At 46.6% G+C, this 144,179-nt stretch overlaps 1 protein-coding gene across 2 annotated transcripts; it reads right to left on the reverse strand.

The window, feature by feature from the left end:
• Nucleotides 1–32,442: 32,442 nt before the first annotated feature.
• Nucleotides 32,443–82,609, reverse strand: NDUFS8 (NADH:ubiquinone oxidoreductase core subunit S8). Of its 2 annotated transcripts, none has more exons than XM_073563389.1 (7): nucleotides 82,559–82,609; nucleotides 68,805–68,858; nucleotides 63,758–63,820; nucleotides 62,553–62,642; nucleotides 62,295–62,467; nucleotides 59,340–59,468; nucleotides 32,443–33,191 (listed from the first exon to the last, which is right to left on the reverse strand). In XM_073563389.1, exons 2-7 carry the CDS (start codon nucleotides 68,851–68,853, stop codon nucleotides 33,060–33,062), a joined length of 636 nt encoding a protein of 211 aa, XP_073419490.1. In that variant the 5' UTR covers nucleotides 68,854–68,858; nucleotides 82,559–82,609; the 3' UTR covers nucleotides 32,443–33,059. The 2 variants fall into 2 exon arrangements, with proteins under 2 accessions (XP_073419490.1, XP_073419489.1); XM_073563388.1 differs by lacking the exon at nucleotides 82,559–82,609 and adding an exon at nucleotides 76,341–76,488.
• Between the last annotated feature and the right edge of the window lie 61,570 nt (nucleotides 82,610–144,179).

Raw genomic sequence — 144,179 nt, forward strand, 5'->3', positions numbered from 1 at the left:
TTCCTGGTAGGTGAAAGTCTTATGTGTTGGGGTAGAGAGTCCCAGAGTATGGGGGAAGCGCGGGAGAAGTCTTGTATGCGGTTGTGGGAAGAAGAGCAACAGAAGCAGAAGCAGAGTGCCAGGGAATGAACCAAGGTGAGTATGTGGTGTTCTTTTTTTTTGTATGAACATGGGGATTCTATGGGGGTGACATGCAGCACATGGGGTTTCTAGGGGGCTGTCATGCAGAACATGGGGAGGTTCTGGGGGTGACATGCTGCACATGGTGAGGCTATGGGGCTGTCGTGCAGAACATGGGGAGGCTTCGTGCAGAACATGGGGAGGCTATGGGGGTGACATGTAGTACATGGAGAGGCTATGGGGGTGACATGCTCCACATGGGGAGGCTATGGGGCTGTCGTGCAGAACATGGGGATGCTATGGGGGTAACATGCTACACATCACTAATTATATATAACTGCCACTGCACTTTCCTATGTATGCATGTTTTGCCAAATACTTAAAGGGCTTGGATACGGCTTTAAAGAAGGCGATTAATTGTATTACAATAATTAAATTATTACAGAAAACAGGAAATTGTATGATATTGCATACACTTTTGCATAATATAAATCACAAAGGTAAAGTACTTACATTGCACACTATATAAGCAAAAAGCAAAGCTTCACCAGGAATAGCAACATCATCTGTCCAGAAACATCCACGGTGAGAAGCGAAACAGCGAAGACAGAGGAAATTCCTGGGATATCCACACTATAGACCCACATGGGCATCCCCTGCAGTCTACAGGTTAACCGGCTTCTGTCTTAGCTGCAGTCTTCTCCAGCTTATATATTGTTTAGAAACAACAATGCCTGCATAACTAAGTGTTACATGAACTCTAACAAATTCTATTTGTCCAATGTAATATCTCTCTTCTGAGTGGCCAGCTCTTCAGATGTCAAATTAGACTGGACAAATATGTCATCGGATGTGACATACCAAAGACCTTCCTGGTTCCGGATATTCTACCATTCTATAAACACGACATTTCTCACCAAACATTAATAGCGAAACTATGCAGGAATTGGATGAATAATATAAACATACACTTTCCGACTGAAGAATATAAACATACACCAGTCTCATTAAATATTGACAGCTATACAGTCCCCAGGTGTTAGGAAAATTACAGAAAACTACAATACAAGGCTAATATGAGCTGAACTGTTACTATCTAATATCTTACAGAAGTCTTAAAGGGGTCTTTAAAGACAGGCTATCTTAAATGAGTCTTTAAAGACAGGCTACCAATATGGGTTCCCGATGGTCATTAATATCTTAGCACTACAATCCACCCTTGACCATCGGGAAACCATATATCATTTATATACAATGCCATATCCCAAGTGAATAGCTTCAGCAGAACAACACATTGCTATGAAAAAAGGAATACATTTCATCTGCGGTAGAGGAGATTGCAGAGGAGAGTGCCTTGTGGCAACTCTCTCCAGAGGCTGTCCTCTGTTCCCTCCACTGAGCATACTCATAGGACGAGCTCCCATTGGAGTTCGGGAGTCACATGCTCAGGTCCTGTGTCTAATCCTATTGGCTCCTCCTGGAGCCTTGGAGCCTTCCAGAAGGTCCCGTTTGGTATAAAAAGCACGCATGGCTGTTCCGCCATGCGCTACTATTTCATACTTGCTGCTGTATGTATGGTGATGGATGCGTGGACTGGTGACTGACTTATTAAGAAACCCCTTCCCTCTGATAATACGATTGTGTGAGTGTTTGGGTTCAGCCAGTAGCAGCGCTAGCGCCAGCGCGCATATGCTCCATCTTGCTCAGCAGCTTAGTGTCTGCATTCGCCAGCGTTATTGCAGCGCCTTGCCAGCGGCTCAGTTTTTGACGCACTGCAGTTGCAGCTTTCTCTGCGTCCGCGGTTGCGACGCTTCGCACCTTGTTAGACGGTAGGTCTAGACAGAGTAGTCCTGCTGTTTAAGGCTACTCCTGTGACCGCGAATACCGCGACTATATCGCTGAGTGTCTGTGACTCTGAACAGACTCAGCGTTTAATTTGAGCTTTTTTGCCTGCAGCTCTGTGAGTAAAACAGAGCTTGCTTTTGTGCACTGGGTGCCGTCTAACCCTTGTGCACATTACCGCCTTGTGCTCTGCCTCTTTAGCAGCGGTTTTTCCATCCACCGCACGGTGGATCCCGGGTGGCGAAGGCACTTTATTTATTTTTTATTTAGTGTCTTCCGCCACTCCTAACATACTTTGTGTGATGTCATCATGTATGGGTACATTTCCACGTACCGTATTATTTGCTCATTGGCCGGAGCGGAAAGCCCGCTCCACCCAAAGCTCCACCCCTTCTGTCTGCGCTTTGATTCCAGATGTGCAGAAAGTGAACACATCCAGAATTACTGCAAGGTACCCATAGAGTAGGCAGTTTACCTTGCGGAGACTGAGCGTCTCCGCAAGGTAAACCGACATGCTACGGTCTAAAAAGACGCGACGCATGTCCGACTACGTGGGTGTGTCACCTGCGTAATTGGATGCATAGTGGAGACGGGATTTCATAAAATCCCCTTCACTATGCAGGAACATCTGGCTGCTGCGGATTAAATGCTGCGGCAGGACGCAGCGTTCAATCCGCAGCTATTCCTGAATGTTTCTGGACCGTGGAAACATGCCCTAACTGGTCTATCTGAGACTGCAAAGCCTGGCTATGATCTGACAAATTAAAACAACACATACCTTCAAAATCTTGACATCTATGATAGTGAATTAATAATCAATAATCTATAGTTGCTCTATTCTGTAAGTTAGCTTTTCGGTAAATTTGTATATCTAATAATATATCTTCTAAGGCTCTACTGGTAGTACCAATATGGGTTCCCGATTGTCACTAATATCTTAGCACTACAGTGCAGTAAAAAAAACATAACTGTGTAAGGTACATATGTTTGGAGATGTCGCATCTTGTCATCTGAAATAACTTTTAGCCCTTTTCTACTGATAATAAAGAGGATTGTTAAAATTGGATAACTCCTGTACCTAAGCTCAATTAGATCATATAAATTTCATACAAATGCAATCCCACGGTAACTCAGTGGTTAGCACTATTGCTTTGCAGCACTTACGTCAAGGGATCAAATCCCACCTAGGATAATATCTGCAAGGGGTTTGTATGTTTCCTCCCACACTCCAAAGGTATATTAATAGGGAATTTAGATTGAGTTCCAGCAATGGTAATGTCTGTAAAGCGCAGTGGTATATGATTGTGCTATATAAATAAAATAACCTGCTCTTTGAGCCAAGAGCTACTCCAGATTCAGCATAACCATGTAATATTTGCAGGTAGTGAACTTTGGGAATCATTTCTTCAAAAAAAATGTTTATCCAGTTGAGCCATCTTCTTTACATCCTTTAGGGTGGTTTCACATTAGCGCTTTTTAAGCGCACGCACGGCCGGGGGTAGCTCCGCCCCCGAGCCGGCTCTCTGCCCGGCGTGCCCGCCCCTTGCTTGTATCGCCGCCTCCTAGCGCACAGCGGCGCCTGCGATCGGCGCACCCTATCTTTAGCATAGGGTGCGCAGATCGTGCGCAGGCCGTGCGCTAGTTGCGCTTTGACCTGTGCTGCGCACCTTTGACGGTGCGCCGTGCACGCCAAAATCCGAAAAGTTTGATTTTGGCGCGCACGGCGCACCGTCAAAAGTGCGCAGCGCAGGTCAAAGCGCAACTAGTGCACGGCCTGCGCACGATCTGCGCACCCTATGCTAAAGATAGGGTGCGCCGATCGCAGGCGCCGCTGTGCGCTAGGAGGCGGCGATACAAGCAAGGGGCGGGCACGCCGGGCAGAGAGCCGGCTCGGGGGCGGAGCTACCCCCGGCCGTGCGTGCGCTTAAAAAGCGCTAATGTGAAACCACCCTTACATCACTAGTGTATTATATTTCCTAGTGTCAATATGGGCCCCTGTGGTGTAGTAACCACTTAGTCCGCTAGGGGGCGCTGTGTGGATGTCCCAGGAGAAAGGATGAATTTCAGAATACTGAATGGCCGTTATGTATCTCAAAGTGGGTGTCTTTGGGATGGAGACTTATGTGTTGATCAGCTGTGATACTGCTGAGGTGTTGTTTCAATGTGTAAGGGAGAAGTCTCCAGGTAACTAGAGAGCTGGTTACCTACAAACCCACCCAGGGGGTGTGTTTAAAGCACTATTGTAAAGAGTGTGTAAAGGCTTAAAGGACCTGTGATGAGGTCAGAGTCATGTGACCTGGTGGGCGTGGCTATGGACCATATAATGTGGCCAGGGTAGGTCACATGGGAGGTGAATGCTGGGACCCGGTTGGTCAAGTGTGGAAGGTCCCGCTAGGAGAAGCATCTCCTGGCTAACAGCCTGTGGAGTGGCTGTGTGTCATGGCTGCCAGCATCTGAGTGTCCCAGAGAAGAGAGTGGATGTCTGCAGCGTGGGGAAACAGCCATGAGAGAACCCTGACGTGGGTGAGATAATGATGAGGCTGAAGAGCCTGAGTATGGACATTGAGTAACCTGTGTGACCACAGGCTTAACCAGAGTGAAGCTATAATGGATGCTATGCTCTAATGCTGTTTATGTTGCTTCTATGGGTTTATGAAGGAGGAATAAACCGCATGGACTGTGTTATGCTTTATGAAAACCTGTGCCGGATCTGATTTTGTGGCTGCTGAGAGAGTATCCCCTACTTGAATGACAGCGCTACCTCACAGCCCCTCATACATAAATGTTCATTTCAGCTCCATTCTGGCTCCCGCTTTGAAAATGGAGCAGGCATCTAGACACTTCAGAGAGGCCTCACCAACTGTGCCTGTTTGCTCTTTTTACAAAACCTTTTTCTGCCTCTATGACCTCCCAACAAACACCCTCTCACGTCCATTCTTAACTCTGCTGCCCAATTAATCTGCCTCTCACCTCACTACTCCTAGACCTCTGCCAATCCCTTCACTGGCTTCCAATTTACCAGCGAAACCAGTTTAAACTAATAATAATGATTTAAAAGGCCGTCCATTATCTGTCTCCTCCATTCGTCTCCAAATTAATCTCTCAATACCTTCCCACACGTAATCTCCAGTCCTCATATGACCCTGTTCTCTCCTCAGCCTTCCTATGTTCCTCACACAATCGCTTACAAATTTTCCCTAACAAAACCTAAGACAAAAACAAAATAAGCAAACACCCCACAGTAAACAAATAAATAGCAATAGTGCATGAAAATAATATAAGATGCTTGGCTAACAATTTTGATTAAAAAAACATAAAAAAAAACATAAAAGTCATCCGACCACGTCACGGTGACCCACGGTGACCCTATTTGGGACTATATTAGCCTCTAGAATTAAAACCTTACCATGTGTCTAATACGTAAGTGTAAATCAGGGCTGAGAAGGACCGAGGCCCTGACTAATGGACTCCCAGCAATGGAGAGATTACATTTAAAAATGGCCAGACCAAAGAAAAGGGAGGCCACAACCTTAATTGCACAAACTGAAGAAGAAATTAAAAGCAATGAACTGGAATATAAGTTGGTGTATATGCCGCATATAGGCGCATCTTCACACTGGCCACTAAACAGACAAAAACAAAATAAGCAAAAACCCTGCAGTAAACAAATAGCAATAGTCCATGAAAGTAATGTAGGGTGCTGTTTACTGCAGGCTATTTGCTTATTTTGTTTTAGTCTTGGGTTTTGTCTATTTAGTGGCCAGTGTGAACATGCGCTGCATGCTGCATGCGCACCAACTTATATTCCAGTTCATTGCTTTTGGTTTAAGATTTTTCCTGATCAGCCTCCATTTTCTGGATTTCAATGCCTTAGCACATCGGATTGTCTCCCACATCTGGAATATTCAACTGCAACCTGAAAACTCATCTGTTCAGGAAAGCCTACAGCCTGCAATAGCCACCTTACTACCACCGGAGCTGCTGCAACCCTCGAACCTGCCCCCTCCCTTTGCCCTGTTGATTGTAAACCTGTCCTGTCCCAGTCACTGTTTGCCCTCTGTAATTTCTATATGTATGTAATATGTGTGTATACCTTGTCACATGTACAGCACCATGGACTCAATTTTGCTTTAATAATAATAAACGTTACACTTTTCCGGTTTTGAAAATTTACCCCTAAACTACCCGAGGCCATCTCTGCTGACGCTCCCATACACACAAACTTTTTCCCGAGCTTTCATGTATTTTCAGTGGGAGGCAGTGGAGTACTCTGCTGCAAAAGGTTACCGATTCAGCGACTAATGTGCGTGGGGGCCTTTAGGTTCTGCTCAATATCTTCTGCGTGTTGCTCTGTTTGACTATAATCCTTCAATGTAGCGTTAAACTGTAGCTGAAATACAAAATGAAATGCAAATTTCCATTTACTTGAAAGCAAACTTCTCAACTTCCCTTGAGGCCACATAATTATACCAAATCTTTAATATAGATTCATTTTACAGGGTGAATGCACCAGAATAAAAAGTAGAACCATATGCTTTATTGCTTTCAGGTTGCTGTGCGGAGCCTGTAGGATTTTCACTATCGTTTTACTTAAGTACTTCCATTGGGCGTCGAACATTTTATTTTTCATTTTAAGACGTTGAAAGAAAATTAAGGGTAATCATCAGCTTGCAGAAGGCATCCATGACATTGCAACCATACAGGCAATCTTTCAACACCCAGCTTTCAGTAGTAAAAATAATCTTTACACTGCAGGGGAATATGCAAGTTTATTACAAAGGCAGAGCAGGAAGAGAACTAGACTCTGCCCAGAATTCCCCAGGGGATTATAAATGAGCATTGATGCAAAGGAAAAGTACATTCGTTGCCCAGAGCAACCAGTTTTTTTATCATTTTCATGGCAATATATTTACTAAATGCAGCATCAACGTTTTCTATAGTGTTATATATGGAACATGCCTGTTCACAGGACAGGGAAATCTAAATTTCCCTTTCCCAGGATCAATTAAAAGGACATTTTCCTACTGTCACCTAAGCAGTTTTGAGCTATGCAGTCTCTTTACTTATCTGCTGCTAGGGGGCGGGTGATCAGGTCTGGTCCGGAGCTCTGTTTAGGGCCCGTCACACTAAGCGATATCGCTAGCAATATCGCTGTAACGTCACTGTTTTTTGTGACGTAGCAGCAATATTGCTAGCAATATCGCTATGTCTGATACTTACCTCCGACCGGCTCCCCCGCTGATTATCGCTGATCGCGCGAGAACGTCCTGGACCGTTTCTCATCATCAGCTTCCTGCTGGCTTCCCGTGGCGCCGACGAGCGACGCGTGGACGCTGGCGGGAGGATGCCAGGATCGCCTCGTCTGACAGGTAAGTAGCGACTACCGACCCCTGCTATGTCGCTGGTGAGATCTGCCTGTGTGGCAGCTCACTAGCGACCACTTAGCAGTGCATCGCTAAGTGTAACGGTACCTTTTGGCTACAACACATTTACGGTCTGTCAGTGCTTGTTCTGAATCTAGATTGTAATCTCTACATGCAGATATAATGATAACAGTGCATTTTAACAAGCACATAGCTCAGGAAAGTGAGAGTCATAATTAGGAGGACTACTCTGGAAACTGCCGATGATGTCAGATTGTGATTCTGCAAGACTGATAACAGCACCTAACTGCTACATAGAAATCAATGGGCTAGAGAGAGTTAACTGGAATCTTAGGAGTTAGGTCCTTAGCCAGTAATGTAACTACTGCCACATACCAGGTCAGGCTCTGGTGGCCAAACTCTGTGGAATAAGCTGTACAATATGTAAGATAAAAACACACAGCAGGAGAACAATAAAAGATAGAAAAAGCAAGTAATATGCAAATTTGCTTATTTTCATATTGTCTAACTAAAGCAATTCACTAACTTGAGAGACACATTTTAATGACTTACGTACCATACAAAAATCAAGACAACACGTTGGAAGCATGAGCATGGAGGACGTGGTGAAAGCGCTGTACCAGCGCTTTCACCACGTCCTCCATGCTCATGCTTACAACGTGATGCCCGCGTTCTCCACCACAATGTGATAAAACACTCCGGGATCGCCTTTGCTGGGGTCAAAGGTCATGCGCGTTTCGCATGAAACTCCGGTGCACAAGCCGGGGTCCGGGTATAACTGACACTGGGACAGGTTTATTAAAGGTGAAAGCAATGTATAAAGGAAAAAAACATAAAACAAATCCTTGCCTGTCTGGCACTAACTAAACAAGGTACAACCTAACTACCAACTGGTGGGCTTCTCCCATCCAGCCAAACCACAGTTACAGTGGGCACTGCTTTCTCTCACGTGTGTCTCTCACACAGTCAGGCTCTCTGTGTCCCCAGGCTGAGACACTCACACAACCACCTGGCATCCTTTTATATCCGCCTCCCATTATTCATTAGTAACCAGGTGCGATACTGACCAGACTAGGCCACATAAGAAAGGTATCTGGGCCAGATATACCTGCCCTCATCCACTATTCCCATATGATTCTCACATATCCTTGATTAGTTTGTCCTTCTGCTGCATGTTCTTGTCTGCTGTTTTTCCTCCCATCCACTCTTCTTCTAGTTTAAAGCCCTCCTGATGAGTGTGGCAAGTCTTCTGGCGAATGTGTGTTTCCCAGGTTTTGTGAGGTGTATCCCATCTCTTCCGAGAAGTCCATCGTAGAGGTAATTCACGCCATGGTCCAAGAATCCAAATCCTTGCTGCCTGCACCACCGTCGTAGCCAGTTGTTCACCTCTAGTATCCTATTCCATCTTCTGATGCCATGACCACCGACTGGGAGGATTGATGAGAAAACAACCTGTATGTTCTGTTCCTTTATTTTCTTCCCCAGAATTTCAAAGTCTTCGCAGATAGTTGGTAGGTCATTTCTTGCCGTGTCGTTTGTGCCTACATGTATCAGTAGGAAAGGGTAGTCGTCCTTGGATTTGAGGATAGTTGGTATCCTGTTGGCCACATCCTAGATTTTTGCTCCTGGGAGGCAGCATACTTCTCATGCGGTTATGTCCGGCCTGCAGATAGTTGCCTCCGTGCCTCTTAGTAGTGAGTCGCCCATAACTACCACTCTTCTTTTCTTTCCAGACGCACTGCTTGTTGCTCGTGAGCGTTTTTGAGTGTCATTTGTTTCTGCTTTTGTTGACAGTGTAACTTCTTTTGTTGATAGTGTGTCTTCTCTTGTCGATACGGTATCATCCTGAGCTGTGCCATTTTCGTTCTCCAGCATGAGGGCTTCATATTGGTTGCTAAGCTGTGTGGGTGGTGATGACCACTTGATCTGTTTGCTTCTTTTCGTCACATGGCTCCACTTTTCAGCCTCTGTATGTGCTCGGAAGCTTTTCTCACTTTCCGCATCCTGAATGGTTGCTTCTGCTTCATCCAAGAAGTCCTCATGTTCTTTAATTACCTTCAATGTTGCTATTCTTTCTTCCAGTCCCTGCACCTTTTCCTCTAAGAGAGCAACAAGTTTGCACTTCTGACAGGTAAAGTTGAGTTTTTGGGCCGGAAGATCCGTGAACATGTAGCATGTGTTGCAGGTGACCATGTGGATTTTCTTCTCTTCCATATTGCTGTTGCTGATGCAGTCTATGATGGGTGGAAACGGCGCGCGGTTTTGCGATGTCCTCAAACAGCGAGACCCGGCAAGTCCCAGCGATCGATCAGCTTAAGGCGACACTTCTCTTCCCAGAATGCACCGGAAATATGCAGATGAGCTTCCTGCTTCTCCAATCCCTGGTTTTGCGATGTCCTCAAACAGCGAGACCCAGCAAGTCCCAGCGATCGATCAGCTTAAGGCGACTCTTCTCCTCTTCCCAGAATGCACCGGAAATATGCAGATGAGCTTCCTGCTTCTCCAATCCCTGGTTTATCCCTATTCTTTCTTTCCTCTTTCTTTCTCTCTCTGTTCTTTCTTTCCCCTCTCTGTTCTTCCTTTCTCTTTCTCTCTGCTCTTTCTATCTGTTCTCTCTGTTCTTTCTTTCCCCTCTTTCTTTCCTCTATCTGTTCTTTTTTCTTTCTGTCCCTTCTTTCTCTCTCTGTTCTTTCTTTCGCTTTCTTTCTTTTTCTCTATTCTTTCTTTCCCCTATTTCTCTCTTTGTTCTTTCTTTCCCCTCTTTCTTTTTCTTTCTTTCCCCTCTTTGTCTCTCTGTTCTTTCTTTCTCTCATTCTCTGTTCTTTTTTTATGTCCCCTCTTTCTTTCTCCGTGTTCTTTCTTTCCCTCCCTTTCTCTCTCTGTTCTTTCTTTCTCTGTTCTTCCTTTCTTTCTCTCTGTTCTTTGTTTCCCCTCTCTGTTCTTTTTTTCTGTACCCTCTTTCTTTTTCTCTGTTAATCTTTCTTTCCCCCTCTTTCTTTCGCTCTGTTCTTTCTTTACCCTTTCTTCTCTCTCTGTTCTTTCTTTCCCTCTCTAATCTTTCTTTTTTTTCTTTCCCTCTGTTCGTTCTCTCTCTCTGTTCTTTCTTTCCCATCTCTGTTTTTTCTTTACTTCTTTCTTTCTCTGTTCTTTCTATCTGTTCTCTCTGTTCTCTTTCCCCTCTTTCTTTCCTCTCTCTCTTCTTTTTTTCTGTTCCCTCTTTCTTTCTCTCTGTTCTTTCTTTCCCCTCTTTCTTTCCCCTTTTTCTCTGTTCTTTCTTCTTTTTCCCCTTTATTTCTCTCTGTTCTGTTCTTTCTTTCCCCTCTTTTTTCTTTCTTTCCGCTCTTTCTTTCTGTTATTTCTTTCTCATTCTGTTCTTTTTTTATGTCCCCTCTTTCTTTCTTTCTCTGTGTTCTTTCTTTCTCCTTACTTTCTCTGTTCGTTCTTTCTCTTTCTTTCGCTCTGTTCTTTTTCCCCTCTTTCTCTCTCTGTTCCTTCTTTCTCTCTCTGTTCTTTCTTTCTCTCTCGCTCTCCTTTCTTTCTCTGTTTTCTTTCTTTCTTTTCTTCAGTACCAGTCAGTGTGCCCACAGTACCAGCCACTGTGCCCTCAGTACCAGTCAGTCAGTGTGATCAGCAATGCTAAATGGGTGCGGTTGGGCATGGATATGGGAGTGACTAGTTGTAATATGGGTGTGGTTGGGGAAGTGGCCTAAAATTTGCAGGGTTATGAACACATTAAAGGGCAGATTCACATAAATGGCTCGAAGATGCTGTTGATGTATGGGGAAATTATATATTTTATATATACTGCTCAAAAAATAAAGGGAACACATCCTAGTACATTGTGTTGTGTAAGAGTTCCCTTATTTTTTTGAGCAGTATATATATGTGATTGAGTCAAAATCATTTTCAGCCACATTCAGTTGTTCATAGGTTTTCTACAATCAGTGCCCAGGAAATATGAAGTGCACTTTCCGCATCGTTACCATAGGTTGCTTACACATGATTTCTTCTATACACTCTTATTTCTTACGGGAGCTTAATATTCAGTTTATGACTAACTGATGACTCTGTTACTAAGGTCGGAGTCACACTACCATAGAATACGGCAGAGTGCTATGTAATTCAACATCATATAGCACTCAGTGCAGTGTTACTCTATGGAGCAGCTCACATCTGCGATTATTTTCTCATGCCAAAACGGCATGCGAGAACAATCGCAGTCTATGGGTGCTGTGAGTGACAATGCACATCATTCGGATATCATGTGAGTGCGGTGCGATATACGCCAACGCCAGCAGCGGGGGCGATGGAGAAATTATTTTATCTGCCTCCTCCACAGCTGTGCGCCGATCAGCTCTGTGCGAGAGGATCGGAGCACAGTAGCATGACACTCGCTCCCGCTTGCAGCAGAGCAGGAGCTGAGGGTCATTAGCTCTCGCATCGGATGGCATACGCCAGCCTGACTCCAGCCTGTGTCTTGCTGGAGGGGTTCAAATAAATCAAGGCGCCTTCTACCCAAACTTTTCCAGCATATGCTCTTTTCACTGTTTCCTGTCAGCAACTGATATCCGTTGACAAATGGAAAAAAGTTCATACTGACCAACAACTGGCAAGATAATAGGAAGACATGGAGGAGAAAAGAAACAAGAACCACATGCATATAAACACTCCATTCATCCATGTTTACAAGTTCTCCTAGAAGTGATTACATTGTGCATAGCCCTTGCTATGGCAGCAGTAAGCTCTAGTCTAGCAACATAATTGTCTCATTCTGCACCTATATTAATGTTATACTGGGTTCAAGATGCAAAAAAAGTGACTTAGATGCGATCTTTCAAATTTGTATGGACTACTATGTAGGTATTACATTTTAAGTGTGTAGACAGCAGTAATTGTAGACTACATGACTGATGCATTATTGCACATGTATGGGCACCGCTCTATTCACTATTTATGGGAGCATTTTTCACACAAGTGCACTTACAATTCTATAAAACCAAAGAAGTGAATGTAAAGGCAGCTCAGCGATTCTATTGCCTTTCAGCGCTGGGTTCAAATCCCACCAAGGACTTCTGCAGCGAGTTTGTAAGTTCTACCTCTGTCTGTGCTGGTTTCCTCTCACACTCAAAAAATATACTGTCCCAATGGGGACAGTAATGCTGAATTTTGTAGAGCGCTGTGGAATTAATGGCGCTATATAAGTGAGTGAATTAAATGAAGCAGGAATCAGGTATGCTCTCTACCACTTAATTGAGTGGTGACTTACCATTGATGCAACCTGTATAGATGCCCAAGAGGTAAGGTGGGCAACTTCTACCTTCAAAGCAGGTCAAATTATGCATTATGATGAGATATTGGACTGGAAAGAGCCCATATACAGATGTATTCAAAATAATAGCAGTCCAATATGACTAACCACAATAATCTCTGTTTTTGGTATTAATTATATTACCACATGTCAATTTACCAGTTGGAGAAGTAGTGTCTAAGAAAACCAACAGACTCAGCATCCATGATCTGCATGTTTTTGAGTCTGTGTATTAGAATAATTCATTGAAAGTGGGTGTGCTCAAAATAATAGCAGTGTGGAGTTTAATTAGTGAGGTCAATCATTCTGTGAAACAACAGGTGTGAATCAGGTGGCCCTTATTTAAGGGTGAAGCCAGGACCTGTTGTACATGCATTTCTCCTTGTAAGCCTGAGAAATATGGGTCATTTGAGAGATTGTTCAGAAGAACAGCGTACTTTGATTAAAAAGTTGGAGAGGATAAAAGTTACAAAGAAGTGCAGACAATGATAGGATGTTTAGCTAAAACAATTTCCAATGCTTTAAAATGGAAAGCCAAGGTGGTCTGATGCCGGAGTGAGCGGATGCATCGCTGAGGAGCTCCCGCTGGGCACACCGAATCTGCGGCCAAAGCACCCTGCACCAGCACTTCTAACTCATTCCGGATGAGCCCCAGACGCCACTGGAGCCGCGCCCAGCCCGGGTGCCATTTTGTGCCATAGAGATGCCAGCTCAGGAGTGGGCAGAAGACACTGGAGCGGATCCCAGGCTGAGCGGTGAGGAGCCTTTGGGCGGGCTGTGGAGGGGACCCCAGAGGCTGTGCTCTCTCATCGGGGATGCCCCTACCCTGTGCTCCCTGGCTGGATTATTGCAGGTGTCCTCCTCTCATGACCACCACATAGCAGTCCTAGGCCCTGTCCATCACGCTGGGGAGAGCAACTATCACCTCCCTGTTCTCTTCCAGGCTGCAGCCCTGACATACCAGCAGCACCTGGCAGGCAGAATGGATTTTTTTTGGAAGGAGAACATGATGAAACTAGAGCACATGTGACTGCCCTACACCAGACATCTACTTTGCAGGTGAAGGTGATCAGAGACTTACAGACTCAAGTGAAGGACTTAAGGGCATGTCACACTAAGAGATATCGCTAGCAATATCGCTATAACTTGTGACGTTATAGCGATATTACTAGCGATATTGCTGTGTGTGATACTTACCTACGACCCGCTCCCCCGATGGTTATCGCTGATCGCGCGAGAACGTCCAGGACCGTTTCTCGTCGTCAGCTTCCTGCGGCGCTTCCTGCTGTGAGGACGAGCGACGCGTGGAGCCGGGCGGGACGACGCAGGATCGCCTGGTGTGACAGGTAAGTAGCGACCCCCGTCCCCAGCGATGTCGCTGGTGAGATCTGCCTGTGTGGCAGCTCACTAGCGACCACCTAGCGATGCACCAGCGATCCTGACCGCGTCATATCGCTGGTCTGGATCGCTGGTACATCGCTAAGTGTGACAGTACCTTTAGACAATAGGGGCAGGTGGTGCAATATTAGAGTGAGGGGGTCCCTGAGTCGGATGGACAGGAAAATGTCACATCTATCCTCCAGGACATATTCTCTTCCATCCTGGACGACCCAGTATCCACCCCCTTTAAATTGGATAGAGAACATCGGGCCCTACGGCCCAAGGGATCCTCCCCTTTCCCAAGAGATATCATTTGTTGCCCTTGAAATCAAAGAGAGGATTATGAGGAAAGCCAGGACCCTGAAGGAGATCCTATATCATGACACTGTCATCCAACTGTTCCCAGACCTCTCCCGTATAACGCTCCAAAAGAGGAGACTCCTCCGTCCTTTACTATCCACTTTAAAGGATCTCAATATACCCTATAGGTGGGGGTTCCCCTTTGCCTTGACTGCTTGGAGAGAAGGCCTTTCTGCGACTCTACGCTCCCTAGAGGACTTACCATCCTTTTGTGAGAAATTGGATCTCAAGACCCCATAGATCTCCGATTGGGATACGTCGAAGAAGTGGAAGAGAGAGGAGAGGAACATCAGGCCTCTCTTGATCTTTGGGATAGACCTTTTTTTTACCCCTTATTTCTTTATTTTTCTTCTTTTTCACTCCTCATATACAAGAAGGTGGAAAAGCAACTCATGGTTATGAAGGTTGCATAGGACTCTTTGAATGCATTTGCCGGTGCAGGCTCATTTATTTATCATTCTAAAATAGTTTAATTTCCATTTTTCATTTTAACCCCTTTTGAATAGAGGTTCCGCATTTAGATTTGTTGTGCGTGCCTGGGAGGTGCCCTGTTTGGCCCTGTGCTTTTCCGCTGTAGATTCTGAGGTGAGCTATGTTTCCCTATATATTTTTTTTTCTGAGGCTGTTGGATATCACTAATCCAGCGGGCTTGTCTTTTTTCCACAGGATCAGTCACAGACCAGGGTTTTTAATCTTACTCCTGGGAAACATGATATTCTATTTACTTATAATGTTTGTGTCTTCTCTATGTATTTTCTGTTGTCGTCTTTCCCTTTACCTTTTGTTCTTGCCCTCCCCATCTGCTCGCTGGCAAGTCCTGGAACATATTTTACATCTTGCTCTGGAAGGGAAGGTCGGGTTCCACCTCTGGGAGTGAGTATGCCACAAGCACTGGATGGTCATAGGCATATGAGATTCTTTACGTTTCCTAATGTTGCGCAATTTCTTTGAATGTTAAGAGGCTTAACTCCCCTAGAGAGGGCTCGCCTTATGGGAATTGAGGTCCCAAAAAGCAGATATTGCCTTCCTTCAGGAAACACACTTTGACAATACGGGCTCCTTCAGATTTGCCTCTGCCTCCTTCCCCGTGTCATACTCTGCCTTCTCAAACAATAAAGGCCCCGTCTCACTAAGCGACTTACCAGCGATCCTGACACCGATATCAAGGTGTCAGGATCGCTAGTAAGTCGCTATGTGATCGCTGGTGAGCTGTCACACAGACAGCTTCACCAGTGATCAGCACAGCGATGCCGAGCGCCCGGCATCGCTGGCCATCCTGTAAAAAAATAGAATCAAAACAAAAAATATAGTTATTCTCACCTTCCGACGTCCCGTTCAGCCATCCTGCCTCTCTCCACGCTCCGGTCCCAGTGATCCTTTGCACGAATGACCGCGAGATGTCACGGTCTCGCGGGATAAAGTCTCGCGGTCATTCGTGCAAAGGATCACTGGGACCGGAGCGTGGAGAGAGGCGGGATGGCTGAACGGGACATCGGAAGGTGAGAATAACTATATTTTTTATTTTTTTAATTATTTTTTACACCTGATCGCTGGTCTCCCGCTGTCACACACAGCGATGCGTGCTGGCCAGCGGGAGACCAGCGACCAAAGAAATGTCCAGAGATTTCTTGCAGCGATCAGCGATACCGGCAGGGGGGCCGCTCGCTGATCGCTGTCACACACAGCGATCTCGCTGGTGAGATCGCTGTTATGTCACAAAAGTTGTGACTCAGCAGCGATCTCGCTACCGAGATTGCTTAGTGAGACGGGGCCTTAAGAGAGGGAGTTGCTATTTTGATCTCCTCAGGATGTCCTCTGTGGGTGAATAAGACACATACAGACCCTGGGGAAGATACATTATTCTGGAGGCATCTTTGAGAGGCATCCCATTTATTCTATGTAATCTCTACGCACCAAATTTGGGTCAGATAAAAGTTCTGAGAAAATTTTTTTCCATAATCCAAAAACTTTTGCCATCTGCCTAATTGGTGGGGGGAGACTTCAACGTCCCTTTCTCGGAGCAATTTGACAGATTCTCATTAGATGATAAACCCCCTACACAAAATCTGAACAATCAAGCGAGAGATTTTTAGAAAACTAATTAGGACTAACTCCCTATTTGACTTGTGGAGAATAGACCACCCCAGGGACAGGACCTTCTCTTTCTACTCTTCCCCTCATCACACCCACTCTAGAATAGATTACTTTTTGGCAAATACTCTGATCCTCAGGATGATGGCGAATGCAGAGATGGGACACATCACCTGGTCCGATCATGACCCAGTGATTTTGGACCTTAAATCCTCTCGACCGGTCTCTAGAAGATGTCACTGGAAGTTGAATGAGTTTTTGGTAAAGGATCTAACAATTAGGAGGACTTTTGCTGAACCATCTGAACGAGGGCTCGGTTTCTTCCCCTGCAGTGCTATGGGAGGCCCATAAGGCCGTTATGAGAGGGTTCTGTATTAAGGAAGGCTCTAGATTAAAATGAAAAGTTAAAGTGGAGTTTGACAAATTGACCTTTCAACTAGCAGGTGAAGAATGTAAGCTGGTGGCCACACCCTCCGTACGGACCCTAAACAAAGTAGTGGCACTTAGAAATAAACTGAAAGATATATCATCACATCAGATCGAAAAACTTTCTTTAAACAAAAATACTATGAAAATGGTAACAAAGTCCACACGCTTTTGACCAGGTTGCTGAAAGATAGAGCCCTAAATTCCTAACCTCAGTCTCTGATGGCACGATTCATTATGACCCTACCGTAATTGCGGACCTATTCTCTAATTTCTATAGTAAATTACATAATTTACTGGACTCTACCCCTCCAAATAGGACCGACACAAAGGGACCTCTGCGACAATTCCTGTCAGGTTTAAATCTCCCAACTCTCCCTACTGAGGCCTTGTCATCCCTTAATCAGAGTGTTACGGGGGAGGAAGTTATGGGCATTTATTTTGGCTGATCTCCCTCTGGGCAAGTCTCCTGGTCCTGATGGACTGATATACCTGTATTACAAAACCTTTGCAGAAGAGCTCTCCCATAACATGGTTAGTTACTTCAACTCTTTCTTGGAGGGCACCCCCATGCCAGATACAATGGCTCATTCCTACCTGGTCCTTGTTCCAAAAGCAGGAAGGGACCCTTTGTACTGTTCGAACTATCGCCCAATAGCGTTGTTGAACTCAGACTTTAAGGTGTTCATCCGCTTATTGGCTAATAGATTGAACTGTTGGTTTCCTCAGCTTGTCAACAAGGATCAGGTGGGATTCGTACCTAATCGGCAAGGGGGGAACAACACTAGAAGGGAGATAGACTTGATAGACGTCGCTAATAAAAACAAACTACAGTCACTGATACTGAGTCTAGATGCTGAAATAGCATTTGACGATCTCAACAGGTCCTTCATGTTTGAGACATTACAGGCCTTTGGCTTTTCGGGCCCTTTTCTGGCAGCTTTAAGAGTACTGTACATCACCCCTTCTGCCTCAATTAGGCTTCCTTTTCAGGATATAATATATCCAAAAAGGTGGGCCTAAATTAATGGCACTTCATAATACCAAAATATCCAACAAGAACAGCGAAGTTATGCCATATAAGAGCAACCTTTATTATTGTATTAATGCCAAAACACCATAAAAAACATTAAAAAGAGATACAAGTCCACTAAGCCAGACAAAGGTATACATTAATCACCTGCCATGTGGCTGACAAGCATCAAAAAGGAACGTACACTATGGACAGCGAGATCAAATATCAATCTAATAATCGTACACAAAAATGTAAATTACTCCAAATTGTGCTGTGCCTGAGGACCACTCTGCAACTAAAGAGATAAACAGCAAAATGCTGGTTTGAAATATTTAAGTATGGAACATATCCCGTATAATACAGAAAAGCCAGTAGGTAGTGAGTATACTCTGTCTTGCAAGTGCTAAAGGTGGCCCCAGATACTAAATAGTTCAGCGATATGTATGTTAATGACACATAGTCCCTCACAACAAGGGACCAGGTCCTATAATAATATACACATTTGTATGTATTCTACAAGATGTAATCAGACATCAATAAAAATCCATAGTTGTAAACTGTAATAGAGTATATAATCAGCTGACTATAGCAACCTTGTGAGGTGCTGGTCCCCGATGCGCGTTTCGCTCTCGCTTCGTCCCAGGGGGGCACGTTCAACTTCAAATTCAGATGGAAAGTAGACTATATTAAATACCCAAGGGTTAAATTGTCCTCCTCCTATGACAACCTATATAGCTCCAATTTTCCTCCACTCCTGATCGAGTTGAAGAGATTGCTGGATAAATGGTAGTCACTCCTGCTTTCATTACTAGGAAAGATCTCATCGATTAAGATGTCCCTTCTTCCAAAACTGCTCTATTGTTTTGAGACCTTGCCAGTCAGGGTTCCCATGAGCGAGCTCAAATCTCATCAAGCGGCCATGATGAGGTTCCTCTGGAGAGACATGGTCATCACCGGATCTCTAAGCATGTCCTTGGCTTGGCTTCTCATAACTCACCTATGATTTCACTTATACTCCAACCTCTGCTTCCAAGCAGTCTAGAAAATGCAATGGCCCATCCTTTGTCCTCTGCGGACCTGTTTAGATTTGCGGACGTGGTAGACGGAGACACGCTTGGGCTTCTTTCATTTGACAAGGTCAACTCTAGTTTCTCCATTTCTAATAAAGAATTCTACCAGTACTTACATATTAAACACTTTGCCCTTTACCTTTTTGGCTCTTTAGGAAGCTCCCTGCCAACAGATTTTAAAAGGCTTTGCAGGGGAAGGTCATCGACCAAAGGCTTAATTTCTGATATTTATAAAATTCTCGAGATGGTTGTCAACCAAAACATCCCTATATGAGCAGGTGGGAATCTATCCTGGGAAAAGAACTATTGCCCCAAAATTGGCATATCATATGGGAAAAGGCAGTTAAGTCATCTACTTGTACCCTTTACAAAGAGAAACAGTTTTAAGATTTTAATGTTCTGGTACCATACCCCTGATCTCCTACACAGACTAAATCCCGCAATACTAGATGTGTGTTGGCGTTGTGGCCTGGAAGTGGGTACGCTGTACCATATGTTCTTGACGTGCCCGAGGATAGAGCTATTGGAGGGAGGTTGGTACATTGATGTCTAAGGTACTTTATGCTGAGATGGGTTTAGACTCGACTATATACCTGCTAAATCTTACCCCTAAAGGGATGGGGAAAAGGTCAGCTAAACTGCTCTTATATAGTCTTACCATGGCTAGATGTCTGATCACCCTTAATTGGAAGCAGGTTGCTCTGCCACCCTTCCATCTCTTACGTAGAATTAACGATATCTGCAGGATGGAGTATATGATCGCGACCCTTACTGCAACTGTGGAAAAATGTGACTAGGTCTGGGCTCCCTGGGACTACTAGGCACAGAGACCGGATTAGTTAAATATCTGAACCGTGTCTCTCTCCCCCCCCCCCCAGTCCTTGCTCTTTCCCTTTCCTTCCCCTTGATGTATGTCTTGTCTTTTTGTATGTCCATACTAGAGATACATGCTTGATAAATGGTTATAGGTCTTCCCAATAAGCAGGTTGGAGGGATTTTGTTAATCTTCCCATCCCTTTTGAACTGTTTTGTAAAAGATATTTTTGACTTTTCTATAATTGTCAAAAATTGATAAAGCTTTAATAAAATTTACAGTTAAAAAAAGGAAAGCCAAACCAGACAGAAATAGAAGAAAATTAAAGAATACCATTTGAATTGATGGAAGAATAGCCAGAATGGCAAAGGCTCAGTCAAGGATAAGCTCCAGGATGATCACACAGTCTCAAGTTACCTGTGAGGACTGTGACAGTTAGAAGACGCCTGTGTGAAGCTAATCTCTTAGCAAGAAGTCCCCACAAAGTCCCACTGTAAAAAAAGACACGTACAGAAATGGATACAATTTACCAAAGAACACATCAACTGGCCTAAAAAAAAAAAAATGGAGAAACATTTTGTGGACCAATGAAAGTAAAATTGTTCTTTTTGGGTCTAAGGGCCGCAGATAACTCGTAAGACGACCGCCAAACTCAGCATTCAAGCCACAGTACACTCTGAAGACCGTGAAGCATGGTGGTGCAAGCATCATATGGGCATGTTTGTCTTACTATGGTGCCGGACCTAGTTACCACATATCAGGGATCATGGACCAGTTTGCATATATATGGTATGTCTCCACGTTCCGTATATGCAGCACTTTGGACGCAGCTCCGCCCAAATCGCTGCTGGCATTTGTATGTGGGGTGATTCCACATGTGTTCATTGAACCATGTGGAATCACCGCATCCTATACAAAGACTGTGTTATTTATCTTGCGGAGACAGAGCGTCTCCTCAAGATAAATAGGCATGCTGTGATCTATAAAGACGCACTACATGTCCAGTTACACAGGTCTGCCACCTGCGTCTGAACGCATAATAGAGATGGGATTTCATAAAATCCCATCCACTATGCTGTAACATTTGGCCGCTGCGGATTGGATGCTGCAACTGTACGCAGCGTCCAATCCGCAGCAAATGCTGACCGTGGAAACATACCCTTAAAATACTTGAAGAGCCTTATGCTGAAGAGGATATGCCCTTGAAACGGGTGTGTCAATAAGACAACAACCCTTAAACCCAACAGTAAACGAGCAAATTCTTGGTTTCAGTCCAACATAATTGAGGTTATGGAGTGGCCAGCCCAATTCCCAGACCTTAATACGATAGAACACTTTTGGGGTGACATCAAAAATGGCGTTTCTGAGGCAAAGCCAACAAATGATAAAAAATTGTGGGATGTAGTCCAAATTTCTGGGCTGGAACAACAGTTGACAGGTGCCAGAAGTTGGTTGACTCTATGCAACATACTTTAGATGTGAAGCAGTTCTAAAAAAAAAAACTGAGTGTACAACTAAATATTAGGTTAGTGATTCACAGGAATGCTAAATCGTCATAAAAACTAGTACATATTGTGAGTTCGCAAAGACAAATGCAGATACTGCTGTTTATTAGAAAAGCCCAATATTCATTTTTTGGTATTTTCTGTAAAAGTAGTTAAAAATTATATACATTTCTCTTCATGTTTTGAATGACAAAACAGTGTGCAATGTTCCCAATACATGGAAATAAAAAGTAGTATAAACATTTTGTAATTAACTCATGTTTTTGAACACTACTGTAATGTTTCTGCACAGGTGCCTGTTGTGCTAATAAAAATATGGATATCTTATAGCCTACATATTGTAATATATTGTTTATATGCTTTGATATAGTGTGGTCATTAGACCAAGGATGGAAAGTATTGCAAATATGAAATATGGTTGTTTGAATCCAAACACTATATTGCAATATACTTTGGTGTAATATCATTAATGCTGAACTTTGACACTGAGCCACAAAGCGTTTGCTCTGTGTCAATACCGTAAGACAAGGAAATGTTCTGTGGTCTTTGAAGCTCTGTGTTTCAAAGATTCATTATCCTGATTTGCACGCAAGTGACCGATGTTGACAAACAGTGATAGATACTGAATACTTTCACTTGGGGGGTGGTTGATGGGAAGGAACTTTCCAACTAATTCTATGTGGTGTATTCTTTACACATGTGCTAGGAAAGTTACAAAGACAATAGGAATAACAACTGTATAGATAATGAATATTTATGCTGCTTGAACAAGGAAGTCTTGTGCTCAATAATAGTATGATTCTCGATTGACAAGAGAGACCAAAATGTGATGGTCTCATGTAGCAATGATCATGCATGACATCCAAAATCGAGGACCGATTGTGATACACATGATGACATGTATGCGTGTGTGCCTGGGTTACGATAGGTATCCAGTTTTCAGAATAGGTGATTATGGAAGTCATGCTGCCCATATGTTACCATCTTAGAGCGTTATGCTATGCGCATGAAGAGTTAACTTTGTAACAAGCAACATATGTTGAACTTTGAACAGTGATAGACAACTTTGACAAGTTGACCAGAGGCAAACAGATCCTGGGTTATAATCAGTAGCAAAACATTGTGCTATTGTTAAGAGACATGCTAATGGCAAACGAATCTCTGGTTGGTGCAAACAAACTAAGATTGTAGTAGTCTATAACAAACAGACCTTGATGTCTTGTGCTGTTATCAAGACAACAATGTACTGTGCAAATTCAAGATTCTGATGCAGACTAAACATACTGCACAGTTTTAATGTGGGAGTGTTGTGTATAAAAAGGTGGACCCGGTTCAGCAAAGGAGGGGACATTTCCAGAGAGGAACATTTCCAGAAGCTATCGTGGGTGCACGATTTCTGTGATGACAAGACCAGAGTATTTTCCTTCTCGACACTGTGGTCCCTCCAGTAGAGAAGTGATGCTACAATGCTTGGTAATGTATAGTATGGATACTTATTTCTCTATGTACTACAATTCATAATAATTGTATGATTCACATGAAATTAATTAACAAGACAGGGTAATATTATATCTGTCATTCCATTAACTTGGTGTTCTATCATTTAAATTAATCATTGTATAATAAAATTGTGTCATATCCAAGTAGTAGCCTTCTTTAAAGCCGTATCCGAACCTTATTGCTGAACAGTTGGCAATACAGGGCCCGCTCTCCTTCCTCTTTTGGGGTCTCAGCATTTACAATAATACATTTATCTCTGATTGTGGCAATAGGTGGTAAATGTTTATGGGACAACCCCGTTAAAGCATACCCTAAAGGGGACATTGTCCGCACAGAATGACTGTTGAAAAAAGTGCAGACACTCAGTTCATCATTGCTGGGCCAATCATTTATCTGTACCTTCCCATCTGCTTGTCTTCAATCCATCTCCGCTTTTCTCTGGCCTAATCAAGCCAGAGCTGTCAAAGAAGATGATGGTGAAGATTAGCTTAGTTACTCACCGGTGGTGGTTTTTCTCGGAACCCATGACAGCACCACGGAGAGAGGGGGTCCGCCCATCAAGGACAGGAACCTACAGACAAAAGAGCGGCACCTCTCCTCCGCCCCCAGTTGGTTACAGAGCATCTGAGGGTCTCCCGGTTAGTTAACAACAGAAGTATATACATAACATTATAATTTGTATACTTATAGAGAAGCCTCGCGTCTAAGAACACACTCCACACACATTAAATCGTGCTCACCGCACACGTGAAAAAAGGGGGGGAATTAAGCGGGTGCTGTCATGGGTTCCGAGAAACACCGCCACCGGTGAGTAACTAAGCTATTCTCCCTCACCCATGACAGCACCACGGAGAGAATTTCAGAGATTGGTAGCTTAGGGAGGGACCACCGCCTGAAGGACCCTTCTTCCGAAGGTCAGACGCAGAGGCTAGATCTAGGCGATAGTGTTTGAAAAAGGTAGAAGGTGTTGACCAGGTGGCCGCCTTACAGATCTGCTCTATTGATACCTCTGATCTTTCTGCCCATGAGGTCGCCATTGCTCTCGCAGAGTGGGCTTTTAGACCCTCCGGGATGGTATTCCCACTGCATGAGTATGCCAGGGCAATCGCATCCCTTATCCATCTTGCCAGGGTACTTTTGGACGCCCCGAGCCCCTTCCGAGGTCCCTGGAAACACACAAAGAGTGATCCTTCCTTCCTACATCCCTTGGTGGCCTCTAGGTAGCGCACTAAGCACCTCTTCACATCTAATGTGCGAAATTTCTGCTCTCCTCTATTCGTAGGGTTTGGGCAGAAGGAAGGAAGGACTACCTCCTGTGATCTATGGAAGTGTGTTGCTACCTTAGGCAAATATGCAGGGTCAGGTTTCAATATAATTCTATCCTCCATAATTTTAATGAATGGGGGTATTGCCGATAAGGCTTGAATGTCACTCACTCTGCGAGCAGATGTTAGGGCCACTAGCAGTATCGTTTTTAATGATAGGGTCTTTAGTGGAGCTGACTGGATAGGCTCGAATGGGGGTCCTGTTAGGGCTGACAACACTAAGTTCAGATCCCATGATGGTACTTTCTGGGTAGTTATTGGTCTAGACCTGGCTGCGGCCCTCATAAACCGTGATACCCAAGGGTCGCTCGCCACCTCCTGATTATAGAGGGCGCCTAGGGCCGCTACCTGTACCCTCAGTGTGTTAGTCGCTAGTCCCTGTTCTAACCCCCTTTGGAGGAATTCCAGGATTTTATCCATTTGTATTCCATCCTGAACCTTTGCCCCCGAACTGGATAGGAATTTCCTCCAGGTTCTACCATAGGCTCTGGTTGTAATTGGTTTTCTACTTTTTTGCAACGTGGAAATTAGATTTTCCGAAAATCCTTTCTCCCTCAGCAGTGACCTTTCAAATTCCATGCTGTTAAATGGAGGTTCACTGCTTGGGGGTGTAGCACAGGACCCTGCGATAGAAGGTTGGGGAGATCCGGTAGAACCCAGCGGTCGGTTACTGACATTATTCTGAGCCATGAAAACGATGTTCTTTTTGGCCAGAAAGGGGCTATAAGTATTACCCGAGCCCCCTCTTCCCTGACTTTCCTTATCACCGCCGGGAGAATGGTCGGTGGGAAGGCATACAGTAGTCCCCGTGTCCATGGGAGCATAAATGCGTCCAGGGTCCGAGATTTCCCTTTGGGATTTAGAGAACAGAATGCTTCCACTTTTTTGTTTTTGTGGTCTGCAAATAAGTCTATGTCTGGGGTTCCCCACATTTCCACAATCTTCTGAAAAACGGACTGATTTAGAGCCCACTCCCCTTGATGTAGTTGGGTACGGCTCAGAAAGTCTGCTGTCTGGTTCTCTACTCCCCGTATGTGTAGCGCCGATAGGGACAGTAAGTTTTCCTCGGCTAACCTGAATATCTCGGAGGATGCCTCCATTAGCGTTCTGGACCTGGTTCCCCCCTGGTGGTTTATATAGGCCACTGTTACTCGGTTGTCCGAGAATATCCGGACATGATGGCCCTTTAATGCTGGCAAAAAGTGACTCAAGGCATAATTTACTGCTAGCAGTTCTTTTTGATTCGAGGAGGCTTTTAGTTCTTGACCTCTCCATCCTCCTTGAGCCACACTGATGCCCATGTGTGCTCCCCATCCCACGGGACTGGCGTCGGTGGTAATTACATGTGTGATTTTGGCCTCCCAGGGAATCCCTTTGGACAAGTTGTTTTTGTCCTCCCACCAGGCTAGGGAATGAATAGTTTTTGAATCTAGCGTAATATGATGTTCCAAGTGGTCTCCTAAAGCCCACTGGTTGGTCAGGACATCCCACTGCAGATCCCTCATGTGTATTTGTGCCCACTGGACCGCCGGCAAGCATGCAGAGAGGGACCCTAACAGAGACATTGCTCGTCTTAGTGTCATAGAAGGGTTTTGCCTCGCTTTTTGTACCATATGAATGATTCTGTCCCTTTTGTGATTTGGCAAGTAACACACTTGGATGTTTGAATCCAGTGTCAGGCCTAGGAACTCCTGGACTCTCCTTGGTTCCAGCCTTGACTTTTTCAGGTTCAGAAGCCACCCGAGGTTTTTTAGAGTGCTCATCACTCTGTCCCTCTGTTCTGTGCATTTCTGGCCTGAGTTGCTCGCTATTAAAAAGTCCTGTTCTCTTATGTGAGCCATCATCTCTGCCACCAATTTCGTAAAGACCCGTGGAGCCACTGAGATCCCAAATGGCAGGGCCCTGTATTGGAATTCTCTTATTTCTCCTGCTATCGAGACCGCTAGCCTGAGGTATTGCCTGGATTCTTTGTGAATGGGGACATGGTAGTAGGCATCGCTGAGGTCTAAGACCACCATAAAACATTGCGGAAAGAGAATTTTGATGGTCGATTTGATCGACTCCATCTTGAATTTTTCGTTCTTGATATAGCAATTCAGTCTTTTTAAATTTATGATGGTGCGGAAGGTGCCGTCTGGTTTGGTTACTAGGAAGAGAGGCGAGTAGAACTCCCTGCCTCTCTCCTGTGGGGGAACCTCCTGTAGGACTTTTTTGTCCAACATACTCACGACCTCCTTTTCGAAGGCGTCTTGTTCGCTTTTTGACGACCTTATCGGGGTAATTATATATTTTTGCGGCGGGAGAGAATAAAAGCTTATCCTTAATCCTGATCTTATAAGATTTATCAGCCAGGGATTGTTGGATATTTTCTCCCAGGCTGGGAGGAAAAAACTTAGTCTCCCTCCCACCCTGGGCCCACAGTCACTTGGCGGGTTTTTTATCCCGGGACGAGTTACCGAAGATGAACCCCCTGTCCCTTCTTCTGTCTTCCCATTTTTGGTCTCTCGGGGGTCTCCTCTGAAAGAACTTTTTGTTCCGAAAGGACCGTTTAAAGCCCGTGGCGCTCACTGGTCCTAGGTTTGGGAAGCCTTTCTTTTTGTCGCCTGCCTTTTCGAGGATGTCATCCAAAGTTTCCCCGAAGAGGAATTTTCCTTCACAGGGAATGGCGCATAACTTCATTTTTGTCTGGAGATCCCCAGGCCAACATTTTAACCCCAAAGCTCTTCTAGCTGCATTCGACAAGGCTGCCGTTTTGGATGACAATCTTATCGAATCAGCCGAAGAGTCGGCCAGGAAGGCTGCCGCCCCTCTTATCATTGGCATGGATTCCAGGATTTTATCTCTGGGAACCCCTTCCCTTATCTGTCTCTCCAATTGGTCTATCCATACCATAAGAGCTCTGGAGGTACAGGTTGCCGCTACCGCCGGCCTGATGTTTCCCCCTACTGATTCCCAGGTGCCCTTAAGTAGGGTATCCGCTTTTTTATCTAATGGGTCTTTCAGGGTACCCATATCTTCAAAGGGGAGCGCAAACCTTCTTGAAGCTTTGGCTACCGCCACGTCTAGTTTGGGGGCTTTATCCCACGATGTGGATGCCTCCTCATCAAATGGGTACTTTCTTTTGATGGAAGGAACCGTAGTTTTTCCTATCCGGTTTTTCCCATTCTTTATCTATGAGGCCTTGGACGTTCTTATTTAACGGAAATACCCTCCGTTTCTTTTGACCCATTCCTCCGAACATAATGTCCTGGACTGATCTATCAGTCCGGGGGTCTTCCACCCCCATAGTGGATCTTACCGCTTTTACTAAGGCATCCACTTCGTCCAGGGGGAAACAATGACGACCTTCCGTCTCCTCTTCGGAGGATGACGAGTCGGTGTTTACAGTATGGGAGGTGACTTCCCCTGACGATAAGCTCTCTGATTGGGACTCTATTACCACGTCCCCCTTCCTTCCTTTCCTTTCCCGTTTTTTGGATGAAAGGGCACTCTGAATTTCTGCGCGGATTACCGCTCTTAGGTCTGCGGCATGATCCAGGGTTTCACCGCCGAGGACCTCCTGTATACAGGAGTCACATAATTTTTTCTCCCAGGGCGTTGGTAATGGCTTCCTACAGGTGAGGCATTCCCTGTTCTTGGTTTTTTCTCTCTTCTTTCCCTGATAAGGGAAAGAAGTCTATTACAATGGGGAACATTCACGAAGATCCACTTACCCCCTATGCGCGGTTGCAGGTACCGGTTCTGGAAGTGGATCCAAATCCCTCACTGGGCGATCCACGGCAGGTGACTTGCTCCTTGCAGTTGATTGCTGCGTGGAGTGACTACTGGACCGGCTCCCCCATCCGTCTTTATCCTTTTGGCGGTGCTGGTGATGCTGCCTATGTTGCTGCTGCTGCTGCTTAGGCTGCTGTAGCTCCTCATGCTGGTCGCTATCCATCACGCCTGAACGCTTCCAGCCCTGAGGCTGCTTCAGCGTTCCAAATTTGAATAGGCTGCCCTGGCGTCACCTGTTTTTCCGGCCTGCACCGCTGCCTCCCCGGGGAGTGCGCGCTGCGCATGCGCCGACCGCGGGGACCCGGAAGTTCCTCCTTCTATTTCCGGGGCAGCGCCATCTTGGTACACCTCTGTACCCGGCGCTGCACCTATACCGGCGTCCCCCGGCCCCTACTCCTCCCGGAGCGGCGGCCCGGTCCTCCCCGCCCGCTCACCCTGGACAGCCCCTCAGCTGCAGCGGTGGAGTCTTCGGCAACCGACCCCGCCGCGACAGGGGCCTCCCCGCTGTCTGACCGCGGACGGGACGGTCCCGGATCTTCACCCCGGTAAGTGCTGCGCTCCTGCTGCCGTGGTTCACCCGTCAAGGACAGGAACCCAACTGGGGGCGGAGGAGAGGTGCCGCTCTTTTGTCTGTAGGTTCCTGTCCTTGATGGGCGGACCCCCTCTCTCCGTGGTGCTGTCATGGGTGAGGGAGAAAAAGGGAAAACAAATAGGTAGGAAGGTGTATATAAATAACTGGCCCCACCATGACACAACGAGCACCTGTCCTTGGTTTGAACAGTCATTCTGTGCTGGCAGAGTCCCTTTAAGAAATGCAGTGATTTTATTAGTCTAGAACTTTGAGAATCAAAATATTAGTTCTCATTAATATCGTACTGCAGAGACCATCACTGATCATGAGAACAGAGGTCATGAGTATAATCCCCCACCGAGTGGATGACTACAGGGAGGAAATGAGCAGCGGTGTTGCCTCATTAAACGATTACGGGTTTAACGTAAAGAGGTGATCAATATGCACAACCACTGCTCCATTTCATGTTCTTCTCACTGTGGATGCACACTAAGAAGGAACGAAGAGCGGGCACATTATTCATGTTCTCGTAATCAATGTGGGCACAAGCAGTCATCACTTGTATTGAAGATATGTGATACATGTTATTTTGGGAAATCCCTTTAAACAAAACCCCTGTTCATAGTCTGTCTGCATTGTTTATAGCAAAACCAAGGATAAAAACAAAACGAGCAAATACCCTGCAGTAAATAGCAATAATGAAAATAATATAGGGTGCTTGGCTAACATAATTTTGATTAAAAAAAAACAAAACATAAAAGCCATCCCACCACCTTACTATTTTTAACAGTTGCTGCTAACATTGCACTCATGGTCTACTTTAGTGATATGACTAGGATGGTCAGGAACTATGGCCACAATATCATTTATTGGAGTTCTGCTTTAGGGTATGTGCACGCGTTGCGGATTACCCTGCAGATTTTTCCGCACGGATTTGGCTAAATCCGAAGGTCAAATTGGTGCGGATTTCCCCTGCGTTTTTACACCTGCGGATTCCTATAAAGGAGCAGGTCTCAAAACGCTGCGGATTCACACAAAGAATTGACATGCTGCGGATTTAAATCCGCAGAAAATCCGCGCCGAAAAATCCGCAGCATGTGCACAGCGTTTTTTGTTTTACATAGACTTTAATGGTACTGAAAAACACAGCAGAATCTGCAGATCCAGAGGGCCAAATCCGCTGCAGATTCGCAGCAGGATCCGCAACGTGTGCACATACCCTTAATCTCCTGCACAAAAGCCTCCATTTTGCCATTCGTTCTTCTAAAAGGTCTCTGTTAGTTTTTGTAAAAAGTATGTGTCCTTCTGTAATAGAAAACATCTTTAGATGGTGAACCTGAAAAGGTCCAGATTCCATTATGAGGCTAAGCAGTGTATGAATTGGCTAAGTTTTCACTACGCACTCTCCCTTAGGCCGGGTTTACATGAGTGTATGGCATGGACAGCAACACTTGGACTGACCACAGGTCTCCAAAACAAAACTTACAGCCTTGTGTGTGTTTATCAGGGCGTAAGATCAAGATCGGAGACACGTGGTCACTCAAGGTATTGTAGATGGCGATATACTGTATGCCTGTATGAAACCTGCCTCACAGATCTGCTTGTACTGTTACAAATTCAGTGCTAAGTTGGTCTATTTCTTTATTCTCTAACCTTTGTGACTCTGCTCACCCAATTACATGCTGCTTGGTGGCGGTTATTGTGTAAAATGTCAGTAGATAGCGCAAAGGTTCCCAAATTACAGTGTAAACTTAATATTTAAAAGGCTCCATAGAACACATCATAGAGTTAACACCAACAGGAGAGCTACATATGAAAAAGTGATGAGCGAGTATACTCGTTCCTCGGGTTTTGCCGAGCATGCTCGGGTGACCTCCGAGTATTTTGGCGTGCTCGGATATTTAGATTTCGTCGTCTCAGCTGCATGATTTGCGACTTGTAGACAGGCTGAATACATGTGGCAATTCCTTAACAAACAGGCATTCCACACAAGTATTCAAGCTGTCTAGCAGTCGCAAATCATGCAGTTGAGACTACGAAAAATAAATCCAAGCACGCCAAAATACTCGGAGATCACCCGAGCAGTCTCAGGGAAACCCGAGCAACGAGTATGCTCGCTCTTCACTAGTAGACAGTACTCATTTAACTGCTGAAGCTGTGAAATTAGACAGCTTCATTTAAACAATAGAATAGTGGACATCACCGATTCCATCTTTCTTACAAATTAGTGATGAGCGGAAGTGCTCGTTACTTGAGTTTGCTTAGGGTGCTCGGGTATGCACTGAGTAACACAGGTGCTAGTCCCCGTGGCCGCATGTTTTGCAGCTGTTAGACAGCCAAAAAACATGCGGAGATTGCCTGACAAACACTGGCAACCCCAGCATGTTTTCGGGCCAACAGCCGCGAAACATGTGGCCACGGTAACTCGAAGATGTCACTCAAGCACCCGTGATACTTGAGCACCTTAGGCAAACTCAAGTAATGAACGCTTGCACTCCTTTACTACTAAAAATGCCTCATTGCGAGCAAAGTCTGGCTCCTATCACTTCCCCCTTTAATGCCTTGGTGGGCACAAGTAGAGGTGAGCCATTAGCATTAGGGACCATCCATAATCGGTACACCTTGTCGTAAGTGGACAGTTTTTACGCTGTTTTGATCAAAGATTGTTAACCAAGTGCCTCACATTTTTTAAATATTTACCAACATTGAAGTTAATGTATTCATTAATCGAAACGTATGTATATGGTTGATATGTCATGTGACTACTTCAGCCAGAGGTCGTTGGTCAGCTTCAGCCTGTATTTTTCCTTTCATTCTGATAGAATGTTGAATGACAGCAGTGGTCACCGCATCCACAATGTTGCACTTTCAGAACAACCGTGCAAAATTCATTTTGCCTATATGCTGCTCTACTGCTGACTTTTATTCATAAATGCCCCACTAATAAAACTCTTGGGCCCTATTGTAATACCAGAACCCAGGAACTAGCAGACATCAGCTTAAAAGGGGTTGTCTGGACATAAACTACAAGTCTTCAATTACTCTTTGTGACTGCAGACTTGTGAATTCTCATATTGCGAGGATTCTCCAGGGGTGGGAATGTGATATGAACACTCCTGGTCTCATTCGGACTAGATTGGCGTGGCCTTGCCTAATGCAATTGTATAGAACATGGCAGGAAACAGTCTATTCGAAATGTGGCCGGGAGTATGCATATCACATCCTTGCGGTCCCTTGACCACCATTTCCAGTGCCAACGTGTAGTTTAAAGGGAATCTGTCACCCCATTTTTCGAGTATCAGCTGCCGGCACCGCCATCAGGGGCTTATCTACAGCATTCTGTAATGCTTCCGAACACATGACACGTTCTGAATCTATTGATTTCTTGCTTATGCAAGCTTTGGGAGATCCCCGCCTCTCTCCTTTAGGTTTTAAATATATTAGATAGGACTGCTCCGAGAAGGGTATACTGTGACGTGGTGGAGTGGCTTAGCATACATTTTTTGCAAAAAAAACGTATCAACAAAATACCCTGGTTTTGTTAACATCTTTTACTAGCACTTGTTGCTTACTGTTACATATATATTTTACAACAGAGTATTTATGCACGTTTGTCATACTGTGCGTTTTTTCTGTGTCTTAGCATTCTGTAATGCTGTAGAAAAGCCCCCGATGTAACCTGAAAGATAAGAAAAATTAGTTAAATTATACTCACTGGGGGGTGGTCCGGTCTTGGTCCGATGGGGGTTGCGGTCCGGCGCCTCCCTTCTTCTAACGGTGACATCCTCTTCTTCGCTGACTGTCGTGGCTCCTGCGCAGGCGCACTGCTCTGCCCTGTTGAGGGCAGAGCAGAATACTGCAGTGCACAGTATTTTACAGCATCAGAGCATATAAACCTTCAAAATGTTGCATTCTAGTATGCAACTGTGCTAATACACAGTACATATCAGCCTAAACTCAAACAAAAATCAGAATTTATTAAGAAATACATTAAATTTAGCAGAGGTACAAATATGCCGTGCTACTGCCAGACACATACAAAGCTTCACTCCCAGAATCCTATACATAAAGGCTGTGCAGATCAATGGTGTAGGTTATGACATTTCTAACCACATATCAATGTTACAGTTTTGTCATAAAATGGATTAACGCCGCCATGTAATTAATACTATCAGTTACCTGAAATGCATGGACTAATATACATTTAACAATGCTCCACCGCACACTCAGGAAGTTACCCCCACATATAGGAACACCTCTGGTTTTACTGAACTAGGAATACAAGGAATCATTCCATTCCTAAGATCAGGAGGTAGCAGCAAGTAACCAACTGGATGGTAGGACGGCCTCATCATCTGATTTATTAACTATCAGACATCTCTCTAGTGGACGACAAGCTGCTGGTTGTCTTCACATCTTTGGATCTGAAGTGGGCATTCTGTAAAGGAACTGAACTATGCATGTACGTACGTACGTACGTACGTACCGGTATGTACAGTATGTATGTATGAGAATTTTCCATGAACAGTGATGCTAGAAGCCAGCTTTGGAGTATCTTGATGGGAGAAGACAGCTTAGCGATAGAGAAAGTCAGCCTGGATATTTGCGCCAATCTCTGTCTCCCATTTGTCTCCATTATTCAGGAGTTTTTCTTTGTTGTACAGAAGTTCCTCGTGGGTTTCTGTGCTAAATTCAAAATTGGGGCCCTGCAAAAAAGAGATCAGATGAGATGCAGACAATAACGTAATCCACACATCACATTAATAGAAGTATGTCACCTCATCCATTTTCTTAAAAGTTATTACAAAATTGTGAAATATTACAGGAAGATACCACAGAGTATAAAAAGAGTTAATTTCTCACATATATAATGATATAGTAATTTTACCCCATATATGGACGGACACTACCGATTGGGCACACTACTGTTTGCATTCTTTGCTGGGGGAGAACGATATGTCGCTTTACAGAGGCTTTGATTTATTAGGAATGTGGAAACCCCTATTTTTCCATGTAAAGATTTGAGTGGAGACTTGTTTTATTTGCAGGACTATAATTTTGGAGTAAATAACATTATGAAATGCATTTCAGGCTAGGTTCACATCTTACTTTTGCTCTATGCTGAGCACTTACAGTACCATTCAAAAGTTTGGACACGCCTGTTCATGCAATGGTTTTCTTTGCCCTTTTTGGAATGTGTACATTTTACATTCAGACTGAAGGCAGCAAAACCACAATGTACTCATAAGGGAATAAGGGGTAAAGAAACACGTTTGAAACAAACCAGTTAAACCTTACACTCCTCAGGAGTATCCCCTTTTATTCTGCTGTCAGCTGTACACCCCTTTGCATTTTCTCATGCAGCTTCACCAGGTAGTCACTTGGAATGGCTTCCAATGAAAAGGTATGCCTCAAAGAATTTGTGGAATCACTGGCTTTCAGAAAGTATTTGTGACAATCAGGTGTGTACTTCAGAGGCAGTATTGAGCCCTATTCCACAACTGTTCAAACCTATACCAAGAACTACTCAACTAAGAAATGACTGGCCATCATTACTTTAAGACCTGAAGATCAGTCAATCCAGATTATTGCTAGACTGAAGATATCCTTAACTGAAGTCTAAAAAAAACAACTAATCATTCGCTATGATGAAACTGGATCTCAGACTGCCCCACAAAAGAATGACCAAGAATTACCTCTGCTGCAAAACTGACAGCAACTAAGATGACAGCTCTTTAACCCCTTCACCCCCAAGGGTGGTTTGCACGTTCATGACCGGGCCAATTTTTACAATTCTGACCACTGTACGTTTATGAGGTCATAACTCTGGAACGCTTCCATGGATCCCGGTGATTCTGACATTGTTTTCTCGTGACATATTGTACTTCATGTTAGTGGTAAAATTTCATTCAAATAACTTGCGTTTATTTGTGAGAAAAACGGAAATTTGGCGAAAATTTTGAAAATTTCACAATTTTCCAACTTTGAATTTTTATGCCCTTAAATCACAGAGATACGGCACACAAAAAACTTGATAACTAATATTTCCCACATGTTTACTTTACATCAGCACAATTTTGGAACCAAAATTTTTTTTTGTTAGGAAGTTATAAGGGTTAAAAGTTGACCAGCGATTTCTCATTTTTACAACACCATTTTATTTTTAGGACCACATCACATTTGAAGCCACTTTGAGGGGTCTATATGATAGAAAATACCCAAAAGTGACACCATTCTAAAAACTGCACCCCTTAAGGTGCTCAAAACCACATTCAAGAAGTTTATTAACCCTTTAGGTGCGTCACAGGAATTTTTTTGAATATTTTAAAAAAAAATGAACATCTAACTTTTTTTCATAAAAAAATACTTCAGGTTCAATTTTTTTTATTTTACCAAGGGTAACAGGAGAAATTGAACTGCAAAAGTTATTGTGCAATTTGTCCTGAGTACGCAGATACCTGATATGTGGGGGGGAACGACTGTTTCGGCGCATGGCAGAGCTCAGAATGGAAGGAGCGCCGTTTGACTTTTTCAATGCAAAATTGGCTGGAATTCAGATTGGACGCCATGTCACGTTTGGTGAGTCCCTGATGTACCTAAACAGTGGAAACCCCCTACAAGTGACCCCATTTTGGAAACTAGACCCCCCAAGGAACTTATCTAGATATGTGGTGAGAACTTTGAACCCACAAGGGCTTTACAGAAGTTTATAACGTACAGCGGTACAATTAAAAAATCATATTTTTTCCACAAAAATGATCTTTTCACCCCAATTTTTATTTTCCCAAGGGTAACAGGACCCTAAAAGTTATTGTGCAATTTGTCCTGAGTACGCCGATACCCCACATGTGGGGGTAAACCACTATTTGGGCGCATGGCAGAGCTCGGAAGGGAAGCAGCGCCATTTGACGTTTTGGGCTGGAATTGAGATCGGACACCATGTCGCGTTTGGAAAACCCCTGATGTACCAAAACAGTGGAAACCCCCGACAAATGACACCATTTTGGAAACTAGACCCCCCAAGGAACTTATCTAGATGTGTGGTGAGAACTTTGAACCCCCATGGGCTTCACAGAAGTTTATAACATAAAGCCATACAATTAAAAAATCATTTTTTCCACAAAAATGATCTTTTCACCCTCAATTCTTATTTTTCCAAGGGTAACAGGACCCTAAAAGTTATTGTGCAATTTGTCCTGAGCACGCTGATACCCCACATGTGGGGGTAAACCACTATTTGGGCGCATGGCAGAGCTCGGAAGGGAAGCAGCGCCATTTGACGTTTTGGGCTGGAATTGAGATCGGACACCATGTCGCGTTTGGAAAACTCCTGATGTACCAAAACAGTGGAACCCCCCCACAAATGACACCATTTTGGAAACTAGACCCCCTAAGGAACTTATCTAGATGTGTGGTGAGCACTTTGACCCCCCCAGTGCTTCACAGAAGTTTATAACACCCGGGCGCGAAAATAAAATTTTTTTTCCACAAACATGATCTTTTAGTCACCATTTTTTTATTTTCCCAAGGGTACCAGGAGAAATTGGACCCCAAAAGTTGTTGTCCAATTTGTCCTGAGTATGCTGATACCCCATATGTGGGAGAAAACTACTGTATGGGCACACGTCGGGGCTCGGAAGGGAAGTAGTGACGTTTTGGAATGCAGACTTTGATGGAATGGTCTGCGGGTGTCATGTTGCCTTTGGAGAGCCCCTAATGTACCTAAACAGTGGAAACCCCCCACAAATGACACCATTTTGTATACTAGACCCCCCAAGGAACTTATCTAGATGTGTGGTGAGCACTTTGAACCCCCCAGTGCTTCACAGAAGTTTACAACGCCCGGGCGTGAAAATAAAAAATTCGTATTTTTTCCACAAACATGATCTTTTAGTCACCATTTTTTTATTTGCCCAAGGGTACCAGGAGAAATTGGACCCCAAAAGTTGTTGTCCAATTTGTCCTGAGTATGCTGATACCCCATATGTGGGAGAAAACTACTGTATGGGCAAACGTCGGGGCTCGGAAGGGAAGTAGTGACGTTTTGGAATGCAGACTTTGATGGAATGGTCTGCGGGTGTCATGTTGCCTTTGGAGAGCCCCTAATGTACCTAAACAGTGGAAACCCCCCACAAATGACACCATTTTGTATACTAGACCCCCCAAGGAACTTATCTAGATGTGTGGTGAGCACTTTGAACCCCCCAGTGCTTCACAGAAGTTTACAACGCCCGGGCGTGAAAATAAAAAATTCGTATTTTTTCCACAAACATGATCTTTTAGTCACCATTTTTTTATTTGCCCAAGGGTACCAGGAGAAATTGGACCCCAAAAGTTGTTGTCCAATTTGTCCTGAGTATGCTGATACCCCATATGTGGGAGAAAACTACTGTATGGGCAAACGTCGGGGCTCGGAAGGGAAGTAGTGACGTTTTGGAATGCAGACTTTGATGGAATGGTCTGCGGGTGTCATGTTGCCTTTGGAGAGCCCCTAATGTACCTAAACAGTGGAAACCCCCCACAAATGACCCCATTTTGAAAACTAGACCCACTACGGAACGTATCTAGATGTGAGGTGAGCACTTTGAACCCCCAAGTGCTTCACAGAAGTTTATAACACTCGGACGTGAAAATAAAAAAATCATTTTTTTCCACAAAAATGATATTTTTGCCCCCAATTTTTTATTTTCCTAAGGGTAACAGGAGAAATTGGACCCCAAAAATTGTTTTGCAATTTGTCCTGAGTAGGCTTATACCCTACATGTGGGGGTAAAACACTGTTTGGGCGCATAGCAGAGCTTGGAAGGGAAGGAGCACCATTTGACTTTTTCAACTCAGAATTGGCTGGAATTGAGATCAGACGCCATGTTGCATTTGGAGAGCCCCTGATGTGCCCAAACAGTGGAAACCCCCAATTCTAACTCCAACCCGAACCCCAACACGCCCCTAACCCTAGCCCTAACCCTAACCCTAACCCTACCCTAACCCTACCCCAACACACCCCTAGCCCTAACCAAAATGGAAATAAATACATTTTTTTTATTTTATTATTTTTCCCTAACTAAGGGGGTGATAACGGGGGGTTTGATTTACTATTTATGGCGGTTTTTATGTTTGGCGGCTGTCGCATGCTAAAAGACGCTTTTTATCGTAAAAATAGTTTTTGCATCACCACATATTGAGAGCTATAATTTTTCCGTATTTTGACCCACCGAGTCATGTGAGGTCTTATTTTTTGAGGGACGAGTTGACGTTTTTATTGGTACCATTTTCGGGCACGTGAAATTTTTTGATCGCTTTTTATTCCGATTTTTGGGACGCAGAATGAACAAAAACCAGCGTTTCATGAATTTCTTTTGGGGGGGGTGCGTTTACACCGTTCCGCGTGCGGTAAAATTGATAAAGCGGTTTTATTCTTCGGGTCAGTACGGTTACAGCGATACCTCATTTAGGTCGTTTTTTATGTTCTTGTCGGTTTTATGCAATGAAAACTATTTTATATAAAAAATAATTATTTTTGCATCGCTTTATTCAGCGAGCTATAACTTTTTTATTTTTTCGCTGATGATGCTGTGTGGTGGCTCGTTTTTTGCGGGACAAGATGACGTTTTCAGCGGTACCATGGATATTTATATGCGTCTTTTTGATCGCGCGTTATTACACTTTTTGTTTGGCGGTATGATAATAAATCATTATTTTTTTCTTCGTTTTTTATTTTTATTTTTTAAGGGGTTCGCTAAAGGGGTTAACTAATGGGACAGTTTTATAGGGCGGGTCGTTACGGACGCGGCGATACCTAATATGTGTACTTTTATTGTTTTTTTTTATTATTATTTCCAAAAAATGGATTTATTGGGGGAATATTTTTTTTTTTTTTCTAATTTATTTGGCGATTTTTTTTTAATTATTTTTACACTTTATTTTTTTTTTTATTTTATTAAATAGTCCCAGGTGGGACATCACTGTCCTGTGACAGATCGCTGATCTGTCACATCACAGATCACTGTGACAGATCAGCGATCTGACACAGGCAGTGCAGAAGGCTTCCTCATGCCTGCGCTTTGCAGGCACTGAGGAAGCCAGCTTCCGCAGGCCCCCGAAGGCCCCCGTCGCCATCTTGGATTCGGGGGCCTGGAGGAAGGGAGTCCCCCGCAGCAGCGCTGCACATTGTGCTGCCGTGGGGGGCTCAGGGAAGCACGGAGGGAGCCCCCTCCCTGCCGATGCTTCCCTTTAACCCCCGGTACACCGCGATCGTGTTTGATCACGGTGTGCAAGGGGTTAACGTGTCGGGGGCGGTCCGTGACCGCCCCTGACACATTGTGCCGGGTGTCAGCTGTGATAATCAGCTGACACCCGGCCGCGATCAGCGGCGCTCACCACGTGGGCGCCGCTGATCGCGCCGACGTACTATCCCGTCCCCGGTCATACGGTCCCGGGTACCGTGGACGGGATAGTACGTCGGATGGCAGAAAGGGGTTAAGTGTACCGTTACATTTAGTATCTTTATGTTTGAAGCATGATATGTGGGAAAAGATTGAAAAGTTCCCGGGGGCCGAATACTTTCGCAAAGCACTGTACAACTGAACATTTGGCTTTCTTCTTTTTATTTTTTGTAAAAAACAAACAACAAATTGGAAAAGAAATAACTGAAAACTTCAGTGTGCTTGACTATTCATCCACTAAAGTCAGTACTTTGTAGAGCCTCCTTTTGTGGAAATTATAGCTGCACATAGCTTTGGATATGTCTCTATGAGATTTTGACATAGGGCCACTGTGATTTTTGCCTATTCTTCATGGCAAAATTGCTCCAGCTCCTTCAAGTTAGATGGTTTTCCTCTGAACAACAGCAAGAAGAAAAATGAAGGATGGCATTCAACATGCAGTTTCAACTGCTTTACTTAATGCTGCACAGCTCAGGCACAGGAGACACTAGCAGGTGGGTGAACACTACATTGCGGATGTAGGTGGGCGGCACCTTACCTTGCAGTTTCAAAGATGTCCGCCTTCTGCCATCCAATGCAGGACCCGTTGAAGCGCAGAAGTGCGAAATGGCCGTAGCCGTACCTTGCACATGTCTTCCGTGCCGGAGCAGTGGTGCTGAACACTTTTCTACGTTTGGCTTGTTTTCCTCTGAACAGCAATCTTCAAGTCTGACCACAGATTCTCAGTTGGATTAAGCCATTCGAAAACATTTACACGATTCCCCTTACACCAGTCGAGTGTTGCTTTAGCAGTACAAGTTCTTGTTGGAAGGAAAACCTCTGTCAAAGTCTCAAATCACTGACAAACAAGTTTTGCTCAAGAATATCCCTGTATTTTGCACCATCCATCTTCCCCTCAATTCGGACCATTTTCCCTGTACCCACTGCTGAAAAACAACCCCACAGCATGATGCTGACTCACTGTAGGAATGCTGTTCTTGGTGTGATGAGCGGTGTTGGCTTGGCATCAGATATAGTATTTAACTTGGTCCCCAAAAAGTTAAATTTTTGTCTCACCAGACCACAGCACCTTCCTCCATACATTTGGGAACTCTCCCATGTGTCTTTTAGCAAACTCAAAACGAGCCTTACAATTTTTGTGTGTAAAGTGCTTTTTTTCTGCCAACTTTTATAAAGTTAACATCTATATAATGTACGGCACATTATGGCTGTATGAACAGTCTCTGCTTGGAAATTCTGCACCTTCTTCAGGGTTACCTTTTGGTTTCTGTGCTGTCTCTGATTAATTCCCTCCTTGCCCAGTCTTAAGAAGCTTTGGTAGGAAACCCTCTCTTGGCAGGTCTGTTGTGGTACCATGTTCTTTCCATTGGATGGTAATGGATTTTATGGTGCTCTGGGGCATCAGAGAATTTTTTTTTTAAATAACCCAACCCTGACTTATACTTCTCAACAACTTTGTCTTCGACTTGTTTGGAGATCTCCTTGTCTTCATGGTGTTGTTTGGTTAGTGGTGCCTCTTGCTTAATGGTGTTGCAGCCTCTATGGCCTTTCAAAAAAGGTGTATATAAACTACCGTTCAAAAGTTTGGGGTCACCCAGACAATTTTGTGTTTTCCATGAAAACTCATACTTTTATTAATCAAATGAGTTGCCAAATGAATTTAAAATCTATTCCAGACATTGACAAGGTTCAAAAAAAGATTTCTATTTGAAATAATTTTCTCCTTCAAACTTTGCTTTCGTCAAAGAATGCTCCCTTTGCAGCAATGACAGCATTGCAGACCTTTTGCAATCTAGTAGTTAATTTGCTGAGGTAATCTATAGAAATTTCACCCCATGCTTCCAGAAGCCCCTCCCACAAGTTGGTTTGGCTTGATGGGCACTTTTTGTGTACCATATGGTCAAGCTGCTTCCACAACAGCTCAATGGGTTTGAGATCTGGTGACTGCGCTGGCCACTCCATTACAGATAGAATACCAGCTGCCTGCTTCTTCCCTAAATAGTTCTTGCATAATTTGGAGGTGTGCTTTGGGTCATTGTCCTGTTGTAGGATGAAATTGGCTCCAATCAAGCGCTGTCCACAGGGTATGGCATGACGTTACAAAATGGAGTGATAGCCTTACTTATTCAAAATCCCTTTTACCTTGTACAAATCTCCCACTTTACCAGCACCAAAGCAACCCCAGACCATCACATTGCCTCCACCGTGCTTGACAAATGGCATCATCAGGCACTCTTCCAGCATCTTTTCAGTTGTTCTGCATCTCACCTTTTTACCAATCTTCCTCTGTCCAATGTCTGTGTTCTTTTGTCCATATTAATCTTTTCCTTTTATTAGCCAGTCTCAGATATGGCTTTTTCTTTGCCACTCTGGCCTGAAGGCTAGCATCCCGGAGTCGCCTCTTCACTCTAGACTTTGACATTGGCGTTTTTCATGTACTATTTAATGAAGCTGCCAGTTGAGGGCCTGTGAGGTGTTGATTTCTCAAACTACAGACTCTAATGTACTTGTCTTGTTGCTCAGTTGTGCAGCGGGGCCTCCTACTTCTCTTTCTACTTTGGTTAGAGCCTGTTTTGCTCTCCTCTGAAAGGAGTAGTACACACCCATTGTAGGAAATCTTCAGTTTCTTGGCAAGTTCTCGCATGGAATAGCCTTCATTTCTAAGAACAAGAATAGACTGTCGAGTTTCACATGATGAAAGTTCTTTTTTTCTGGCTATTTTGAGAGTTTAATGGAACCAACAAATGTTATGCTCCAGATTCTCAACTAGCTCAAAGGAACGTCATGTTTATAGCTTCTCTAATCAGCCGAACTGTTTTCAGCTGTGCTAACATAATTGCACAAGGCATTTCAAGGTTATTCTAAACATCCATTAGCCTTCTTAAACAGTTAGCAAACACAAAGTACCATAAGAACACTGGAGTGATGGTTGTTGGAAATGGGCCTCTATTTACAATGTATAGAGTGTATTTCTGAATCATATAATGTTAGTTTCATTGGAAAAAACTGTGCTTTTCTTTCAAAAATAAGGAAATTTCTAAGTGACCCTAAACTTTTGAATGGTAGTGTATACTTACAGACCATATGACACTTAGGCCGGGATCACACTACTGTGTGATGCGAGAAACACATCAACACCCGGCACTACCGCTGGCACTCAGGACCGGAGCTGTGGCTGCATAGAAATACATACAGCCATAGCTTCGGTCCTGAGTGCCGGGTGTTGATGGGAGAGTCGTGCGAGTTTCTCGCATTACACACGATAGTGTGATCCCGGCCTTAAATTGCACAGACTTCCTTTCACTAAGCAAGTGAATTATAAAGGTAATTGCTTAGATCAGAAATTTTTAGGGGCTTTACAGCAAAAGTGGTAATACAAATGCACATTCCAATTTTTATTTACCTTATCTCATAAATTTTACTTTTGCCTATATTTTTATCACTTCATCAACAAAGACTACCGTATTTTTCTGACTATGGAAAATAGTAGAAAAAAGATTTTTATAAGATGGGGGGTCCGTCTTATTGTCCGAATTTAAGGGCTTACCTGAGGGCTGGCGGTGGTACAGCGGCATCACAGAAGGCATGATCCCTTCCTCAGGACAACAGCGGTGGCAGAAGTGGGGCGATGCTGCGGGTCCGATGTCAGCGGTGAGACAAAGCATGGAGCAGGGTCACTTCCTCAGGATGCCAGCGGCAGAAATGTGTCCATGCTGCGGCCCGATGCATCACCGTTTTCGCTGCGGCCAACTTCCTAAAGCCTTGGGCTGCCGGAGATTTCAGGAAAATGGCCGCTGGAGGCAGCGCCTGAGCAGATTGAGATTTCAGCGGCCATTTTCCTGAAGCCGAGTGTCGCTATGCTCGGCGTGAACACCGGGCCGCGGCGTGAACACATTTCTGCCACCGGCATCCTGAGGAAGGGACCCTGCTCAGGTGCATTCCACACCGCCCACCACCGCAACATCGCCACACTTCTGCTGCCGCCGGTTCCGCTGCTACACCACTGCCACAACCCCCTAGTAAGCCTGCATTCGCACTATAAGACGCACCCACCCTTTTCCTCCCAAATTTTTTTGGAAAAAAGTGTGTGTCTTATAGTCCGAAAAATACAGTATTTAGTGCTGATGCATCACACACAAATCGGATTTAAAAATTATTTAAGCCCAGGTTGTAATGTAATAAGATAGGTAAACAGACAAGGAGGGGAATACTTTTGCAAGCCACTGTATATACACTTTCCCACTATTTACACCCTTCCCTGGCCATGTGAAACCAGAGATGTCAATCAAAGAAATGGGGAAGGGTGTGGAGATTGAGGGAAAACAAGTAGGTAGGAAGGTATATATAAATGATTGGACCCCGTTGTGAAACACTGAGAGGTGGGACTTAGCTTGAACAGTCATTCTGTGCGGATATGGTCTCTGTAAACTAATCTCAGATATCAAGTAGCAACCGTCCCGAAGAGACTGAATAACAGACCATTATTGTCTCACTGTTGCAAAGATGCCACTATTGAGGACTGCAAATAAAAAAAACTTGTTTGAGCCAAAAAACACAAGGACTGGATATTAAATCAGTGGAATTCTGTATTGTGGTCTGATGAGTCACAATTTGAGCTTTTTGGTACCAACCACCATGTCTTTATGAGACGGAGATGGATTCCTACATGTGTAATGCCTACCGAGAAGCATAGAGGAGGAGTTGATAATGGAGGGAAGGTTGCTGGTGTCACTTTTGGTAATTTATTCCAAATTCAAAACATTTACCCAGCATGGCTACCACAGCAATCGACAATGACATACCATGATAACTGGTTTGCAATTAGTGGTACTATCATTTGTATGGCAACAGAACAATGACCCAAAACACACCTCCAGGCCATGTAAAAGCTATGTGACCAGAAGGAGAGGGATTGAGTGCTGCGTCAGATGCCATGGCCTCCACAATCACGCAACCTCAGCCTAATTGCGACAGTTTGTGAGGAGGTGAAGGCAAAGCAGCCAACAAGTGCTGCTCAGTACCTCTGGGAACTCCTTCAAGGCTGCTGAAAGCTATTTCAGGTAGAAACCATTTCAGGTGACAATCTGATGAAGCTGCTTGAAGGCCAGGGAGTGTAAAGTGATCATTAGCGTAAAAAGGGGGGTAATATAAGGAATCTAATGTTTCACACATATTCTAGCTCGTTCCCCACATGTTTCTTTACTCCACGTTTCCATATGTACCCCTTCGTGGTTTTGCTTTCTTCAAACTGAATCTACAATGTGATTGTGCACATTCCAACAAGAACATGGAAAACCATTGCATGAACAGGCAAGGACAATCTTTTGATCGGCACTATATGTCGCAGTGTACATCCAAATTCGTGATTCAGACAGGAACAATCACTGAAATGAGCCAGTCACTTTGTAATCAACTCTTGACAAAGGGGTATAAAATCTTAGTTAACTGCACTTTTATCCATGCCAAAACCAAAAAAGACAGGACATTGTGAGAAAACAGGCCAGAAAAAGTCCAAAACAGACGGCTTCTAATTATCTCTTGATGAAATCGCAGGATAGCGGTGAAATGCGTGTCGAAGTTGTGCTTACCACACACAAGAAGCAGGGTGTCTCAAGGTATACAGTATAGGTTATTTTCTGTCTTGTTGTTGCCATTTCTTTATAATATAATTATTTGAACCTGGTACATTTAGGCTACAGTTTTGACATTTAGTCAGCTTTTTACTTGTTCAGGTGTGTCCATTTAAATGGCAATAATTTTTCTCATGCATTGTTTTCATCTCAATATATGCTGCATTTATTTATTTCTGCATGAATACCTACATACATTTATATGCACATGTCTGATATTCCCTGTGTGGCGTTTGTGTTTTCTGTACTGAGGTGGCATGTCCTCCTTCCGGTAGCCAGTTTTTCTATGTACTTCTGCATCTAACATAGTAACATAGTTATTAAGGTTGAAGGGAGACTAAGTCCATCTAGTTCAACCCATATCCTATCCTAACTTGCCCTAACATGTTGATCCAGAGGAAGGCAAAAAAAACCCCATGTGGCAACAGTAAGCTTCACATTGGGGAAAAAAATTCCTTCCCAACTCCACATACGGCAATCAGACTAGCTCCCTGGATCAACGCAATATTAAGGAGACTAGTGTATATACCCTGTAATATTATACTTTTCAAGAAAGGCATCCAGTCCCTTCTTAAATTTTAGTAGTGAATCACTCATTACAACATCATATGGCAGAGAGTTCCATAGTCTCACTGCTCTTACAGTAAAGAATCCGCGTCTGTGAGTATGCTTAAACCTTCTTTCCTCCAGACGTAGAGGATGCCCCCTTGTCCCCGTCACAGGTCTAAGAGTAAAAAGATCATTAGAAAGGTCTTTGTATTGTCCCCACATATATTTATACATTGTAATAAGATCACCCCTAAGCCTTCGATTCTCCAAACTAAATAACCCCAAATGTAATAACCTGTCTTGGTATTGCAGACCCCCTAGTTCCCTAATAACCTTGGTCACTCTTCTCTGCACCCGCTCCAGTTCAGCTATGTCTTTCTTATACACCGGAGACCAGAACTGTACACAGTATTCTAAGTGTGGTCGCACTAGTGACTTATATAGAGGTAAAATGATGTTCTCCTCATGAGCATCTATGCCTCTTTTAATGCATCCCATTATTTTATTTGCCTTTGCAGCAGCTGCTTGACTCTGGCCACTAAATGTGAGTTTGTCGTCCACCCATACACCCAGGTCTTTTTCAGTGACTGTTTTGCCCAGTGTTTTACAATTAAGCACAGAATTATACAACTTGTTCGTTCTACCCAAGTGCATGACCTTACATTTATCCCCATTAAAGCTCATTTGCCATTTATCAGCCCAAGCTTCTAGTTTACATAAATCCTCCTGTAATATAAAATTGTCCTCCTCTGTATTAATTACCCTGCAGAGTTTAGTGTCATCTGCAAATATTGAAAGTCTACTCTCTATGCCCCCTACAAGGTCATTAATAAATATGTTAAAAAGAAGCGGGCCCAAAACTGACCCCTGTGGTACCCCACTGCTAACCGTGACCCAGTCCGAGTGTGCTCCATTAATAACCACCCTTTGTTTCCTATCCCTGAGCCAGCTCTTAACCCACCTACACATATTTTCCCCTATCCCCATTGTTGTCATTTTATGTATCAACCTTTTGTGTGGCACCGTATCAAAAGCTTTTGAAAAGTCCATGTACACCACGTCCACTGCATTCCCTTGGTCCAGTCCGGAACTTACCTCTTCACAAAAGCTTATCAGATTAGTCTGACAGGAACGGTCCCTTGTAAACCCATGTTGATATTGGGTCATAAGGTTATTCTTCTCCAGATACTCCAGTATTGGATCTCTTAGAAAACCCTCCAGGATTTTACCCACAGTTGAGGTTAAACTTACTGGCCTATAATTTCCAAGTTCAGTTTTTGTCCCCTTTTTGAATATTGGCACCACATTTGCTATACGCCAGTCCTGTGGTACAGACCCTGTTATTATGGAATCTTTAAAGATTAAAAATAGTGGTCTATCTATGACTGTGCTTAATTCCTGCAGTACTCGGGGGTGTATCCCATCCGGGCCCGGGGATTTGTCAATTTTAGTGAATTGTAGACGCCGCCGTACTTCCTGCTGGGTTAAGCAGGTGACATTTAATGGAGAATTTTTATCCCTGATCATGTTATCCGTCATGGGATTTTCTTGTGTAAATACTGTTGAAAAAAAGTCATTTAGCATATTGGCTTTTTCCTCATCCTCATCCACCATTTCACCCAGACTATTTTTAAGGGACCAACACTATCATTTTTTAGCTTCTTACTATTTATGTAGTTAAAGAATATTTTGGGATTATTTTTACTTTCTCTGGCAAGGAGTCTCTCTGTCTCAATCTTTGCTGTCTTGATTTGCTTTTTACAGAATTTATTTAATCTTCTGTATTTATTTAATGCCTCATCACTACCTACTTGCTTTAATTCTCTAAATGCTTTATTTTTATCTCTTATTGCGCCCCTTATAGCTCTATTTAGCCATAGTGGTTTCCTCTTATTTCTCGCATGTTTATTCCCATACGGTATATATTGTGCACAGGTCCTATTCAGGATGCTAATAAACGTCTCCCATTTTCTTTGTGTATTTTTATGTCTCAGGATATCGTCCCAGTTAATTGCACCAAGATCACCTCTCATCCGTTGGAAATTTGCCTTCCTGAAGTTTAGTGTCCTTGTAACCCCTCTACTACACATCTTATTAAAGGATACATGAAAACTTATTAATTTGTGATCACTAGAGTTGAGCGACTTTTGGTTTTTTAGGGTCGCGTTTCGTTTCGTGAAACCCGACTTTTCCAAAAGTCGGGTCGAGCAAGATCGTCCGATTATAGGGAAAAGTCGGGGTCGTCCCGAAACACGAAACCCAATGTAAGTCAATGGGGAATAAAAGTCGGCAGTGAGAGGAGGACATGAAACACACCTACAGTGCCCATTTGAATGCCAAAAGCATCAATTCTTCTTACTTAAGCTTGTCAACCTTAATTAACTTCATAATACAAGTTACGCACTGAAAAATGGGGGTTATTTGGCTAAATTTGTGGGGGGGGAGGGCTGGCTGCAGGTTTTCATGTGCCCTGGGCGAAAGAGCGCCCCTTTAACACATACCACAACTCATCATGCTCCGATACGGCAGAGAAATAGCGGTATAGTACAATGAAAAATACCTCACTTTTTACATCTCATGACGAGGCCCATCTATTTCTCCATACAAAATCATTGGTCCCATATAATGTTTGAAACAGTATATGATGAGCTCCACATAATGCTACAGTATATGTTGGTCCCCATGGATGAAGCTCCACTGTCTTATGGGCCCAAATAATGCTCCAAACATAATGGGCCCCATTTCTAATGCTCTAGTGTATAATGGGCCCTGTAAATGCTGCTCCAGTGTCTGATGTCCACCTTTGGAATGTTCCAGTGTATGGTGGGCCCCATCTATCATTCTCCAGAGTATAGTGCTCCCCAAAAATTGCTGTCCCAACATTGAAAACAATCAAATAAGTCTCCTCGCTAGGGAATCCCTGTACTTGTCTGGACAGGTGCTGTAGCTTGCTTAACAGCTCGCCAGCCGTTCTCACGCCCAGTATGGATTGCACGTGATTGCACAAAGGTTAGAAAGGGTACCGTATCCCTGGATAACATGTATGGATAGCGTACACATTCAAAATATATGTCTATACAGCATGAGGCAGGCTCAGACGGTGTTAGGCCCAGTATGGATTGCACGTCATTGCACAAAGGTTAGAAAGGGTACCGTATCCCCGGATAACATGTATGGATAGCGTACACATTCAAAATATATGTCTATACAGCATGAGGCAGGCTCAGACGGTGTTAAGCCCAGTATGGATTGCACGTCATTGCACAAAGGTTAGAAAGGGTACCGTATCCCCGGATAACATGTATGGATAGCGTACACATTCAAAATATATGTCTATACAGCATGAGGCAGGCTCAGACGGTGTTAGGCCCAGTATGGATTGCACGTCATTGCACAAAGGTTAGAAGGGGTACCGTATCCCCGGATAACATGTATGGATAGCGTACACATTCAAAATATATGTCTATACAGCATGAGGCAGGCTCAGACGGTGTTAGGCCCAGTATGGATTGCACGTCATTGCACAAAGGTTAGAAAGGGTACCGTATCCCCGGATAACATGTACGGATAGCGTACACATTCAAAATATATGTCTATACAGCATGAGGCAGGCTCAGACGGTGTTAGGCCCAGTATGGATTGCACGTCATTGCACAAAGGTTAGAAAGGGTACCGTATCCCCGGATAACATGTATGGATAGCGTACACATTCAAAATATATGTCTATACAGCATGAGGCAGGCTCAGACGGTGTTAGGCCCAGTATGGATTGCACGTCATTGCACAAAGGTTAGAAAGGGTACCGTATCCCTGGATAACATGTATGGATAGCGTACACATTCAAAATATATGTCTATACAGCATGAGGCAGGCTCAGACGGTGTTAGGCCCAGTATGGATTGCACGTCATTGCACAAAGGTTAGAAGGGGTACCGTATCCCCGGATAACATGTATGGATAGCGTACACATTCAAAATATATGTCTATACAGCATGAGGCAGGCTCAGACGGTGTTAGGCCCAGTATGGATTGCACGTCATTGAAAAGGTTAGAAAGGGTACCGTATCCCCGGATAACATGTATGGATAGCGTACACATTCAAAATATATGTCTCAGGAGGCAGGCTCAGACGGTGTCAGGCACAGTATGGATTTGACGGCCCAGATTACACAGCGGAGAAGCAGGGAGAGGTAAAGATTGCAAATGCTGGGGCCCTGGCCAAGCAAGGGGGGCCCACTCGTGGGCGTCGGTACTGGCACTGGGCCCCTCATAGTACAGCGGTGTGTCTGACGGCGGGTGTGCACCACCACCATCAGAGACACTTGATTGCACTATGAGGGACCCTGTGCCAGTGCCCGCGCCCAAGAGTCGGCCTACCCACCTGTCCAGGGCAACGGCACTCGCACGGTGTCGTGCGGTAGGTGGTGACCCCGGCCATGGGGGGGGAGGCAGCACAGTTATGGAGTTTTAGAAAGTGGCATATGTTGATGTTGGACATTCAGCTGATGCAAAAGGCGAAATAGGTGAAGTACCAGGAAGAGGTGGACCAAAGCAAGCCATTTTTCTGTCACCCTATGTGTCATCAGGGGAAGGTGGGACAAAATCCTTGGAAACCCATGCGTGGTTCATTTTAATGAAGGTTAGATCATCCACATTTTGGGTTGACAGACGGGTCCTTTTTTCTGTCAGGATTGATCCAGCTGCACTGAAGACTCTTTCCGATAGCAAACTTGCAGCTGGGCAAGCGAGCTCCTGTAAGGCATATTGGGCCAATTCAGGCCTGGTGTCCAGTTTAGCGGCCCAATAGTCAAAGGGAAATGACCTCTGTGGGAGAACATCGATATGGGAGGAAAAGTAGTTTGTAACCATAGTTGACAACTGCTGTCTCCTGTCACTTTCCATCGATGCAGTATTACCAGTTGTGTGAGCGGTATTTGAAAAATCAGTCCACAACATTGTCATGAAACCCCTGTCTCCAACGCCACTTCTGCTGTGTGCACCACGAACACCTCTGCCAAGCTGCCCCCGGCCCGTACGGCTCTTGTGAGAACCATCACCGCTGCTGTGTGCTGGGAATGCCTCAAGCAAAAGATTTACCAGAGTTGCTTGTTTATTAGCCAATATTAGGTCAAGGTTCTCCTGTGGCATGATGTTTTGTAATTTGCCTTTATAGCGTGGATCCAGGATGCTGGCCAACCAGTAGTCGTCATCGTTCATCATTTTGGCAATGCGGGGGTCCCTTTTTAGGATCCGCAAGGCATAATCTGACATGTGGGCCAATGTTCCCGGTGTCAATGATGCACTGCGAGTGCTGGGTGGAGGAGCACTTTCTGGCAAATCCACATCCCTCCAGTCACGCACAAACCCTGTACCAGACCTTGCCACGCCAACATTTTCACTTGCCCCACGAGATGCATCCTCCTCCCCTAAGTAATCATCCCCATCATCCTCCTCCTCCTCCTCCTCTTCTTCCTCCACCTCGTCCAGGAGAGGTCCCTGAGCAGACAATGGCTGAATGTCATCAAGGATTCCCTCCTCCTCTTCCTCCTCATCAACATTGGCTGCAGACGCCTGCTCCTTAAGGTGCGTCAAAGTTTGCATGAGCAGACGCATAAGTGGGATGCTCATGCTTAGGATGGCGTCGTCTGCGCTTACCAGCCGTGTGCATTCCTCAAAACACTGAAGGACTTTACAAAGGTCTTTCAGCTTCGACCACTGCACGCCTGTCAACTCCATGTCTGCTCTCAAAGTGCCTGGCCGTGTATCCTCCCACAAATGCATTATGGCCTGCCTCTGCTCGCACAGCCGCTCCACCATGTGCAGGGTGGAGTTCCACCTTGTTGCAATGTCGATAATGAGGCGGTGGTTGGGAAGGTGGAGCAATCGCTGCAGCTTCTGCATACGAACGGAGTGTACAGGCGACCGGCGGATGTGCGCGCACAGTCTTCGCACCTTCTGGAGCAGGGCTGTTACCTCCGGATAATTTTTGAGGAAGCACTGCACCACCAGGTTCAAGGTGTGAGCCAAGCAAGTTATGTGGCTGAGTTTTGAAAGGGCTATGGCTGCCACAAAATTACGGCCGTTATCACTAACTACCTTGCCTGCCTCAAGATGTACACTACCCAGCCATGACTCAGTTTGTCGCTTCAAGTACTCGGCCAGCACCTCGGCGGTGTGTCTGTCGCCCAAAAACATCATCTGCAACACAGCCTGCTGACGCTTTCCACTAGCTGCTCGATAGGGGGACACATCGTGTGCAACAGTGGCAGCTGCAGATGGAGTGCTCGTACGACTGCGCTCTGTGGACGAGCTTTCGCTTCTGGAGGAGGAGGAGGAGGGTCGAACGCCTACAGCCAACTGTTTCCTATACCGTGGGCTAGGCAGCACTGTCCCACCACCGATGTCCCCTGTGGACCCTGCATCCACCACATTAACCCAGTGCGCAGTAATGGACACGTAACGGCCCTGGCCATGCCGACTGGACCATGCATCAGTTGTGAGGTGCACCTTTCCACTCACTGACTGCTTGAGTGCATGGACAATGCGGTCTTTCACATGATGGTGGAGGGCTGGGATGGCTTTGCGAGAGAAGAAGTGGCGACTGGGTAGGTCATAGCGTGGTACTGCATAGGCAATGAGTTCGCGGAAAGCTGTGCTTTCCACCAACCGAAAGGGCATCATCTCAAACGAGATTAGTTTGGCAATGTGGGCGTTCAAACCCAGTGTACGCGGATGAGAGACTGAGTACTTTCTTGACCTACTCATAGTGTCTCGGAGGGTGAGCTGGACTTGAGAGCTGCATATGGTGGAAGTAGCGGTGGACAGGGCGGACTGAGAGAGGGTTGATGATGGTGATGGAGTTGGTGTTCTTTCTGATGGCCTAGAATCAGTCTTTCGTTGATATAACAGTGGGATTCCCTGACTGCTGTGCCCTTGCAACGACACCTCAACATTTGCTGCTGTGCTAACCGGTGGGCTTACAGTGGGGGAAACAATGTAGCGTTGCTGACTACCTTCGTTGTGATCAGTTGCACATGTGGCACTTGAGGTTTGGTGTTGTGTCCACGCTTGCAAGTGCATGCTGGTTAAATGTCTAAGCATGCAACTGGTATTCAAATTTTTCAGATTTTTCCCTCGGCTAAAGGTCTTTGCGCACTTCTTACAGATAACCTTGGCCTGATCATGAGGATTTTGTTCAAAAAAGTGCCACACTGCACTCTTCCTACTTTGGCAGACATTTTGCGGCCTAGCACGCTGTGATCTTTTGACCCTCTGGACAAGCTGTCCAGCAACTCTTTTGATGTTTGGAACCTGTCTTTGGAGTGCTCCGGGCCTGCCAGATAACAGCTGTTGCGATGTCGATGTCTGCTGTGGATGCTCCTCATCTGAGCTATTGGAAGCAGCACCCTCTTCCCCCAATGGATGCCAATCTGGGTCAACAACTGGGTCATCCATCACCTCCTCTTCTATGTCATGTGCACCTTCCTCTGTGTCACCGTGTATGGTGGTATAGTGTGCGGGAAGGGGCACCTGAGTCTCATCAGGGTCAGAATCTGGCTCTGTACACTGCGAGGACAATGTAGTGCTCTGAGTGAATGTACCAGCAGAATCATCCATCAGCGGCTGTGCATCAGTGCACTCCATGTCAGATTCATCTTGGCCTGGGTAATTCACCATTTCACTTGATAATCCAGGCATGGTATGTGAAAACAGCTCCATGGAGTAATCAGTAGTATGGCCTGCGTCATCCTTCAATCTTGGTTGGGGTGAAGGACACAAGGAAAGGTGTGGTTCATGAACATGAGCCTCCAATGACGACTCAGTGCTTTTACTTTTTACAACTGAAGAAGAGGAGGCGATAGAGCTGGAGGCTGAGTCAGCAATGTAAGACAAAACTTTTTCCTGATGCTCTGGCTTTAAAAGCGGTTTGCCAACTCCTAGAAAACTAAGCGTTCGAGGCCTTATGTAGCCAGGCGATGACGCAGGGTCAGCACCTCCTGCATTCGGTCCTATTTTGCTCTTGCCACTACCATCAGATCCACCACCAACACCATCATTACCAGCTGCCAACCCCCGCCCAATTCCACGGCCTCTTCCACCAGCCTTCCTCATTTTTGGTAGAAATGTAGACAAAATCCAACAAACTATATAGTAATGTAAAACAAGGTACAAGGTGTCTATAGGACAGGGGAGTTTTAGAATTTCTGCACACACTTGTAGACAGTGGACACTTGTGGATTGTGTGAGGCCCACTGATATCCGAGCGCTATGTGACACGCTCGATGGCACAGCTGCCTGTGACCAAAGTGACGAGAGGATAATGGAGATTTTGAATCTCTGCGTACACTTTTGGACACTGGACACTTGTGGATGGTGTGAGGCCCACTGATATCTGAGCGCTATGTGACACGCTCGATGGCACAGCTGCCTGTGACCAAAGTGACGAGAGGATAATGGAGATTTTGAATCTCTGCGTACACTTTTGGACACTGGACACTTGTGGATTGTGTGAGGCCCACTGATATCTGAGCGCTATGTGACACGCTCGATGGCACAGCTGCCTGTGACCAAAGTGACGAGAGGATAATGGAGATTTTGAATCTCTGCGTACACTTTTGGACACTGGACACTTGTGGATGGTGTGAGGCCCACTGATATCTGAGCGCTATGTGACACGCTCGATGGCACAGCTGCCTGTGACCAAAGTGACGAGAGGATAATGGAGATTTTGAATCTCTGCGTACACTTTTGGACACTGGACACTTGTGGATTGTGTGAGGCCCACTGATATCTGAGCGCTATGTGACACGCTCGATGGCACAGCTGCCTGTGACCAAAGTGACGAGAGGATAATGGAGATTTTGAATCTCTGCGTACACTTTTGGACACTGGACACTTGTGGATTGTGTGAGGCCCACTGATATCTGAGCGCTATGTGACACGCTCGATGGCACAGCTGCCTGTGACCAAAGTGACGAGAGGATAATGGAGATTTTGAATCTCTGTGTACACTTTTGGACACTGGACACTTGTGGATGGTGTGAGGCCCACTGATATCTGAGCGCTATGTGACACGCTCGATGGCACAGCTGCCTGTGACCAAAGTGACGAGAGGATAATGGAGATTTTGAATCTCTGCGTACACTTTTGGACACTGGACACTTGTGGATTGTGTGAGGCCCACTGATATCTGAGCGCTATGTGACACGCTCGATGGCACAGCTGCCTGTGACCAAAGTGACGAGAGGATAATGGAGATTTTGAATCTCTGCGTACACTTTTGGACACTGGACACTTGTGGATGGTGTGAGGCCCACTGATATCTGAGCGCTATGTGACACGCTCGATGGCACAGCTGCCTGTGACCAAAGTGACGAGAGGATAATGGAGATTTTGAATCTCTGCGTACACTTTTGGACACTGGACACTTGTGGATGGTGTGAGGCCCACTGATATCTGAGCGCTATGTGACACGCTCGATGGCACAGCTGCCTGTGACCAAAGTGACGAGAGGATAATGGAGATTTTGAATCTCTGCGTACACTTTTGGACACTGGACACTTGTGGATGGTGTGAGGCCCACTGATATCTGAGCGCTATGTGACACGCTCGATGGCACAGCTGCCTGTGACCAAAGTGACGAGAGGATAATGGAGATTTTGAATCTCTGCGTACACTTTTGGACACTGGACACTTGTGGATGGTGTGAGGCCCACTGATATCTGAGCGCTATGTGACACGCTCGATGGCACAGCTGCCTGTGACCAAAGTGACGAGAGGATAAGGGAGATTGGATTGCTTTTAAAAAAGCAGTTTGCGGAGCAGTGGGTAAACAGCAATGCCAGCGTGTCAGGAAGCCTTAAAAGGCAGCCCAACAACCAACACCACTGATACACCACAATATAGCCTCCCCTTGCACTGCACACACAGTGACTTGTGTGTTGTGCAGGCCAAATCGCTAGCAGCAGAAGCAGTTTTTTTGTCTTCTTCCCTGCCTAACGCTCTCCCTACAGAATCAGCAGCAACCTCTCCCTATACTAAGATCGGCAGAAGTAAGATGGCGGTCGGCGTGCACGCCCTTTTATACCCCCTGTGACGCCCACCAAAGCAAGCCAATCACTTGCATGCCCTTCTGAAAGATGGTGGTGACCCGTGCCTATGTCATCACGTTGCCCACAGTGTCCGTGGATCCTGATTGGCTGAAAAAGAGCGCAAAACAAACTTTTGAAACGCGACTTTGGTGCGTAAGTCGCCGACCTCGTGGCCGACCTCATCCTAGGGTCGGGTTTCGTTTCATGAAACCCGACTTTGCCAAAAGTCGGCGACTTTTGAATTTTTTCGACCCGTTTCGCTCAACTCTAGTGATCACTATTACCCAAGTGACCCTCAACCCTTACATTTGATATGCGGTCTGGCCTGTTGGTTAATATTAGGTCTAGCAGTGCCCCCCCTCTTGATGGGTCCTGAACCAGTTGTGAAAGGTAATTGTCTCTCATCGTTGTCAGAAACCTATTACCCTTGCTGGAACTGCAGGTTTCGGTTCCCCAATGTATTTCAGGGTAGTTGAAGTCCCCCATAATAATGACTTCTCCTTGAGTCGCTGCTTCATCTATTTGCTTTATGAGGATATTCTCTGTAGCTTCCATTATTTTTGGAGATTTATAACAAACCCCTATCAGTAATTTATTATTTTTCCCCCCTCCCCTTATCTCTACCCACAGGGACTCTACATTTTCATTAGATTCATATATATTATCACGAAGGATGGGTTTTAAGGATGATTTTACATATAAACACACGCCTCCCCCTCGCTTATTTGTTCGGTCATTTCTGAACAGACTATAGCCCTGTAAATTAACAGCCCAGTCATGGCTCTCATCCAGCCATGTCTCAGATATCCCCACCATGTCATAATTATGTTCCAACAACATTAACTCCAATTCCTCCATTTTATTGGCAAGACTTCTGGCATTAGTATACATGCACTTTATGCATCTCTCTGTACCTCTATTCTTTCTTAAATTATTAACTGTTCTAACCCCACCCCCCATGCCACCTCCACCCCCAATGTCATTATTTGTGCCCAGGTCTCTATCTGCACTGTCTTCCCCTCCTATAAAAGGAATACCCTCCCCCCCCCGTCCCTAGTTTAAACACTCCTCCAACCTTCTAGCCATTTTCTCCCCCAGCACAGCGGCACCCTCCCCATTGAGGTGCAGCCCGTCCCTAGCGTAGAACCTGTAGCCAACTGAGAAGTCGGCCCAGTTCTGCAGGAACCCAAACCCCTCCTTCCTACACCAATTCCTGAGCCACTTATTAACCTCCCTAATCTCCCGTTGCCTCTCTGGCGTGGCACGTGGTACAGGAAGTATTTCCGAAAATACCACCTTGGAGGTCCTTGCTTTAAGCTTACAGCCTAATTCCCTGAAATCATCTTTAAGGACCTTCCACCTACCTCTAACTTTGTCATTTGTGCCAATGTGCACCATGACCGCTGGATCCTCTCCAGCCCCTCCCAGTAATCTGTCAACCCGATCAGCGATGTGTCGGACTCGAGCGCCAGGTAGGCAGCACACCGTTTGATGATCCCTGTCTTTGTGACAGATTGCCCTCTCTGTTCCCCTAATAATTGAGTCTCCCACTACCAGAACCTGTCTGGCCTGCCCTGCTCTCCTATTTCCCCCCTTACTCATTATAATGAGTGGATCCATTGGGGGTTTTATCTGAATCCTCTTATTTGGAGATTCATATTGAAACCCCAACATAATGCAAAGTATAAATGTTAAGCTAGCCTTTGTAGTTTGGGCCATTCTGGATGCAGATATGGTTTATTTTTGTTCTTACATTAAGAAAAAAAAATGCAATTTTTTTTTTTTTTTGTTTTAATCTGTGAAACATTTTTCCGTAACTTTTTTATTTGTCTTATATAGTTTTACAACTTTTTTTAACTTATCTTTTTACTTACTCTATGAGACTAGCACAACTTAACACTGATTGCTGGTCTAATGCACTGCAATGCCTCAGTGCATTAGATCTGTGCAACATTGTCAGAACATTGCTAGACCCTACTTCTGGCATGGCTTTACAGGCCACGGGCCTGGAGGTGATTTTTTGATACAAAAAAAACGATTATTGCCTACCAATGGCTCCCCAAGACCGTGCAGCAGGGATGTCAATGGCACTAAAGAGGGACCCCCTCCCTCTCATAGGCATCTCAATGCCGCAGCCGTTAATGACAACAGCATCTAGAGCAGGGGTCTCAAACTCAGCAGAGTAAATGGGCTGCACATAAAAAAAAAAAGTTGAGCTGGGGGGCCGCATTCTTTTCAAACTTAATACACCTCGTACACACGCGGCTCCGCTCCGTACACCTCGTACACACGCGGCTACGCTCCGTACACCTCGTACACACGCGGCTACGCTCCGTACACCTCGTACACACGCGGCTACGCTCGGCTACGCTCCGTACACACACAGCTCTGCACACCTTGTACACACACAGCTCCGCTCCATACACATTGTACACACACATCTGCTCTGTACATCTCATACACACGGCTCCGCTCTGTACACCTCATACACACAGCTCCGCTCCATACACATTGTACACACACGGCTCCGCTCCATACACCTCATACACACACGGCTCCGCTCTGCACACCTTGTACACACACGGCTGCGCTCCATACACTTTGCACACACATGGCTCCGCTCCGTACAGACATGGTTCTGCTACATCCCCCTTGTAAACCCCTCCTGACCCCACACATAAACTTACCTTCATCCAGCACCATGACAACCAGCACAGACAGCAGCGTCCTGCATTCACTGAGGCCCCTGAACATGTTACCCGACTCCTCCCCCTCCTGTGACCTCATCCCAGGTCCTGTGCAGTGTGTGCACACAGAACAGCCATCGCGAGCTCCTGAATGCGCGCCTTCCCCCTGCCTCAGGGAGTGAGAGATGTGGTGCACCGTGGGCCGCAGATGCCTGCCTCACGTGCCGCTTGTTTGAGACCTCTGATCTAGGGTGTCAGACAGCCAGGATCAATCCTACTTAACCCTCTTCTGTTTCTGCAGCAGCTAGGATGTCACTTAAGTCAATCTCCTACTATTATCATGCTGGACACTGCTAATGGACCCACAAGATTACCTGGATGTACAGTTACATCCTTATGAGTGAAAACCTTAGCAAATAGGAAGATAGGATTTACTGGTGCTTCCTATTTAGGCCGGGTTCACATAACGTTATGGCAGTCCGTTAAACGGATAGCGTTACACCGCAGCATTAACGGGATGTAACGCATCAGTTAACGCTGCCATAACGTGGCGCATCGCTAACGCATGTCAAAATCGCCATGAGTTAGCGATGTGCTGTCATGCTGTAACGGACCCATGGACGCGGTCTGCAACGTTCGAGGGTCCGTCACAGCTAGCGCAGATGGAGAAGCTGCGCTAACGCAATCAGAATATGACAGTAGCGTTAACGCAGTCCATTTAACGCATGCCTTGAACGGACTGCATTAACACTATGTGAACCTGGCCTTACGGAAGGGATTAATATCAGGTAAGACCTACTGTGCTGTATCTTTATTGTGGAAAGAGGTATATTTTACAAGCCTCTATGGTGGTGAATGACTTAGGGTACCGTTACACCTAGCGACTCACCAGCGATCCCGACCAGCGATATGACGCGGTCAGGATCGCTGGTGAATCGCTAGGTGGTCGCTAGTGAGCTGCCACTCAGGCAGATCTCACTAGCGACATCGCTGGGGACGGGGATCGCTACTTACCTGTCAGACGCGGCGATCTTGCGTCCTCCCGCCCGGCTCCACGCGTCGCTCGTGGGCGCCACAGGAAGCGCCGCAGGAAGTGGACGACGAGGAATGGTCCAGCAGCTTCTCGCGCGATCAGCGATAACCAGCGGGGGAGCCGGTCGGAGGTAAGTATCACATGCAGCGATATCGGTAGTAATATCGCTGTAACGTCACAAAATCGGTGACTTTACAGCGATATTGCTAGCGATATCGCAGTGTGTAACGGGGGCTTTAGTCGAATACCAAATATAAATGTGGACACACAGTAGAGTGCCTCATGGTGCATAAGGAGAACAATGAGCACACTAGCTTTGATTTCATGTAGTAAAAAAACAAAACACCTGACACACATGCTATGAAAGTGAAAATCTTCCTTCCGGCCCCTCTATCCACAGCATGAACTTATGAAACACCCACCTCCACTATAGCATCCACTGGGCATGCCTCCTGGCAAAAGCCACAGTAAATACACTTGGTCATGTCAATGTCATATCTTGTAGTACGACGGCTTCCATCTGTACGGGGTTCAGCCTCAATAGTGATAGCCTTTTAAGGACAAAATAAAAAAATGATAGCTTTATAAACCCCTTAAGAACACAGCCAACCTTGCCACTTAATGACACAATAATTTATTAGCCCTCTCAATGTTGCATTTCAAAAGCCAGCATTCTTATTTTTCCATCAGCATGGTTGCATAAAGGCTACTTTTTCCCAGGGCAAGTTGTAGTCATCTGGGTCGAATGGGGGAGTTTCCTTTTTTTTGAGGTACAGAAAAGAACAAAACACAGCCTTGTTAAAGAGGCCCTTTCACTAAATTTTTCATGTTAAGCTAGGCACATGATTTAATAGTGGAGGCAAAGAATCGTTGTTATATTTCGTTGTGGTGATATTATCAAAGTATTTGGCACCTAAAAAGTTAACACCTACTTGGAGAAAAAAAGTTTTCACTGGGGTGTGTACTTCTTCACCCTTATGATTGTTCAGCATCTTATAGGGAGATATACATCCCTCCCCCAGTGAAAACGCTGATTTAAAGGGGTTTTCCCACGCACAAAGTTAATTTTAATCAACATTTGTAACAATAGATTTTGGAATATTAATAAGTTCCACATTGGATGTGTGAATAAAATATTCCTGTGCTGAGACAATCTTATAAATGTGCCCCTGCTGTGTACTGGGTAATGGCTGTGTCTCACCGAGCAGGAACATGGTCTGATCATACCACAGCTCCTGGAGAGGAAACTAAAGAGAGTATACAGACATTGCAGCATGGGATCACAGCTGATTCGTTCTGTGAGGTAAAACATTGCTTAAAAAAGGGCAGGAAAATGTTTTACCTCAAAAAGAGAATCAGCTGAGATCACACGGTGTAATGTCAGTATACTCTTGTGTCCTCCCCTGCCCAGGAGCTGTGGTATGATCAGATCATGCCCCTGTACGGTCAGACACAGCCATTACACAGCAGAGGCACATTTATAAGATTATCTCAGCACAGGAGCATTTTTAACGACAATTGTGGAAGTTATTATTATTGCAATATTTATTAATTAATGGAATATCTCTTAATTAAAATGTATTATTTTGTGTGTAAACCCCTTCAAGAAAATAAAAACAAATATGTTCTTTTTTCAGTTCTGCAGCCACTATTACATCCTTTGTCCGGTTAAACATGAAAATTTTGATGAAAAATCCTATTAATTTAATTTAGAGACTCGATACCAAATAAGTGTAGTCTTTTCACCCATACTTCAAATTGTGAAATTATGTTTTTTTTATAACTCCATTTTAATCTGTGTCCCAAAGGAACATGAGAATGTGATTGCTTACATAGTACACTGCACTACAAGTGCGAAGTATTCTAGTCACTATTCTACCTTAGAGTCAATGTTAGAATAGTTTTGTTTGTGGGGTTCCCCTCCCAGTCAAACTTCATAGATGTTGTGCTTGGTAATAAACGTTCGGGACTGGCATTCCCAGCTGCGTCCTGTCACATGCAGTGATTGGCTGCTGCGGGATCATGACCTTTTTGAGATGTCATTACTTAAATTTAAGGTGTAGAGATGACAGGAACTGTAAATGCCAGAATCAAAGTGGTGTGAGATCAGAAAGGTGATTACTTTTATTTTTTTTGCGACTATTTTACCATTCTTAGCAGTCATCAAAAAGATTATTCAAAAGTATGACAAACCCTTTAGTTTCTCTCAGCTATGCTGACTTGTTAGCTACAGTAAATCCTTGCAGCATTGTTTTTGATAGCTCTGCATTGCGCCGTGCCCGTTACTGCTCCTAGAAATCTATCAATAAGTTGCAAAAGGGGCATTTTCTCACACAATCAGATACTAGCTGCTTGACTGCTGACCGGGTCAGGAATGGCACTATACCGAGATTCGACAAAAGAGGCTTCAGAATTGCTATTTCACAAGTACTGGAATTCACTATAACAGACATGCACTTTTTCAGCTCAGACCTAGTTTCTCATTTAGTTCAATGTGCATTCTGCGTATATAAGGGTGTGACCGCCCTGTTTCAGAGTTGGAAAATCCATCCTGTCTGGCCTATGCTATTACTGGTGGTTCAGTCCCTCGGTCCTTGTTCACATTTACGTCACTTGACTAGTGGAAAGGTGTTAAATACAAGAGTTAGGACTGTCCCACAAGGGTTGCCGTGTCGTGGCGGGATGGTTTGTACATTCTTTTGATCAAAATTCTGTTTACTAAATACTATTATTATTATTATTATTATTATTATTATCTTCATGCAATTTCTGCAATTTATTTTTTACTGTTTTATTTTAGAATATTTGTTTTTGGTTTTCTCTGTGTAAAGGTCATGTGTTTATATGCATTTACATTTTGCATACACATTTACTTTTTCAGCTCAGACCTAGTTTCTCATTTAGTTCAATGTGCATTCTGTGCATATAAGAGTATGACCGCCCTGTTTCTGAGTTGAAAAATCCATCCTGTCTGGCCTATGCTATTACTGGTGGTTCAGTCCCTAGGTCCTTGTTCACATTTACGTCACTTGACTAGTGGAAAGGCGTTAAATACAAGAGTTAGGACTGTCCCACATGGGTTGCCGTGACGTGGCGGGATGGCTTGTACATTCTTTTGATCAAAATTCTGTTTACTAAATACCCTTATTATTATTACTACCTTCATGCAATTTTTGCAACTTATTTTTTCCTTTTTTATTTTAGGATATTTGTTTTTTGTTTTCTCTGTGTAAAGGTCATGTGTTCATATGCATTTACACTTTGCATACATTAATTTACTTTTTCAGCTCAGACCTAGTTTCTCATGTACAGAAAGGTGACCCATACTCTCAATACTCGGATATACAGTATTGTCATTAGGGCTCACGCCCGATTACCTGAGCAGGACAGATGGCCTCACAGAGCTTGCATGCAATGCAGCGCTCCTCTCCAGATGGGTACCTGCGTAACGCATGCTCACCACGAAACCGTGGACTTAAGGGACCTTTCTCAAAAGGATAATTGATAGTGGCTGGTTCCCGGAACAAGTAGCTTAAGGTCATTCCTAGTCCTAAAAGGAAGAAAAATTAAGGAAATTAAGAATACTGCAAACGAGAGCAAAAAAGAGTCAATGACAGATAATTACTGCATCTCACCTCTGAACAGCTCTGTCCACAGCAATGTTTGGGCCGCCCGGTCCGTCACGGCCTTAAAGCTTGTTTCTTCGTCTCTGGTATTTACATACTCTTATGAAAGAGAAAAAAAACTTAGATTTTACTACACAAATTCTAACTTTAAAATAGTCGAATTTGTACAGAAAAAATAGACGTCTGCTTTTGATTTGCTGTTGCTCAGCTGTCAGCCTAGAGGTATGATAGAAAGAATAGGTGGCGGCTTTATACCTTCTGTAGCTGCTGGTCAACATGCCTGTGTCCTTACATGAGGCGTTGGGGATAAGCTGCTGCCAACATGTTCTTCTCTGCCACCACCCGCTAACTAATATCAGCCTAACAGGTAACACTGGCCAGGAATTGTGTTCAACGGACGTGTGACACTGGCCTTAGATGCATGCCGCTACTGATACCAATGGGAGGATGGGAGGTCAGATGGGTATTGTACTTACAGACAATGCCTAAAATATTGCTTGCTTGTAATATGACCACTCACAGAAAAGTTTAAAAAAAAAAATTTATATTATATATATATTTGTAGATAATCAATGAAACTTAAATTAACTACACAATCCCTTAAAGGCAAGCAGTAAGACCATTGTCAAGCCTCACAAATTCTATCCACATGGAAGGGCAAAAGTTTCTAGTAAACAAGACATTTTTTGTTAAGGTGCCAGTACATCTTAAAAATCTGCAGCTGTGCATTTACTCTTTAAGGCTCTGTTCACACGTCCAATAATCAGCTGTTTGAACAGATCCAGCAGCAATTAGTTAGCAAAAAAGTTGTGCAGAAACAACTTTTCTCTGTTTAAAAAAACTTAACTGATTTCAGCTGGATCTGTTTTTTTTTCTTAACAGTCTATGGAAAACGTATCCGTTAAATAGCCATCCGCTTCCTTCCATTTGAAATGGATCCAGTAAGCAAAAAAATAGATCCTTTTCAAGTGATCCATTTAACGGATCCGTTTTCCAAGGACTTCAATGTTAAAAAGCGAATCTAGCGGAAATCAGTTTTTGTTTTTTTTCAAAAATGCACAAAAAAGTAGTGTCTGCACCACTTTTTTGTGAACGGATTGCTGCTGGATCCGTTCTAACGGATGATTACTGGAAAAGTGAATGTAGCCTAATAAATGCAGATGCAATCTGCAGATAAGTGTGACTATATAGCTGAATTCAGGTCGGTAACTTACTGATTGAATGCAGCTGGGGTGCCAGGCCAAAAGGTCTCACCAGTGTCTGAGAACATGAGGGACCTTGAGAGAAAAACAAGGAAGAAAATGTTCCAACGTTAAGTGTGATAACCGTGACCACCCTGGCTCCAAAAGTCAGGTAACAATAACGGTATACAGAAGAGACAGTTTAGAGAAGCCTTTATGTACAGATCATCTCATAAGCAGCAGCTCCTCTCATCTATTCTAGAGTCCATCAGGGCAGGAGTGGGTACTGGAAACTTTGTCACATACACTGCCCCCTAAACTACGGTCATATAATCACACAGGAGGGCAATCGGTCACGGAACTGAAGGCGCCTTGTAGCATTAAAGGCAAATCAGAAACGGATCACAATGGATTAATGCATCACTCACAATGAAAGGGTAGTATATACAAATAGACAATGTCTACAAAAGTTTGACAGTGTGGGGAATCTGACGTGATTCCCCGATCATTCTATGTGGCCACGCACAATGTGGCACATGAAAGCTTGTCTGAATGTGGCCGTTCACATGTACTTTCTATATGACAGTGCTGCATGAGACTCACTGGGGAGGCCAGGACCATCCACCGACTCTTCACAGGTAGTATACATTACAATTGTTGTTTTGCCTGTATGTTACAAGGTACTGTACACATCATCTTTAGAAATCTACTAACATCTGTACACTTTTGTTGTCCCTGGAGAGACAACTCTGCTACATGACTCAGAAGGTACTTTGGCTTTATCTTTTTTCTGCTTTACTAGTAAATTCAAAGCTTCTATTTTGCATTGGGAATCTTTCTTGTAAACCATAGCAATAGCTGTCATTCTTGGTCTGGCTATGTAGCAGTTAGCAGGTCACGGGTAGGCGAGCTTCTGTGACATAACATACGTAAAATAAAGAGAAAAAAATGGGTGTCTATTTTGATGATGAAATAGCACTTAAGTGACTGGCAGCTGAAAGAATGAACACAGAGCCCCACCATCTGGATTCAGGGTGATGGGACGTCATGTTTATTATGATCTGCTCCACTTGTTGGGTGGCATGACCTGTGATGAAACATGGCAGCCATTTACAAGTTCACCAGATAATTATTCCAAGATGTGGAGGCGTTTTCTGTGTGTATTTATTCTGTCTTGCTGGATTACAGGCCATTAGCCAATAATCTGCTCCTATGATCGTGTGACATAACATGGAGGGTCAGATGGCCCATCTGACAAGGCTTTTCCATGGTAAGCAGTGCTGAAGCTGTATTTAGATTCTACTTGTAGCCCAATGTCATATTATAAAACCACCATAGTGCACACGACAGTATTAACCTTGTAACACCCGACTACTACGCTTCACCGCACACACAGGGTCTAATACTATGCGTGAACCATCCACCGTTCTCATGTACGTCTAGCGATTGGAAACGTGACCAGCATCTGACAGCGAGTGTTATCATTTTTACAAATGCAGTGTCACATTACATTCTAACTAGGCCTCATAAAGATGCGCCAGAGTTTTTCAAATGTTCAAAAAATACAAAATAAATCGGACAATAGTCAGTGTTTTGGATCCGAGTCAGCAATTTTCATGAATGAAAAAAGATTCACTGAGAGAAAATGTACATGAACAACGGAAACATGGACGCTGAATGAGGCCTTAATGGGATTGTAGGCAACAGCTTGCTGGAAACGTGTTTGTGACATCTTACGGCCAGAGGTCTCCATGGAGACCATCAGAACAACGCGATTGCATTGCGTTTGTCCTGATGGAAGCACAAAGGGAATTCATTCCCTGTGCGATGCTCATCTATGCCGCTGTCACTACTGACAGCGGCATCAGATGGGTTAAATCGTGGGCGTTGCTGAGGGGTGTCATTCTCACACAGAGTTGACATGCGTACGCGATCGCCGCGGCGCTCTGTGTGAGGCCGCACAATCGTGCAGCTATACATACACTGCTATCTGCAAGAACGCTGCTCCCGCACAGCAGTATATGTACGGCGCATGTTGGGAAGGGGTTAAAAAAAATAACTTTAACCCCTTTCCGACCACTGATGGGATAGTACATCAGCGGTCGCAGTCCCCTGCTTTGAGGTGGGCTCCGGCGGTGAGCCCACCTCAAAGCCGCAACATGTCAGCTGTTATAAACAATGTGCCCGCAATAGGCGCGAGCATAATCGCGATCCACCCACGCCTATTAACTAGTTAAATCCCGCTATCAAACGCTGACAGCGGGCATTAAACTAGCGCTTCCGGCGCCCACCTGGAAATGAGCGCATCGCCGACCCCGTCACGTGGTCGGGGGTCAGCGACGTGTTGCCGTGACAACCAGAGATCTCATAGAGACCTCTATGGTTGTTGCTGGCAGATTGCTACGACCACCCTGTGGTCGGCGCTCATAGCAATGCTGTATTTCTGCTATATACAGTGCCTACAAGTAGTATTCAACCCCCTGCAGATTTAGCGGGTTTGATAAGATGCAAATAAGTTAGAGCCTTCAAACTTCACACAAGAGCAGGATTTATTAACAGATGCATAAATCTTACAAACCAAAAAGTTATGTTGCTCAGTTAAATTTTAATAAATTTTAAACATACAAGTGTGGGTCAATTATTATTCAACCCCTAGGTTAAAATATTTTGTGGAATAACCCTTGTTTGTAATTACAGCTAATAATCGTCTTTTATAAGACCTGATCAGGCCGGCACAGGTCTCTGGAGTTATCTTGGCCCACTCCTCCATGCAGATCTTCTCCAAGTTATCTAGGTTCTTTGGGTGTCTCATGTGGACTTTAATCTTGAGCTCCTTCCACAAGTTTTCAATTGGGTTAAGGTCAGGAGACTGACTAGGCCACTCCAACACCTTGATTTTTTGCCTCTTGAACCAGGCCTTGGTTTTCTTGGCTGTGTGCTTTGGGTCGTTGTCTTGTTGGAAGATGAAATGACGACCCATCTTAAGATCCTTGATGGAGGAGCGGAGGTTCTTGGCCAAAATCTCCAGGTAGGCCGTGCTATCCATCTTCGGATGGATGCGGACCAGATGGCCAGGCCCCTTGGCTGAGAAACAGCCCCACAGCATGATGCTGCCACCACCATGCTTGACTGTAGGGATGGTATTCTTGGGGTCGTATGCAGTGCCATCCAGTCTCCAAACGTCACGTGTGTGGTTGGCACCAAAGATCTCGATCTTGGTCTCATCAGACCAGAGAACCTTGAACCAGTCTGTCTCAGAGTCCTCCAAGTGATCATGAGCAAACTGTAGACGAGCCTTGACATGACGCTTTGAAAGTAAAGGTACCTTACGGGCTCGTCTGGAACGGAGACCATTGCGGTGGAGTACGTTACTTATGGTATTGACTGAAACCAATGTCCCCACTGCCATGAGATCTTCCCGGAGCTCCTTCCTTGTTGTCCTTGGGTTAGCCTTGACTCTTCGGACAAGCCTGGCCTCGGCACGGGAGGAAACTTTCAAAGGCTGTCCAGGCCGTGGAAGGCTAACAGTAGTTCCATAAGCCTTCCACTTCCGGATGATGCTCCCAACAGTGGAGACAGGTAGGCCCAACTCCTTGGAAAGGGTTTTGTACCCCTTGCCAGCCTTGTGACCCTCCACGATCTTGTCTCTGATGGCCTTGGAATGCTCCTTTGTCTTTCCCATGTTGACCATGTATGAGTGCTGTTCACAAGTTTGGGGAGGGTCTTAAATAGTCAGAAAAGGCTGGAAAAAGAGATAATTAATCCAAACATGTGAAGCTCATTGTTCTTTGTGCCTGAAATACTTCTTAATACTTTAGGGGAACCAAACAGAATTCTGGTGGTTTGAGGGGTTGAATAATAAATGACCCTCTGAATAAACTTTTCACAATTTAAAAAAAAATTAAACAAAGAAATAACATTCTTTTTTGCTGCAGTGCATTTCACACTTCCAGGCTGATCTACAGTCCAAATGTCACAATGCCAAGTTAATTCCGAATGTGTAAACCTGCTAAATCTGCAGGGGGTTGAATACTACTTGTAGGCACTGTATAGGCGATCTGAGCAGAGCCAATCAAGTGTGGCAGCTTCTAGCCTCCTATGGAGGCTATTGAAGCATGCCGAAAGTAAAAAAAAAAAAAGTTTAAAAATAAAAAAAACTAAAGTTTAAATCACCCCCCTTTCGCCCCAATCAAAATAAAACAACAAAAAAATACACATATTAGGTATCGCCATGTTCAGAATCACCCGATCTATCAATAAAAAAAAGGATTAACCCGATCGCTAAACGGCGTAGCGAGAAAAAAAAATCAAAACGCCAGAATTATGTTTTTTGGTCACTGCGACATTGCATTAAAATGCAATAACGGCCAATCAAAAGAACGTATCTTCACAAATGTGGTATCATTAAAAACGTCAGCCCGGCACGCAAAAAATAAGCCCTCACACAGTCCCAGATCACAAAAAATGGAGATGCTACGGGTCTTGGAAAATGGCGCTTTTTAAGGCAAACTTTGGAATATTTTTTCACCACTTAGATAAAAAAGAACCTGGACATGTTTGCTGTCTATGAACTCGTAATGACCTGGAGAATCATAATGGCAGGTCAGTTTTAGCATTTAGTGAACCTAGCAAAAAAGCAAGTGTGCGATTGCACTATTTTGCAATTTCACGGCACTTCGAATTTTTTTCCCGTTTTCGAGTACACGACATGGTAAAACCAACGGTGTCGTTCAAAAGTACAACTCGTCCTGCAAAAATAAGCCCTCACATGGCCATATTGACAGAAAAATAAAAAGTTATGGCTCTGGAAAGAAGGGGAGCGAAAAACGAAAAATCTAAAAAAAGCTCCAGTCATTAAGGGGTTAAATGTTAACTTTTAAAAACAAAACAAGAAAAAAAGTTTATACTGAAAAGTACCTGATAGAAGCCAAAAAGACACCGCTTTGGCATCCGGCTGCCAACAGATCCCTGTGGACACATTGAGTGTGTATGTAGGGAGCTTTCTTGGCGTACAAGCTAAACATAGGGAAAAAGATTGTGGAAATGTAACCCAAGTCACACATTGATATTACAACCATACCTGCTCGCTTGACAGCATTGTAGAGGAGTCTAGTTCCCAACATGCTCATGTTCTCTACAAAAATAAGAATGAATAACATGTTACTAGAGGCACAAATTCAGATAAAGGCCAAAGACTAATATACAGAAAGTCTACAGCATATAATAATGCAGATGCAGATTTACCATTTATAGATACAAGTGCCTAAATGAAACGTGGCATTTTACAATAAGTGTATTCTCTCTCCTTTCCTAGGGAGCCTGCGATGTGGCCTGTTGGGTACACTGAACCTTCAGCTTTCCAACCCTGGTTGGAGGCAGGCCTTAAAGGTGCACATTCACTTTAAAGGGATAGTGACTCTTAGACATTAATAGTATATTTACATGATTTGTCATCAAGGGATAAGTGTGGTTTCCATGTCAGGAGAAATCAGGCTGAAGTGCACTGAAGGTAAGGCAATGTTGGAGTGTTCGTTCCAAATGCAATGTTGAGAGCTGTATTCAACTGATAACAGCGAGAGCAGGCGCTGGCTAATGGGAGTATTCAGCCACCGCCTGTGCTATACAGTTAGATCCATATATATTTGGACAGAGACAACATTTTTCTAATTTTGATTCTAGACATTACCACAATGAATTTTAAACAAAACAATTCAGATGCAGTTGAAGTTCAGACTTTCAGCTTTCATTTGAGGGTATCCACATTAAAATTGGATGAAGGGTTTAGGAGTTTCAGCTCCTTAACATGTGCCACCCTGTTTTTAAAGGGACCAAAAGTAATTGGACAATTGACTCCAAGGCTATTTCATGGACAGGTGTGGGCAATCCGTTCGTTATGTCATTCTCAATTAAGCAGATAAAAGGCCTGGAGTTGATTTGAGGTGTGGTGCTTGCATTTGGAAGGTTTTGCTGTGAAGGAAACACGCGGTCAAAGGAGCTCTCCATGCAGGTGAAACAAGCCATCCTTAGGCTGGTTTCACATTAGCGCTTTTTAAGCGCACGCACGGCCGGGGGTAGCTCCGCCCCCGAGCCGGCTCTCTGCCCGGCGTGCCCGCCCCTTGCTTGTAGCGCCGCCTCCTAGCGCACAGCGGCGCCTGCGATCGGCGCACCCTATCTTTAGCATAGGGTGCGCAGATCGTGCGCAGGCCGTGCGCTAGTTGCGCTTTGACCTGCGCTGCGCACTTTTGACGGTGCGCCGTGCGCGCCAAAATCAAACTTTTCTGATCTTGGCGCGCACGGCGCACCGTCAAAAGTGCGCAGCGCAGGTCAAAGCGCAACTAGCGCACGGCCTGCGCACGATCTGCGCACCCTATGCTAAAGATAGGGTGCGCCGATCGCAGGCGCCGCTGTGCGCTAGGAGGCGGCGCTACAAGCAAGGGGCGGGCACGCCGGGCAGAGAGCCGGCTCGGGGGCGGAGCTACCCCCGGCCGTGCGTGCGCTTAAAAAGCGCTAATGTGAAACCAGCCTTAAGCTGCAAAAACAGAAAAAAAAACATCCGAGAAATTGCTACATTAGGAGTGGCAAAATCTACAGTTTGGTACATCCTGAGAAAGAAAGCAAGCACTGGTGAACGCATCAATGCAAAAAGACCTGGGCGCCCACGGAAGACAACAGTGGTGGATGATCGAAGAATAATCTCAATGGTGAAGAGAAACTCCTTCACAACAGCCAACCAAGTGACCAACACTCTCCAGGAGGTAGGCGTATCAATATCCAAATCTACCATAAAGAGAAGACTGCATGAAAATAAATACAGAGGGTTCACTGCACGGTGCAAGCCACTCATAAGCATCAAGAATAAAAAGGCTAGACTGGACTTTGCTAAAAAAAAACATCTAAAAAAGCCAGCACAGTTCTGGAAGAACATTCTTTGGACAGATGAAACAAAGATCAACCTCTACCAGAATGAAGGAAAGAGAAAAGTATGGCGAAGGCGTGGTACAGCTCATGATCCAAAGCATACCACATCATCAGTAAAACACGGTGGAGGCAGTGTGATGGCTTGGGCATGCATGGCTGCAAGTGGCACTGGGTCACTAGTGTTTATTGATGATGTGATACAGGACAGAAGCAGCCGAATGAATTCTGAGGTATTCAGAGCCATACTGTGTGCTCAGATCCAGCCAAATGCAGCCAAACTGATTGTCCATCTGTAGTATGAAACGACGACCAATGACCCAAAACATAAAGCCAAAGCAACTCAGGAGTTTATTAAACCAAAGAAGTGGAATATTCTTGAATGGCCAAGTCAGTCACCTGATCTCAACCCAATTGAGCATGCATTTCACTTGTTAAAGACTAAACTTCAGACAGAAAGGCCCACAAACAAACAGCAACTGAAAACCACCGCAGTGAAGGCCTGGCAGAGCATCAGAAAAGAGGAAACACAGCGTCTAGTGATGTCCATGAGTTCAAGACTTCAGGCAGTCATTGCCAACAAAGGGTTTTCAACCAAGTACTAGAAATGAACATTTTATTTACAATTATTTAATCTGTCCAATTACTTTTGGTCCCTTTAAAAACAGGGTGGCACATGTTAAGGAGCTGAAATTCCTAAACCCTTCATCCAAATTTAATGTGGATACCCTCAAATGAAAGTTGAAAGTCTGAACTTCAACTGCATCTGAATTGTTTTGTTTAAAATTCATTGTGGTAATGTCTAGAACCAAAACTAGAAAAATGTCTCTGTCCAAATATATATGGACCTAACTGTAAGGCTGTGTTCACACACAGTGGTTTTTTTTGCATTTTTCCCACGAATTTACCAAAAAATCAGCTCAAAAAAAGTTTAAAAGAAGCTTCCCATTCATTTTAATGCATTTTGCACTTTTTACCGCGAAAAAAAGCTTTGCAGTAAAAAACGCAGCATGCTCATTAATTTTGCGGTAAATTCCGCATTTCTGGCTATTTTCTATGTGTCTGGGGATGCGCGGCAAAAAACGCGCGTTTTCTGGGAAGGGGTCCTGTTTTTTTGCAGAAATTTTCTGCATACATGTGCACATAGCCTAAATAAATAAAAATACCAGCGTGGTTTCCCCTGTATTTTTCATAACCAGCCAGATAAAACTGACAGCTGTGGGCTGCAAAAAGGCAAGTTATCAAGATCAGAAGGGTCCCCACGCCATATTTTTAATTATTTAAATAATTTTAAAAATTGGTGTGGGGTCCCCCCATTTTTGACAACCAGCCTTGCTAAAGCAGACAACTGGGGGCTGGTATTCTCAGGCTGGTAAGGGGCTATGGATAATGCCCCCCCCCCCCCATCCTAAAGCAGCCCGCAGCTGCCCAGAAAAGGAACATTTAATAGATGCGCCAATTCTGGCACTTTTCCCGGCTCTTCCCAGTTACCCTGTGGTGGTGGCAAGTGGGGTTCATATTTGTGGTATTGAAGTCACCTTTGTATTTTCTGGTGAAATGAAGCCCATGGGTTAATAATGGAGAAGTGTCTGTAAGATCACTACTCACTTTTTCTCACGGTGCTGAGGTCACCGCAGTTCAGTCCAGCTGGGAACGCAGCCTCAGTGACCCACGGTAACGGCGTGGGGACCCCTCTATTCTTGATAACCAGCCTTGCTAAAGCTGACAGCTGAGGGTTGCAACCTGCAGCTGTCAGTTTTGCCTGGATGGTTGTCAAAAATACAGAGGAACTCATGCCGTTTTTTTTAATTTATTGTGCAGGAAGTGGCTGATGAATACTCCCAACAGCCTCGGCCTGTACTCACTGTTATTAGCAGCAGCAGGTTTAGGCTGAAGGGGGTAGTAGTCCCATCAGCCGCCGCCTGCTCTCGCTGTTATCAGTTGAATACAACTCTCAACATTCTGCCCTACTAGCGCTGATCGCAGCATATGCAGTGGAGAATGATGAGAGCGGTCTTCAGCATCCGGCGTCAAGGAGCAGTGGTTACAGAACTGCGGCTTCCCAGGTGCCGGTAGGTGTCACACTGATGTCATCTATGTGCCATCAGCGTGCACGTGTGTGGGAATTTTTGCGGCCCGTGCTGCTGTTAAAAAACGGACATATCAACATATTTTACCCACGGACACACGATCCGTGGAAACACACTGGCGTGCACAGACATGTATAACTGTCTCCGGTACATGTGAAAATTGTCACCATGCGACCGGAGCACCGACCTCTGAAAGAGCCCCTACTTGACTGCATCCACCGCTCTTTTGATTAGCTGGGCTGACACGACACTTGTATGCATCATGCTGCCATGTTGATATCAAACCGTGAGTGCATCACTATGTGCAAGCCAACAGGGAAAAGGCAAATTCCCTGCTCCCGTCCAGCGATTCTACAATCCTGATCTTGCTGCAGATATTTCCTAGTGATCTGACCCCACAATCCTGATTTTGCTGCAGACATGGCTCTATGATTTCTATCAGTATCATCCAAACAGAAAATAGTATAGCGGCAAAAATATATCTCATGACTATACCAAGGTAATGGGCCAAAAGTTAGAACAGATAGGATACTACCCTACTGAATATAACCTACAAAAAACATGGAGCAAAACATCCAAAACAGATTGGGGCTGCCATCTGTTTGCTGGTTCACATTTGGGTTACTATGGGTAAGATGCCTTCTTTCCTATTCTATTATCTGGTATGCTCTGGTCAGTTTTACAAGGCCTTGACGCGATTTCCCTCTATGCCACAGTTATTTTGTTTTTTTTTCTGTTACTGTTTGTGCTATTTATATATATTTTTTGGCATAACTTTTTTGACTAGTGGGTTTTTTACATTTACCTTCTGGCCATTATTATCTGACCTGTTAGCATCCTACATGATATATTTGACTTCTGTTTAGGGATTCCTTGCCATTAGTGCATCATGCATCCCATACCCAATACTCTTTTTTCGTGGACTGGTGAACAGTTGTTGACACTGTGCGTCATTGCCTCCACTTTTCTCTTTATTTAAGCTGTCTTATTGTTATTTCCTGTGATCTTTAATAAAATTGTTACTTTTTATAAAAAATCTGTTTTGGATGTTTTGCTCCGTTTTTTGTATGTTATATATGGCTCTATGATCCCCATGATCTGACCCCCCCAATCCTGACCTTGCTGCAGACAGTTCCCCGTGATCTGACCCCCCCAATCCTGACCTTGCTGCAGACAGTTCCCCGTGATCTGACCCCGCTGCAGACATTTCCCCGTCATATGACCCCGCCAATCCTGACCTTGCTGCAGACATTTCCCCGTGATCTGACCCGCCAATCCTGACCTTGCTGCAGACATTTCCCCGTGATCTGACCCGCCAATCCTGACCTTGCTGCAGATATTTCCCCGTGATCTGACCCCCCCCCAATCCTGACCTTGCTGCAGATATTTCCCCGTGATCTGACCCCCCCCAATCCTGACCTTGCTGCAGACATTTCCCCGTGATCTGACCCCCAATCCTGACTTTGTTGCAGACATTTCCCCGTGATCTGACCCCCAATCCTGACTTTGTTGCAGACATTTCCCCGTGTTCTGACCCCCAATCCTGACTTTGTTGCAGACATTTCCCCGTGTTCTGACCCCCAATCCTGACTTTGTTGCAGACATTTCACCGTGATCAGACCCCCCCAACCCTGACCTTGCTGCATACAGTTCCCTGTGATCTGACCCCCCAATCCTGACCTTGCTGCAGACATTTCCCCGTGATCTGACCCCACAATCCTGACCTTGTTGCAGATATTTCCCCGTGATCTGACCCCACAATCCTGACCTTGTTGCAGATATTTCCCCGTGATCTGACCCCACAATCCTGACCTTGTTGCAGACATTTCCCCGTGATCTGACCCCACAATCCTGACCTTGTTGCAGATATTTCCCCGTGATCTGACCCCACAATCCTGACCTTGTTGCAGATATTTCCCCGTGATCTGACCCCCCAACCCTGAACTTGCTGCAGAGTTCCCCGTGATCTGACCCCACAATCCTGACCTTGTTGCAGATATTTCCCCGTGATCTGACCCCACAATCCTGACCTTGTTGCAGATATTTCCCCGTGATCTGACCCCACAATCCTGACCTTGCTGCAGACATTTCCCCGTGATCAGACCCCCCCAATCCAGACCTTGCTGCAGACATTTCCCCGTGATCTGACCCCACAATCCTGACCTTGCTGCAGACATTTCCCCGTGATCTGACCCCCAATCCTGACCTTGCTGCAGTTCCCCGTGACCTGACCCCACAATCCAGACCTTGCTGCAGACATTTCCCCGTGATCTGACCCCACAATCCTGACCTTGCTGCAGTTCCCCGTGACCTGACCCCACAATCCTGACCTTGCTGCAGACATTTCCCCGTGATCTGACCCCACAATCCTGACCTTGCTGCAGTTCCCCGTGATCTGACCCCACAATCCTGACCTTGCTGCAGACATTTCCCCGTGATCTGACCCCCAATCCTGACCTTGCTGCAGTTCCCCGTGACCTGACCCCACAATCCTGACCTTGCTGCAGACATTTCCCCATGACCTGACCCCACAATCCTGACCTTGCTGCAGACATTTCCCCGTGATCTGACCCCCAATCCTGACCTTGCTGCAGACATTTCCCAGTAATCTGACCCCCCAATCCTGACCTTGCTGCAGACATTTCCCCATGACCTGACCCCCCAATCCTGACCTTGCTGCAGACATTTCCCAGTAATCTGACCCCCCAATCCTGACCTTGCTGCAGACATTTCCCAGTAATCTGACCCCCCAATCCTGACCTTGCTGCGGACATTTCCCCGTGATCTGACTCCCCAATCCTGACCTTGCTGCAGACATTTCCCAGTAATCTGACCCCCCAATCCTGACCTTGCTGCGGACATTTCCCCGTGATCTGACCCCCCAATCCTGACCTTGCTGCAGACATTTCCCCGTGATCTGACCCCCCAATCCTGACCTTGCTGCAGACATTTCCCCGTGATCTGACCCCCCAATCCTGACCTTGCTGCAGACATTTCCCCATGACCTGACCCCCCAATCCTGACCTTGCTGCAGACATTTCCCCCATGACCTGACCCCACAATCCTGACCTTGCTGCGGACATTTCCCAGTAATCTGACCCCCCAATCCTGACCTTGCTGCAGACATTTCCCAGTAATCTGACCCCCCAATCCTGACATTGCTGCAGACATTTCCCCGTGATCTGACCACGGTCTCAGCACCACATACATGTAAGGGCGAAATCTACACAGAAAAGTGATGTACACATGAAGCCACTGGTCACTCAGGTATTGTAATTGCGCTGAGAGAGTGGCAGCACAGTGCCAGCTGCCTGCAGAATACACTGCTCACATGCTGTATATAACAAGACACAATTCACAATACTACATCTAATACCAGGCACATTCGAATCAAAAGACCACTAAGCGCATGCGCAGCATACAATGCAGACTGAGCGAGCATGCGCAGTGGCAATTGTCTTTGCGTTCCACAAGTCATGACACAATTCGGGCCAAGGCTGACATAAGGCTGTATTCAGACAAGCAGCGGTAGCCTGCACATCCCCGGGCCCCATACACTGCCCGTTATGTTCTAGAACACGTGCCACTAGAAGCAATCCCACCATACTCACCTGACAGCTGCCGCTGACCTTGCTGCAAATGAGCCGCTGAGGCCGCTAGGAATGCAGCGATTGGTCGAGGCTACTGTCAATCAAATGTAAAGGCGGTTTTGACCTCTTTCTTCCGGCTGTCTCATTAGCATTCCATACCACGCCCTATCATGGATGAACCACTGAGAAAAAGAGGAGCTTCCTTATCAATCACTTACAAGTGATCGGTCAGTTCAGCTGTCTGTCATAGGATTCAACCTATCGTGATTGCTTGTCTGCAAAGAGGCGGTACAGGTATGTTACAGATAATTGGACGGCAGTGTGAGATCACCAGTGTGTGGGTGTATATATGCATAATAAAGCAAAGTAGTGATGGGCAGTTCGGCTCTTTTTGGTGATCTGGCTCACTCGGCTCCGCTCACCTAAAAGAGCCGGCTCTTTTTGGCTCAAAAAGCGGCTTTTCTTGCAAAAAGTGCTACTTTCCCCACTTTTATCACTCCGGTCTCCTAACTATAAAGCCTGGGCCTCAGTATACAGCTGTACAGGGGTCTAGTGAAGGCTTTTAGCCATTTTCTCAGTGTATGCTCCTGGGATCAGGCCCTCACTCCTGTCCGTATTGCTGTTTTGTGTTATCCTCTAATATCTGATATGTGTCCATGTGTTCTACATTAGTCAGTGCTGTGACATCTGCCGGCACTGATTATTCTAAGGCTATGTGCACACGCTGCAGGCCCACAAGTGATTTACAGTACAATGTTATTCTATGGGGGAAACAACCGCTGTGCTCATGCTGCGGAAAAATCCAAGCGGAAACGCAGCGGTTTATTTTCCGCAGCATGTCAATACTTTGTGCAGATTCCGCATCGTTTTTACACCCATTCCATTATAGGAATCCACAAGTGTAAAAACACAGGCCAAATCCACACAAAATCCACAATAAATCCGCATAAAAACCTCACGGATTTAGACCTACGGATTATGCCAAGAGATGCAGATTCCGCACAGAAAATTCCACACAGCAATCCACAACATGTGCACATACCCTTATAAGTAAATCCTTGGAGACATGTTCCAGGTTCTTACAGAGTGACTCTGATATCTGCACCATACATGGCACCCCTTACCTACCAATTCTGGTATGCATGGTCCCCTCATCCCCCAATCCTGGTATGCATGGTCCCCCTCATCCCCCAATCCTGGTATGCCTGGTCCCCTCACCCTCCAATCCTGGTATGCATGGTACTCCCTCATCCCCCAATCCTGGTATGCCTGGTCCCCTCATCCCCCAATCCTGGTATGCCTGGTCCTCTAACCCCCTATCCTGGTATGCCTGGTCCCCTCACCCCCCAATCCTGGTATGCATGGTCCCCTCACCCCCCAATCCTGGTATGCATGGTACCCATCACCCCCCAATCCTGGTATGCCTGGTCCCCTCATCCCCCAATCCTGGTATGCCTGGTCCCCTCACCCTCCAATCCTGGTATGCCTGGTCCCCTCACCCTCCAATCCTGGTATGCCTGGTCCCCTCATCCCCCAATCCTGGTATGCATGGTCCCCTCATCCCCCAATCCTGGTATGCATGGTCCCCTAACCCCCAATCCTGGTATGCCTGGTCCCCTCACCCTCCAATCCTGGTATGCCTGGTCCCCTCATCCCCCAATCCTGGTATGCATGGTCCCCTAACCCCCTATCCTGGTATGCATGGTCCCCTCACCCCCCAATCCTGATATCCATGGTCCCCCTCATCCCCAAATCCTGGTATGCATGGTACCCCTCATCCCCCAATCCTGGTATGCATTTACCCCTCATCCCCCAATCCTGGTATGCATGGTACCCCTCATCCCCCAATCCTGGTATGCATGGTCCCCTAACCCCCTATCCTGGTATGCATGGTCCCCTCACCCCCCAATCCTGGTATGCAGTATCACCTCACCCCCCCAATCCTGGTATGCATGATACCCCTCATCCCCCAATCCTGGTATGCATGGTACCCCTCATCCCCCAATCCTGGTATGCATGGTACCCTCACCCCCCAATCCTGGTATGCCTGGTCCCCTCACCCCCCAATCCTGGTATGCATGGTCCCCTCATCCCCCAATCCTGGTATGCATGATACCCCTCATCCCCCAATCCTGGTATGCCTGGTCCCCTAACCCCCTATCCTGGTATGCATGGTCCCCTCATCCCCCAATCCTGGTATGCATGGTCCCCTCATCCCCCAATCCTGGTATGCCTGGTCCCCTAACCCCATATCCTGGTATGCATGGTCCCCTCACCCCCAATCCTGGTATGCCTGGTCCCCTCACCCGCCCAATCCTGGTATGCATGCTACCCCTCATCCCGCAATCCTGGTATGCATGGTCACCTCACCCCCCCAATCATGGTATGCATAGTCCCCTCACCCCCCAATCCTGGTATGCGTGGTCCCCCCTCATCCCTATCGCAGGATGTATGGTCCACTCATCCCCAATCCTTGTATACATGGCACCCCCACCCCCCTATCCTGGTATGCATGGCCCTCTCATCCCTATTCTGGTATATATGGTGCCCTCACCCCTCCCCCCAATCCTGGTATGCATGGCACCCCATTCCTCATCCTGGAATGCATGGCCCCCTCTCCCCCCAATCCTGGTATGCATGGTCCTCTAACCCCCCTATCCTGGTATGCATGGCGCCACAACCCGCCCTCTACTGACTTCACGGTGAATAACCGATCGGTAATCTTTTGTGCCGTGATGTGAGGAGAGGGCGGGTTGTTGGGCCGGAATTGGCGCCTGCACATTCCTCTCTTTCTGGCACCATTTTGTTGAAGACAGTGTGTCTTCTACAAAATGGCGCCAGAAAGCGCGGACTGTGCATGTGCCAATACCGGCCCAACAACCCGCCCTCTCCTGTCATCACCGCCAGACGCAAGACCCCGCGGCAACACCGAATCGGTAAGGTGTTGTGCCGGAGATTGCGGTATGCATTCAGTGCTTACGCATACCGCGATCTCCTGGGGGGAATGTGTCTACCGTGATCTCGTGGGGGATGCGCCACTCTGTCTGGAGCCAGACTGCGCTGGTGCGTCGCACTTGCGCAGTCTATAAAGGCTTCGGACAGAATGATGCTTAGAGCGTTATATTATACACTAGCTATGAACCCGTTCTACGCCCAGGTGGGCGGTGGCGAGCATTTTTATTGGCATATGGTCTCCCATCCTGGTATGTGCTGCCACCCTCCTATCCTGGTATGCATGGCACCCCTCATTCCTATCCTGGTATGCATGGTACCCTCACCCCCCCCCAATCCTGGTATGCATGGCACCCCATTCTTCATCCTGGTATGCATGGTACTCCCTCATCCCTATCCTGGTATGCATGGCCCCCTCACCCCCAATCCTAGTATGTATGACCCCCTCACCCCCAATCCTGGTATGTATGGTCCCCTCACCCCCTATCCTGGTATGCATGGCCCCCTCACCCATTATCCTGGTATGCATGGTCCTCTCATCCCCCAATCCTGGTATGCATGGTACCCCTCACCCCCCAATCCTGTTATGCATGGTACTCCCTCATCCCTATCCTGGTATGCATGGTCCCCTCACCCCCTATCCTGGTATGCATGGTCCCCTCACCCCCAATCCTGGTATGTATGGCCCACTCACCCCCAATCCTGGTATGTTTGGCCCCCTCACCCCCTATCCTGTTATGTATGGTCCCCTCACCCCCTATCCTGGTATGCATGGCCCCCTCACCCATAATCCTGGTATGCATGGTCCCCTCATCCCCAAATCCTGGTATGCCTGGTCCCCTCACCCCCCAATCCTGGTATGCATGGGCCTCTCACCCCCCAATCCTGGTATGCATGGTCCCCTAACCCCCTATCCTGGTATGCATGGTCACCTCACCCCCCCAATCCTGGTATGCATGCTACCCCTCATCCCCCAATCCTGGTATGCATGCTACCCCTCATCCCCCAATCCTGGTATGCATGGTCACCTCACCCCCCCAATCATGGTATGCATGGTCCCCTCACCCCCCAATCCTGGTATGCGTGGTCCCCCCTCATCCCTATCGCAGGATGTATGGTCCACTCATCCCCAATCCTTGTATACATGGCACCCCTCACCCCCCTATCCTGGTATGCATGGCCCTCTCATCCCTATTCTGGTATATATGGTCCCCTCACCCCTCCCCCCAATCCTGGTATGCATGGCACCCCATTCCTCATCCTGGAATGCATGGCCCCCTCTCCCCCCAATCCTGGTATGCATGGTCCTCTAACCCCCCTATCCTGGTGTGCATGGCGCCACAACCCGCCCTCTACTGACTTCACAGTGAATACCCGATCGGTAATCTTTTGTGCCGTGATGTGAGGAGAGGGCGGGTTGTTGGGCCGGAATTGGCGCCTGCACATTCCTCTCTTTCTGGCACCATTTTGTTGAAGACACACTGCAGTGTGTCTTCTACAAAATGGCGCCAGAAAGCGTGGACTGCGCATGTGCCGATTCCGGCCCAACAACCCGCCCTCTCCTGTCATCACCGCCAGACGCAAGACCCCGCGGCAACACCGAATCGGTAAGGTGTTGTGCCGGAGATTGCGGTATGCATTCAGTGCTTACGCATACCGCGATCTCCTGGGGGGAATGTGTCTACCGTGATCTCGTGGGGGATGCGCCACTCTGTCTGGAGCCAGACTGCGCTGGTGCGTCGCACTTGCGCAGTCTATAAAGGCTTCGGACAGAATAATGCTTAGAGCGTTATATTATACACTAGCTATGAACCCGTTCTACGCCCAGGTGGGCGGTGGCGAGCATTTTTATTGGCATATGGTCTCCCATCCTGGTATGTGCTGCCACCCTCCTATCCTGGTATGCATGGCACCCCTCATTCCTATCCTGGTATGCATGGTACCCTCACCCCCCCAATCCTGGTATGCATGGCACCCCATTCTTCATCCTGGTATGCATGGTACTCCCTCATCCCTATCCTGGTATGCATGGCCCCCTCACCCCCAATCCTGGTATGTATGGCCCCCTCACCCCCTATCCTGTTATGTATGGTCCCCTCACCCCCTATCCTGGTATGCATGGCCCCCTCACCCATTATCCTGGTATGCATGGTCCTCTCATCCCCCAATCCTGGTATGCATGGTACCCCTCACCCCCCAATCCTGGTATGCATGGTACTCCCTCATCCCTATCCTGGTATGCATGGTCCCCTCACCCCCTATCCTGGTATGTATGGCCCACTCACCCCCAATCCTGGTATGTATGGCCCCCTCACCCCCTATCCTGTTATGTATGGTCCCCTCACCCCCTATCCTGGTATGCATGGCCCCCTCACCCATAATCCTGGTATGCATGGTCCTCTCATCCCCCAATCCTGGTAAGCATGGTACCCCTCATCCCCCAATCCTGGTATGCATGGTCCTCTCACCCCCCAATCCTGGTATGCATGGTACTCCCTCATCCCTATCCTGGTATGCATGGTCCCCTCACCCCCTATCTTGGTATGCATGGTACCTCTCATCCCCCAATCGTGGTATGCATGGTACTCCCTCATCCCTATCCTGGCATGCATGGTCCCCTCAGCCCCCAATCCTGGTATGCATGGTTCTCCCACCCCCTATCCTGGTATGCATGGTACTCCCTTATCCCCCGATCCAGGTCTGAGGAGTGTGGGATTGTGCGGCCGTAATTGGCACCCGATTTCGGCGCCACAACCCGCCGTCTCCTGACTTCACGGCGAATACCCCGGTAATCTTTTGTGCCTGCTGTGATGACAGGAGAGGGCGGGGTGTTGCTCCGGAATCGGCGCCTGCGCATTCTTCTCTTTCCGGCGCCATTGTCTTGAAGACACACTGCAGTGTGTCTTCCCCAAAATGGCGCCAGAAAGCGCGGACTGCACATGTGCTGCTTCCGGAGCAACAACCCGCCCTCTCCTGTCATCACAGCAAGACGCAAGACCCTGCGGCCACACTGAATCGGTTAGGTGTCGTGCCGGCGGGGGGCTGCGTCTTCCACGATCTCCTGGGGGGTGCGTCACTCTGTCTGGAGCCAGACTGCGCAGGTGCGTCGCACTTGCACAGTCTATAAAGGCTTCGGACAGAGTGACGCTTAGCGCATTATATTATACATATACCCTGGATCTGTCCACAGAGTTTCTCTGCCTCAGATTTATATTATTACTTTCCCACTGTAGAGCAGCAGGAACTACAGAAAATAATGAGAGGGATAAGATGGCTCGGTGCCTGACCTCAGTGCCTCTGCTCATCCTGCAGCTGCCGGACATCCACTGTTATGTCAGACAAAGTGACAGACTCTGTGACTGCACGTTGTGATCTATCACAGATCATGTGTGTGCACTCACTGCACTGAGCAGCCAATCACAGTACAGCTATGTGTCATGTGGGAGGAGCCCGGTCGCAAGTCAAAGCCTTGCCAGTCACTCCCCACTTGTACACACTGCTGTAAGTCTCCTCCTCAGCTCCTCCCCAGCTCCTCCCAGCCCCCAGCCAGGCAGGAAGAAGCTACGCAAACAGCAGGGGGAAAAAAAAAATTGGCTCAGCTGCCAGTGGTGAGCCGACTCCCGTCGGTCACATGAAAGAGCCGGCTCTTTGTCTCGGTTGGTTCACAAACGACACATCACTAAAGCAAAGTGCGGGAGGTTGTGGAAGTTGGAGGACGTGTTCGCACCGCTGGGAGTAGCATAGCATAACATAGTGGCGTATGGCATCACTGCTATCGCCATGGGTAAGGCTAAGTGCACACGTAGCAGAAAATTTCTGCTAGAAAACCTAACTCCCTTCCCAGAAACCGCGCTTTTTTTGCTTTGCGTTTTTTGCTCTGTTTTGGAGCGTTTTTTTTCCGCGCGTTTTCAAAACGCATTGAACTAGCCAGAAACGCAGAAAAATCTGCAAAATTAATGAGCATGCTGCGTTTTTTACCGTGAAGCGTTTTTTTCGTGGTAAAAAACGCATCAATGTGCACAAAAAGTGCAAAATGCATAGAAATGACTGGGAAGCTTATTTTTAGCGGGTTTTATAGGGAAAACCGCTAAAAGAAAATGCTAAAAAAACGCTGTGTGTGAACACAGCCTAATAGCTAGCTAAGGGAAAAGTGCACACAGGATATAGGAGTGCTTGTAACCTGAGGAAATGGCTGGCGTCAGCAGCAACCTGTGCTACATGCCACTCTCCTATCACCAGAGCTGGTTTAGAGAAAGTGGGGCCCTGGGCAAAAGGTTAAAGTGGGGCCCCAAATGCTCACATATTCCACTTCACATAGACATTTCGGCTGTATTTACAGGTGCAGAGTTCAGGCCATTAAACGAGCATGCTCGATGGCATTGAAGTTGTTAGATGCCTGTTCCTGAGTTTCTTTACTCCGGCTGAGGAGGAATGATGGGGACAGATAGTCCTCAATACAGTATAATGCAGGTCCCATACAGTGTAATACACTCCCCAGGGTCCTTGATAGGGTATTATACAGCCCCACACACACAGTATAATGCAGCCCCCCCTCTGCGTATACTGCATCCCCCCTCATAGAGTATCCTGCAACCCCCCTCAGAGTATACTGCAGCTACCCTCAGCATACTGCAGCCCCACTCCACACACAGTATAATGCAGCTCCCCTCCACACACAGTATAGCGCAGCTCCCCCCAAACGCATAGTACAGTGCAGCTCCCTCCCAACACACAGTACAGTGGAGCTACTCTAACACAGTATAGTGCAGCTCTCCCCAACACACAGTACAGTGCAGCTCCCTCCCAGCATACAATACAGTGCAGCTCCCTCCCAGCATACAGTATAGTGCAGCTCCCCCCAACACACAGTACAGTGCAGCTCCCTCCCAGCATACAGTATAGTGCAGCTCCCTCCCAGCATACAGTATAGTGCAGCTCCCCCCAACACACAGTACAGTGCAGCTCCTCCAACACACAGTTCAGTGCATCTCCCCCAACACACAGTACAGTGCAGCTCTCTCCCAACACACAGGACAGTGCAGCTCCCCCAACACATAGTACAGTGCAGCTCCCTCCCAGCATACAGTATAGTGTAGCTCCCCTCAACACACAGTACAGTGCAGCTCCTCCAACACACAGTATAGTGCAGCTCTCCCCAACACACAATACAGTGCAGCTCCCTCCCAGCATACAGTATAGTGCAGCTCCCCCCAACACACAGTACAGTGCAGCTCCCTCCCAGCATACAGTATAGTGTAGCTCCCCTCAACACACAGTACAGTGCAGCTCCTCCAACACACAGTATAGTGCAGCTCTCCCCAACACACAATACAGTGCAGCTCCCCCAACACATAGTACAGTGCAGCTCTCTCCCAACACATAGTACAGTGCAGCTCCCCCAACACAAAGTACAGTGCAGCTCTCTCCCAACACACAGTACAGTGCAGCTCCCCCAACACATAGTACAGTGCAGCTCCCCACAACACACAGTACAGAGCAGCTCCCCCCAACACACATTATAGTGCAGCTCCCCAACACATAGTATAGTGCAGCTCCCTCAACACACAGTACAGTGCAGCTCCTCCAACACACAGTATAGCACAGCTCCCCCAACACATAGTACAGTGCAGCTTCCCCAACTCGTATAGCGCAGCTCCCCCAGCACACAGTATTAATGCCCCCACACTCACACAATAATGCATATACACACACACTCGTACAATACTCACCCCTCCTCCTTGTTCCCTGCGCTGCTCTAGGCTCTGCTGCATAGGTCTCATCGGCTCCACTGCTGGCACAGCATGGCGCAAGATGAAGTGACGTCATCGCGCACCTGCTGAGTCACAAGCAGAGGGGGAGTGATGGGAGAGGGAGTGTCATCTGACGCTCTGTCCTCCATCACTCCTTTCAACTGTATCAGCGTCTATGATGCTGATAAGTTGAATCAGAAATGGGGGGGCAGCACTGGGCCCTTCAGTGGCCGTGTGGCGTGCCGCTATTAGTGGCACGCCACTGGCTCAGCTGGAGGAGCGGAGGCCCTAGACAGCTGCCTGCTCTGCTTGCCTATAACGCCGGCCCTGCCTATCACTTCTGTACAAAAAGAATGAATGAATGGGGTGAGGACTGGGTAACATTCAGCATAATCTGCCGCATACCTCTGCACACTATATGGGGTGCTTAACCCCTTAGGCCTCTTTCACACTTCAGTCCGTTTTTTTGACGGATCCGACAAATGAAGAATTTTAAAGGAATCGCAGCCTGGAAAAGGAGAGAGAGAGGAGAGAGAGAGAGAGAATTTCGGGTTAAATGAGTGTCTGGAGGATCCGCCAGAGATAAAAAACGTTGCAAGCTCCGTTTTGAAATCTTTGAGGATGGTGACGGACAGCAACTTTTGGCGGATCCTCAAAAAGAACGGATGCAACGGACTGCAATCCGTCACAATCCGCCATTAATGAAAGTCAATGGAGAAAAAAAACGGATCCTCAAAAGAAAATTGGCGGATTGTGACTGATTGTAAAAAACTGAAGTGTGAAAGAGGCCTTAGTGACAGTGCAAATTTTGACTACCTGACCAGACCAAATTTTTTAAATCTGACCAATGTCACTTTATGTGGTAATAACTCTGGAATGCTTCAATGGATGCCAGTGGTTCTGAGATTGTTTTTTCTTGACATATTGTACTTCATGATAGTGGTAACATTTATTCTATATGACTTGCATTTAATTGTAAAAAAAAAAAAAAAAAATGTGGAAATTTGGAGAAAATTTTGAAAATTTCACAATTTTCCAACTTCATTTTTGTGCCCTTAAATCACAGAGATATGTCACATAAAATACTTAATAAGTAACATTTCCCACATGTCTACTTTACATCAGCACAACTTTTGAAACATCATTTTTTTGTTAGGAAGTTATAAGGGTTAAAAGTTGACCAGCGATTTCTCATTTTTCCGACAAAATTTACAAAACCATTTTTTTAGGGACCACCTCACATTTGAGGTGACTTTGAGGGTTAAATATGACAGAAAATACCCAACATTGACACCATTCTAAAAACTGCACCCCTCAAGGCGCTCAAATCCACATTTAAGAAGTTTATTAACTTGTCAGATGCTTTACAGGAATTAATGTAATGTGGAAGGAAAAAAATATTTAACTTTTTTTCACAAAAATTTTAATTTAGACCCTAATTTGTTATTTTCACAAGGGTAACAGGAGAAAATAGACCCCAAAATTTTTTGTGCAATTTCTACTGAGTATGCTGATACCCCATATGTGGGGGAAAACCACTGCTTAGGTGCACAGCACGGCTTGGAAGGGAAGGAGCGCCGTTTGAGTTTTTGAATGCAAAAATGGCTGGAATCAAGAACGGACATTATGTCACGTTTGGAGAGCCCCTGGTGTGCCTAAATAGTGGAAACCCCCCATAAGTGACAATATTTTGGAAACTAGACTCTTCAAGGAATGTATCTAGATGTGTGATGAGCACCATGAACCTCTAGGTGCATCACAGAACTTAAGGTGGACAAAAACTACTGTTTTGGGCGCACGGCAGGGCTAGGAAAGGAAGGAGTGACGTTTTGGAACGCAGACTTTGATCGAATGGTCTGCGGGTGTCATGTTGCGTTTGGAGAGTCCAGATATGAAAAAAAAAAACATGTTAGCTCATTTTGGAAACTATACTCAACAAGGACCTTAGCCAGGGGTATAGTGAGCATTTTGAACCCACAGGTACAACACATAATTTGATAACATTAATCATCTTATTGAAAATGTTCATTTTTTTGACAAAATTGTTTTAGCCCCAGTACACGGGAGCAGTCAGGGTCTAACTGACACTGCCTGTGAGACCCAGCTCATAGCTGGATCTCACAGGCCATCGTACCCTGGGGCCATCACATGACCTCAGGGTCTCATGGTAAGCATTGGGACTCGTGATTCTCATCGTGGGGGTCCGATGGTTACTAAGGGGGTCTTGTGACCCCATTGCAACAACTTAAATACCGCTGTCACGATTGACAGAGGCATTTAAGGGGTCAATCGGCCCCGATAGATTGCAAAACCGTCTGGGTCCAATACTGCAGGTTGTCAGCTGTTATATACTCTGACACCCATGAGAATTGCTGCTGCTGGGCTGCGTTATACTTTTTTTTTTCAGCGCCATTGAAAAGTGGCGCTGAGGAATATGTCACCTTAACCACTGCAGTTAAAAGACGTATTGGCGGTCATTAAAGGGGTTGTCCTCTACTTGGATACCGCCTTCTTTAATGCTGTAGTCCCCTAAGTAAAATATGAAAAGCTTATACTTTTGCATTCGCTCTGTTCCAGCAATGCCACCACTCGCTGTATGTCACATGAACAGTGCTCTTGCCTCCCACGGACGGCAGAATTTCGTCTGAGTGAGGTGTGTGCAAAGCTGCCCATTAGCTGGCTCTGATTGGCTGCTGCGATCATGTGACCTAACAATGTGCCACTGTGGGAGATAATAATAATAAATTTTATTTCTATAGCGCCGACATATTTCGTAGCACTTTACATTTCAGAGGGGACTTGTACAGACAATAGACATTACAGCATAACAATAATCACATAGATCATAACAGATACCAAGAGGAATGATGGCCCTGCTCGCAAGCTTACAATCTATGAGAAAAAAAAAAGAGACACGAAAGGTGGGTGGTAACAGTTGCCCTGATTGTATGGACCAGCCATAATGTTAAGTGTGTAACAGTACAGATGCAGAGGGCTAATGGATGCATAAAGCATGTGGGAACATGATGCGGGGAACCTAGTTATGGTAAAAACTTTTGTCTGTGCCCCATAGGGATAGATTAGGTTAATGTGTTGAGGCGGTAGGCCAGTCTGAATAAATGCATTTTCAGGGCACACTTAAAATTGTGGGGATTGGGGACTAATCGTATTGACCTGGGAAGTGCATTCCAAAGAATTGGCGCAGCACGTGTATAGTCTTGAAGACGGGAGTGGGAGGTTCTGATTAGTGAAGATGCTAACCTCAGGTCATCAGTAGAACGGAGTCAAGTATAGCGTGGCACTACCACAAGGTGCACAAGTAGGTTACCCAGACCCAAGTGAATAATAATAAAGTAACTTGGCACTCAACTGAATTGTCCTTTTTAAGCGAAGTTTTTATTTATGTGCAGTCCTACAAAAAGACGTTTCGGCCTACACCTGGCCTTCGTCAGTCCACCTGCTCTCTATGACGTTTCGGCCTACACTTGGCCTTCGTCAGTCCGACTGCTGTCTATATAGTATGAACAAACGTATGTCCACGTGCAAAATAATTTTTTGTAAGTTCCTGCTTCCAAATATGGTGTAGGCATATAGCAGGCTTCCAACTACCCTTAAGACGGATACCGCGTTCAGCCCTGCACACTTGCAACCTACTTCTATAAGCCCCATATTAGCCTTAAGCTGCCGGTCTCACCTGCACACCTGCAAGCTACTATTATATGCCCCATACGGGCCTTTTGCTACCGGTCTCAGTACAGACATTTTCTACATGTATATTTTAACACCGCTCTCAGTACAGACATCTTCCACAGGCAAATTGCTTCAGCAATCCAGCGGGAACCTCTCCTCATTTCCTTATGGAATATATTGTATCTAATTGAATTACCAGCACAGCACGCCTTGAGGGTAGCTGGAAGCCTGCTATATGCCTACACCATATTTGGAAGCAGGAACTTACAAAAAATTATTTTGCTCGTGGACATACGTTTGTTCATACTATATAGCCAGCAGTCGGACTGACGATGGACAAGTGTAGGCCGAAACGTCTTTTTGTAGGACTGCACATAAATAAAAACTTCACTTAAAAAGGACAATTCAGTTGAGTGCCAAGTTACTTTATTATTATCAGCAGAATGGAGGGCGCGGGTAGGATGGTATACTGAAACAAGGAAGGAGATGTAGGGTGGTTCTGAGCCATGAAGAGCTTTATGGGTGAGGGTGTGGCGCCCCTGAGGCTCAGTCGCCACAGAGGTACTGCACCTTCTCCTAAGGTGTGGTGCCCCACCATCCAGGTAAGGTGGGAACTCCTGACCACGCTCCAACACTCGCACCCCACACAACAGGGTAGTTCAGCAAAGCCACACTGCGGCTCTTGCTTAAAGTGTAGCAGAGCACCTTTGGCGGCTCCCTGCTTGGAACACAAAACATGGTGGGAGGTGGGTGGAGTTGAGAATACATAAAAGAGTGGGAAGGTTTAGGATTTGAGGTCAGTCAGTCGGAGAGTCACTGAGAAAGGAGTGAGGAAAGAAGATCCCTGAGAGAGGGATGGAGGAAGGAGTGCTGCAGCAGACCTGAGTGACCCAGGTCTGCTGGCACGGGAAAGGAAAGAAGGAGAAATACATTGAACTAAAGCCTGAGCTTCCATAAGAAAGAAAGACAAGTACGGAACGTAGGAGAATAAGAGAACACAGAGGACGAGGGTTAGAGGAAGAACCCTGCCTAGAAGTTCTAAGCGCGAGGCCGGGGCCCGGTCCCCGAGGTTGTATGGACACTAATGGTTCTGCAGCAGACACCGGTGGAGTAGTGGGCTGTAAATGCACTACTCCCTTCTAAGACTTGGGGGCACAACAGCAACATGGATAGAGAGCCGGGACTCAGGAGTAAGGAGTCCCCGAAGCAGGCTACAGCTGTCTGCCGTACAAGTAGAGTTCTTGGGAACATCTGATAGGAGGAACTCCAGTGTAACTCAGTACTAGGAGATCGTCACACTAAAAGGCGCTATAAGAGGAGACGTTCAGAAAGGCACATGTTGGCGGAGCGTGGGAAGGGAGCATTCCATCTTGCCTGGAGGTTGGCTGAGTCCCTGACCCGGAGGACACGGTACGGAGGCAGGCACCTGTGTGTACTACAGACTGTGAGTAAATCTTTGGAACTACAAGCCCTGGTGTCCTCCATTGATTCTTGCGCCAACACATCCAGCACCACTACATCTGGGTAGCAGCTTCTACAACGCCTGCGCCTCTCCTCTTCCCCTACATCCACACTGCCCTGGGGTTACCGCTTCACCTATGGGGAGCTTCACCATCTTGGCTGCAACCCATCACCAGCCCCAGAGGATCTGCAAGCAGTGTCGGCCTAACACCTCACTGGCCGAACACCACAGGTGGCGTCACGAACTATTCCGCCATTCACATACTTCCCCCATTACTTGGGCACCCATGGCCACGGTCCGGGTCACTGCTGCTGTGACACATCCCACTGATACCGGCCCGGTACTGAGTACCCCACGGCCCTGGGAGGGCGACCCAAAGGTAATAAGTTTGTACTGGATTCTGGAGTGGATGGGTAGCCAGTGTAATGACTGGCACAAGGTAGAGGCATCGGTGTAACGATTGGCGAGGAATATGATCCTGGCAGCAGCATTCAAGACAGATTGGAGGGGGGAGAGTTTGGTAAGATGGAGACCGATTAGAAGAGAGTTACAATAGTGGAGACGAGAATGAATAAGAGAAACAGTAAGAGTTTTTGCGGAGTCAAAAGTAAGAAAAGGTCGAATTCTAGAAATGTTTTTGAGGTGCAGATAACAAGAGCGAGCCAGTGATCGGATGTGGGGGACAAAGGAAAGCTCGGAGTCAAGTATGACCCCAAGACAGTGGGCATGTTGCTGGGGAGTAATAGAGGAATCACACACGGAAATGGCAATGTCGGGTATAGGTACATTAGTAGCGGGAGGAAACACAAGGAGTTCAGTCTTTGACAGGTTCAGTTTCAGATATAGTGAGGACATGATGTTAGACACAGCGTTTAGACAATCACCGGTGTTTTCTAGAAAGGCAGACGTGATGTCAGGAGAAGAAGCGTATAATTGGGTGTCGTCAGCATAGAGATGGTACTGGAAACCAAATCTACTGATTGTTTGACCAATAGGGGCAGTATACAAAGAGAAGAGGAGGGGGCCTAAGACTGATCCTTGAGGAACCCCAACAGTAAGGGGAAGATGAGAGGAGGAGGAGGAGCCAGCAAAAGATACAGTAAAGGAGCGATCAGAGAGCTAGGAGGAGAACCAGGAGAGAATGGTGTCCTTGAGGCCAATGGAATGTAGCACAGTGAGGAGGAGCTGATGATCCACAGTGTCAAATGCTGCAGAGAGATCCAAGAGAATTAGCATGGAGTAATGACCATTTGATTTAGCTGTTAATAGATCATTAGAGACTTTAATGAGGGCAGTTTCAGTAGAGTGTAAAGAGCGGAAACCGGATTGGAGAGGGTCGAGAAGAGAGTTATCAAAGAGATAGCGGATAAGACGGGAGTGGACCAGGCATTCCAGGAGTTTAGAGATGAAGGGAAGATTAGAGACAGGTCTATAGTTAGCGGCACAGTTTTGGTCGAGGGATGGTTTTTTAAGTAGTGGATGTATGACAGCATGCTTAAATGAGGAGGGAAAGATACCAGAAGAGAGAGAGAGGTTAAATATTTTAGTTAGGTGAGGGATGACAGTAGGGGAAAGGGGCTGGAGTAGATGTGACGGAAATGGGTCACTGGTGCAAGTGGTTGGGCGAGAAGATGCATGGAGCCTGCTTACTTCTTCTTCTGTGACTGGTTCAAAATCAGAGAGTGAGCTAGATGCAGTGGGAGAGGGAGGACAGTGCATGGTATGAGGTGATTGGGAGATAATTTCCTGTCTGATCTGGTCAATTTTTTCTTTGAAGTAATTGGCCAGATCGTCAGCTTGAAGCTCCGTGGTTGGGGCTTGTACTCTTGGGATGAGTAGAGAATGAAAAGTGTCAAAGAGACGTTTAGGGTTATTGGACAGAGAGGTGATGAGGGTGTTGAAATAGGTTTGTTTTGAGCGGTGAAGGGCAGTGTTGTATGTTTGAAGCATAAACTTATAATGGATGAAATCTTCGGGTAGGTTGGATTTTCTCCACAGACGTTCGGCGCACCTAGAGCACCGCTGCAGGAAACGTGTTTGTGGTGTTCTATGTTTAGGAGGTGCAAATTCATCCAGGGCACTTTGAAGTGTTTCATTGTAATGCTTCAATGCAGAATCAGGACATGAGAGGGAGGAGATAGGGGCCAATGAAGACTACAAGTTCTTCATAAGTTTCTGGGTGTTAATGGCCTGTATGTTTCTATAAATATGGACAGTGGGGGTGACCTGAGCAGCCTGGCAGTTCTTGATAGAGAATGCAAGAAGATTGTGGTCAGAGAACGGGAGAGGGGAGTTTGCAAAATCATCCACTGCGCAAAGCCGAGAGAAGACCAAGTCGAGGGAGTTTCCGTCTTCATGCATTGGAGAATTAGTAAGCTGCAAAAGGCCAAACGAGGAGGTTAGAGATAAGAGGTGAGTAGCAGATGGGGAGAGGGGAAGAGCAATGGGGATGTTGAAATCGCCCATGATGAGAGTAGGGATGTTACAGGAGAGAAAATGTGGAAGCCAAGTGGCAAAATGATCTAGGAACTGATGGGAGGGGCCGGGAGGACGATATACCACCGCCACTAGATTGGAGAAGGGGGTGTAGAGTCTGATAGCATGGACCTCAAAAGAAGGGAAGACAAGTGAGGGTACTTGAGAGATGAGTATAAACTTTTTTTTTCTGGGAACTACAGCATTTAACCCTTTGCTTCCACAGCCATTTTCCATTGCTGCACCTTCTTTTCTTATAGCTGTATGACGGCTTACCTTTTTTTGTGGGACAAGTTGTATTTTTGAATAACACCATTCATTTTAATATAAAATGCACTGAGACATGGGAAAAAAAATTCCAAGTGGAGTGAAACTGAAAACTAATGCAATTCCGCCATCTACAGTATTATTTTATGTTTAGAAAAATTACCAAATTTATACATAGAGTTTTTTAAACATTTAAATAGTGACCAGAACATCAGAAGTTTATTAAAAAAAAAATTGGATTTCGCCTCTCTTTTTTGAGCTCTTATTTAGCTCTGTGGCGGCTTGTTTTTTACCTGGCAATTATGGGGTACATATGATGTTTTAAATGCTTTTTGTTTTTTATTCTTGCGGTGATCAAAACTTTGTAATTCAGGTATTTAAATTTTATTTCTTTTAACAGCATTTACCAATTGGCCAATTGGGTTAATTATTATTTTAATATTTTGGTACACCAGACTTTTACGGATACAGTGCTAGCACATATGTTAATTCTTTATTTTTAATAATGGAAATTCTCTCACACTACACAGTGTGCACAATTAGGCAATTTGTTTTTTAATAAATTTTATTTAACAACTAAAGTGCTGTCAGTCAATCCAAAGGGTTAATTAGAATATCATCAAAAAGTTAATTTATTTCAGTTCTTCAATGCAAAAAGTGAATCTCATATATTATATAGAGTGATTACAAACAGTGTGATCTATTTCACGTGTTTATTTCTGTTAATGTTGCTGATTATGGCTTACAGCCAGTGAAAACCCAAAAGTCATTATCTCAGTAAATTAGAATACTTTATAACACCAGCTTGAAAAAATAATTTTAAAATCCGAAATGTTGGCCTACTGAAATGAACTTTCCATCTCTCCTTCCCGTGGCGGAGAGGTCTAATAAAATGTTGCCGTACTAGAAGGCCCTAGTTGATAAATTATTAAAAAAAATTCCCATATTACAATGCTGGCAGCAGAGGTCACAGCTCCTTGGACAACCAAGGAGTAGAGACTAGGGAGACACATCATAGGCAGGGGAACACTATCAATGGTCTGAGACAGTTTTCTCAAACCCTCCCATCGCCCAGGCCCTGATGCTCATGGTAGTCTGACATGGAGGGAAACGTTTTGGAAGATGCTGAAGGAGTACTTTGCCCACAGTACCAGCATCCTCCGTGATTCCTCTGTGCCTTACAACTATTGGGTATCCAAGCTAGACACGTGGCATGAACTGTCTATTTACGCCTTTCAGGTCATAGCCTGCTCTGCCGCTAACGTTTTGTCAGTGGGTTTTTAGTGCCGCTGGAGGCATTATAACAGGCTGACTCTTATCAAAATGAACAAGGGCTGGATTGTGTCAGACTTCTCTACACCACCGGATGACAGCAGCGGAACATAAACTGAAATCCAATGTTTTTTTGGTCTATTGCCATGCACCCCTTCCCACCCAAACATGGGTATACACACCAGGATTTTGTCTTGTTTGTGCCGTCCAACTACTCCTCCACCCCCATATCAACGGTGATCATGCTACCCTTGCCATAAATTTTTTATAGGTGTTTATGATGCCCACATTAACAATTTTTAGAGGCCTACCTCGAATATTCTTTGATATATATGTATATCCCTCAGGGGTAAATGTTTTTCAACCCATGCACTTACTGCATGGTCATTACCAGTCTAAGATACCATTCCTTAATAATGGGAAAAAAATGTTTTCTGATACCCTCCACTATGTCTCATCAGAGTGGTATTGGAGTGCCTCCTTCTAATTTTGGCATTATTTCCACATAGTGTATGGGTCGCCCTCCCAGGGCTGTGGGGTACTCGGTACCGGGCCCGTTGACCTCAATGGGGAATGTCACAGCAGCAGTGACCAGGTCCGTGGCCCTGGGCGCCCATGTAAAAGGGGATTGAGTTGGGAATAAAGTTTATAAGTAATTCGTGATGCCACCTGTGGTGTTCGGCAAGGGAGATGTTAAGCCGACGCTGCAGACAGATCCTCTGGGACTGATGGTGTGGTGCAGCAGGGATGTTATAGCCCTCCACAGGCAGGGCTGTAGTCCCAGGGCAGAGTAGGTGAAATGACACGTAAATGATGTAGCATCTGGCGCAAGGGATGTAGCAGTGCTGGGCAGGTTGGCGCAGAAATGAGTGGAGGACACCAGGGCATGTAGTTCCAAAGCTTTACTCAGTCTGTTGTACAAACAGGTGCCTGCTTCTGTGCCGTGTCCTCTGGGTCAGGGACTCAGTCAACCTCCAGGCCAGATGGAATACTCCTTTCCAACACTCCGCCAACATGTGCCTTTCTGAACGTCTCCTCTTATAGCACCTTTAATGAAGTACTCCTAGTACTGAGTTACACTGGAGTTCCTCCTGTCCGATGTTCTTATGAACTCTACTTGTACGGCAGACAGCTGTAGCCTGCTTCGGGGACTCCTTGCTACTAAGTCCCGGCTGAAAATTAGACTCATCAGAGAAGATTACCTTACTCCAGTCCTCTATGGTCCAATCCTTATGGTCTTTGGCAAACTTCAGCCTGGCTCTCCTTTGCTTCTCATTGATGAAAGGCTTTTTTCTAGCTTTACATGACTTGAGCCCTGCCTCTAGGAGCCTGTTATGAACTGTTTTTGCCGTGCACTTCACCCCAGCTGCGACTTGCCATTCCTTTTGTAGGTCACTTGATGTCATCCTGCGGTTGCTGAGTGACATTCGAATAAGATGACGGTCATCCCGGTCAGTGAAGAGTTGTTTTTGCCCTCTGCCGGTCTGTAGTTTTGTTGTCCCCAATGTCTGCTGCTTGACCTTGTTGAAATGGACTGCCATCTTAGAAATTTTAAGGATGGAGGCAACATGACGCACACTGTATCCCTCTGCTAGTAAAGCCAAAATTGAGCCCTTCTTTCCTCACTCAAGTCTTTTCTTTTCTTTTCAACTCCTTTGGCATAGTTAAAAGTTATTTTTTCATTCCTATTACTTTTGGGATATTACTAGCACTTGTTTTGCCATCCAGCTTGTCCTATTGCAAGAGGATTGTGAACACCACAGAAGGGTTTTTTATACTTTTCTTAGAAAAATAAGATTTGGTTCAGGTGATCACCTAATCAGAAGCACATTAAGTAGAATGAGGTGTACTCTGGTTGGAATTCAACTGACACTGGAATGGTATGGCTGTCAAACATGTAGAGAAGCTGATTTTTATAAAACTATGCAGTGGTCTCTTAATTTTTTTGTCAGAGCTGTATATTCTACAATAATACTGCACTTATCTGCAATTCATGTAGGGTGAGGTGTGATGGTAGGTATAGTGTATGACAGGCATCTAGTCAGAGATTATTGCCTTTTAAATTCTAAGCCTTGATGCTGCATTTTTCCATGCAGTTATTGACCAATTTGATTTTTTGTGGTGATCTGTACTCAGAAATTCATCAAAACAGGCAAAATTAGCTTATTTAATATGTCCATTCATAGTTTCTCTGTCACATCTGTATGTAAGAGATAGTGGTAGGAGACTTTACACTATTGGAGCTGGAATTACCACTTGTGAACTGTCTAGTGCTTTGTTTCTGTGGTGCCCCTGAGGCTCAGTCGCCACAGAGGTACTGCACCTTCTCCTAAGGTATAGTGCCCCACCATCCTGGTAAGTTGGGAGCTCCTTTCCACGCTCCAACACCTGCACCCGCCCACAGGATAGTTCAGCAAAGGACCAGATTGCGGCTCCATGCTTAGAGGGTAGCAGAGCACCTTTCGTGGGTCCTTGCTTCGTAACCCGAGATGTGCTGGGAGGTGGGTGGAGTTTAGATTCATATAAAAGATTGGGAAGGTTTAGAATTACGGGTCAGTCCCTTAGAGGGTTGTCAGTCTGACAGAAGGTCGGCGGAGTAGGAAGCCACTCAGTGAGGAGTGGGTATCCCTGGAAGAAGGGATGGAGGAAGGAGAGCTGCAGCTGCCTCAGTGACCTGAGCCAGCTGGCACGGGAAAGTAAGAAAGGTGGAGAGACGTAGACCTGTAACCTAAGCATCCATACAAAGGAGAGACAAGTACGGAACAAAGGAGTAGAGAACAGAGAGGAGGAGTGGGTTGGATAGGAACCCTGCCTATAGGTTCTCAGCGCAAGGCCGGGGCCCGGTCCCCGAGGTTGTATGGACACTTATGGTTCTGCAGCAGACACCGGTGGAGTAGTTGGCTGTATATGCACTACTCCCATCCAAGACTTGGGACTCAACAGCAACACGGATAGAGAGCCGGGATCCAGGAGCATCCCCGAGCAGGCTACAGCTGTCTTTCATACAAGTAGAGTTCTAGGAACATCTAGACAGGAGGTATTCCAGGGTAACTAAGTACTGGAGTGCTGCACACCACAAGGCGCATTGGAGGAGTCGTTCAGGAAAGGCACATGTTGGCGGAGTGTTGGAGAGGAGAGCCCTGACTTGCCCGGGAGGTTGATTGAGTCTTTACCCCGGAGGACACGGCATGGAGACAGGCACCTGTGTGTACCACGAACTGTGAGTAAAGCTTTGAAACTGCAGCTCTGGTGTCCTCCATTGATTTGTGCGCTAACACCTTCAGCACCGCTACATCTGGGTACCAGCATCCACACCATCCTGCACTTCTCCAGATCCTTTGCACCTACACTGCCCTGGGACTACAGCTCCACCTGTGGGGAGCTACACCATGTTTGCTGCATCACACCATCAGTCCCAGCAGATCTGCAAGCAGCGTTGGCTTAACATCTTACATGCCAAACACCACAGGTGGCGTCACAAACTATTCCATTAACTACATTCCCCATTACTTGGGCGCCCAGGGCCACGGACCAGGTCACCGCTGCTGTGACACATCCCCCCTGACACCAGCCCGGTACCGAGTACCCCGCGGCCCTGGGAGGGCGACCCATTTCCATCTATTTCTGCGTGCTTCTTGAAGTATATTTGAGGTCATTGTTCTGCTGGAAGACCCATGACCTAGGATGCAAACCCAGATTTCTGACCCACTACATTGCAAACCAAAATCCTTTGGGAATCTTCACATTTTGTGATGCCTTGCACACTGGTCAAGGCACCCAGGGTCAAAGGCAGCAACACAACCCCAAAATATCTTTGAACGTCCGCCATATTTGACAGTAACTACTATAAAAATAAAATTTATTATTATTATGTTCTTTTATTTGTAGGCCTCTTTCCATTTACAGAATGATGTGCTTTAACCAAAAACTAAATCTTGGTCTCAACTGTCCATAAGACGCCTGCCGGCCAATAGTAATAGTAAATAGTAAAGTAATTGTGACTTTCAGAGTCCCTCCTTGATAAATTAAACAGGATGTGTCTGATCATGTCTCACAAGCTAAATGGCCAAAGATGGTATTAAAATGATAACATTACATTTCCTGCTTTTTTCACCATTCAAAGCAATGCAAACTTGCAAAGAAAAACTGCAAAAACACTGCGTGTGAACATAGACCAAGGTGTTACATAGGTTGAAAAAAGACCTAGATCCATCAAGTTCAACCTTTGTCCACCAATTGTACATTTTGTTGCTAATTTAACTATAACCAGTAATGTTATGTGTATCGAGGAAATTATCCAGCCCTTTTTAAAAAGCTGTCATAGTGTTTACCAATACTACCTCTTGTGGTAGGCCATTCCACAGCCTGACGGCTCTACCTGTAAAGAACCCTTTCCTGTTTAGCTGTCAGAATCGCCTTTCTTCCACCCGTAATGAGGCCCCCTAGTCCTCAGTATGGTTTTTGGAAGGAATAAGTCATGTCCCAGTGTTCTGTACTGGCCACGCATATATTTATACATGTAAATGAGATCTCTGAGGTGTCTTTTTTTCTAAGCTAAACAAGCCCAACTTTTCCAACCTCTCATCATATGAGAGACCTTCCATCCCTTGTAATAATTTAGTTGCCCATCTTTGAACTGATTCTAACTTCTGTGGAGGAGCTTTTTTTCTCTTATTTATTTTGACTTATGTACAAGTCATTATCCTGGAAAGAATGTTTCTTAACATCTTTTCCAGTAAAATCCATTTTAACTGCAGTTTTGTATGTTTTATTGTCAGTTCGTAAAAGTGGCGTAATACTCTGACAACATTGTTCCCAGCAGTGACCTGGGATTCAGAAATGCTTCCAGGGGTCTTCCCCATGCTGTTCCCATGCAATTTCAGCGCTGTTTCCATCGTTTTCAGCAATTTTTTAGACCCCCTCCTGACCTCCGGGAGGGGGGAGAGCGTTCGCTGGAAAAATGTGCTGGAAAAATGCTTGAGTTCCCCATTGATTTACATTATACTCATCACTTGGCTGGAGCCCCCGAGCATTACAATTTGCTCAACTTGAGTAACGAGTACCTGAGCATTTTAGTGCTCGCTCATTGCTAGTAGCTAGACAAGAGACTTTCAATTCTTGATTGATGGATTTTCATCCTTTCTTCCTTGCAAAAATCTTCCAGTTTTAACAACCCTGCTGGCATCACTGCATGGCTTCCCATCTCCCATCCCACTCACCACTCCGGACCATGCTGTGAGTTCTGTCCTCTGCCGGTTCCTTGCTGTGGGCCTCATGTCCTTGCTTACTGCATACTTCTTGGCTGTGCGCTTATGGCGGCGGCTCCGGCACTTCCTGTGTCTTATAGAGACTGTGTGCCCTCTCCTAAGTTGTCCTCAATCAATTACCAAGAGGCATCAGGTACTTAAGGCATCCCCACCCATTGGAGGATGCCTGAGCAACAAACTCTTTCAGTCTGTCTTTGGCTACTGAGTTGCCAGGTCCTGTCCTGATATTTCTCTTGTCTTTGCCTCCCAGGCGGCTGCATATCCTGGTCTGTATCTGTATCCTGTGTCTCTCGTTCCCGCCTCCAAGGGGGCTTAATCCTTGATCTGGTACCTTATCCCATACCTGACCCTGTTGTACTAAGTACTATACCTGTGTCCGTTTGTATCCCTTTCTGTTGCCTTCCCTATCCCGCTGTGTGTTTCCTTGAGTTCACTCCTCCTGCTCTGCTCTTTGCTCCGCATCCTGCAGCTCTGCTCCGCTCTCTGCTCCGCAGTCTGTTGTTCTGCTTTGCTCTCGCTCCGCACCTTGCGGTTCTGCTTTGCTCTCGCTCCGCACCCTGCGGTTCTGCTTTGCTCTCGCTCCGTGCCCTGCGGTGCTGCTCTGTACCCTGCGGTTTCGCTCTCTTCCGCACCTTGCAGTTTTGCTCTGTTCCGCACCTTGCGGTTCTGCTCTACTCCCGCTCCGTACCCTGCCGGTTCCTGTCCCTCCAGTCTGAACTGATTCCTACCTGTTCCTACACCCTACTCATACATGTCTGTGTACCTGTCCTTCCTGAATCAGTTCCAGCTTCTTCAGTCTGAACAGGTCTCTACCTGCTCCCATATACAACACATACCTGCCTACCTGTGTTCCTGTCCCTTCTGAGTCTGTTCCTGTCCCTTCCGAGTCAGTTCCTGTCCCTTCTGTCCGAACCATACCTGCCTGCCAGAGTGCCAGCTGTGCCCGCCTGCCTGCCAGAGTGCCAGCTGTGCCCGCCTGCCTGCCAGAGTGCCAGCCGTGCCAGCCATGCCCGCCTGCCTGCCAGAGTGCCAGTCATGCCCGTCGACACTTGCCTGCACCTGTCATAGTGTTCTGTTCCCTAGTGGGATCAGCTGCTACAGCCAGACACTGCCCTGGAGTGGTACCTGGTAGCTACCTGCGGCACAAGCCTAACCTCACCATCAGAGGCTCCATCGAACCCCAGGGTAGCTGCTTAGTCATGCCCCTTCCAGGGTAGTCTGGTTTGTGGCACAGTGGGGTCTCAATCCCATGCTTGCGCATCCCAGCCAGGGCACGAGCTTTACCCCAGTTCTGGGAGATTCTTTGGTCATCTTGCATGCACTGCTATTTTGAGAACTAGCCACAGATTTTCAATGATGTTCAGATCAGGGGACTGTGAGGGCCATTGTAATACCTTTAGCTTGCGCCTTTTGAGGTAGCCTATTATGGATTTTGATGTGGTTGGCGAGATGTTGTTTTCCTGAAATTCTGTGCTCTTTTTTCTCCACACATACCTTTGATCATTGTGGCCAAATAGACCTATTAGAACCATATTGGTGCACAGGACTTGTTTCCAAAATGCATCAGGCTTGTTTAGATGCTCTTTTGTATACTTCTGATGCTGAATTTTATGTTGAGGATGCATGAGAGGTTTTCTTCTGACGACTTTTCCATGAAAGACATATTCATGCAGGTGTCACTGCTAAATCTGAACATCTTTTGCAGTCAAACAGGAGTTCTGATTTGCCTCTCTAGCAATCCTACAAGCATCTCTCACTGAAATTTTGCTTGGTCTTCCAGACCTTATCTTGACCTCCAGTGTTCCTGTCAACTGCAATGTTTTAATTAAAATTTGTATTGAAGAAAGGGCAACTTGAAAATGCTTTGCTACTTTCTTATAGCCTTCTCCTGCTTTGTGGGACTTCATCATTTTCATTTTTACAGTGCTAGGCAGTTGCTTAGAGGAACTCATGGCTGCTGTTTTTGGCATAAGTTTAGAGGAGGCTGGGTTTTTATAAAGCTCGGAAATATACATCACCTGGTATTTCCTAACGTTGATGTCACGCCGCCACTGTATACTCACCCGGCCTCCGCTCCTGCGCCGCAGCCCTCCGCCGTCTGACATCCACGGCGGTCCCTTCTGACAGGTCCGCGGCTGACGGCGTCTCTGCATGCAATGCGCATGCGCCATAGGCCGCGGCCGCGCCTCCCTCCTGTCACTTATGCTCCGGCAATGCCCTGACCCGGAAGCACCACCGGACCAATGGCAGTTCAGACAGGGGCATATCAGGCCGTCCTCCTTTGAGGGAGGTGCCTGATCATTGTGTTTGCTAGCACACTAAGTCCTGCTTCCTCATGTTCCTGCCGCAGTCTCTCAGTCCTATACTCTGTGGTTCCTGCCGCAGTCTCACAGTCCTGTACTCCCGTGTTCCTGCTTCATCCTGCTATCTATGCTCCAGCCCTGCAGTCCTCCTCCAGTCCTGCCTCCCGTGTTCCTGCTTAGTCGTGCTATCTATGCTCCAGCCCTGCAGTCCTACTCCTGTCCTGCCTCTCATCTTCCTGCTCCATCCTGCTATCTATGCTCCAGCCCTGTAGTCCTACTCAAGTCCTGCCTCCCGTGTTCCTGCTCTGTCCTGCTATCTAGGCTCCAGTCCCGCAGTCCTATTCCGGTCCTGTCTCCAGTTACCCTGCTCCGTCCTGCTGTCTATACTCCAGTCAGGTCCTATCTCCTACAGTCTCATGCTCCTACTCCTGTCCATTCTGAGCTGCCCCTCTCGGTACCGGCTATCATGGTACACGAACCCCTGGGCCTGCTCCTAACGATCCCTGTATGGGGGTCGGCTCCACCTGGCAGCTCGCCCGGGGTGTTATGATTGAGTCACCATAGGAGGCAAAAACAGAAATGCTAGCTAAGTCAAGAAAACCAGAGAGGTTGGCAGCTATCGGATTGCAGACCCCTGATCCTATCCACAACAACTAACAGTAGCCGTGGGGGGTTCCTACGATGCCCTAGACCCCTCGATCACAGCCGGAGAATTAAATAGGCCTAAAGAAAGAAAGGGGAAATCTAAACTGCCCCAGAGCAGACCCCAAAGCAATAGGCAGCCCCCAACATATAATGACGGTGAAGCAAGATGAAAACACTAACACAGACAGAAAGATAGACTGAGCAAAGACAGGGCCCAAGCTAACTAGATAGGAAAGGACAGGAAGGCTGCTGTCTGCAATCCGTGAAAAACCCTATGAAAATAAGAGCCAACAGACTGACAGTGAAAAAGGCCCTGAAGACGCTAGGCTTCAAAAAAGCTATGTCAGTACTCAGGAATATTCTGAAGACAGAGCAACCGGCAAAAGGAGATTCAGCTCACCCCAGCAGGGAATGGCAGAATCCAGAAAAGCAAGGAAAACAAAAGCAAAACACAAATGCTAACAGGCAAAGCAGAAAACTTAGCTTTAGAGGAGCAGGAATCAGACTGGTGTCCTAGAAGTCCACAGAGAAATCACCCGCAGGGCAGAAGGGCGTCGGCAGCCTTATATCCAGTCCGTGACTCCACTCAGCCAGTCATCCTCATTAGTCTCAGGTGCCTGATAATCAGGCTCATTACCTTCCTTTACCAGAATAGGGAGTTCACCAGACCTCAGTGACGAAGGGGAAAATGAACTCACAACACCGGGGCCCCTCGGTGCCACGATCCAGAGGGTCCACTCCTGGAGATTATCCTCACCCGACCAGCCGTGGTAACAGTACGAACAGTACGATCAGGCCATGGACTCCGCCGATACTTCTGCTGCTACCCAAAAGGAGTTGCTCTTTTTACGGGAGAATCAGGGGCGCATCATGTCTGTCATGAAGTCTATGGACACCCATTTGTCGGCCCTGCAAGTGGCTGATCCTGGAAATGCCACTCAACTAGCCAATCTTCAACAGGAGCTGGGCCAGCAACGGGAGACTCAAGCCCATATTTTGAGTTATATAGCCTCCGTTGATAGCCGTTTGTCGGTCCTTCAGTCTTCCGCCACGACCCCGACTCCGCCTTCCGTACAGCTCTCCCGACACCCCGCCTCGCCAAGCTGCCTCGGTTTAGTGGCGATCCCAAGCTCTGCAGGGGGTTCTTAAATCAATGTAGCCTCCATTTTGAATGGTTGCCTCAGCAATATCCCTCTGACCGGGCCAAAATGGCCTTCATTATGTCCCACCTGGAGGGAGAGGCCCTGTCCTGGCTGAACCCCCTCTGGGAACGGGACGACCCAATTGTCTCGAGTCTTCCGGTCTTTTTGAATACTTTTTGCAGGGTTTTCGATGAGCCGGGTCGGTTAGCCTCCCTTACCGAATCTCTTTTTAACCTTCATCAGGGTTCCCTCACAGTTGGGCAGTATGCGATCCGCTTTCGCACTCTCTCCTCTGAACTGGGTTGGTATAATGCGGCATTGGTGGGGGCATTCTGGCGCGGTCTTTCGAGTAGAATAAAGGATGAACTCGCGGGTCGGGATTCCCCGACCACCCTAGAGGACTTTATCTCACTGGCCACCCGCATTGACCTGCGCTTCCAGGAGCATGCCCGGGAATCAGTGAGAGACAGGAGGTCTACTAGACCGCCTTCCCTTTCCAACCGGTCCGCTAGTCCCCATCCTGCCGGGTCCCTTTCTCCCTCCTCGGTCGAACCCATGCAGGTGGATCGCCTCAAGTTGGCCGAGTTGTGTCGGAGGGAGAGACGGGCTCAAGGCTTATGCCTCTATTGCTGGGGTTCATCTTATTTTGTCCGCACCTGTCCTGAGAAACCGAGAAACTCCTCCACCTAGGTCAGGTAAGAGAGGCCTCCCTAGGTGCTAATGATTCCTCTCAACCTCTTACCATTTCTGTTCTTGTGGTTTCAGGGCAGAGACGGGGGTCTGAGGTGGCCTACGTGGATTCAGGCTTGGCAGGTAACTTTTCCGGCGTGAAGAGGTGGACAAGTACCAAATTCCCATGGTAACCCTATGTAATCCTCACCTGATTGCCACAGTGGATGGCAAACAGCTACAGGAGACTGTCACCTTGGTCACTGAGGAAGTGGAGTTACAAGTCGGAGCCTTACATCGAGAGAAGATAGCCTTTTACGTTTTGCCCAAGCTCTCCCATGCAATTCTACTGAGTCTCCCTTGGTTAAGGACTCATTAGCCTGTCCTAAACTGGACTTTAGGGGAGGTACTCCGCTCGGGCCACCCGTGCCAAGCTCGCTACCTGACTCCAGTCCGTCTTGCGGCCACTCCTCGGCCACCTCCTGACCTTGCGAGCCTTCCTTCAGCCTACAGTTCCTACGCCGATGTCTTTGATAAGAAGGAAGCAGAGGTCCTTCCTCCACACTGGTCTTTTGACTGCCCAATTGAACTAATCCCTGGTTCGACCCCTCCTAGGGGCAGAATTTACCCTCTGTCTCCCGCAGAGACCTTAGCCATGTCCGCGTACGTCCGGGAGAACCTCTCCAAAGGTTTTTATACGGAAGCCCTCTTCGCCCGCGGGAGCCGGGTTTTTCTTCGTCAAGAAAAAGGACAGATTTCTATGGCCGTTCATTGACTATAGGGGCTTGAATGAGATCACCGTCAAGAACAGGTATCCTCTTCCACTCATTCCGGAGCTGTTTGACCGCCTCAGAGGGGCTCGGGTCTTCTCCAAGCTAGACATGTCAATTCTTTCTGCGGTTTTGAAACTGCAGCAAACCCGCGCGGAAAATTCCGCAGCGTCTGCACAGCGTTTTTTTTTTCCATAGGTTAGAATGCTACTGTACACCACAGCAAAAACTGCTGCGGATCCGCAGTGGCCGGATCCGCAGCGTGTGCACACACCCTTACAGTGCAAGGGAGGGGGAGAGCAATGATGTGTGGCTGTCCTGCTGGGGAGAGCTGGCTGCCGGACAGGGAGAGACGCCGATGCCTAGCGTTCTCTGGCCGGAAGCAACATCAGGGTTCAGGCACGAGAGGAGGGGGTGGAGCTAAGCGTAACGTCACGAAGCTGAGAGGACGGGTGCCGGGATAATCAGCTAACCTAGCTGATTATCCCGGCACCCGTCCTCTCAGCTTCGTGTCCGGCAGCCAGCTCTCCCCAGCAGGACAGCCACGCATCATTGCTCTCCTCAGCAACCTCCAGACGCGCTCCCTGCACTCAGCGTCTCAGCTTCAGCGGCCATCACAGCCGCAGGCACAGTATGGCTCTGCTCATGAGCAGCTCCCACCAGCATTCACAGGACCCTGTGAGCAGTCTCAGCCTACTACTGTTTGCTCCAGCCCCCATCGCCCTAGGGTGGATCATACTGCAGTTTGCCAGCAGCAGTAAGTAATTAACCAATTCTTCTATCTGCTTCCCCCTCCCTTGCACTGTAAATCAATTAACACCCTCTTTACAATTACTAGTGGCAATCCTGTACTATCAGAATCGTTACCTAGACAAATCCTTGGCTTATTCTGTTATCTTTGCAGCAGTAAGTAATTAACCCATTCCTATATCTGCTTCCCCTGTTTCTTGCACTGAAAACCATTAAAGGGCCTGTCACACTGTTTTTTGTGACGTTATAGCGATATTGCTAGCGATATCGCTATGTCTGATACTTACCTCCGACCGCTCCCCCGCTGGTTATCGCTGATCGTGCGAGAACGTCCTGGACCGTTTCTCGTCGTCAGCTTCCTGCTGGGCTTCCTGCTGTGGAGACGAGCGACGCGTGGACGCGGACGGGAGGACGTCAGGATTGCCTCGTCTGACTGGTAAGTAGTGACCCCCGACCCCTGCGATGTCGCTGGTGAGATCTGCCTGTGTGGCAGCTCACTAGCGACCACTTAGCGATGCACCAGCGATCCTGACTGCGTCATATCGCTGGTCGGGATCGCTAGTGCATCGCTAAGTGTGACAGTACCTTTACACCCATTTTACTGGTACTGTTACTAGTGGCAATTCCTATATAATCAGTATCATTTCAGGTTAAATCCTTGGCATATTCTGTTGTCTTTGTGGCTTTCGCCCTGTCTCCAATCTTTGGACCTGCATCTCTCCTTATAGTACCCTTAAGTAAGTAATATACCATCCAGCCTAGCTATCATTAGGAGGCATTCCAGCCATTAATTCCCACATGTTTCTTCATCCAGCTAGGCAACATCAGTGATTGATGCACGCTTGACGTTCTAAACCCTATGACAGCTCTAAAGGTACCATCACATTTAGCGATGCACCAGCGATCCCGACAACGATACGACCCGGTCAGGATCGCTGGTGCATCGCTAAATGGTCGCTAGTGAGCTGCCAAACAGGCAGATCTCACCAGCGACATAGCAGGGGTCGGCGATCGTTACTTACCTGTCAGACAAGGCGATGAAGACGTCCTCCCGCCCGCGTCCACACGTCGCTCATCAGCGCCAGCAGGAAGCACAGCAGGAAGCGCCCAACGAGAAATGGCCCAAGACGTTCTCGCGCGATCAGCGATAACCAGCGGGGGAGCCGGTCGGAGGTAAGTATCACACATAGCGATATCGCTAGCAATATCGCTGCTGCGTCACAAAATCGGTGACGCTTTAGCGATATCGCTAGCGATCTCGCTTAGTGTGATGGGCCCTTAAGCCACGCTGTCTCTCAGGAGCTCCACACAAAAGCACGTCAACACTTTTTACTCAACAAGTAAGGCTAGTTTCACATTAGCGCTTTTGAGCGCAGCAGATTGCGTTTGGCGCAGGTCGGCGCACCGTCAAAAGGACGCATGCGCCGCCAAACGCATACTGCGCACGGCCTGCGCCCCCAGTGATAAAGATAGGGGACGCATGCAGCGTCATGCGCCGGTAGGCGGAGCTACCGGCAGAGGCGTGGCAGGGGCGGGGCTTAGCGTCGGCCGTGCGCAGGCCGTCGCTGCGCTCAAAAGCGCTAATGTGAAACTAGCCTAAGTGGGTCCACCACTCACCCTTCATTAGTACAACAAATGTACTATACTCAATCAATTAAATCTATTTTAGGTGCCAAAGGTGAGGTACCACCCATAGGCAACTTTGCACCACCACAGTGAACCCAAACAAGTAAGTGTTTCAACGAGCCTATGTATACGGTCTAAACAACTGTACTCAAAGCATCTTATTTTATTGTAGGTACCAGATCACGGTGCCACTATTGAGCATTGCATACCCATTGGTTGTCACCAATATTCTAACTCCTCTAAGCATTACCAGTGAATCATATATAATCTTCCCCTTGGTTGGGGCTATTTGATTGTAAACTTTTTTAGCGTGGTGTTTCACTACTTTTTAATTTTTTGCATCAGCCCATTTTCCTTTTTGTAATTTTTTAACTGTAAAGAATGACAACATATATTTTTTGCATAAAATACAAAGGAAATGTGTCATCTTTAACTTTAGGCCTTCAACTTGCTTAACTGTTCACAATAACAGTAATTTTGACTAGATGTTGCCAAATATTTACATCTATTATTTAAATGTACCGTGTACAAGCCGAAATTTTCAGCACATTTTTTTGTGCTGAAAACACCCCCCTCGGCTTATACATGAGTCACTGTCCCAGAAAGCTGGCGTAGGAGGGGGAGGGGATGGAGAAGAGGCAGGAGCCTGTATCTGTCAAATCATAGTCATCCCCTCCTGGCGCGGTCGCTCCACGTCCTCCCTGCATCTCTGTTGTCCCGGAGAGGCAGCTTCTTCCTGTGTTCAGAGGTCACATGGTACCACTCATTAAAGTAATGAATATGCACTCGTTTCCACTCCCATAGGCGTGGAGCGCATATTCATTACTTTAAAGAGCAGTACCATGTGACTGCTGAACACAGGAAGAAGCTGCCTCCCCGGGACAACGCAGAAGCAGGGAAGTGCAGAGACTGCACCAGGAAGGGGTGAGTATGATGGGGAGGACGGGGGGAGCCGAACTGAGCCATGTATACTAAAGGGAGGACGCCGAGTCATGTATACAAGGGGGAGGATGGGGAGAGCGCCGAGCCATGTATACAAGGGGGAGGACAGGGAGGATGCTGAGCCATGTATACAAGGGGAAGGACAGGGAGGATGCCGAGCCATGCATACAAGGGGGAGGACGCCAAGCCATGTATACAAGGGGGAGGACAGGGAGGATGCTGAGCCATGTATACAAGGGGGAGGACGGGGAGGACAGGGAGGACGCTGAGCCATGTATACAAAAGGGAGGACGGGGAGGACGCTGAGCCATGTATACAAGGGGAGAACAGGGGAGGACACCGAGCCATGTATACAAGGGGGAAGACGGGGGAGCCACACATACGAGGACAGGGATGAGGGGACAATGCATACCTGGCTTATACTTGAGTCAATAAGCTTACCCAGTTTTCCGTGGCAAAATTAGGTGCCTCGGCTTGGGTCGATTTATACTCGAGTATATACGGTAAATTATATTCTATAATTCTATGTGTGTGTTACGGTGAAGAGGAAAAATAAAGATGCACCTGAAAGTGGACCCTCTGGGTCACGACTCCAGAGCCCCCGAAGGCGAGTGCCCAGGTGAGGACCACCCCCTATACAGGGAGTGTTAGGGACAGACCTCCAGGGGATAGGGCCGCAACTGCCGGAACCAAAGGGACGACTGAGGCAATAGACGGAAAGCAAAGACGTGGACGATAAGCGTAGCACCGGGCAAGGCAGGGACCCAGTGGGATACAGGACCGGAGGACCAGGGGAGCACAGGACTGGAGGCTGTAAGGCAGAGAAGCACAACAGTGAACAAGGAGTAAGACGGCAGACAAGCGAGACGAAGAGGGGCGAGCAGGAGGCGGCACAAAAGGGGGAAAGCCCTAGGGAGACTGGGAGGGCAGAGTACAGGAGAGGCAGACTGAGAACAAGCAGGCAGCGGAACTAGGGAGAATCAAGACACATACACAGCACGGACAGAGAACGAGAGGGGGCCTGAGGATACAGTGAGCACCGCAGCAGACAGCGTCACCGCATGAGATAATCAGGCGCCTTACCAGAGTAGACGCCGGCCATATGTAGCGGTGGGCGCCACCATATTGGGGGTGGGGCTAGCGCGTCACATTACCCAGGAGGCCGCGCGCTGTGTGCTCGCACCCGACATCAAGGGAGCCGGAGGCCGGGCGCGGGGGCGCGCTGAGGAGCAGGAGCAGGCCGGGCAGAGCGCGCCGAGGGGTAAGCAGGAGCAGAAGCCAGTGCTGTGACAGTACCCCCCTCTTTACGCCCCCTCCTCCTAATGTTGGAGAGGAACCTTCTCATGATGCGGGGAGCATCAATATTCTCCTGGGGTTCCCATGATCTCTCTTCGGGGCCAAAGCCCTTCCAATCAACCAAAAACAGAGTTCTTCCTCTAACAGTCTTCCTAGCCAAAATATCCCGCACCTCAAAGGTATTATCCGAGCTACATGGTTGGGAGGTTTGAGAAGGTGCAGAATGAAAGTGGTTAAACACAGCTGGTTTAAGGAGAGACACATGGAAGGTGTTGGGTATCTTTAGTGAGGCGGGTAATCTCAACTTGTAGGCCACGTTGTTGATCTGACTTAAGACCTCGAAGGGACCAATGTAACGTGGACCTAACTTGTAGGAGGGGACTTTCAACCTGATATATCGGGAGGCTAACCAAACCTTATCCCCAGGGCGATACGGGGAAATGTCTAGCCGTCTCTTGTCGGCATACCGTTTCATTCTGAGGCTGGCACTTTCAAGAGCCACTTTGGTCTCCCTCCAAATCTGAGAGAAGTCCACGGACAAGGAATCCGCTGCCGGCACACCCGAGGTGGGGGACACAGGGAGAGGAATGCCGGGGTGTAGACCAAAAACCACAAAAAGGGAGATTTGGAGGAGGCTTCACTGGGGTGATTGTTGTAGGCGAATTCCGCCCAAGGGAGGAGAGAGACCCAGTCGTCTTAATGAGCATTGGAAAAATGCCGAAGGTATGACATTAAGGCTTGGTTGACTCGTTCGACTTGACCATTCGACTGAGGGTAATAGGCTGAGGAGAAATCCAGTGTTATCTTCAGTAATCCGCAGAGAGCTCACCAAAAACGGGAGGTAAACTGGACTCCTCGATCCGAGACAATATGTTGAGGAAAACCATGAAGACGAAAAATGTGAAGCAAAAAGATCTTCGCCAACTCGGGAGCGGTAGGTAACCCAGGCAGAGCGATGAAGTGGACCATTTTGGAAAATCGATCCACGACCACCAATATCACAGTACATCGAGACGAAGGAGGCAAGTCAGTGACGAAATCCATGGCAATATGAGTCCATGGGTTTGCAGGTACTGGTAACGGCTGCAAGAGTCCTGCAGGAGCATGCCGGGGAACTTTGTTCCGGGCGCAGGAAGGACAGGAGACAACGAAGTCTTGAACATCCTTGCGAAGCGAGGGCCACCAGTAATGGCGGGAGACAAGCGAGAGAGTCTTGTTAATTCCGGCATGTCCAGAGAATTTTGAAGAGTGACTCCACTCCGAACAAAGGTTTTACCAGATGGTGGGGAAACCAGGCTTACTGGAGCCACCGTAAGGATCTTGGCAGGGTCATTGAGATGGTTTGGACCCTCCTCCTTGTCGACAGACAGGACGGACCATGAAAGAGCATCCGCCTTGATGTTCTCCCTGGGTCGGAAGTGGAGTTCAAAGTCAAATCTTTCAAAAAACAGTGACCATCTGGCCTGTCGAGGGTTGAGCCTCTGGGCGGACTGAAGATAGGCCAAATTCTTGTGATCCGTAAAAATGATGAACGGATGGAGAGCACCCTCGAGAAGATGGCGCCACTCCTCAAGGCCATTTTTATGGCCAAGAGTTCTCTATCTCCAACGGCATAGTTATGTTCGGGAGCGGAGAAAGCCTTAGAAAAGAATCCGCAGGTAAGAGTGCGGCCCGAGGAGGATTTCTGCAGGAGAACTGCTCCAGCTCCCACCGAGGATGCGTCCACCTCGAGGATAAATGGCCTGCTGGCATCCGGGCGATGAAGTACCGGAGACTTGGCGAATTCTTGCTTCAGGGCCGAGAAGGCAGCCTCTGCTTCTGAGGGCCAACGATTGGGATCAGCCCCTTTGCGGACAAGAGCAGAGATGGGTTTTGACAAAGCCGAGAAATGAGGGATAAATTGCCTATAATAATTGGCAAAACCCAAAAACCGCTGAATTGCCTTGACTCCAGAGGGACGTGGCCAATTGAAAACTGCCGAGACCTTCTCAGGATCCATCTCCAGTCCTGAGTTCGAAACGATGAAACCAAGAAAAGGCAATGAAGTTTGCTCAAAGAGGCATTTCTCCAACTTGGCAAAGAGATGGTTCCCTCTGAGACGTAGAAGGACTTGGCGGACGTCTCGGCGATGTGTGGCCAGATCAGGAGAGAAGACCAAGATGTCGTCGAGGTAGACTACGACACAGGAGTAGAGGAGATCCCGAAAGACATCATTAACGAGTTCTTGGAATACTGCAGGTGCGTTGCAAAGCCCAAAGGGCATAACCAAATACTCATAGTGTCCATCACGCGTGTTAAACGCAGTTTTCCACTCGTCCCCGGAGCGTATGCGAACCAGATTATAGGCCCCTCGGAGATCAAGCTTGGTGAACACACACGCCCCCTTCAAGCGATCAAAAAGTTCAGAGATGAGTGGTAGTGGATATTTATTCTTCACCGTGATACGATTCAAGCTAATCGATGCACAGGCGCAGGGACCCATCCTTCTTCTTTACGAAAAAGAAACCTGCTCCTGCAGGGGACGAAGATTTCCGAATGAAGCCCCTGGCCAAGTTGTCCTGGATGTATTCAGACATGGCTTGGGTCTCTGCCGGAGAGAGAGGATAAATCCTACCACGAGGCGGAATGGAACCAGGAACGAGCTCGATGGGCAGTCGTAGGGACGGTGCGGAGGAAGAGTCTCAGCCTCTTTCTTATCAAAAACATCCAAAAAATCATGGTACACCACTGGCAATCCATGGGGGACAAGGGAAGGACGGGGGACACCTACAGGACGCACCGACAGCAAACACAGAGCCCGACAAGACTCCCCCCAGCGCAACACGTTACCATTATGCCAATCTAAGGTGGGCTCGTGGAGCCGCAGCCAGGGAAGACCTAGCAGGATAAGGTGAGAAATGCCTGCTAGGACATAAAACGTAATCCTCTCCTTGTGCAGTGCCCCTACCTGTAACTCCACCTCATGAGTAACTAAAGTAACTGTTTCTAGCAGGGGTCGACCATCTACGGAGGCGAGAACTTGTGGTTTTTGCAGGGCCCTCACGGGAACAGAAAATTTATTAACCTCCTCTAGTCTAATAAAATTCCCAGAGGCACCCGAGTCCATATAGGCCACCAGAGAAGCCCGTTTCCCACCAACATGCAAGAGGACAGACAAAGTGAGAGGGAGAGAGGTATCATATACACCTAGGGAGGCCTCTCTTACCTGGCCTAGGCGGAGAAGTTTCCCGGACGTTCCGGACAAGCTCGAATGAGATGGGCACCGCTACCGCAGTAGAAACACTGCCCGTGGAGGCTCCTCTCCATACGACGCTGGTCAGAGAGCTTTAGGCGATCCACCTGCATAGGTTCGGGTGTCGGATGTGAAGGGAGACTCCTAGGTCGAGGACTGGGAGGCCTGCGGACAGAAGAAAATGGACGAGAGACCCTTCTCTCCCTGGCACGCTCTTGAAAGCGGACGTCAATTCGCGTAGCTAACGAGATCAAATCCTCGAGAGCTGTTGGGGTGTCACGACCAGCGAGCTCATCCTTTATACAACTTGAGAGACCTCGCCAGAAGGCGCCCACCAGAGCCTCATTATTCCAACCTAAGTCTGAGGAAAGAGTCCTAAACTGAATAGCATACTGGCCCACAGTTAAAGAACCTTGACTTAGGTTAAATAAAGCCTCAGTGGTGGAAGCTAAGCGGCCCAGTTCGTCGAAAACTCGACGAAACGTGTCCAAAAAAAACGGGAAGCTGAGTAACTACTGGGTCATCACGTTCCCAGAGCGGATTGACCCAAGCCAAGGCATCCCCCTCAAGATGAGAAATGATGAAGGCCACTTTGGCTCGGTCAGTGGGGTACTGCTGGGGCAGCAATTCAAAATGGAGATGGCACTGATTTAAAAAACCCCGGCACAACTTGGCGTCTCCGCTATATCGGGGTGGTTTGGCCAACTGCGGAGGAGGATTGGAACCAGCGGCTGGGGGAGTGGATGCGGCCGAGTGTAAGGCGAGCAAGCGACCGTCCACCGAAGCCATGTAGCTGAGAATATGCGACTGGGTGTCTCGCTGCTGCGCCAATTCCTGTTGCAAGCCTGCCAACTGGGCGGCGTTCCCAGGGTCCGAGGACTGGAGGGCAGACAGACGTGAGTCCATGGTTTTCATGAAGGACATCATGCGCGTCTGATTCTCCCGAAGGAAAACTAACTCCTTCTGAACGGCCGTGGCTCCAGCGGGGTCCATGGCCTGATTATGCTGTTACGGTGAATAGGAAAAATAAAGATGCACCTGAAAGTGGACCCTCTGGGTCACGACTCCAGAGCCCCTGAAGGCGAGTGCCCAGGTGAGGACCACCCCCTATACAGGGAGTGTTAGGAACAGACCTCCAGGGGATAGGGCCGCAACTGCTGGAACCAAAGGGACGAATGAGGCAATAGACGGAAAGCAAAGACGTGGACGATAAGCGTAGCACCGGGCAAGGCAGGGACCCAGTGGGATACAGGACCGGAGACCAGGGGAGCACAGGACTGGAGGCTGTAAGGCAGAGAAGCACAACAGTGAACAAGGAGTAAGACGGCAGACAAGCGAGACGAAGAGGGGCGAGCAGGAGGCGGCACAAAAGGGGGAAAGCCCTAGGGAGACTGGGAGGGCAGAGTACAGGAGAGGCAGACTGAGAACAAGCAGGCAGCGGAACTAGGGAGAATCAAGACACACACACAGCACGGACAGAGAACGAGAGGATACAGTGAGCACCACAGCAGACAGCGTCACCGCATGAGATAATCAGGCGCCTTACCAGAGTAGACGCCAGCCATATGTAGCCGTGGGCGCCGCCATATTGGGGGCGGGGCTAGCGCGTCACATTACCCAGGAGGCCGCGCGCTGTGTGCTCGCACCCGACGTCAAGGGAGCCGGAGGCCGGGCGCGGGTGCGCTGAGGAGCAGGAGCGCGCCGGGCAGAGCGCGCCGAGGGGTAAGCAGGAGCAGAAGCCAGTGCCGTGACAGTGTGTATATCTGTCCATCTTATATCTGCAACAAATGCAGTGTTTTGATATTATTCCCTGGGTTTGATTTTTGCATGCTACACATTCCCTTTTTTCGCTTTATAAATGGGTTTAATATGTATATCCCTTTGATTTGATGTACCAAGAAAGGATTTTTACATTAATCATAGGAGACTAATTTCTTCTGTTGGATCTATAAAGATAAATAATTGATGCAAGTAGATAGACAGACAGACAGACATACTGTATAGACACATGGACAGAGCAACAGACATATAATTGCACAACCCCCTGATATATTATAGAATTGCATACTGTGGAGCTTATGGGACAGTTTTTAAGATTAAATAAGCAAATTTAAAAAATGACCCGCGTGCCCCCAATTTTTATAAGCAGAAAATGTAAAGCAGACAACTGAGAGCTGATATTATCAGTCTGGGAACCTCAATGGTTTTTGGGACTTTCTCAGTCTAAAAATACCAGCCCATAGCCACCCCAGAAGTGGCATATCACATTACATGTGCCAATTCTGGCGCTTCTCCTTGGCTGTTCTCAATTGCCTTGGTGTGTTGGCAATTGGGGTAATGGTGCTTGGGGTTGGTGTCAGCTGTGAATTGTCCAAAACCACAGCTGTCATCAAGCCTTGGTGTTAGTAATGGAACGGTGTCCATTAGACACCCCCCACCAATTTCCACGAAGTTTCCCAATTTCGTCGTTCAAAGCCTATGGAGCCTCGTTCTGAGGCTCCATAGGCTTTAGCGTCAGTGACTCTCTGCTCATGCTGCACTGGGCGACACCCGGTGACTGTGAAAAGCAGTAACGTTACTGATGTCACCACTGTACAAAGCCACCAGGTCTCACAGAGCACATCATGACTCGACAATTCTGATGAGTGGATCAGATGTGGTCTTTCCTGAAGAAGAAGTAACTCTGTACTTTGAAACGCGTTGAAATAAACCTCCACCTTACTCTACTACACTGGGATATATGTTGCAGCGTGGAAATTGTCCACCAGCTCCTTTAACCTTCTGATAATATATAGAAAAAGCATTTCACGGGTTGTTTTATGTTTTGTGCCTATACCTTACTGATTGATGTTCTGTTTTGATACTTTATGTTCTAGTTGTATTAGCAGCTCTTGAGACCCTTCAATTCAGTAGGGTTTGGCTAGCTGGGAAAGTCCTGTTCCTTGTCGCTTCACTCAGCGTCTAAACAGTTGGTTTCTTAAAGCTTGTAAATCCAAGGAAATCCAAAAGTATTCATTCCAGGATGATCTCCAGATGTTTAATGAGATTCTGAGTCAATTTGAATCAGTATCTCCATGGCTTTTCAGGGTAGATTGCTGGAGCTTGGAAGCAAGCATTCTACATGCTCCAAATCTTGGCCACACCCTTCTTACGCATTTCTTGAGAGGTTTGACTGATATAAAGTTTTCAACAAGGATTAAAAAAATCATAAATAATTAAACGAGTCTTATAGTTCACTCCTAAACTTATAGGTGATATTGTTTATTGGATCTAAAAAAAAGAAGACGACTTAAATTGTTATTGATTATGTCTATAGAGCGCTGTGAAACTAATAGTGCTATATAAGCGAATAAAATAAATACCATGCAATTCTCACTTGAACGTGAGCCCATAATCTGCTACGATTAATCATGCTTTTGGTAGGCCTGATAACACTGATCCTCATGAGATGAGACATCTGAATGAAAGAATGAACGTATGCAGGTTTCAATTTTCTAGTCGGTCTTCATGAGGCTCACATATTTCAATAAACTTGAATAAGATTGGCTCCACTGGTTATTGTATGTAATAGTGAGTCTTATATTTACTATACAACCTTATTCCATTCACGGGGTTGTAGAAGTGCGGTGTGAATGCTAAAATTGGCTCTCTGGTAAACTTTAGACAGAACATGTAGGGATTATTATTATTATTATTATTATTATTATTATTTATTGTTATAGCGCCATTTATTCCATGGCACTTTACATGTAAGGAGGGGTATACATAATAAAAACAAGTACAATAATGTTAAACAATACAAGTCATAACTGGTACAGGAGGAGAGAGGACCCTGCCCGCGAAGGCTCACAATCTACAAGGGATGGGTGAGAATACAGTAGGCGAGGGTAGAGCTGGTCATGCAGCGGTTTGGTCGATCGGTGGTTACTGCAGGTTATAGACTTGTCGGAAGAGGTGGGTCTTCAGGCTCTTTTTGAAGGTTTCGATGGTAGGTGAGAGTCTGATATGTTGTGGTAGAGAGTTCCAGAGTAGGGGTGATGCGCGAGAGAAATCTTGTATGCGATTGTGGGAAGAGGAAATAAGAGGGGAGTAGAGAAGGAGATCTTGTGAGGATCGGAGGTTGCATGCAGGAAAGTACCGGGAGACGAGGTCACAGATGTATGGAGGAGAAAGGTTGTGGATGGCTTTGTATGTCATGGTTAGGGTTTTGTACTGAAGTCTCTGGGCAATGGGGAGCCAGTGAAGGGACTGACAGAGGGGAGAAGCTGGGGAATAGCGGGGGGACAGGTGGATTAGTCAGGCAGCAGAGTTTAGAATAGATTGGAGGGGTGCAAGAGTGTTCGAGGGGAGGCCGCTGAGAAGGAGGTTGCAGTAGTCAAGGCGAGAGATGATGAGGGCATGGACTAGGGTTTTTGCAGATTTTTGGAATGAATGAACGGATTCGTGAAATATTTTTGAGTTGAAGTCGGCAGGAAGTGGAAAGGGCTTGGATATGTGGTTTGAAGGAGAGATCAGCGTCAAGGATTACCCTGAGGCAGCGAGCTTGTGGGACTGGGGAGAGTGGGCAGCCATTTACTGTAATGGATAGGTTCGTTGGGGGGGTCACGTGAGATGGGGGAAAGATGATGAATTCTGTTTTGTCCATGTTAAGTTTCAGAAATCTAGCGGAGAAGAAGGAAGAAATAGTGGACAGACATTGAGGGATTCTGGTTAGTAGGGAGGTGATATCTGGTCCAGAGATGTAGATCTGTGTGTCATCAGCATAGAGATGATACTGAAAGCCATGAGATTCTATGAGCTGTCCCAGGCCAAAGGTGTAAATGGAGAAGAGCAGGGGTCCTAGGACTGAACCTTGTGGGACTCCGACAGATAGGGGGCGAGGTGAGGAGGTGGTGTGTGAGTGGGAGACGCTGAATGTCCGGTCTGTTAGATATGATGAGATCCAGGATAGGGCCAAGTTCGTGATGCCAAGGGATGAGAGGGTCTGTAATAATAGGGAATGGTCCACTGTGTCAAAGGCAGCCGACAGGTCCAGGAGGAGGAGGACAGAGTAGTGTCGCTTGCTCTTGGCGGTTAAGAGGTCATTGGTGACCTTAGTAAGGGTAGTTTCAGTGGAGTGGTGTGACCGGAAGCCAGATTGTAAGTGGTTGAAGAGGGAGCAAGAAGAGAGATGGGAGGACAGTTCAAGGTAGACGTGTTGTTCCAGTAGCTTGGAGGCATAGGGGAGAAGTGATATAGGGCGATAGCTAGATACAGAGGATGGGTCAAGAGAGGGCTTTTTGAGGATAGGTGTGATGGAGGCATGTTTAAAGCTTGAGGGGAAAACACCAGTTGTTAGTGATAGGTTGAAGAGATGGGTTAGGGTTGGGATGAAGACTGTGGTGAGGTTTGGGATGAAGTGGGATGGGATCGGGTCAAGTGCACAGGGGATAACCATGATTTTTGAAACATTGTGCTAAAACTTTAGCCTGTTGTTTCTAGTGTCCAGGTTACCAGGAGTTCCTTTTAATTCTTAAGAATTGTCCAATCTGGACTCCATTTTTAAGATGGACTGTATGAAGTCCCTGATAGTGTAATAGACTATAGCCATTTGCATGCTGAATAAATTATTGGTAAGATGATATTCTCTTAGGCCTCCTACATAGCCATTATAATGTATGGTGCAATACACATGTCCGTGCTTTTATACAGAACGTGTGTCAGTGCAAAAAACACAGGACATATCTGTATTTTTTCTGCAGCACTGATGGCAACAGTCAATACATGCTGTGAACTGCTGGCCTTGTTCTAAGACTGATGGACCAGAAACATAAAGAAAACCTTAAAAATTATCAATTTTTATTAGATATATTCCTATTAAAAGCAAATTAAAAAATATCAAACCTGGTCAAAAGTAACTAAACCCTAATGAAACACCCTAAAGTGGCCCTTGTCCTCTTGCTCTGCCTGACAGCGGAGGTTGGCACCCTAGATAACACAAGATGGCGCCCCCGCTCCACAGCAGCTGTTCCTTATATCTTTAGAAGTCCCTAAGACAGAACTAACAAAATTTAAAGGAGAGTATTATTCAAAAAATAGCCTGATACCTAGACAGAAAAAAGCAAGAGGAAGGCAAATAGCAAACTGTGTCTAAATCATTCAGCACTTGATGCTGTGCCTTAATCCAAGGTCACTGCACCCTAATTAGTAGAATTAATACATAGAAAAAAGAGATGCCTTACGGCTAGGGATAGATGCCTGATTTATGTCTGTGGTATGTCTTGATGTAACTGTTAAACCTCATCATTGTATGTAGAAATACACAAGGGAAGCAAGACTACTATTACAACACATTCTTTTTAATGAAAGACTTTCTCTTTATGTCCCAGTTTCAGTGATTGAAGGTCTATAAATGCAGACCAGACATAAACAACCCTCAAACAAAAATTTTTAAAGGGGCGATATAAAAGACCTTCCAGACATGCACAACTATTTTCCAGTGCCAAGAAATGTGTGTAAAGTGACCTTTCCATTGGTCCATGGCCATCTTGGTGTATTACCTTGCATAGAGATTAATTCAAATCATCACAGTCTCACAGGATAGTATATATATATATTAAAGTGCCCGTGCTTTGTGCTAAAAGATATAAATTCCTTGTGATAACCTTAATGAGGATTTTTGATATTTTGTAATTCCCTTCTCTAAAGCACATAGTAACAGAAACACCACTGATTAGGTCAAGGACATATTATACATCCAATTCAATACTATAGACCAGTGTGCAGTAATATAGGATGGTAATAACAAGCGGGTCTACTTTTTCCCTATTGAACGCCTCAACGCCTTTCCCCATGCGTGGTTCATCAGGAGGCCTAGATTAACAATCTTATGTGGTCATGGCTGAGATCCACGCTGCTGTCTAATGGACTAAATGAACCAATACACTTAGAGCAGAGTCCACGGCTCTAAGCGATGCAAACTTTGTTCCAGCATGGCGCACCGATTACATCAGTGTCATTGTTGTGTTTTATTAGAGACTAGCTGAAGAGCCCGACGTTTCCTGGGCATAGTAACTAACTACGCTTAGTTATAACAAATTAAAATTATATATATATATATATATATACAAAGCTGAGTGTAGAGCCCCACCCACTCCGCATAGCCACATTCACTATAATATCCCACATCATCCCGTCAGCCAGAGCTACCGGGCTACTACCCCTAATATCCCACATCATCCCGTCAGCCAGAGCCACCGGACTACTACCACTAATATCCCACATCATCCCGTCAGAGCCACTGGACTACTACCATTAAAGGGAACCTGTCACCCCCCCCCAGGCGTTTTAAAGGAAGGCTAGTTTCACACTAGCGTTTTGGAGCGCAGCGACGGCCTGCGCACGGCCGCCGCTAAGCCCCGCCCCCTACCGCGCCCCCGCCGGTAGCTCCGCCCACCGGCGCATGACGCTGCATGCACCCTGCGTCCCCTATCTTTATCACAGGGGGCGCAGGCCGTGCGCAGTATGCGTTTGGCGGCGCATGTGCCTTTTTGACGGTGCGCCGACGCAACCAAACTGCAGCGTCATGTGCCGGTGGGCGGAGCTACCGGCGGGGCGTGGCAGGGGGCGGGGCTTAGCGGCGGCCGTGCGCAGGCCGTCGCTGAGCTCCAAAACGCTAGTGTGAAACTAGCCTAAAAGAGCCGCCTTGTGCAGCACTAATGCTGCATTCTGTCAAGGTGGCTCTTTCACTTAGCGTCCCTTCCACCGCAGAAATAATCGTTTTTAAAATTGTTCAAAAATACCTAAATTTTGACAGGGGGGCAGGTCTTTCCCCCTCTGACAGACGCCTCGCATCCATCAGTCTTTTTGTATTTGGCGCCGCCTGCTCAGTGTTCTTTTGAAATGCTGGCGCCTGCGCTGTACTATAGTTTCGTGGGCATGCGCAGTTAGCGCTGCCTGACGTGCCCGTGCTCTCAGATCACATCCTGGCCTTCATATCGCGCGGCCACAGATCCCGCCCCGCAGTCGCTTCTGATTTATTCACACTGCAGGGCTGTTAATCTTGGGCAAGTGCAGTAGTTCCCTGCGGCTCTCATGCCCAAGATTCCTAGCCCCGCAGTGTGAATAAATCATAAGCGACTGCAGGGCGGAATCTGTGGCCACGCGATATGAAGGCTAGGATGTGATCTGTGAGCATGGGCACTTCGGGCAGCGCTAACTGCGCATGCCCACGAAACTATAGTACAGCGCAGGCACCAGCATTTCAAAAGAACACTGAGGAGGAGGCGCCAAATGCGAAATGACTCATGGATGCGAGGCGTCTGTCAGAGGGGGAAAGACCTGCCCCCCCTGTCAAAATTCAGGTATTTTTGAACAATTTTAAAAGCGATTATTTCTGCGGTGGAAGGGACGCTAAGTAAAAGAGCCACCTTGACAGAATGCCGCATTAGTGCTGCACAAGGTGGCTCTTTTACTTAAAAATGCCTGGGGGGTGACAGGTTCCCTTTAATATCCCACATCATCCCGTCAGCCAGAGCCACTGGACTACTACCCCTAATATCCCACATCATCCCATCAGAGCCACCGGACTACTACCCCTAATATCTCATATCATCCCGTCAGAGCCACCGGACTACTACCCCTAATATCCCACATCATCCCGTCAGCCAGAGCCACCGGACAACTACCACTAATACCCCATATCATCCTGTCACAGCCGCCAGACTACTACCACTAATATCCCACATCATTCCATTAGAGCCACCGGACTACTACCCCTAATATCCCACATCATCCCATCAGCCAGAGCCACCGGACTACCACCCCTAATATCCCACATCATCCCGTCAGCCTGGGGTCAGAACCAGAGCTCTGAGTGGAACGGTCCTAACTTCCATACCGGGGATCCCTTTAAGAGAGGCCAGGTGTCAGAACCTGAGCACTGAGTGGATTTGCCCTGACTTCCATACCAATGATCCCTTTAATAGAAGCCTGTGGTGAGAATCAGAGCGCTCAGGGATTTACCCTAACTTCCTTACCAGAGATCCCTTTAAGAGAGCCTGGGGTCAGTACCAGAGTATTTGAAGGCAATTGCCCTGACTTCCATACCGGGGATCCCTTTAAGAGAGCCTGGGGTCAGATCCAGACTGCTGAGTGGAATTGCCCTAACATCCGTACCGGAGATCTCATTACAGAGAGGCCTGGGGTCAGTACCAAAGCGCAGAGTTGATTTGCCCTCACTTCTGTATCGGGAATCCCTTTAAGAGGGGCCTGGGGTCAGAACCAGAGCACTTAGTGGAATTGCCCTAACTTCCATACCAATGATCCCTTTAAGAGACCCTAGGATTAGAATAACAGCGCTGAGTGGAACGGTCCTAACTTCCATACCAGAGATCCCTTTAAGAGAGGCCTGGGGTCAAAACCAAAGCGCTGGATGGATTTGCCCTGACTTCCATACCAATGATCCCTTTAATAGAAGCCTGGTGTCACAATCAGAGCGCTGAGGGATTTGCCCTAACTTCCATACCAGAGATCCCCTTAAGAGAGCAGATGTGCCTATGGGATGGAGCATAGAGGATGTGTGCTGGGTATATGGGCACGGGAGGGAGTGATTAATTTCTGTCATGTTGTCTCTGCTCCTTTCTGGGGAGCAGACAATGGCTGGGAGCTTATGTTTCCGGGGAGGCTAGATTTCTCCCACTCTGTCAGTGTCTGCTGAGGCGTTGTCTGGAGTGGGAAAAGGGTTGCTCATAGCAACCAATCACAGCTCAGCTTCTTTTAAACAGCTCTGGTGAAATGAAAGATGCTTTGTGATTGGTTGGTGATACACACATACACACACACACGTACATTCAATTTTATATATATAAATTTGCTTGTTTGTCAGTTAACCACTTAACTGTTGATGCGCCTTTTAACGGCGGTAGTTAAGGGTACTTAAACCACAGTGCCGTGAATTCATGACGCTGTGGAAAAAGTGTATAGCGCCCCCCAGAGTCGGATTTTCTCCGGGGTCTCATCTGCCGGGGGTAGCCGAGACCCCAGAGAACATGATTCGGGTCGGTTTTTACTGACCCCGCTTTTGCGATCGCCGTTATTAACCGTATAACGGCAACCGCAAAAAAACCCGCAATTTTGCATTTACTTTCTCTCGCCACTGATGTGATTGCACTTCAGAGGATAGAGAAATAGGGTCCCCGATCCCCCCCGGTACCTCCCGGTGGTCCTCGGGCCCTCCTGTCTCCTCCGGTGGGCGCATGCACTGTGATCGCGCGCCGAATCTGCCGTACGGCAGATTCCATTCATTCAAAATAAAAAAATAGTAAATACCCCCCCTATCACCCTTAGTTGGGGAAATATAATGAAATAAAGAAAATATATTACGGGTGTGTGAGAGTACATGTGTGTATGAGTACGTGTGTGAGTGAGTACGTGTGAGTACGTGTGTGTGTGAGTACCTATGTATGTGTGTGTGTGAGTACGTGTGTGAAAGTACGTGTGTGTGTGTGTTTTTGTACGTGTGTGTGAGTACGTGTGTGTACGTGTGTGTGTGAGTACGTGTGTGTGAGTATATGTGTGCGTGAGAGTACGTGTGTGAGAGTGCGTGTGTGTGAGAGTACATGTGTACGTGTGTGTATGTGGGTATGTGTACTGCACGTGTATGTGTACTTGTGTGTACGTGTGTGTGTGTACGGGTGTGAGAGTATGTGAGTACGTGTGTGTGTACGTGTGTGTGAGTACGTGTGTGTGTGTGAGTACGTGTGTGTGTGTGTACGTGTGTGTGAGAGTATGTGTGTGTGAGAGTGTGTGAGTACGTGTGTGTGTGAGAGTACATGTGTGTGAGAGAGTACATGTGTGTGTGAGTACGTGTGTGTGTGAGTATGTGTGTGTACGAGTATGTGTGTGTGTGAGTACGTGTGTGTCTGAGTACGTGTGTGTGAGTACGTGTGTGTGTGTGTGTGTGTGTGTGTGTGTACTTGTGTGTATGTGAGTGTGTGTGTGTGAGTACTTGTTTTAGTGTGTGAGTACATATCTGTGTGTATGTGAGTACGTGTGTGTGTGTGTCCCGCAGCTGCCTGCCCACCCACCTCCGTGCAGTCCCAGCCGGCAGCAAAGACCGCGGCTTGCGGCTTATGCTGGAGATGGGATGCGGCGCACTCATCTCCAGTACAGGCCGCAAGCCACGGTATTTCCTGTAGGCTGTGACTGCACGGAGGTGGGTGGGCAGGCAGCTGCGGGATGCGGCGGGGGTCCCGGAGGCGGTGGGTCCGGCGGCGGGGGGTCCGCTGGTGGTTCTGCGCAAGGGCCTGGTACCACCAGCAGGTGCCATATTGGAATACCCATTACTTGAGTATTCCAATATGGCGGTCGGCGTACTTCCGGTCGGCGCAGTGGATTGTGGGATTCGGGGACATCTAGACAGAAGTGGATGACGGACAATTTAAGGCAATTATATATATAGATTTTTTGTGACATATCTCTCTGATTTAAGGGCGTAAAAATTAAAAGTTAGAAAATTGCAAAATTTTAAAAATTTTCGCTATATTTCTGTTTTTTTCATAAATAAACACAAGACATATCGAAGAAATTTTACCACTAACATGAAGTAAAATATGTCACGAAAAAACAGCCTCAGAATCAGCGGGATCCGTTAAAGCGTTCCAGAGTTATAACCTCATAAAGTGACAGTACTCAGAATTGTAAAAATTGACCCGGTCATTAAGCTGCAAATTGGCGCTGTCACCAAGGGGTTAAGCATCAGGAATCAATGTTTCCATTCAGTGACAGCAAGCAGAGGAAGATGTGCTGGTTAGATCTTATGTATACATAAGGCCAGACAGGAGATTGCTAAATGTAAATGTAAAGCAATCATTCTATTAATCCCATCAGTATCTCAGGGGTCTCAAGCCATTGTTCTCCAAGCTACTAGGCCCATTGTGTGTATGGGGATAGTAGACCCAAGTGAAGCATCACCACAGGGGGTCTCACATGCAATCCCAGGTCATGGACTTCAGGGATATTCTTCATTCTTTGCGCAAAAAGCAAATGTTCAATGGGGAGGGTGTGAAAACTTCTGCTCATTCAGGGAGCTGATTCCAGGGAGGGAGGAAGAAGCCACATGTTTAGTCAGGGATTTGGGCAGAGGGAAGTCGAAGGGAGCAGATCTAGGATGAAGTTCTGGAGCTCATGGATGGATGGTCTTTGGAGTTTGGAGATCGGTTGCTGGCTGGGATAGACACATGTGCTACTGTTGAGGGATCTGTCACCTGGATTTTAGGAACTTTCTTAATCCCTTCGCGTCGCAGCCCTTTTTTTGTTTTTGCATTTCTGGTTTTCGCTCACCTTCTTCCCAGAGCCATAACTTTTTACTTTTCTGTCAATATGGCCATGTGAGGACTTGTTTTTTTGCAGGATGAGTTGTACTTTTGAACGACATCATTGGTTGTATCATATTGTATACTCAAAAACAGGAAAAAAATTCCAAGTGCGGTGAAATTGCAAAAAAAGTGCAATTCTACAACTGTTTTTGGATTTTTTTTATCATGTTCACCAAATGCTAAAACTGACTTGCCACTATGATTCTCCAGGCCATTACAAGTTCATAGACGCCAAACATGTTTAGGTTCTTTTTTCATTTAAGTGGTGAAAAAAAATCCAAAGTTTATTTTTTTAAAAATTGCATAATTTTCTAATACCCGCAGCGTCTCCACTTTTCGTGATCTCGGGTTGGGTGAGGGCTTATTTTTTGCGTGCTGAGCTGACGTTTTTAATAATATCATTTTGGTGTAGATATGATCTTTTGATCGCTGTTTATTACATTTTAATGCAATGCTGTGCTGACCAAAAAAATTTAATTCTGGTGTTTTGAAATTTTTTTTCATTACGCCGTTTAGCGATCGGTTAATTCTTTTTTACATTGATAAATTGGACGATTCTGAATGCGGCGATACCAAATATCGCGATTCCACCCGCAGCTGTTCCGGACGTACAGTATGTCAGCTGTTCAAAACAGCTGACATGTGGCGGTGTAACAGGCCAGATTAACCCCCCGCCTAGAATATACCCGGGGTTAAAGTGGCCTAGGCCAGATTATACCCCTCCGGGTCAGAATATACCCCAGCTGCTGTAGATCAGGTTTTTCACGCTTTTGAGAACCATCAAAAACGGGGCCATAGGCAACTCACGGGGGGGCAGAGACAGTGAACGGGGCCCCAGGGAGCACACGGGGGCCCCAGGGAGCACACAGGGGCCCCAGGCAGCGCACAGGGCCCCAGGCAGCACGCAGGGGCCTCAGGCAGCACACAGGGGCAGAGACAGCGAATGGGTTCCCAGGCAGCGCACGGGGCCCCAGGCAGAACACAGGGGTCACAGGCCGCACAATGGGCCCCAGGCCGCACACAGGGGCCCCAGGCAGCACACAGGGCCCCAGGCAGCACATGGGGGACCCTGGCAGCACACAGGGGCAGAGACAGCGAATGGGTTTCCAGGCATTACATGGGGCCCCAGGCAGCAGAGGACCTAGGCAGTGCACAGGGCCCCAGGAAGCACACGGGGCCCCAGACAGTGCAAGGGACACCAGACATTGCACAGGTGGTCCCAGACAGCACACAGGGGGACAGAGACAATCTCTCTCCCCCGCGCACTGTCTCAGCCCCCCGTGCACTGCCAGGGGCCCCTGTATGTTGCCTGGGGTCCTGTGCAGTGCCTGGGGCCACCGTGTGCTGCCTGGGGCCCCCGTGTGCTGCCTTGGGCCGTGTGCGTTGCCTGGGGCCCCCATGTGCTGCCTGGGAGCCCGTTTGCAATCTCTGCCCCTGTGTGCAGCCTGGGGCCCTGTGTGCCTGGGACCCCGTGTGCTGCCTGGGGCCCCTGTGCACTGCCTAGAGCCTTGTGCGCTGCCTGGGGCCCCCGTGCGCTGCCTGGGGCCCCGTCTGCTGCCTGTGGCCCCTGTGTTTTTCCTGGGGCACCATGAGCTGCCTGGGGCCCCTGTGTACTGCCTAGAGCCTTGTGCGCTGCCTGGGGCCCCCGTGCGCTGCCTGGGGCCCCGTCTGCTGCCTGTGGCCCCTGTGTTTTGCCTGGGGCCCCATGCGCTGCCTGGGGCCCTGTGCGCTACCTTGGGCCCCCGTGTGCTGCCTGGGAACCCGTTCGCTGTTTCTGCCCCTGTGTGCTGCCTTGGGCCCCTGTGTGCTGAGGGGTATTAACTGGACTAGGCCAATTTATACCCCGGGTATAGTTTGATCTAGGCCAGAATATGCCCGGGGTATAATCTGGCCTCGGCCACTTTAACCCCGGGCATATTCTGGGCGGGGGGTTAATCTGGCCTGTTACACCGGGAAAGATGTGCACTGTCTCGCAACTTTTGGTTGGCTCACTGACTTCGTATTTCCTGCCAGTAGTCTGTAGTCACAGTCCACGCTCCTCCAGATGCTGAAGCCCATGTATTCAGCAGCTACAGTCTTTAACCCCTTCACTAGTACAGTGCTTGTCGTGTCTTCCCCTTTGATGTGCGCTCCGGCGGTATCGCCTGGTATGGGGGCAGTGGGACTACCATTCCTGGTGAGGGAATCTTGTGGACTGGGGACAATGTATTTTGGCAATCTAACCAAAGTTGTTGTAAAACCATGGATGTAAGAATTAAATAGTTGCATCGTTAATAACCTGCCTAGGTGATTATTGCAACCCACAATCTCATATCTTCACACAAGTCTATGGGTCCATGAAAACCAAATACAGCACATGGATGGCACAGGTATACAAATAACAAAAAAATTGTGATAAATTCCAAGAATGGACAAAAATGGATTTGGCCCAGAAGCTGATATCTAACTGCCAGAGAAAATTGCAGACGTGTTTTAAAATAAGAAACAATACTGCAACTCTTGAGTCTTTACATAAACCACAATATATTTGTCAAAAAAAGACTAAAAACTTATGAAATGCTGATAATTGTACTTCAGTAGCCATAGAAACATTTACCTGAAAGATCTAAAAATACTGAAGCAGCAATCTGCAAACTGTGTGAGAACCAACCTTTGGCCACAACTGTACATTTCAACTTTGTCTAAAATGTGCATTTGCTTTATATTCTCATTAAACTTTAGTAAATAAAGAAAACAATAACATTATCTGTTTGATGTGGGTTTGTCATCAAATTGGTCACCGTAGGCAATAATACTTTTAGATGCCTTTGAGTACAGAACTGGAGGATTCTCCGGTGGGCCCAGGCTCTGACACCTGCTGGCATATTGGCCAGCAGCTGCCTAGGGCCCCCACTACTCCAGGGGCCCGCAGCCAGTGGTGTGTCGCTAATAGCAGCACACCCAGCTGCTATGAGGCCCCTGAGTCAAGGGAGGCTCTCCCGCTGCCAGGAGCAGCAGCTGGAGACAAGCCCCTGTCCCCGCTGATAAAGATAAATGAATATTCACGCTTCACCACGCCCCCATGGGCATGGAGAGGCGTGAATACCATTTCTCTTTAATAGCGGGCAGTGTTAGCCATCAAGCTGCAGCTAACATTGCCCGCTGGACGGTGCTGCTAAATTGGGGCCCCGGAGGTGGTCCCCTAAAGTGGGGCGAACCCTAATTGCCATCAGCTGCAGGGATCCGAGTCATGATCCAACACTGTCCTCCTTCCTGCTCTCCTGCTCGGCATTTCCTGTCTGACTCAGTGAGGCTGGATGATGGCATCATTTAGCCCGGCTGTTTCAGAGAGGAAGCTGCCGGGATGTACTTCGGGCACCTGCGGAGACGTGAGTGTTTGTGTGTGTATGTGGTGCAGTGCTTTGTGTGTATGTGGTGCGGTGCTTTGTGTGTGTGAGAAAGTGGTGCTGTGCTGTCTGTGTGTGGTGCTGTATGTGTGATGGTGTGGTGTGGAGGAGGCAATGATGATGGTGAGGAGGCGATGATGATGGTGGGGGGGAGGCAATGATGATGTGAGGAGGCAATGATGGTGGTGAGGAGGCGATGATGATGGTGGTTGCGGGGAGGCAATGATGATGGTGAGGAGGCAATGATGGTGGTGAGGAGGTGATGATGATGGTGGGGGGAGGCAGTGATGATGGTGAGGAGGCAATGATGGTGGTGAGGAGGCAATGAAGATGGTGGTGGGGGAGGCAGTGATGATGGTGAGGTGGCAATGATAATGGTGATGAGGAGGCGATGATGGTGGTGGGGGGGCAATGATGGTGGTGAGGAGGCAATGATGAGGGTGGTGGGGGGAACGCAATGATGACGGTGGTGAGGAGGCGATGATGGTGGTGGGGGGAGGCAGTAATGATGGTGAGGAGGCAATGATGACGGTGATGAGGAGGCAGTGATGATGGTGGGGGGAGGCAATGATAATGGTGGTGAGGAGGCGATGATGGTGGTGAGGGGAGGCAGTGATTATGGTGAGAAGGCAATGATGATGGTGGCGAGGAGGCAATGATGATGGTGGGGGGAAGGCAATGATGATAGTGGTGAGGATAGCAATGATGGTGGTGGGGAGGAGACGATGATGGTGGTGGTGGAGATCCAGTGATTATGGTGAGGAGGCAATGATGATGGTGGTGAGGAGGCGATGATGGTGGTGGGGGAGGCAGTGATTATGGTGAGGAGGCAATGATGATGGTGGTGGGGGGAGGCAGTGATGATGGTGAGGAGGCAATGATGGTGGTGGGGGAGGCTATGATGGTAGTGGGGAAGGCAGTGATTATGGTGAGGAGGCAATGATGGTGGTGAGGAGGAAGTGATGATGGTGAGGAGGCAATGATGGTGGTGGTGAGGAGGTGATGATGATGTTGGTGGGGGGAGGCAGTGATGATGATGATGATGATGGGGAGGCGATAATGGTGGTGGGGGAGGCAATGATGGTGGTGAGGAGGCGATGATGATGGGGAGGTGATGGTGGTGGGGGAGGCAATGGTGGTGGGGGGAGGCAATGATGGAGGTGTTGGAATGGGCAATGATGGGGGTGTTGGGGGAGAAAGCATTGATGGTAGTGGTGGAAAGGACAATGGTAGTGGTGGAGGAGGCAATGATAGAGGTGGTGATGAGGACAATTGTAGAGGGGTGCTACATTATACCCTTTGAGGGGGCTGCATTATACCCTTTGAGGTGGGCTGCATTATACCTTATGAGGGGGGCTACATTATATTCTGTGGTGGGGGGCTGCATTATATTCTGTGTGGGGGCTGCATTATACTGTATGAGGGAGGCTGCATCATGCCCTATGAGGGTGCTACATTATATTCTATGGGGGGCTGTATTATAACTTATGAGGGGGTTGCATTATATTTTGTGGGGTGCTGCATTATACCCTATGAGGTGGGCTGCATTATATTTTATGAGGGAGGCTACATTATAATCTATGAGAGAGGCTACATTATATTCTATGAGGGGGCTACCCATCTATGATTCTACCCCAACCCCTGCTACATAATTAAGATGTGTACTACCTTATATTATACCCTGATATTAGTGTGTTTTACCACACAATTGGTGGTCTTGTAATTGTTTCTATGTAGCTACATAGTGGGCCCCAAGAATCATTTTCTCTGGTGGGCCCAAGGTGCTCCAGCCCGACGCTGAGTACATGACTGAATATTGCCCAAAATCTGCCTTTTACAGTTTATTTATAGTGATATTTATATAATTTGTAAAAGGAAAATGACAACTTTAAAATTGTCTAAATGAAATTCATAATTAGCAAATAAAAAAATAAAAATTGTCAATTGGACAGTAAAACCTGGTGCTCCCACTCAAGTGTATACACCACTGCTGCAACAAGCAAAAATCAATGAATAAAAATGGCAATGTGCGCTATGGATCCACCTCTGTATATCTGAATATAAAAGCTGAATATACTGGTTGTAAAATATCCCACATACTAGCTTCATTGTATGGAGACCACAGCGCACATTGCAATTATTGTTTATGGAATTCATAAGTGGTCATGTCAGTAATACAAGTGATTTTTTTTAAATTAGTGTAGGTGGATGAGTTCTACAAATCCGATTTTATATAAAATAATAACATTGTGAAAACTGGCAGGAGGCCAGGAAACTTATGTGACACTGAAGTTACTATATTTATACAATCTTCTAGTTACACTTCCCTTTTAGCTTCAACGTTATACATGTACGAACCATATTTGCTTTATGCAAATGAATTTAATCTACAATGGACTATAATTATGTAAGTCATTATGTAAGCCATTTTAATTCACATTTCATGTTTTTTTTTTGCTGTCCGATGATCCTCATAAAAAACTGAAACATATTTTTGTATTAGGTATAGGCAATTTTTGTATGAGATAACCCTGATATGGGGATCAAAGCCAGAGGCAGACATAGGCTGGACCCTGCAATAATACTGCAAACAAGGAATTGGATGTTTTTTTCTAAACATAAAATAATTAGTAATCTATACTGTATAACAAAATATTATATATTATGTATAATATATTATAGCAAAATATAAATGCACATGATACTATATCAAATCAAGACAAGAAGTAGTCAGCCATACTCATACAGGTATTAAGAAAAATGTATGCCAACAGCAAAACATAGTCACAGCTTGATAATGTCTGTAAAGTACTGTGGAAATTAACAATGTCATACATATAAACCTCATATATGTTAGAGGTTTAACGATCTACAAACAACCTTGATAAATTTTCTGTATTAATTGGCGAATCCAAGAAAACGTTGCAATGCTTTAACGTCATGAGGTTGAACCCAATCAATTATAATCTGCACCTTCCCAGAATCCATCTTAAAGCCTTCAGCAGATACAATGAACCCCAAGAATGATATTTCATGAACAGAAAAAGTACATTTATCCAATTTAGCTAGCAAAGAATTTTCAATGAGCTTATGTAAGAAAAACGGACATGTTCATAGTGCGAATCCAGATTAGGCAAAAAAAATTAGAATGTCATCACAGTAAACCACAATAAAATTTCCAATAATATCAGAAAAAATGTCATTAATGAAGTTTTGAAAGACTGCTTGTGCATTGATTAACCCAAAAGGCATGATAGATAAGATTTTCAAATAAACCGTCAGATGTTAAAAACGCTGTTTTTCACTCATCACCCTTCCAGGTGCCTATAAATTTATAAGCCCCTCTAAGATCAAGTTTAGAAAAAAATTTAGCCCCAGCAAGCTGATTATATAGATCGGGGATGAGTGGTAATGGGTAAGCATTCTTATCAGTAATTTTGTTTAATTCAAGGAAATCGAGGCAAAACCCTCATCTTTCTGTTTAACAAAAAAAAAACCAGCAGCTAAAGGTGAGGAGGAAGAAGGATAGATATGACCATTCCTTAAATGTTTGTTTACATATGACATATCATGTTACATTCATGTTACATATCATAACATGTCACATATTACATATGACATATCATTACATATCATGGCGTTACTCACATGGACCTGATAAATTATACAGGCAAGCTTTAGGCTTTTTGGCGTTAGTGATAAGATTAATAGGAGAATCATAAGGATGATGGGGAGGCAGTATCTCCACCTCTTTTTCTAAGAACACATTTCTGAAGTCTTTCAGGTACGTTGGCAGATCCTCAAGACTAGCGGAGAAAATGTGTACAGAACTAAGACATTTCTCATGACAATCGGGACTCCACTTAACAATATTCTTCTGACACCATTCGATAACAGGCTTGTTAATGCGCAGCCATGGAAAGCCCAATACCAACACAGCAGGTAAATTGTATAAAACATAGCAAGAGAACAGTAACGCAGTGCTCATTACACTCTCCTTTGGACACAGGTCAGGGAGAGTTGTTATAGGAGGGAGAACTTATTTTAGAGATGTAAGGAGGTGGCAGAGATCCCCATTGCTTCCCCTCTCTCCTATGAGCACTTCACTGTATTAATGTTATGTACCTGTATGATACTGTATTCTATATATTAGTGTGCTGTGTTTGCAATGTCATGTGTCATGTTCTTGTATGTACTATTGTAGAGTTAGGGATATAAGGGGTTAACTTTGTGGGCTGAGCTAGCAGCCCCTAGAGAGCAGGAAGCTCCTGCTTCCTGTTCAGAGCCCAGCATGTTTGCCCAAGGAAGATGCTCAGCTGCAGCTGGGAGCTTTGCTGGACCCCAGGTGGGGTAAAGACTGTTGCCTGGACCCTGTCATGATCTGAATTTGATCTGACAGTTTTAAATGCACAGAGTGAACTTTTTTTCCTTTTGGCAAGTTGCCAAAGTGACTTGACTGTCCCCGGTGGTGGTTAGTGGTATCGCACTTTAGGTTTAATGCACACATAATTATGAATCAGGTGTGGGGCTCTATAAATGAGTCTCAGGGTGTGTAATCACGGCTGGTGATATTCATTCATTGATTGATTCTGAGTTGGTGAGAGCCTGGTGGAAGAATGGAGCTGAGGAGGAGTCCTGTTGAGCTCAGTTCAGGGGGTACCTGGGAAACATCAACAATGGTGGGCCCTGCAATAGGGAATAGGGAAGTGGAGACCTCCTGAGCTCCCCTGAGCCAGTGTCCCTGCACTCCTTACGTTCCCTATACAGGCTCCGCACCTGTCGCCGCACGCGAACCTTAAACCCTTGCTCGCCCTGATCCTAAACCCTCACTAGGGAGTAGGCCGGCGCGGAAACTAATCCCACCACTGCACTAATAACACACATGAGGGAAAGAGACAACACAGGGGGACACCACTTAGCTTTATGCTCTGTGCTTATGCTCCTGCAACAGAGCCCTCCACCTGTGTGCGTCTTCTCCTCCACCCGGATCCATCACCATAACAGGATCCTTCACCATAGTGCAGCCTTGGAGCAGAGTCCACCACCAGTTGCTGCTGCTTAGTAACAGAGTCCCAAAGATGAGTTCAGCTTCTGCCACGAAGGCAAGCATGCTTGAGTCTAGCTCAGCAGCCAAGTCCCACATGGTGAGTGCCACTCTCCATAGTCGCCACTCCACCAGTCCATGCAGACACTTCCTGCCGACACCACCACTGCGACCCCACCACGCCATGCCAGCCCTTCATCCAGACACCATAGCTGACACACGTCCCCCTGGCTAAGCTGCACAGGACTCCTCCTCAGCTCCATCCTTCCACCAGGCTCTCACCAACTCAGAATCAATCAATGAATGAATATCACCAGCCGTGATTACACACCCTGAGACTCATTTATAGAGCCCCACACCTGATTCATAATTATGTGCGCATTAAACCTAAAGTGCGATACCACTAACCACCACCGGGGACAGTCAAGTCACTTTGGCAACTTGCCAAAAGGAAAAAAAGTTCACTCTGTGCATTTAAAACTGTCATATCAAATTCAGATCATGACAGACCCCAGGAGGAGTAAAGGGTGCTGCCCTGGATTTTTGGGCAGTGCAACGGGCACTAGGACTACATGCGTGCCCCGCCGATGGGACTTCAAGTGTCCAGATTCCGGCATACGGACTACCTCCATTTTCGGCAGCCGTGGCTGTTTTATGTACGGCCGTGGACGAAGCTAGGGAGAGAGCAGGAAGCCAGTGTTGGTATTTTCTTCATCTGTGTTATTAAAGTTGTTCTCCCTGTTGAAATTGCAAGTCATGCCTGGGATTGTGTCTGTCCTGCCTGTTTTCTGTTCTTAGTTGACTTGGCTGGGACTACCACCCCGGGCCACCTTGTTACACTGAAGGCATATAGACAGAGTTTAATATTGCTATTGCAATACTTGTATAGCGCTGCTGCACCATTAAAAGAAAAGTCCTTTTCAGGTCTACATACTGTACTTTCTCTAGTAAAACCACTAATTCTGGTTGGGGTTGTGCTCACAGTCCAACACCGTGCGGCCCTCCAAAGAAATGCCACCCCACACCATTACTGACCCACTGCCAAACCGGTCATGCTGAAGGATGTTGCAGGTAGCAGATCACTCTCTACGAATTTGCCAATCCTGATGTTCTGTGGCAAATGCCAAGCGTCCTGCACAGTGTTGGGCTGTGAGCACAACCCCCAACTGTGGACGTCCGGCCCTCAGACCATCCTCATGGAGTCGGTTTCTAACCGATGGGGCAGACACATGCACATTTGTGGCCTACTGGAGGTCATTTTGCAGGGCTCTGGCAGTGCTCCTCCTGTTCCTCCTTGCACAAAAGCTGAGGTAGCAGTCCTGCTGCTGGGTTGTTGCCCTTCTACAACCCCCTCTATGTCTCCTGGTGTACTGGCCTGTCTCCTGGTAGCGCCTCCAGCCTCTGGACACTACGCTAACAGACACAACAAACCTTCTTGCCGTAGCTCGCATTGATGTGCCATCCTGGATGAGCTGCACTACCTGAGCCACTTGTGTGGGTTGTAGAGTCCGGCTCATGCTACCATGAGTGTGAAAGCACAACCAACATTCAAAAGTGACCAAAACATCATCCAGAAAGCATTGGTACTGAGATGTGGTCCCCACCTGCAGAACCACTCCTTTATTGAGGGTGTCTTGATAATTGCCAATAATTTCCATCTGTTGTCTATTCCATTTTTCACAACAGCATGTGAAATTGATTGTCAATCAGTGTTGCTTCCTAAGTGTACAGTTTGATTTCACAGAAGTTTGATTTACTTGGAGTTATATTCTGTTGTTTAAGAGTCCCCTTTATTTTTTTGAGCAGTGTATATACCTAATTTAACATGCACAAGGCATGCGATAAGGGTCAGGGAAGTGGACGTGCTGCTGATGGTACACCCAGAGGCCGAAGCCATGGACCAGGTGAAACTGTGCCTGCTGTGAGAGCACAACAGACATGCTCATCCCTGAGACTTGGCTTCCTGTCCCACTTTGCAGGGGGCCGCGGGACACCACTCTTGAAGCCGGAACAGTGCGAACAGGTGTTTCCTAGCACCACCCTGTCTTCCACACGGTCCAACCTCACTACCCAAGAATCTAGACAACATAATCCTCACACTGATCCTCCTTCCTCCTACCATAGTGACTCCCAGGAGACAAGTGATACCATACTCGGACACTTCGAGGACCTCTTTACATTTACATTTATTGATTCTTGTCTCGCTCTTAATGTTTTAAGAGGGACATGAAGAGATTGTGTGTAGAGAGGCCCAAATATTTGAGCAGCCAAGGTCAGAACAAGATGATAGTGGGGAATGGCAACTAGTGTATCAAGAGGTAGATGATGAGAGACAGTTGCCAATAAGTTAATAAGTCAGGAGGAGCAGAGTGCGGAAGTGGAAGGCAAGGTGGTGGATGATGAAGTCACTGACACTGGGAAGATGCCATGCAGAGCAGAGGTAGAAGGCAGTCAACTGCTCCCCAGAGCATTCACATGTGGCAAGTTCCCAGGCGAAGGGTTAGGTGTTCCACAGTCTGGCACTTTTTTAAAGAAAGTGCGGATGATAAAAGAATGATTTGCAACCTGTGCTGTACCAAGATCAGCAGGGACTTGACTAATACCAGTCTGACCACCACCAGCATGCTCAAGCACATGTCATCAAAGATAACGACTAGGTGGGCCGAACACCTGGGTCAAAAATCAATATCTGTGGGTGACACCACTGCCTCTTCCAATGCTGGCCAATTGCCTGTCCAGGATGCAGATTCGGATGCCTCCTGCCCTGCAACTGTCGTTGCACATTCACAAGCATCATCAGCAACCACATCAAATTTTTTGTCCCAGCACAATAGTCAGCTGCCTTACCCGAGGCCTTACAATGCAAACGAAAATGCCCAGCCAAACACCCACAGGCCCAAACAAATGGGCACATTTCCAGACTGTTTGCCCTGGATATGTAACATAGTAACATAGTTTTGAAGGCTGAAGGAAGACCTTATGTCCATCTAATTCAGTCTATTTTTAGTGCAGCTGTTCTGCATTGTTGATCCTGGGTAAGGCAAAAAACCCACAGAGTAGAAGCCAATTTTCTCCATAGGGAAAAAAAATTCCTTCCCCTAAGCTGGGTCAACCATCTACCTATAATATTATGTTATTTGTAACCTTCTATACTGTTACAAGAAAAGCATCCATTCCTTTCTTAAATTCATTCAGTGAGTTGGCCATCACCACTTCCTCAGGAAGAGAATTCCAGAGGCTCACTGCTCTTACCGTGAAGAATCCTCTTCTATGCTGGTGCAGAAATTGTCTTTCCTCCAAACGAAGAGAATGCCCCCTTGTTCTTGTCACAGTCCTTGGTACAAACAGTTCATTGGAGAGATCTCTGTATTGCCCTCTGATATACTTGTACATATATATTAGGTCTCCCCTAAGTCTTCTCTTTTCTAGAGTAAATAGACCTAATTTTGATAACCTTTCTGGGTATTGTAGTGAACCAACTCCATTTATCATTTTAGTAGCCCGCCTTTGAACCCTTTCAAGTTCAGTAATGTCATTCTTGAGCACCGGCGTCCAAAATTGTACCAATACTCCAAGTGTGGTCTGACGAGTGATTTGTACAGAGGGAGAATTATGTTTTCATCTCGTGTCCCAAGACCTCTTCTAATGCATCCCATGACCCTATTTGCTTTGGTGGCAGCTGTCTGAAACTGGGCACTCCAATTTAGCTTCTTATTGACTAAGATGCCTAAGTCTTTTTCCATGTCTGATTTCCCCAGCAGTTTCCCATTTAGTAAGTAAATGTTGCCATTTAGGCTTGTGGTCACTGAGGGTTTCCGCAACCTCATGGCTGTGGCTGTCCCTCTGTACTCGATCCCCTGCCGCTGCTATTTTACCCGGTGTACTGACCCTGTCTTACCCCATCATGTGTCTCATAACATCACCCTGACCAACACAGTTACTGGGAAGGTCCACGTGCTTGTGGCCAGGAACACTACATTTCCCTGATGGCACACTAGGTGAACCTTGTGGAGGCCAGGACCAAGTCGCACCCTGGGGTGGCACATGTGCTACTGACACTGAGGATTGAAGACCCTAGTTCTATCGGGCTTTCCTCCACCTCCTACACCAGTTCATGTAACCCTTCCTCCTTCATATACAAATTGTCATCTCGGAGCACTTTGTCCATATCAGTCACAAACTCGGTACACTACAGCGCTGCCTTTCTTTTTAATTTTGCCTTATATACAAGTTATTATACAGGACATTATGTTTCCTAATATGTTTTCCTGTATAATCTATTTTGTCTTCGGTTTTGTATGTTTTATTGTCAGTCCGTAAAAGTGGAGAAATACTTTGACTACCTTGTTCCCAGGAGTGACCTGGGAGTCAGAGATGCATCCAGGCTTCTTCCCCATGCTTTTCTTATTCCTTTGGAGCACTGTTTCTATCCATTTCAGTGATTTTCCTGCTCTCCCAGCCCTCCTGTTAGGGTCTTTCAGAAAAATGCTAGTTTGTCACTGACATCCATTATACTCGTTACTCTAATCAAGCCCGTCCGAGTGTCCGAACTGCTCGATTGAAGAACCAAGCAATCAAGCATTTTAGTGCTCACTAAAATGCTCGAGTGCTCAGTACTCGAATCGAGCAGGTTGGACGCTCGGACAGGCACGACTAGAGCAACGAGTATAATGGAAGTGAATGTGAAACTCAAGTTTTTTTCCTGCAGACCTTACCCGAAGAGATGGGGTTAGGGTGTGGGTAAGGGGCAGAAAAATCTCTGAAATGGTGGAAACAGCACTCAAATGGAATGAGAACAGCATGACTCTCAGGACGCTCCTGGGAATAATGTTGTCAGAGTATTATGTAACTTTTATGGACTGACTATAAAACATACAAAACTCAAGAGAAATTGGATTTTACAGGGGAAAATGCTAGGAAACATTCTTTCCTGTGTAATGATTTGCATATAAGGCAATATTAAAAAGAGAAAAAAAAAACCCTCCATCTCTTAATAGCCGTTCTGTCTCTCACTGTGTTTCGTCATTGCTAATGGCCAAAGTAGATGACCTAGTGAAGGGGGAAATAAAACTACTATCGCCTCCACTTCCTCTTCTTCAGAGACATCAGCACACAGTCGACGACTAGCAGACCTGGTGGAGAAGATGGTGACACTGATGACTGGCTTGGTCATATGGGGACCATACATTTCTTGTGACACGACTGTCCCCAACGAAGCATCATATGGAGTCTCCAGACTAGAATGGACACTTGAATTCTTAGCTCTGGACGACCTATGGGAATACCAGTCAGCACATGGAAAGTGATCTCTCTGTGTATAAATCTCCAATCAGGAACTCTAGTTGTTCACGCATGACTAGAGATGAGCGAACCTTTCAAGGTTTGGTTCGATTCGCTGAATGTTTAGACATATGACGAACATGTTCGCTGAACGTAACTGAATGCCATTAGATTTCATGGAAGGCCAAACCAAACATAACACAACAACTTAAGGGGTGACAAAAAGCCTCCCAAACAGCTAAAATTAGGGGCAGACACCATGAAAGTGGCATCGATTGACCCACAGTAGAAATTTGCAAATGGCACAACAGCAGTCGGCTATGCATGAGGTATCAGGGTCTGGCCCAGGATTTACAGCTTGGAGTTGAAGTTTCAATGAGGACCTAGTGGTTAAGGGAGCGGTGTAAGCCTTCTTAGCTGGGAACCTGATACCTCATGCAACGCCTCCAATTTTTTTTTATTCCAATCACACTCAAATGGCACAAACATCAGTTACATACAGTTATATTGGTAGAAAAATGTAAGGAAAGAAACACAGGTAGTTGACAGAAAGAAAGTGCAGGCATGCCTGTCTTACACAGGAAACCCATCAGATGGAGACCCAACTTGGAGTCTCCACATTTCAAAAAATAATTGTCATACACCACTAAAGTGTCCACAGAGTAGAAACAGTATAATAGGACTCTGGCACACCTTCCACCACAGGCAATCCACCTGATGGAGACCTAACTTGGAGGACACCACCAGCAGCGCTGACGACACATTCTGAGAGAACGCTGGCTGCCTGGCATGACAAAACCTCCAAGGCGTGACAGGCGAGCTCAGGCCTCGCTTCCATTTTTGAAGGCCAAAATACAAAAGGGTCCAACACCCCCCTGATGGCATTGATACTGAGTTCCAGATACTCTTACACCATCCACTGAGGTAGTTCACAACACTTCAGTCTTGTACTCTGTTTTGCTGGTGCACGGGTTGGTCTTAAAAATGTATGAAACGACTCACAGAAATTGGTTATGCCAGGGGCGTGGCTATGTAGCTGAGGAGGACAGATGCGCGCCGCAAGAGCTCCTGACCATCCTGCTTCAATTCCTGCAATTACTGCCTGTCTGCTGCTATATACCTGGCAGCGCTTGGTGCCCCTGGGTACCGGGACCCCGCGGGAACTCCGCGGAAGGGCGCAGGACGGCTCCGGTGAGCATGAAACCTGGGAAGCCGGGGCGGACGGTGGGGCCACACGGGGCGGCGGCCATCTTGGATGCGCGCTCTATCAGAGGGAGCAGCGGGTTCCAGCTTCCAGCACTGCAGCATCACCGGGCAGCGACCTGTATCCTGCGGAATCGGGGATTTGCGGTGAGTGCCCTGGAAAATGGGCCCTGCATTACTCCCTCCCTCCTATTAATAGACTTGCTGGCCTGTTGGTGACATTACTGTGGGAGAACTTGATCTCCCTCCCACTGCTGCTGTCTCTGAGGGTGGATCTCTCTCTCCCTCCCCCCCCCGCCATAAGGAGCCTCAGTGATATGGTGTTTCCGTCTGCACAGATACTGCTCCCTGGGCACATTTAGTAAACCTGGTCTCTGCTGTGTATATAATAGCAGTGGAAGGAATCCTGGACTGCACAGGTGTATCGCACTGCTCTTAACCATGAATCGATCTAAAGAATCGACAACAGCACGTTCTCTAAGGAATACCTCTTCACAACCTCAGAGTAAAAATCGTCCCTCAGGGGGTGCAGAGGAGACTGAGCAGGAAGAAATGACTCTTAAACAGGCATCTGAACAGTTGATGCAGGCTATCTCCCTCACTAGGACATCTCTGACGGAAAAAATAGAGGATGTCTACACTGAGGTGGGGAGACTCCGTCAAGATATGCAGACCATGAGGGGACGCATCACAGAGGTGGAGACAAGAGTGTCCCAGGTGGAGGATACCATTACACCTATGGAGGCCAAGTTAACCAAGGTAGCGGGCTCTATGAACGCCTGGAAGCAGAAGGCAGACGACCTAGAGAACAGAATGCGTCGGAATAACATCCGTGTCATCGGTCTGCCAGAACGCTCTGAAGGTCAGCACCCTGAGCAATTCCTGGAGGGCTGGCTTAAGGCCTCTCTGGGAGATGAATTCTCAGTGTTCGCTGTTGAGAGAGCCCACTGAGTTGCCACAAAGCCTCTGCCTCCGGGAGCCCCACCTAGACCCTTCCTATCACGTCTCCTCAACTGTAAAGAGAGAGACACCATTCTACGCCTTGCACGACAAAAGAGTCCCATCAAGTTCAACAATGCTGTGATCTCAATCTTCCCGAATTTCTCCATGGAATTTCAGAAGCAACACGCACAATTCATCGACATCAAGAAGAGGGGGAGGATGACGAGATAGAGCAACATCTGAAAGATTCAGAGGCCGCTTATATATCTGATCAAACTAGTGGCAATAGAATGGAGTGGTTGACTGCCCAAAGATTATATACTCAACACATAGACTCTAAATCCAAACGTAAATTATTTTTTACTCGCCAATCCTACTTTGAATTAGGGAACCAATCCAGTAAATTTTTGGCTTATTTGGTGCATCAGCACAATACAACTAACACAATATTACAGATCCGCAATTTAGACGGTACATTGGTATCCTCAACTGAAAAAATAATGGGCTGTTTTCATGATTATTATAGTTCACTGTAGAACTCTAAAAATGACGTTGATAGCCAGGGGTGTCTAGACTACTTATCAGATATAATGTTTCCCACATTGAGCACTTCTCAGTGGGCCTTTATGGATGCTGAATTTACTTTGGAAGAGATAGAAGATGCCATGAGGGATATGGCCTCTTGGAAGGCCCCTGGGCCGGATGGGTTTCCTATGGAGCTATACAGGAAATACTGGGAGATTTTGGCATCACTTTTGTTGTCGGTGTTCCGGGGGGGTTTTGGGGGGGTCATGCCGGAGTCCTTTTATGAAGCTAATATAATAGTGCTTAAGAAGGAGGGGAAGGACCCTTTAGATTGTGGATCTTATCGCCCTATATATTTAGTAAATGTGGATTATAAAATTTTTACGAAAATCTTGGCTACCAGGCTGAATTCCATCATTTTGGAACTTATACACCCTGACCAGACTGGCTTTATGCCTGGTAAATGTACCTCCATTAATATTAGACGGGTCCAATTGGGGGTCCAATATAGCTCCTTGATGCCAGACAATAAGTGGGCATTGGCATCGTTGGATGCAGCCAAGGCTTTCGATTCCCTTGAGTGGCCCTTCCTCCACGCATGCTTGCAGAAATATGGATTTGGGGATAGGTTCCTAAAATGGGTTAATACATTATATATGAAACCTAAAGCCTGTGTCATCGTAAATGGTTCCATGTCCCCTTTCCCCGGCCCTCTTTGCTCTTGCAATAGAGGCGCTGGCAATTCGCATAAGAACTTCCCCTGTTATTATGGGCATAGAAATAGCAGATCGGGTGGATACCATAGGCCTATATGCTGATGACATGGTAATATTTATGGATAAGGCAGAGGAGACACTGACAGGAGTGATCACCACTATAAACAAATTCAGTAAATATTCCGGCCTATATATAAATTGGGAAAAGTCTGCTCTGATGCCTCTTTCCCATACCCCGATGCCACAACTTGAGACTCTCTCCTTGTTGCCTATTGTATCACACTTTATATATCTGGGTGTTCATATTTCTCAATGCAGCACATCTGATTTGCAGCTTAATATATATCCATTGCTGGAGAAGGTTAAAGTCAAATTTGCGATCAGGAGCAAACTCCCGCTGTCTGTAGCTGGACGCATTAACTTAATTAAAATGATACTACTCCCTAAGCTCAGCTATTTTCTCCAACATAGCGCTGTGGTGGTGCCTAAGTCTTTCTTTACCAATCTGAACTCCCACATTATATCTTTTGTATGGGGGAAAACCAGGCCAAAACTCAAACTGTCCACCCTACAAAGGCCAAAAAAGGGGGGGGGGAGGGGGGGGGGGCAGCACTGCCAGATTTTTTTCTGTACTATCTGGCTGGACAGGAAGGGGGGGGGGCAGCACTGCCAGATTTTTTTCTGTACTATCTGGCTGGACAGGTCAGAGCTATAAATAAATGGATGGTAATCATCTTCCTAACTCTGAAAGCCATTTGTTTCATGCCGCACGTACTGACTGCCCATTGGGTTTTTTGGAGTTGGAGAAGGTAAATGTCCGACGTCTGTTACCTATGCTTCGTCTGGCAAGATTAGTGTGGAGACAGCTTAAGAGGGTGGTTGGATTTAGCGATATCATAGCTGAGATGCCCTTATGAAATAATAGTTATTTTCCAGTGCTGCTTGTCCACACGTCTGCCGAATTCTGGTCTTGGTGCAATGTTTCCACGATAGGGGATTTATATGACCGCGGTACACTATTGTCTTTTGAACAATTACAAGCTAAATGCGATGTTCCGAGGTCGCAGTTCTTTCGATATTTGCAACTGAGATCAGCCTTTCAATCGCACATGAGATATGTGGGTGTGAATAATGCGATCTCGTCTTTACCCTTGATAGGTATTCTCAAATCACAGGGTCCCCAGGGTCTCGTCTCCTCCTTTTACACATACATGCTGTCAGTAGGAGCGGAATCCGCCATATGCTCAGTTAGAGGGAAGTGGGAAAGGCTCATCCCTGATACACAGGGAGAGGAGTGGGAGGAAAATCTGGAGTCACCAACTAAGGTGTCTCCTTCCATTAACAACAGGATGATACAACAATACATTATAAACCAATCATATTTGACTCCGACTCGACTTTTTAAGATGGGCCGACTCCAATCTTCGGAATGTCTGAGATGCCATACATTAGATGCAGATTTTATCCACATGATCTGGCAGTGTCCAATTATAGCACATTATTGGAAGGAGGTGACATCATTATTGACTTCCCTGGTACAAATTCCTGTTCCCCTTGAGCCATTAGTTTGTTTGTTTGGGGTGTGGGACAACGAGACGTTGGGACACTATACGGGGATTTTCTTGCGGGAGACGTTGTTTATGGCACGAAAGGTACTGGCACTGCGGTGGATGGGAGGTTTGGGTCCCTCCCTTAGGGCCTGGATCGAATTGGTAAACTCGATTATACCATACGAGCGTACGCTGTACCAAAACAGAGGGTGCCCGGGTAAATTTGAGAAGATATGGGAGAGGTTGAATTCCTCTCATCTCACTTTGTAGGATGGAGATATTGCATGATAAAGAGCTAATTATGTGGACGCAGGCTGCAAATAGTTGTTGTTTTGTAGTTATAGTAAT

This window comes from Dendrobates tinctorius, unplaced genomic scaffold (assembly GCF_039654945.1).
Source record: "Dendrobates tinctorius isolate UK_male_01 unplaced genomic scaffold, ASM3965494v1 ptg000387l, whole genome shotgun sequence".
In the NCBI taxonomy this organism is placed as follows: domain Eukaryota; kingdom Metazoa; phylum Chordata; class Amphibia; order Anura; family Dendrobatidae; genus Dendrobates; species Dendrobates tinctorius.

Bases quoted from the DNA above. Each gene is read 5' to 3' on its own strand.
- NDUFS8 (XM_073563389.1), bottom strand. From the start codon at position 68,853: ATGAGCATGTTGGGAACTAGACTCCTCTACAATGCTGTCAAGCGAGCA. The intron at 59,469-62,294 runs GTAATCGGGCGT...TGTCCTTAAAAG, and splicing joins AGGCCATCTGTCCTGCTCAG to GCTATCACTATTGAGGCTGA. The intron at 33,192-59,339 runs GTGGGTGTTTCA...TCTTTTTTGCAG, and splicing joins CAGTGGATGCTATAGTGGAG to GGCCCCAATTTTGAATTTAG.